We start from the raw sequence: 144179 nt of genomic DNA, 5'->3' as shown, positions 1-144179 counted from the left end.
TGTTCACAATGCAGGATTGTTCCCCGTAGCGCTTAGCAAAAGCGCAGCATCTCGTTCCGCTTTTTTCAGGGAACAAGGGTTACACATTTAACCTGAGACGTTTTGCGTTATGTGTAATGTACTATCCATGTTTAAAACTAACAAACTAAATATTAGGACTCTATAATATGCATTATAACTGAATTATAAATGTAAGATGCAGTTATAAAATTCAGAAACCCTTGTTATTAATTGCACCTCTGGCCATTAAGTGAACTGCAGCCAGCTACCTGTTGCTCATGCTCGCGTTCTTGCACAAACTCCATAGGGACGCCAGCAAGCAAGCATCGGCCATAACAATGATGTAATGTACAAAAAAAAAAGGATATTTTTTGTGTTTGTGTGTGCTGGTTCCGCTGGAGGCTGGAGTTTGTTTTGTGGAGGAACATGCCTTTACACACATAAAAAGAAGGAAGGTTATTTATTTTCTTAAACGTAAGAAATATGGAATTGTGTTTCTTCAAGAAACTCATCTTTCTCCACAGGAAGGTGAAAAAAATTTGGAAGAAACGGGGTGGACATGTTTTCTTTAGTGCTGGCTCAAGTAAGAGCAGGGGAGTCATTACACTGATAAGTAAACATCTACAATTCAAATGTCTCAAACAGATTAAAGATAAATTAGGATGATTCATGATTGTTTTAGCAGAAATTCAGGGGCAAAGATTGATTTTGGCAAATATTTATGCACCTAACGCTGATGATCAGGGCTTTTTTATAGATCTTGAAGGGATGTTGCAAGCCCTGATATAATGATATAATATTGGGAGGATACTTTAATCTATTGATGGACTCAGTCCTTGATCATAGTGAAGCAAAAGTGTGCAAGCCCCCTAGAGCAACACTAATGCTTCACAGGATGTTTAAAATCTTTTTAAACCCATCTGGGAGGGACTATACATTTTTTTTCATCAGTACATAAGATTAATTCTGAATAGATTTTTATATATATATATATATATATATATATATATATATATATATATATATATATATATATATATATATATATATTAGTCCCTAATTTCATCTGTTGTTGACTGATCAATTCGAAACATCTTAGTCTCAGATCACACCCTGGTGAATTTAGAGATGTTGCCAGATATGGAGAAAAAGAAATCATATATTTGGTTCTTTAATGTTTCCCTTTTCAAAATCCTGATTTTCAACAAATGCCAAGGATGAAATCAATGTTTATATGGAGACCAACTGGTCCTCAGTATCCTCTATTGGCATGGCTTGGGAGGCAATTAAGGTGGTTCTTATGGGCCGGATCATACAGTATGCCTCTTTCATCAAAAAATCCAGAGGCAGAGCTGAAGTGTCAGAATTTGCCCAATTGAAATACAGATATAATACTATTTTGTCATGGGAGCTGGAGTTTTGGCTATTCAGGGCAATACTTTGAGTCGGGGGACAAAGTAGGTAAGCTTTTGGCTAGATATATAAAGCAGAGTCTTTTTCTACCATTCCCTCAGTGAAATCTGCTGGTGTTGAAATATTTACCTCACCCATAGATATTAATAATGTTCTTTATCTTTACAGTTCCACATATTCTTCTACCGATGAAGATATTAGATATTGTGGAAAAATTAGAACTCCCAATGATCAGACTCCGGTTGCTGCCATCTCACTTGATGGTGAAAAGGTGTTTGATATGGTATTATATTTTTACGATTTTGGAAATAAATGGGTTTGTAAATAGTTTTATTAAATGGATTAAGTTACTTTATAGACAACTGGTAGTGGCGGTGCAAACAAATGGATTAATTTCAGATTATTTTACTCTGGATAAAGGTACCCGGGGTTGCCCTCTTTCCCCATTATTGTTTTGGCTTTCCATGGAACAATTAGCAGCCACGATAAGAAAGGAGGATGATTTTCCAGGGGTGGTGGCGGGAGGTGTGGCGCATAATCTTTTGCTTCACGCAGATGATATTTTATAATTTGTCTCCCACTCTGCTAGATCTATGCCATGCCTCCAAATAATTATTAATTCCTTTTCTAAGTTCTCGGGATACAGAGTCAATTGGTCTAAATCTGATGCTTTGGCTCAGACAGCATACTACCCACTAATGGCTTTCCAGCGGGGTGTCTTCCAGTACCCCAAACAGGGCATTAAGTATTTGTCCATTTTATTCCCAGTAAATTTGTCTGATTTATTTAGTTAATTTTGACACCTTAATAAAAAGGTTTTCGAGCGATGTGGGCAGGTGGGCTTCATTACATTTATCTATAATTTGGAATGTTAATGTTAATAAAATTAATTGAATTCCAAAAAGTAAGTACCTGTTACAATCTCTTCCTATAGATGTCCCCCTCTCTTACTTCAAGCAATTTGATAGCATAGCGACGTCCTTCATTTAGAATGGTAAGAATCCTAGATTACATTTTAATAAGTTACATAGACCGATTGACAAAGGTTGGCTAGGCCTACCCAAGATTTTGTTTTATTATTATGCATTCGGTCTCAGACATTTGGCTCACTGGTTGCTTCCACCTGAGAGAATCCCTCCCTTGTTTTGTATTGAACAGGAAGTTATTGCCCCTATTTTGCCATTGTCTATAAAACTAGTCAGAAAAGTTAAATTACACCGTTATCTTGCATTTGCACTTGGTATGAACAAAAGTGTCCGGAGCGTTTAATTCGGACATTTATTTAAATGTTGCCTCAAGCATATGGCTGAACCCTAAATTATGTATGAATAAGTGTCCCCTTTCTGCTGGTAAAACTGGATTGTGAGGGGGGTTAATACACTCTGTGACGTATGAGAGTGACATTTGTGATGCAATGAAAAAAATAAATAGCAAAACAGAAATTAATGGACACGTCTCTGTCTGCATACAGCTGTATTATCCCCTGAAGTCATAGACTAAGCCAGAGTTGTTTCACTGTGTTTAAGCAAACACATGCACACACACATATGCACGTGCACAGGCACACTCAGCAGTTAACCTCTACGCTTCAGTGTTACTACAGAGACTACTGAGTTGGCTTGCATGAGGAAAACATAAAGGCGGGTATGTATCCAATGTAATAGAATCTAAACAAGGCAGTTTCACATGACACAGGACCTGACAAATGTTAAAATTGCATGTAGCCTTTGTGCAGCCAAGACAGTGCTAGCATTGTGGTTTCATCGTTGCTAAAAACTTAAAATCAAGAACTTTTGAGTCAAGTCACATACAATTACCAAACTAGGTGGGATGGTCAGAAATCCCCCCCACTACTCAGGCACCCACACACTAGGTGGAGGTATAATAAGCACCTTTGTGTTTGTGGTCATAACTCTGGTACTGTAAGGGCTAGGATCAAAATTATTTGAGTCAACGTCTACAAAACGCATATCTCCACTTTCATATCCGTCTATAAAATGTTTCCACTATTTTGAATTTTTGGGAAAATAAAATTTTTCGAACTCCAAGGCCGTATGTCCGATTCGCATGAAATTTTGTATGCATCAACAAAAGAAAAGTTATAAAATCATTGTATTTTGTCGAAGCGTTATGAAGATATAAGCAAACGAACTGGTCAGGCATCGTCCATTTAATCAAAATTGACCTATATCTACCAAAAGTCCAAATGTAGCGAAACTTGATACACATTCTGAGGCTGCACGCTAATTTATGTCAAATTCAACCTATAGGGGGCACTACAACGAAAAAAAATTAATAACTACAGCAGCTGTATGATCAATGATGTTGAAAATTTGTTTCCATCTTCTGTTGCCCAAAAGCTAACATATGACACAAATATCACTCAGAATCAGTGATCAATCAACAAACATGGCGCCAGCAGCCAATCAAATTTCAGCAGCTACTAACATCAAATTTGAATGGTCGGTCAATACGAAACATTCATACACGATGTAAAAATGAGGCTGTGTACCAAGTTTTGTGAGAAATGGCCACAAGGTGGCACTATAACAAAAACATTTACATTTTTGCTAATTAATCTGCATTAATGTGGCCTATTATTAATAATATTCCTGTATCTTGTGTGCACAAATGCCAAACTTCACAAAACTATGTAAATATGATATCTTTAGAGTTGGCTTGTTTTACTTGGGTGAGCAATCAGACTTCAGTTATCATCATAGATACTGCATAGCCATGCCCTAGCAACCATTTAGAGCAACCTAGCAAGCAAACCCCATTGACTTCCATTCAAAAAGGATGAGAGTGAAATATTTGGAGTTGGCTTATTTTACTTGGGTGAGCAACCAGACTTCAGGTATGATCATAAAAATGACTTAGCCATACCTTAGCAACAATTTAAAGCAACCTAGCATGCAAACCCCATTGACTTCCATTCAAACTGGCTGAGAGTGATATCTTTGGAGTTGGCTTGTTTTACTTGGGTGAGCAATCAGACTTCAGTTATCATCATAGATACTGCATAGCCATGCCCTAGCAACCATTTAGAGCAACCTAGCAAGCAAACCCCATTGACTTCCATTCAAAAAGGATGAGAGTGAAATATTTGGAGTTGGCTTATTTTACTTGGGTGAGCAACCAGACTTCAGGTATGATCATAAAAATGACTTAGCCATACCTTAGCAACAATTTAAAGCAACCTAGCATGCAAACCCCATTGACTTCCATTCAAACTGGCTGAGAGTGATATCTTTGGAGTTGGCATGTTTTACTTGGATGAGCAATCAGACTTCAGTTATCATCATGGAAACTACTTAGCCACGCACTAGCAACCATTTAGAGCAACCTAGCGACAAGCCCACTTCCATTCAAACTGGCTGAGAGTGATATTCAGTCTGTTTTGAATGGCTAACAATATGTAGGTGTGGCCCAAAACCACTCATACATACGCATACTTATACACACACACAAACGGTACACAGAAAATGAAAACATAGGCTGAATTTGAGATTAAAAGGCTGGATTGCCCGCACATTTTAAGTCTAACTTTATCCTGTTTCAGGATCCTTAAACACAACACATCAGAGTCATATTTAACACCAGTTTGCAAATTCAGCACCTTACAAAGTACATAACATTTCTGCATACTTTGAAAGTCCTTAAAAGGCTTGAACCCCAAAAAAGGCCTAGAGACTTGAAACTTGGTCAGATGGTAGTTGTATTTTTCAATACTCTAAAACACAGACTCAGCAAAATCGGTCAATAGGGGGCGCTACAGAGATAAAAAAGCAGAACTGCTCATAACTCCTATACCATTTGTCATAGACTCAAGTGCTTTATACCATTGGAATCCTTTTTTGTTTGGAAACCAAACAAAACTTATACCTCCGATTTCATTTACACCTATAAAACTTTTACACCATCTTGGATTTTTCATAAAACCTACTTTTGCAAATTAGTCCTAGGTTTTTCATGTGATCAGGACCAAAAGCACCCTTCATTGGAAAGGCTTTGTGACTGACAGTACATCTGTCTTCTAGCTTGAACTAGTGTTAAGAGTGGAGTCCCCTACCCTTTTACCACTGCGGTGGATGAATTTGATACATTTTGAGACATTTTCATGCTCAGATTCAGTTGATTTTATGTACATATATAGTTGGTCAGGTGTCGTCATATGCTGTGGCTCTAGCACTTGAATGTGGAAGTATCTACCGTTTGTACTTTTTGTTAGCGTTGCCTGGCCTTTCAGTGTTTTCTTCACAGGCGTGGTTTATTTTAGTTGAGAGCTGTGGTGGTTCTGAAGGTGTCTTTGCTCATGTTAGCCGCGGTGTACGGCACTATTTTCTTACAGTGCTTACATATTGTTCGTGTCTTGTCTGTCATTCTGTCACCATTTATTGTTTCCACTGGGTACCCAAAATGCTGCAACTCAAACAATTTAAAAGTGGCGAGGACATCTTCTATGCTAATTTCACCCTCACTCTCATGCTGATATCGTGAGACAGCTTTTCACCTCGACAAGAAATATCATCACGTTTTAATATCGAGAGATCTCATAGCACAAGATCTCATCACACTATTAATTATAAAGATTCATACATCATAAATAACACAACACAAGGTCTTCCTATTATAGAAAATAGGAAATAATAAAATAAATACACCATGACTGATTTAGGTGCATGTCAGAGCTTAGAATAAGGGGGCCTCTGTTGCAGAAGAGAGAAGCTGGCAGCCACAGAACATGTCAATCTGTGAATTATTGATTAGCCTTGGGAGTTATGACAAGGCAGCAAACAGAACTTTTCAGCAGCTAAGGCATCGCATGACATCCCTGTTACCTGCCTTCACCTCCACCCCTTCACACACAACACAACAGGCCAAAAATTCCTCTTATGCAGTTGTGCTATTCAATTTAATTACCAGCATTTCAGCACTTACACCATGCACAACATTACCATTTGAATGAGTGCATCAGAAATGTCAACAGAACAGCATTCGCTGACACAAAGGAACTTATTCACAACAAACACATTTCCAGACAGAGGAATGTCAGCTGACTGACCTGTTCTGTACTGATCTTTCGGTCAGTGAGCAAGGAAACTCAATATTGCTTGGTCTGGAGCTTGAACAAACGCCTATATTATTCTTCTGGCTGAGAGTATATGTGCTCTGCAACTTTGATGATGCTTTAATCATACACACTAAAGCCTAAAGCTATTGATAGTTTTCACAAAGGATTGTTATAATTATTAAGAGAGCTGTCTCCATACCAGCAAACAGTTTTATAAGAATTCTATTGGAGTCAGCATTTTTTTTAACAATGTCTATATAAATGTCTGAATCAATACTGAAGAAGAAAAGAAATAAGAGGAAAAGTGTTAAAAGTATGCAAAGTGATCTATGGGGAATAATGGAGGCACTTTTTTTTTATCTGTTTCGTCTCTCGAATGCACCTCTATGCTTCGATTTCCCTCTGCTGGTTGCTTAAGATGTGGATAAGCAAGATGGATATATCTAGGGGTTTTAAATAATTACTTAATTTCATCATATCAAACAACAAATATTCCTGATCATCTCCTGAAATTAAAGAGGTTATGCAAACCTATTTCTCTGTTTCAAGTTACCCTACAGTAGTTTTCTGTTTTCTTAAAGAAGGCTGTGTGGAAGCACAGTTAACTGAGGTGCAGCACAGTTTGTTTGGCCTAAGTCTGCAGTATGCAGTATTTGGCATAATCTTTATGATAAAATCATAAATGAAACAGAAATCCCTTGAGTGCATAAATCAATTACACTATTATCATCAGAGAGAAAGAGAGAGAGCGAGATAGAGAGAGAGAGAGAGAGAGAGATATTTTTTTATTTTAATACACCTTTATTAAAACAAAAAAGTATTCACAAAAATATTACAACCTCACACACAAAAAATAGATAAAGATAATAATAATAACAATAAATACTATTAATAAGTTAAAAACAAGAAATTTTAACATTTAAAAAAACAAGCATTAAATCATCATCACCATCTACTATACAAAGTACCTCATTTATCCCCCAAATGTACATGCAAAGTTCAACACATTTAACCATTTTATAATAGGCATGCTCTATTCTAAGCTGAGCCGCCACCAAGCCTTTAAAGATCTTCAACACATCCAGAGAACCCTGTCCTGACAACTTATTTTTTCTAGATTTCCAAATGGCAAGTTTTGCTGTACAAGACAAAAAATGCAATAAAATCAACTGACGTTTTCTTTTTCCTGTAAACATTGGACCATATATAAACATTTCAAAAGAGAAAGCTTCACCAATTTCAGTAAACCACTGAGATAAAAGTGAAAACAAATAATTTAAACGAGCACACTGTACAAATAAATGAAAAACTGTTTCAACTTCTGAACAAATGGGACAACCCACCCCAACAGAAGGATCAATGTGCATCACGTATCTGTTTGTTGCTATTGTCCCATGTACAATCCTCCACTGAAGGTCACCCGTTCTTTTATCAATTTGGCGTTTGTATAAGGACCGCCAGCAGCCTCAATGGGAAGAAATAGTTCCAAACAAATCAGTCAATTTTGTTAGATGCCTTCACACAAGAAATATAGAGGGCTTTTTTTTCCCTACTTCCTCAAAAACTCCAAGCTGAGGGGTTTTAAAAGAAAACATAAGGAACCCCCTTTCTCCATTGATCAATTGCTATGGAGTCATTTGTCAAAGTCTTATGATCCACATGCAGAGAGTTTAATATTTCAGTAGTAGCTTGTTTCAGCAGTAGCAAAGATCTCAACCCAGTCCTTTTAATCAATTCTTCTGAGCTTATAGTCAAAATATGTCCCAAATTTGTGCATCCAGCAGCAGTTAGGGCAAGGGGCAGTGGTGGCTCAGTGGTTGAGGCTCAGGGTTAACTCCAGGTTGCTCCGGGGGGATTGTCCCTGTAATAAGTGCACTGTAAGTCGCTTTGGATAAAAGCATCTGCCAAATGCATAAATGTAAATGTAAGTTAGACATGCACGCAGACTGGGACCAGACATAAGTCTTGACAGTAGAAAGTCATTAAGAAAAAGTGGCTCTTCAAAAAGCCATAATCCAGCATATGTATCTGATGAACGTGAAATGGTAAACACCATCCATGCCTCCAGAACTGACTTATAGAAGAATGTAAGATTCACACGATCATCATTCTGGAGCTCCATTAAGAACAAGTGTTTGTCCAACCCCATACTTTTGACCCGCCTGAGAAGAGCAGAAGCTGTCTCTAGCCATGATACATCCGTGTGATACAAAAGTCTCTGAGCTGCTGTTAACCAGAAAGCCATAATTCTGGACCTAATCTCTATCAATCCTTGACCTCCCTCTTGAACAGGAAGGTATAAAGCAGCAGCACGAATCCAGTGTTGTCCAGACCAAAAAATTCACAAGTTCAGATAAACACTTAATATCCTCAGTGTGATTTACAAAATCTGATATCATAAGCATAAGCAGAAAGATCTTTAGTCTAAAGAAAAACCAGGCACATTAAAACCAGGCAATCTTTCTTGCAGTTTAAAAAGCTGTGGCTTAATTGCTAAACTGTTTAGTTGACCAGACAGTGGACAGTCTTGCCTAATGCTTAGAATAGGAATTGGCCAACTCAAAGCACCCCCTACCTTAACCATACATGATGCACCATTATATAATAACTGTATCAAATTAAAAAATGTTTCACCAAAACCAAAAACCTTCAATACATTAAAAAGATAATTGTCATCAACACGATCAAAAGCCTTCTCTTGATCCAGGGCAATTAATCCAACATTCACATTGAAACCATTACAAATATCTACAATGTCTCACACTAAAAACAAATTATCCATAATAGATCTCTTTGGAATGCAATATGATTGATCCTTGTGTACAACCAAACCCAAGTAATGTTTTAATCTATTTGCCAGACATTTAGAATTTTTTTAATATTCTGTTTTAAGAAGCGCAACAGGACGCCATTATTTTTTGGCAATAATGATAAAACAGCATATTGACAGGTAGTAGGTAAAACACTATATTTTATAGACTCACATAAAACATTCAAATAATCGAGTCCAAAGCAGTTCCAAAACCTTTTATAAAAGTCTGCTGGCAGTCCATCTATTCCAGGAGATTGTCCTGAACTGAGTTGTCCCACAGCAGCAGTAATTTCCTTAAATGTTATGTTAGCATCCAAGACAGTTTTAGAATCAGAGTCCAGCTGAGGAAGACCCTGAAGAAGCGGTGACATAAAGTCATCATTTTCACAGTTTTCTGCAGCATAAAGACTTGAATAAAAATCCACAGCATGGTTTCTCATTTCTATAGTCTTAGACATTATCCTCCCATCTGGGAGTTTAAGACAAGGCATTTATTTTTGTTGAGCCACCTTATATTCCAGATTAAAAAAAAGAAGTTGGGGCATCAACCAACTGCAATTCCATTGAATTAATTTTCTTTTCAAGTGATTAAATCACATTCTTTATTCTACTACTACAGTTAGCTCTATACTGCTGACACATTTTTTTTATTTGAATCTTTCCTACGCTGTTAGTGCATCAATATTTATCAGGAAAACAAGCATTCCTTGAATCTGCGCTTTATCAACCAACAAACAACCCTTCATTGGTTCCTATGTACTTATAATATCCATCCTTATGGTTGAAGAGAAAAAGATGCCCACCCCTCTACTTAAATTAGTACTTAAACTACTCTAGAACAAGCTGTCTGGAAGCACCCTTGACTGTTTCATACTGAAGACTTCAACCACATACAAGTACATCAATACATCTTAGCTTCAGATTTTGGCTGAGTTTTTTTCCGGCTGAGTGAACGCTGTGCGTGTGTGTCTGCCGCTGCTCACCGGGTATCTCTCCTTCTTTGCTATCGCTGGATTCCTTCTCTGTGTCATTCTCACCTGAAATCTAGTGGATTACCACATCTCCTCCTGGTGTCTGCCAAACTTTCCTGCCCTGTCGCTGGAGCATTGTTGCTTTGCTGCAAACCCCCTGTCACTGCCTGTCCTAAGAACCCTGAGCAGTGCCAGGCCTTCTTACACTTCTTTGATGACAAAATTAGCCAAATTTATCACTGCTTCAACCCCAATGGTATCTCTCTGTCTTCTTCTCCCCCCCCAGGGTTCTGTACTGGGGCCCCTCCTCTTTCTTTTTTACATCCTCCCTATTGGCCCGATTATACGCAGCCACGGTCTAAACTTCCACTGTTATGCAGATGATATCCAACTCTACTTTACCATTCCCTCTCCCTCTGATCCACCACCATGCTCCCTCACTGACTGCCTCTCTGACTTAAAATTATGGATGCAAAACAACTTTCTCAAATTCAATACAGATAAAACCGAAATTCTGCTGATTGGCCCTAAAAGCATCCTCTCCAAATCTCACAGTCTCACTCTCAACATTGATGGTTCACCTATCCACCCTACTCCTGTTGTTAAAAACCTTGGCATTTTGCTTGACTCCACCCTTAGCTTTGAACCTCATATCAAATCACTCACTAAGACTGCCTTCTTTCACCTCCGTAACATTGCTCGCCTCCAACCCTTTCTCTCTGCTAGTGATGCACAGATTTTGATGCACAGTGATTGCAGTAGTCCCGTCTTGACTACTGCAACACACTTTTCCTTAGTCTCCCTGTTAAATCACTTAAAAGGCTACAATATATTCAAAACTCTGCAGCCAGGCTGCTCACCCATACCAGACGATCAGCACACATCACACCCATTCTCCACCAACTCCACTGGTTAACAGTTCCGTCCCGGATCAAATACAAAGTACTACTACTCACCTTCAAAGCCCTCTACAACCTTGCTCCCCCCTACATCCACGACCTCCTGACCCCGTACACTCCTTCACGCTCACTGAGATCCTCTGATCAAAATCTCTTGGCTATCCCCCGCTCCAGACTTTCCACCCTGGGTGGCAGGTCCTTCAGTGCCTTGGCCCCCAAACTCTGGAACAGCATCCCACAACCTCTTCGTGACTGTGCTTCTCTTCCTTTCTTTAAAGCACATCTCAAAACCTTTTTGTTTAATGATCATTTCTCCACAACAAACTCATAGCTTCATACAGATAACATGTCTTTGTTGTATTGTTTTGGTTTGTTTGCAGTTGTGTTTCATTGCCTTTCCACTATGTAAAGCGACCTTGGTTTTGTGAAAGGTGCTATATAAAATAAACATATTATTATTATTATTATTATTAAATTGGTTCCATGACTAAGTATTTTGTGTCCTTTCCACCACAAATTACACCAGCTTAATTTATTAAATCACTATGAGTTTCTTGGAGAAAGATAATATCAAGCTTTTTTTGTTCAATTGTTTCATAGACTATAGTACGCTTTACACTATCCCTCCCACCATTAATATTTAAAGAGCCTATCCTCAAAACCACCTAAAAAAATTAAAATGGGAAATACAAAACAACGCATTACAGGAAAGCAAAGAAAAGACACAGTGTAATGCATGATTATTTGAGATCTTTTTATTTACTCATTGTTTTACTCTTTCTTATAATGGTAAGATGCTTTTTCACCCGAAAACGCTTCTTCTCACTAAGTTCCTCAACTCCAACAGTCCTCTGTTGGAAAAATAACAGATTGAACAAATTTGTCTACATCAGAGAAAAAGTAATTTATGTTAATTTGTTTACCATACGTTTCATCCAGAAAACTATTCATTTGTTTCAGACTATACAAAGAATCTTTATTGAAATCTCCAGAAGAAACTGCCTGAGATGTTAAATACAGCTGTAAGGGGGTTAAGATGGGCAAGGAGGAGGCGAGAACCGGCTTGTCAATATAAATAATAATGTAATTAAACTCAAAACAAAAGCACAAACATAAACACACACACATGACGGACATGCCCGTAATTCTCTCTCTCTCGAATCTTCGTCACCGGCCACCCTTATCCCTCGCGCGCCCCTCAGGCTGATTAGGGACCGGGCGTGCGACATTCTAGCCTGGCCCTGCCCCCCTCTGCTCCACACTCCTCCCGACGTTACCTCAGGCCGGGGTGCCACCGGCATGACATACACCCCCTTTCCCTGGGGAGGGGCGTGCTTTGTGCCCCATCAGGTCATCCCCGCCTTCCTCGACCTGGGAGGAGACAGGAGGGGAAAAACAACAACAACAACGAAAAATAGGCGAGGGAAAAGGCCTACACGGTGCGACAGAGAGAGAGAGAGAGAGGAGAGAGAGAAGAAGCTCACTCACCAGTTCTCTGATGTTTCGCCGCGTGGTCCTCGAACACTCTGCCACACTCTCCGGCGGACGTCAGCCTCTGCTCTACGGGCGAACCGGTGTCAAACCTCCAACCCTCAGTGGACAGAACACCCCTCCGCTTTTCTTGTGGCACCTGGAGACATTCCTCCGCCCCTGGCAGCGGCCCTACCGCTCCAGGCGATCGAGGAGTTTCTTCCCTCCTCCCCTCGCGGACAGCGGTCTTCTCTCGACCCTGGCAGCGGCTCCATCGCTCCAGGTGGTCGGGGAATCCTGTTCAGACTCGAGTCCCGAGATGGGAATCGCGTGGCCATCACGCCTATCTGCCAGCATATGGCATCCTCGCCGGTGGTAACACCGCTCGGGTTAATGCATGTGAGACAGTTTCAGCACTGGCCTCAAACTCGAGTCCCGAGACTACATCAACACACCGTCGAGTGAGTGACAGATAGGGAATGTCTTGGTTACTTTCATAACCTCTGTTCCCTGATGGCAGGAACAAGATGTTGTGTCCCTCCAGACAACCTATGCACCGTTTGGCTTTGAGTGTTCCTACAGGCCTCAGTCAGGCTTTATGACTGTGTGTAGGCCTGCCTTTTTCTCCTATCTGTGCACATGAGGCCCAGAATAAAGCAGTGCTTTCCCTCCACACTCTCACACATGAATGAACTCAGTGATGATTGGGCTGAACATTCTTTGACCAATGACATGTTTGTTTTAAAAAGTCATAATAATTAAGCACTTATTAAATGTAAAATATATTAATAATATTAAAAGATTTTGTGGGCCTGGGCCATTTTTAATGGTGATAATTTTGTATTTGTTAATGTTCATTCAAATAACATATTGGGGGCACAGGGCTGTCCATTTACATGCAATTTCCATGGCTACAATTGTAGCCTTGAGATATGATATCTCAATACTGAAAAATCTCAAAAAGCAGAAATGAATGTAGCCATCATATTGAAATTCAGTCCGAATGATTAAAGCAGTCAGAATGTGTTCTGATTAGTTTTATAATTAGTTATATAATTGACCATAACATTAAAATTGAACATCAGCAAAATAATTGGATTTCCACTCCAACAATTACCATTCCATGCTAAGAGCTGAGATCCCTTTTTATGGAATATCATTTAATTGAACTGAGTGAAAACAAGAACATTGGATGTATTTCCATCAATGCTTTTGTTACATATACAATACAGTTGTATCAGTGAAACTTTCCTTTCCAGTGATAAATCTCATCATTCAGTTGCTCCCAACTTAAAGGGATGTCATAATTATGTAATCATTTCCTCACCTATATGTTGTTCCAAACCTGTATGACTTTCTTTCTTCCATGGAATAAGAAAGGAGATGTTAGGCAGATGTTGGGGATTGGCAGCCTCAGTCACCATTCAGTTTCATTTAATCTTTTCTGTTTTCAATACAATGAAAGTGATAGTGACCGAGAATGTCTTTCTGCCAAACATCTGCTTTTGTGTTCCACAGAAGAAAGACAGTCAAACAGGTTTGAACAACATGAGGGTGTGTAAATTATGAAAAAATATACATTTTACGGTGAATTCATTTTAGATACGTCACCATAAACATTTGTGTTCACTGATGACCAGTCGACCTGCTTCCTACATTTTATTTGTTTTTAACTTCACATACTAGAAGATCTGAAACATCTAATTATCAGACCATGTTTGCAAAAGCCCCAATTTCTATTAAAAATTCCATTGTGCAGTCCAGTGATTTAGCACATTTCATTGCCATTATAATTAAGATTGTATCGTACACTTCCAGGGTAATTAATCTCATTGCATGTCTCTGCAGTGCTTCACATCTTCAGAGTTGATCCCCCTTATTAGCTTACAGTACTATAGGCTTTGTCAAGCCTTTTCATGAATCCAAGCCTCACCATGTGTCTGGTGAGGAGAGAAAAAGACTCTAAAGCATAATGCCTCCCAGTCCCCACCCTCCCATACACCAAATGGATGTATCAAGCTGGCAACCCCTGCTTTGAGGTGTTAATATTAAGCAACCTCTGGAAGTAAGGTGAGAAATGAACATGAAAACACCCAAGGTCATGCCAAAACTCCTTGATTTAAATAGCATGATAAGCAAATAGTGAACATTATGTTTTACTGGGTCTCTATCCACATGTTTCCCCTTCCAAGAAGGTATATGACATACAGTATGCCAAAATACTTCAAGGAATTGATTTCACATACACAGTACCCTTTGTGTAGCTGTCCTGAAACTTTAAGTTTTGTGCTCTTGTCCACAGTAGTCTGCTTCATTAAAGTGGCTGGATCCTAGTCTGGATTTGAAATATGAAAAATTAAAATTTCCTATTGAATGTACTAAAATAAAAATGCACTATGAGCTATGTTTCCATCCAAGTTGTAAATGTAATTTATGTGAATAATCAGAATATTGCAAAACATTTTTACAAATAAAGCACCGTTTCCATCCCATGTGTGCAGGTGAACCCCCCCATTAATATCATAAATATACATGTTATTGTTACTACAATAAATTTGTGGTTACGTGGTATAAGCCACCACTGTCATCAAAAATGAATATTTCTGATAGCACCTTACAGTTATTAAAGAAGATAACAGGCCCTATTTTAAGAGCACAAGCACATTTTTGTATTTTCATACAAACATCCACTAAGTCCAGGCACAAGTGGCTTTGGCGAAATCACCAGTGCAACATGCAAAAGGCATGACCAAGAGCCATTTAATTCTGAGGTTCTTCTCCGGTTAGTCAATGTCTGCATCCTATTATATAGTCCATTCCTTCATGCAACAACGATTTAAACAAAGACAGCACATTCATAGTGTAAATGGACTGTATGCAATGAATTAGTAGAATTGAAAATTACATTATTTTGTGCATTAACTGCATCCTTGATGAATGTCAGGCATATTTCTATGACAGTGAATGGGTCCTTTTATACGCATGGTAAATGTGATTCTCATCAAAATTTGGATGTATGTGCCATTAGATTAAGAAATTATTATGAATCATTTTCATCTACTGACACAAATCATGGCTAGTATGAACAGTATTTGTATCTGTGAGCACTTAACTGTTACCTGTCAATTATGATTTTAAAAAATTAATTAATTTATTGAAACACGAAACAATTAAAACAAAAATATTTCTTAATTCAAATTACACTTCAGATTAAATTAAAATATAATAAAATATAAAAAAATTGGTCTCATAAATCTATTTAAATCTTCTTCCACCGGCCCCTTTCCCAATGACTTAAAAATCTACGACATCTGGTGGAAAATTACTTGACAAACATAAATCATAAATACAATTGTTAATATACAAGAGTAATAGTACATATAAACATAACAATAAAAATAGTAATAATAATTGAAAAAATAAACCATGACATTTAACACAAATCTCATAATTCATTTTTCAACAAACAGCTTCTATAGCGATTGATGGGACATTATTTGATGTTCTCTACTTTTAAATTTTTGACAAGAACTTTATTACTACCTGGTGAAATCTCCAAACTGCAAGTGCTGGAACTGAATTGGACTTTGCGCTGAGTTAAGAGGTGGTATTGAAACGTTTAAATTCTCATGAAAATAGCAAATTGTGATTTGTGGCACTTCATTTACATACAATACACCAACAGTTTGCTCACTTAAATACCCAGTAGCACAAACACTCCCACCCATGCCCATTTGCGCTTTGCACTGTCACAAAAATTTAACTTAGAAATAAAGCTCTCGTACCCCCCATATTAATTTATTATAATTTTACAGGAGTCAAATCTGTGGAAAATGGTAATCATGGTAAATTATTTTAAGGTTATTGATAGTAAGCAGTTTTCTCAAATAAACAGAGCAGTTTACCACAGAGTGACAGTGTTTATACTTTTCAGAGAAATCAACTTATCGATGGATTGTGTAACGCACACACGAAGAGATGGTCACAATGTCGGGTAAACTGCTTTATTGGCAGAAAGTCAATGGTACAAAAGGGCAAATCCAGAGAAGCGTCGTATAGGGGAGCGTAAAGTCGAAGACAAAGGGGCAAATCCAGAGAAGAGTAGTAAGGGGAGCGTAAGGTCGAAGCCGGGAGATCAGAATACACAAAGACAAAACAAGCGAGTAGAATAGACAGGGGAAAGCTAGCGAAACACTAGAGCTGGCAAAGCGAAGGGGTAAACTAAACAATAACCAACAAGTGTGGGGAAAAAGGGCAGAGTATATATAGAGGAAGTGAACCGTGCAGGTGAAACTAATATTCTGGTGATTGGGAGCGAGCGTGAGAGCTAGAGGGGGCGGGGTGAACTTGAGGATCAGAGTTCGTTACAGATTGCTTATAGCTGTCTCTGAATATTAGGCTGGAATAGGAAAAACTATTTTAACACTGACAAAATTACAAATTTCTTTAAGTCCCCAGAGGCTGGAAGTCTTTAGTATATTGCTAATGAAAACTAAAAACACACAGTCAGACAGTGTATGTTTTTTCTGATAATATACACAGTTGCATTATTAAGAACAATGGATTTGATAAGATAAATTAGCATTATTTTACCCTTGAGGATAAATTGCTTATAAAAAACTTATATATAGGAACTTGTAAAATGCTAGTTAATAAGGCCCTATGTATGGATGTTTGACTGTCCAAATTGATCCACTTCCATTCTGTTCCATCTGAAAGCTCAGAACACAAAAACAAAAGGTAGACATTATGTAGAATTGCATATTTAGACAGAGTAATTAAATGTAATTAAACCGATATGCGTTTTTCAATGGCCGATACCGATATCTAGAGAGCAGGATGGCCGATGTCCGATATAAATACAGATAAACATAATATACATTAACAACTGCAAATCAGATGTACACAAAATGTATAAAGTAAAACAAAAAAAATGTTATGCAATATTTACAAAAATTTGAATAATCTTGAAAAGAAAAAACGTGAAAAATAAAAAAGACTCTCTATTGACAAATCTATAGATTTTGGAACAGACACAAGGGGAAGTTGACTCTTTTTGTTAATAGGCCAAACGAACATGGTTATCGGCCAGTGACGATAATTGCAAAATGGCCAAATAAAGGCTGATTAATTGGCCTGGCCGATATATCAGTCTAACACAAATTGAATGTATATTTAAGAGTTTTACAAAAGTCATGCCACTACAATACTCCCAGATATTATGACAGATATACGATATAAGTGCCAATGTGTACTAATTTTAGAGTTTCATTGCTACCTTTTTTGGTAACTCAAATTTTGATTAAAGGACTATATAGAACGAAGGTGTCTAAATTAGTTCTTAGCTCTTTAGAGAGAAAACAATTAATATTGATTTATTTATTTTAAATAAAATGTATTCTATTGCAATGTGTAATTGTTGGACACATTTTTCTAAAGCAAGTCCATGCAACCTTAATTAAATGTGTTGATAAAAGTTTTGATTTTAAAGATTTTTATTTATTTATTTTTTACATTTTTTTTAGAACTCACAACTTTTGACTCTAGACGTTTTTGTTTAAATGTCATTCTTTTTCAATAAAACTATAATTTTTGGAACTTAATTTAATTTAATCACATTGCCTTGAGAAGCAGGGTTGATTGTGTTGCTAAATTTGTTTCAACATTTTCTCCAAACCCATCAAATATATTAAAAAACATGAAGCCCTGCACCGCCGGCTATTTACTGCTATTTCCATAATGCTGAGAAGATAATGAAATCTCCTTTTGCAAAATTGCCTATTTCATTCATTGTATCAGACTCTCCTCTGCTTGGAGATGATTCAAGGTCATTTCAAAACTGAATGAAAAAGCTTACGAAAAAGACAAACGTTTAACCATTAAGTTAATCAGTTAGAGGAGATGTGGCGTGAGGCTCTGCCAGTTCAACATTCATTTTCTCTGGTGTCCACTCTAAACATATGCTCATGCTCAGCACATCGAACAAACACTGTGTGTCAATAAGGAGGTAAGAGGCTCACTTAATCAATGAATTAAGCTGTAAATTACTCGGGCCAATGAAGCGGCTGTTTCTGTTACACTTAAATGTGTACTGTCAGATGTGTTTAAATACTGCTTAGCGCCAATGACCTCACACATGCCACTTTGACTGATTTTTGTAAAAAAATTGACTTAGGGTTAGAACCCAGACTTTACACTGTTTGGTGTTGATTCAAGTGATGAGTCAACACTGTAGTAAAGTTCATAGGTAAATGTCCTTAATAAAACTTAAAAACAAAATGTATTCCTTTGGTTTATTATTGGTTTCAAAACATCTTTTGAATTCTGATGGTTTCTTATTTTTCGGTAGGCAATAATATACTGCACAAAACACATTATTTATGGCTATAGCCATATTTACCCTAATTGCAATTGAAAATGTATTTAATGTAGTAAGGGTATTTTACCTTCCATAGTTTTGTTCATGGTTTTCAAGGCTGAGGGCATAAGGTCACACAAACATAATGGCCTGTGTATTTTCCTGTCATAGTCACAATTGTATGCTAGTTGTATTTTATTCTTTGCACTTAGCATTGTTTTGTCTATGACCTATTTTTGGTTGCAACCTACCATTTTAGAAACACCGAACTACTAGAGAAGGCAACAGTTCAAAAAGGTATTGGGCTGGGTGAGTGGGGTCCAGAGTGATTTTTATCAGCCCTTTTCCTCACTCTAGAAGTGTACAGTTCTTGAAATGAGGGCAGGGGGCAACCAATAATCATCTCAGCAGAACTGTCCTTAGTAGTCTTCTGATGTCCGATTTTGGAGCTGCACCAAACCAGACAGTTACTGAAGTGCAGAGGACAGACTCAGTGACTGCTGAGTAGAACTGTATCAGCAGTGCTTGTGGCAGGTTGAACTTCCTCAGCTGGCGAAGGAAGTACAACCTCTGCTGGGCCTTTTTCACAATGTCAATGTGGGTCTCCCACTTCAGTTCCTGTGAGATGGTAGTGCCCAGGAACCTGAATGACTCAGAAGTGTTGGGGTGTTCCTCCTAAAGTCCACAATAATCTCTATGTTTTGATCATGTTCAACTCCAGGTTGTTTTGACTGCACCAGTGAGCCAACCGTTCAACCTCCCTTCTGTATACAGAATCGTCATCTTGGATGAGGCTGATTACAGTAGTGTTATCTGTCCTTGGTGGTGCAGTCATTGGTATACAGGGAGAATAGTACAGAGAACACAAATCCTTGGGGGTCACCAGTGCTGATTGTACATGTGCTAGAAGTGAATTTCCCCTGTCTCACTACCTGCTGCCTGTCTGTTAAAAAGATGGTGATCCACTGACGGATAGATGTGGGAACAGAGAGGTTGTGTAATTTAGTCCAGAGAATAGCTGGGATGATAGTGTTGAAAGCCAAACTGAAGTCCACAAAATGGATCCTTGCATATGTCCCTGGTCTGTCCAGATGTTGCAGGATATGATGCAATCCCATGTTTACTGCATCATCCACAGACCTGTTTGCTCGATAAGCAAATTGAAGGCTATCTAGAAAGGGTCCAGAGATGTTCTTCAGGTGGCCCACACCAGTCTCTCAAATGATTTAATGACCAAAGACATCAGAGCAATGGGTCTGAAGTCATTAATTCCTATGATCTGGGGTTGCTTTGGGACAGGAATGATGATGGAGCATTTGAAGCAGTGAACTTCACACTGCTCCAGTGATCTATTGAAGATCAGTGTTAAGATGGGTGCCAGCTGGTTAGCACAGGATTTAAGGCAAATGTGTGAAACACCATCTGGGCCCTGTGCTTTTCATGTCTTTTGTTTCCAGAAGACACAGCACACCTCCTCTTCAAAGATCTTAAGTGCAGTTTGAGTAGCAGGATGGCGGAGGAGGTGGGTTGCAAGAGGTGTTGATTTTTGTGTGAAGTGATGGTCAGAGCAGGTGTGTGCTGTGAGACTGGGCCTTTCAGATCTACAGTAAAACACATTCAAGTTTCAGCCAGTTGGTGGTTCCCTACAGTATTGGGGGATGGTGTCTTGAAGTTAGTAAATTCTTTCAGGCCACTTCACACTGATGCAGGGTCATTAGCTGAAAACTTGTTTTTTAGCTTATCAGAGTAGCTTCTTTTAGCCAACCTGATTTCCTTATTCAGTGTGTTCCTGGCCTGATTGGACATGATTTTATTCCACAGCCTTTCGTTTTCCCTGTTAAATCTGCAATGTGATATGCTCTGAACAGCTGAAATATGAACATGAAAATAACATTAACCAAGATCACTGAAATAAATTAGGTTGAAAATTAGCTCATGTTCATGACACCTAATGTATACTTACTAATGTTAACAATGAGAACATAATGTAAAGTGTTATCAATCCACTTACCAGTGTGGCAAATATCATTTACAGTTACAGTGATATGTATTTGATGAACATGTTGTCACTTTTCACACTTGAAGCTTGGCTCTAATTGGGTATAGAATTGGTGAGGATAGAGAAATAACTACAGACAGGTCACAGGGCAGACGGCACAGAGCTAAACCGTGGAGAGAGCACAGCTTGTTGAGGGCAGGTGGCTGTTCGCTGACAGATGGGACATATGATGATGCTGTGTTTCTACAGGATGCGCAAAACATGTAAACAAACACCAGATCCAAGAAAAATCCTATACACAAGTCAAGTTATCTTTTTTAAATACAAGAATCTGCATTGCATTTCTCCTTCAAAATCAATGTTATTAAATGTAAGTGGTGACATGCACTGTAAAAACAAATCCTGTTGAAAGTATAGTTAAAAAATGTTCCACTGTGGTTGCCAGTAATCTAAAGTAAAAATACAATGACATAATTTCAGGTATTATGGGTTGGCATTTTGGTTAATGTGATAATGTTATCTGAAAAATGTATATCTGTTTTATAGTTTAAAATATACTGATGACCAACATAATAAAACAGTTGGTAAAATAGACTACTTAAAGTTCATCAAAATTTGGAACCCACACACCAACACACCATCAGGGTATCACACATGACACTATAATATTGCTGTAAACATTTACTTAGCAACATGAAATGTAACATAGCAAATTAAAATAAAAAATAACTGATAACAAATTAAGAAGAAACAAACTTTAACTATTTGAATTATTTATAATCATATGTTTTTAGAGTGTTTTTTCACTCTAAATTATAAGGAAACACATATTTTACTTACAAAAACCCAATTTTTACTGTATTTTACTGTAAAGGTACATGCATTGTTGAGTGCAATCTTTCAATCTAAAATTGAGGGTAATTCATGCTTTTCACACACTTTTGCATTCACATTACAATATATTTTACAGTATATTTGTCCTCATTTGAGGTATATGGATCAATTACCGGATGTGTGGGCTTTTTATTTGGCAAGAGAAACTAACTGACAGAGCCCATAGAAATCAGGTTTCCTCTTTCTCTCTTTTACTCCTCACTGTCAGTTTCTCTTGCTTTAAGGCAGTCAATTGCAGAAGCTGAAGCCAGCCGTGCAATACAGTAAATATCAGAATCTCAATGTATACAGATTCAAGCATAAATTCCTATCTGAAATCCATTAGCCACTCTTTCTGGTTAAATTAATCTTTCCCTCAAGCATGAAAAAAAAAAGAAAAAGTACGTCTCATTTCTAACAGGCTGATAAAGAAAGTCTGCCTGATTTGGAGAATATAGACTGTTTTTGCCAGGGGATATTTTTGTGGAATTTTACACATGAGAATTCCATTAGAGATTCCTGTCTGAGGGGATGGATGAAATTGAAGGGCACATATCCTCACAGTAATAACTGGGCCCAGGAAACATTAGTCTTGAATCATTCGGCTCAGAATCATCGTGCACAGGAATGCAGGGTTGGTTGACGAAGTGTAATCTGATGGAGCAAAGAATGATAGACTGTCAATGTCGTGCTGAGCTCTTCTGGAGTAAAGCATTTGAGCAGTGTAGTTGAGTGAAGTGTAGATTGATTAGACCAGCTGGGAAGCGCAGAGCTGACGGAGGGAATTTAGTGTTTTACAGTCAGTTCGTAAGGATGTTAAATAAAACTGGTCATAGCCAACAGAAACACAGTATTGAACTTAAGTTATTAGGCTTTAAATGAATTATTCTCCCAAATAAAAAAAATATCATGTTGTTCCAGATCTGTAAGACCTTTCTTATGTGGAACTCAAAAAAGGGGAAAATCTGAGGAATGTACATGTTGCTCTTTTCCATACAAAAGAAGGCTGAAGACGTATGATAGCTTTATTTGACGAACAGACAGAAATTTAAGTAGTTATTTACTGATAATCTTGACATCTGCGATACATCTCCTTGGCAAGATCGTGAGAGAGGTTGTGATGTCCTGTTTGTAATAAAATTGAGTCTGAGGTTTTAAAAGAATCATTTGATTCTGTTCATAAAAGCAGTCTATATGATATGTTCACAAATCAGTGATTTGGCTCTTAAGTTCAACTAACTGACTAAAAAATCCACCTCACTGGAATAATGTGAATAATGACCATTTTTCTGTTTTGAATTTAGGTCTGTTCCTCACACAAAGCTATAGTATGACTTCAGAAGACTTAGAATATAGCGTACAAGTCATATGTATCACTTTATATATTTGTCATGCTTTTGCTGAATTTTAAAAGCTTGACATTTCATAGGATGGAGCACATTCTTCAGAATGTTTTCTTTTTTGTTCCACGGAAGACCAAATTTCATACGGGTTTGTAAGGAGATGAGGGTGAGTAAATTAAAACATAATTTTCATTTTTGGGTGAAGTACTCCTTTAATTCTTATTAGAAGAGATGTTCAGATTTTCTGTTTTATGATGTGTATTTTATCAAATCTGTCAAGGAATGTAAACTATATACTGTAACTAACTGCATTAAACAAACAGGATTTATGGATTAACTGTATTAACCTTCAAAAGGTCTAATACAATTACAAATGAAGCTAATAGAGTAAAATAATCCCTATATTAGGAGATAAGTGTCGCCGGTTGCATTGACACCCTTTACGCATGTAGTCATGAACATAAATAGTACAGTTAATTGAACATTATAACTTGAATGAGAAGCTAAAGACTAGACACATAATGATACAGCATTAGAGAGCAGAAAAGAGCATTTTAAGGTCACCATGACAATAGCAGTGATTAAATTAATCTGCGTCACCAGATGGCTTATTGAAATAGCCTCTATAATTGCCTAAATGGGGATATTTATTTATTTAAATGATAACTTTCATATTATATAACTGAATTCAAGAACTGATTCCTATTTATGTCTAACTGCAGCACCCAGTGTCATTGAAACTAGATATATTCAACCACATCTAACATGTATAAAGTCTTGTTCAGATGTTAAACCTCAGTAAGGTCCAATACATTTTTAGTTTCAATTTAGTGTGCTTTATTGACATGACAAATTACTTTGCATGTGTACTGCCAAAGCATTTGCATCTCAGCCGTGGACAAAGAAAATACTGAAAAAAGAAAGTAAATAAATGAAGTTAATGGGGCCAATCTGTTAACTTTAAAATACACACTGTTTCAAAAGTATAGCCACAAGATGTAAACATTATACAAATTAACATGATTTTAGTGTGGTAAAATCACCTACTAACCTTTTCTGTTTAAAGTTATATCCAGTTTTACAATGTAGTTGCCATGACAACGTTTCACAGTAAACCCGAAAACACTAAGATGACCGTAAAAACTATTTACACAATTTTACAGCTCAAACAATACACACGTTTAACAGAAGAATGAATGATTTTATAAAATTATAAGCTTCCCATTTCTGCCTTTAAACCCTCCAAAAAACTGGCCCCATTCACCTCCATTTTAAGTGTCTAGCTGTGACCCTGATTTTTGCCTTTTTTAATGAAAGGGGACATGTAAAAAAAAAAAAAGTGTGGTAATCATGCTATATATTATGCTATAAATGTAGATTAACTTCTACTGAACCTGGAATATTTATTAAATTATATATATATTAGATTTATTTATTTATTGAGGTACACTTGTAATGTTTGTAAAGTTAATTGTGCCAAAATAGTCATTTAAAAAAACATTTTTTAAATAGAGCTTTAGTCTTTGCTGCACTTTCTGCTGTCGAGTTCAATATAGTTTTAACTGCTTCATCCTTTAATAACAGCCTCTCTGCAAAGCTTGCATTACACATTGTGATGGGTCAACAAAGCAGTCTGCTGAAACATGCCGCTCAAACTGTTCAATTATCAGGGACCATTCTTGCAGCTTTTTTTCAGTAAATGCTATTTTTTCACTGGGTAGAATTTCAAACACAGTAAAATGATCTCTTTTACCTCAAAATATCAAGGAAAATTATATTCCTCATGATAAAACTTCTTACAGAAGCAGGCATACAAAAGTAAATTAAAGAAGTACTCTAAAATAATAATTAAATAAAAATCTGAAAAGAAAATAAAGAAAATGAGACTAAATATAACAAAAAGTGTCACCCTGAAATGAATCCCACACGGGAAATGGCAACTGTCATGAAAAAAGTCACATATAAGGAAAGGTGTACTATTTTTATCTAGTGCAAGTGTACCTTCCCTTAAATGTGACTCATTTTGTAAAGAGGACTAACACAAACACACATGCCACATGCATCTAAAATTATAGGTGGTGAGTGTTGCTGACATGTCATGTCCTCATAATTTATTCCACCTCTATGAATAATGATTCCAATTATGAGTAATCAACACTCATTGATCACACATCTCCTTGAACTAACACATTCCAACCGATTACAGCATTATATATGGTGTGTGGGCTGTTAATTCATTTTAAATGTAACCTACTCTCTTTGCAGGGACATGATATGGGAGGATTGAGGCAGTTTCCTTCTATTTTTTAATGTCAGTCTTAATGTGGTGACATGGGTATACCTTGCTATGTTAGCAATCAGACATGTGCTCTCCCCTGGATAGGACAGATTAATAAACATTGGCATTTACAGTGTGATCTCAGCTTGGTGTGACTTCAGCACCTCCCACTCTGCAGGACGCTACACAGCATACCTTCACCACCAGCCAAGGCCCCTGAAAGCATTGGAATCCAGCCAGCAATACAGAGACACAAATCCAATGCAAAAGAAGCCATGGTGAGGATCAATTGGTGTTGTGGATGCACTCACAAGAGCACAACTTGTGAAGAAAAGCCAATATACATTAATGTGGTTTGATACCAAGAGACTGCATGCATCTGAAGAAAGAGAATGCAATAAAAACTACCAGATGATAATATGACTCCGGTCGCTAGTATTACTTAGGTAAAAAAATATCATGACATCAGATGAGTTAAAGCTGAAATGTGTCATTTCTGCACTAGTGCCACCAAATGGAACTGCAAAAAAAAAAGATGTTATTAAACAGTTTTTGCCTAATATTACCCCCATCTTCTGTTGATCGGATAAAAAATACTACCAGATCTCATGAAATTAACGTGAATATGGCAACATTTTTGCAAACCATAATTATGTGCAGTATTACACGGTTGGCTGTAGTTTCCTGGTAAAATATCCAGCGGGGGAGCCAGGCAAGGTTTGTAAGGTGAAATTTAGATGTTTTAGAGGTTTTATTGAGTAAAACATACCTCCCTAACCTAAAACTTTAACCTAAACATAACCAATTGTGTTTTAAAGATAAATGAGAAGTTAACAAAACAGACATCCTTACCCTAAACCAAAACCTAAACCTATCCCTTTGGCACTTTGCAGAGGTCAAAAAGATTCTCAAAACAACGTTTGGGCTATTTCCTTCTTGTGAATATAGAAATGATGATTTGGGTGAAAAGAAAATTATTACACATGTGTCAAAACTAAGTAATTAAATTTATAAATCAGACAGAAAATGTCTCCTGGGTGGTAAGAGAAAAACACAGAAATTCAGACAGCAATAAAATCACAGACTAGCGCATGTGAATGCTTAAATTACATCTCATTAACAATTACCATAAAAATAGGGCTGCACACACACAGATATCACAACAGTTAAACACTTGAGTTGGATGGAAAATCACACTTGACCCAAAGAGAGGGCTGGGACAGCATCTTATTTATGTATAAACCATTATTAAGCATTCAGTTCGGTAAGTTACAAATATGGCTTAAGATTGTAGAGTTCTCGAAGCCTGTGGTCAATAAAGAGGCTCTAATAATGGTGGAATGCTCTCCACAGTATGCACATGAGCAGGCATATATATTTCAAAGGGGAGTGCACAACCCTATATTGGTCAAGAAATAAGAAGGAAGACTTTAATCAAGGTCTTGAACAGAGTGATTCAACATATTAGAGTGAAATCCCTACCATCCCATCACCCCGAAGCGTGTCAGACATCTCCTTCTCCAAAAGCATGGAAGACAAGTAATAAGATCTTAGATTGAGTCATTCATCCCTTTCAAATAGAAATATTCAAACAACTAAATAAGAAAAGAGCTCTGTTTCAACACAGTAGTAAAGAAATAAAATGCCTTAGGGCAATTTCAATTAATCTCTTGATTTAAAGAAGAGGCTGGAGGAAAAGAATAAAACTCTTTAAAGAATTTCAGCCTCTTATCAAAGTGCAATTTGAATATTCCTGCAAAAAAGAGAGACATTTTAAATATGGACAGCTACACTGTCTATTCTTGATAAGTATTTACATTATGATCTTTAGTTAAAAACTTCCGTTGTCCTAAATTGATTCTTCTGATTGATTCTTCTGGTTTCCTCAAGCAACATGACAGAACAATGAACCAAGTTGAAAGTTAACTCTCCTATTGTCTTAAGAAACTGTACATTCATTGTGTCCTTTGGGTCATTCAAATGCATACATTCTTTATTAGTGTACAATGGTACTAAACACCCCCTTAACAAAAATATGTGCCATGAGGTTGAGAAAATGATGACAGAATCTTAATTTTTAGGTGAACTATCCCTTTAAGGAGAACGTCCTGGTTACTTTCATAACCTCCGTTCCCTGATGGAGGGAACGAGACATTGTGTCGATGTAGTGACACTACGGGTCTCCCTTGGGAGCCCCCAAACACCTCTGTTCTTTGAGAAAAGGCCAATGGGAATTGGCTAGTGTAATTTGCATGCCACTGCCCCAGACATACGGGTATAAAAGGAACTGGATCGCAACCACTCATTCAGGATTTTTGCTGAGGAGCCGAGATAAGGTCCAGGCCATTTCAGCGGATATTTCAGTGATGCGGCAGGAGGGACACAAGGTCTCGTTCCCTCCATCAGGGAATGGAGGTTACAAAAGTAACCAGTATGTTCCCACCGACATTGTGTCGATGTAGTGACACTAGAGGTCCCAATACGAAATGGCACAACTAGCTGAACTGTATTACATGGACTGGCGTGCGAGTCGGGCAAACTATTGCGTGCCTCGTAGCCAGTGCACCCAGCCATCACTTAACCTCCCTCAATGCTCCTATGAGTGTCGTACGGAAGATACATCACACAGGGTTAAACACAGGCCACCAGCACATGTGGAGCACCAACCCCAGTACAGGGCTGTAAAGGGATCAATGGAAAGGAGGAGGCGAGAACCGGCTTTTCACTATAAATAATAGTTTAATGATAAACTTAAAAGACAACATAAACACAAACATGACGGACATGTCCGTTAATGATCTCTTTCTCCCGCACGATCCTCTGCAGTCGACCTTTATCCCTCACGGTGGCTTCATTAGCCTAATACCGGGTGTGTAGGATCACGACCCGGCCCCGCCTCCCGCCCTGCCACAAGGGCCTATTAGCACACATACTGGGCCGGCATCGAGTTTCTCTGCAAACTCGTCTGACACAGGGCTAAAGATGAAGGACATCCAGAGTCCACGATTTCGAGAACACAGCTGTGGGGTAAAAAATGCATGTCTCCCTCTCCAGGAGGGGAATGGCACTATAAGCAAGTGGTACACCCGGCCAAATATCCCGCAAACTTACCTGTTTGTACCTGACAACACACAGGATGAAACCGGCTCAACCGAGAGATTGTAGAACCTTGAACAGGTATTGCCCAGCCCTCTGCTTTACCGATGTCTGCTAAAAAGGCGCCATTGGTTGGGTCCCAGGAGGCTGCCACACTCCTGGTTAAGTATGCCCGAAGCCCCAAGGGGGGCGGCACATCCTGGGCAGCGATGGCGACAACGACCCAGTGAGCGATCCTCAGTTTGGAGATAGCACTGCCATTCTGCTGTCTTCTGAAGCAGACAAAGAGCTGCTCAGAGCATTTAAATGTAGAATCAGCCAGCCATCGAGATGAGGATCTCCGTTGAGGATGCAGATGCCCACTTCCAAGGGCTGCCTCTGCAACTTCTGTGAATATGCAAGGCAACAGGGATAGCCCGAAGGAGAGGACTTTGTACTGATACCCTATTGCCCTCGAAGGCAAACCGCAGAAAGGGCCTGTGTCGAGGTAAAATCGAGACATTGCATTTGCATTTGCATTTATTGCATTTCTGCATTTCTGCATTTGGCAGATGCTTTTATCCAAAGCGACTTACAGTGCAATTATTACAGGGACAATCCCCCGGAGCAACCTGGAGTTAAGTGCCTTGCTCAAGGACACAATGGTGGTGGCTGTGGGAATCGAACCACCAACCTTCTGATTACCAGTTTACCAGTTATATGCATTAGACCACTACACCACCACCACTCCGGACATGGAAGTATGTGTCCTTCAGGTCTACCAACGCGAACCAATCTTGATGCCGGATGCTTGCTAAAATGCGTTTCTGCATCAGCATCTTGAACAGGAGTCTGTGCAAGGCCTGGTTCAGTACTCGCAGGTCCAAGATTGATTGATTTTCTTGGGAAAAATAAAGCAGGGGCTGTAAAACCCCATCTTCATCTCGGCCAGAGGGACCGGCTCTATTACGTCCTTCTGCAGAAGTGTCGTTATCTCCGCACGCGGGGCAGCAGCATTCTCACCCTTAACTGAGGTAGAACAGACGCTGCTGAACTCGGGTGGATGGCTGGCGAACTGAATCGCATAGACGGGTTGGGGTGCAAGCCACACCTCCAAGCTCCAAGCGAAGGGGACAAAGGGACAATCGTGTCAGATGTACCAGCTGTTGGGACCTTGCGGTGGGGCAGAGCCGGAGGCGCCACGTTGATGGGGCTTGAACAAACCATGAACTCATGGCAATGCTGAGTCTAGGGACATCGAAACACTTACCTCCGGTTATCCAACATAGGAGTGGTCAGCAAAGGAGGAGAAGGGGAATCATCCTCTTAGTCAGTCACAACCACCTGGGCATGAGTGTGTTTGTGCCACAGCTTGCCGTGCAGGGGCGAGGGGCCCACCTCCACAGAGTCATGCCTGCCATAAATATACGGTGCCTGGCAACAAATAGTGATGGCCGTAAACACCGAGCGGGGGCATCCATTATCTGCGGGCGGCTCTATGCCGGGGCCGGGCCGTTGGTATTGTCATTGCAGGGGGGCGCCCCTGATGATGAACAGATGGGGTGTGGGATCTTGATCTGTGCCGGGGCAGGATGTGTTGGATAACCTCCGTCTGCTCTGCTGAGAACTGCTTCGCAAAGTCTGCAACATGTCGGCGAATAGGCCAACCTGAGACACGGGGGTAAAAAGGAATCGTACCTTGTCAGCCTCCCTCATCTCGACCAGGTTGAGCCATAGGTGGCACTCCTGAAACACCAGGGTGGACATCTTTGTCACGGCATGTGAGATCGATTGCCAAGCGCAGATCCTGCATCAATCCTGGGTCAGAACTACCCTCATGCAGATCTCTTAGTGCCTTGGCTTGGCGCACCTGTAGGAGAGCCATGAAAAGCAGGGCGGAGCGGCACTGTAGACCTTAGCTGCCAGTGATGATGTAAGCTTGCAGGCCCTGGATGTGTGTCTTGGACGATTCCGCCAGGCACCGCAACCACCTTATCCAACAGGGGAATCGGCAAGTACCCCCTGGCAGCCCCACCATCAAAGGTAGTGAGAGTGGAGGAGCTCAGAGATAAGGTCCAGGCAGTAAAAGGTGCCTGCCATGACCTTGTGAGCTCCACGTGCACCTCCCAGAAGAATGGAACCGGGCATGGCCGGGCACGGTCGTAAGCTACATTGCGAGCCAGGAACCAATCATCAAGCCGCAAGGATTCAGGGTGTGGTGGAGAGTTCCACTCAAGCCCGATATCCGCACCTGCCCAGGCAAGCATGTCAGCCAGCTGTGTGTCGGCCTGCGACTGGGCGACCACACCCGAAGGTGGGACCCCAATCTAGTCCTCGGCGTCAGACTGGATCAGCCTGCTTGCCGATGCTGCAATCGAGAGCTCATCTGCTTAGTGAGCCCCGAATGAGATTGCGATCTTGGCCTGAGGCGAGCCGGTGTTCTCATCACAGAAGTCAACCAAGGCAAACGAGTGTCCTGGGAATGGGAGGTCCGTGGGGGATTATCCAACAGAGAGGCTCCCATTGGAGTCCCCTAATCACCCCCAGTGCTAACAGACATGGCCTCAAACCCGTAGGTAGAAGGACAGAGGCGGAGAGCTGCTGGGGTGGATTTCCCTCTGACGAAGGAAAGCCGCAACCGCAATGTTGCCAAGGTCATGCTCTTTCAGTGAGACCATTACCCGTTAACCAACGCTGTCTCTGCATGGGCAGTGCCCAAGCACGTAAGACACCGATCATGGCCATCGGAAGCAAGAGAGTTAACTACCGCTACCAGGAAATACACACAGACAAGGCATCTTTAAAAAGATGCTCTCCATCGGTGCCAATCTTTTAGAGGAAAAATACTCTTTTATTTGCAAGAATATATACTCTTTTAGGCTGTTGAAGCGACCAGGGGCATTCTCTAAAAATTACTAGGAAAATGTAAGTTATTTGTGAGAAAAGGTGTAGTATTATTTGTTTTCAGATGACACTTGGTTTAATATACTGTTATGTAATGCAATAAATGTCATACATTTTAAGACAGTTAAGTGTCTAAATACTTTCTGGGGTCAAAACAAGTTGCAAATAACACAAAATAAATATGTATATGGACATTGCAAAACCTAAATATAGAAAGTACAAATTGATTTGAGGAACTGATTCAAGGATACACTATTAACACTTAAGGGGCCTTAGTGTAAGATCCCTGGTCTACAAAGACATTGTAGCTTCTCCTTTTCAGTTCTTTTCTCAATCAGTCCAGTCTGGCCCATCTTCCACTCTAGGGGATTTGTAGGGGCTTCAGGGCACTTGACCACAAGCCCTTCTTAAATGCCTTCTCACTAAGGACATTCTTTTCCTTCTACTGTGCAGCTCAGTTATAGGTTGCAGTCCATGTGATCATGATCCTTAAATGGATCTGCAGAAAATGAAAAAGTGTATGTCAAATGCTCACTGCCCATCCCAGTCATGGTCTTCTTTCATTCACTGCAAGAACATGGACATAAATCATATAAGGCTATTCCCATTGACAAATTGCATTTCCGATAGTGTTGAAAATAAATACATTTGAAATGGTGGTTGCATTGATCAGAGAGTTGCTATTTAAAGTGTAGAAAACAATGAATACAAAGAATAGAAGATCGATACTGAAAGAATTAAATGAAAAATAAAATAAAGAAACTTTTGTTCGTTTCTAATAATATGTCATTTCTGCTAATTATAATATATGTGAAAAAGTGCAGACAATCAAGTTTTGACAGACAGTGTTTACCTGAAGCAGGGGCGTAGCACCAAATTTTGGGCCCTGGGTACAAACCATCTTGCTGGGCCCCCGTACCAAATATGTATGTATAGAAAACTGACTTCTAAGGGGCCCCCCCTGCCTCGGGCCCTGGGTACTCGGTACCCTTTACCCCCCCAGTCCGACGTCCCTGACCTGAAGAGAGATAACAGCATATGGCAAGTCATTTTTATCTGCATATTGTGTTTCAGATCAGCCATTGGTTTTCAGAGCAAGTTCACAGTCGGTGATGAAATCATTTGTCCTTTGATCCTGCAAACCAGTTCACCTGGATCCTGCTGTACTTCGGTCTGGTGTGCCATCTACCGACCATCAAAGCTCGCTCTCAGTGATCAACATTTCATCAAAGCAAAACTCCTCTAATGACTGCTAAATCACAGTGAAACTCAATAAAGTTTATGTAGCACTTGTGAGGGACATTTACCGTAAAATTTCTGTACCGTAACAAAATGAAAATCTTTGTCATTCCACACAAATAATCAAACTAATGTAGATAAAGACCTGCATAAATACATCTTAAATCATCAAAATTAAATTTTTGCCCAACTGCAAAACCTAGCAATTTATAATTTTACACAAAGAGGGGTCTCTTAAGCATTTAGCATTTTTAAAAAGGAAAAATGGGGTCACATAGGAAACAAGGCAAGAATAGAACATTCTATTGCAACCCAAAGTATTTATGGGTTGCAATTGTTTGGAGCCTGTAGAATGCAATTTGAATGGGATAGTTCACCCAAAAATGAATCATAATTTTCTCACCCTCATACCATCCCCCGATGTGTATGACTGTATTCTGCAGAATACAGATGGTTGGAAAGATTTTTCAGTGAATATCTTAGCTCTTTTGTTCCTTACAATGTAAGAGAATGGTGACCAGTCCTTTGAAGTTTCAGTTGATGTAGATGTGCATGGTAATGATTAAAGTGCCGCAATTCTCCACCATTATATGTAGCAAATTTGGTAGTATAAATGTACACGGGATGGGTTAAACTGCCTGCGTACCCCCACCATTAAATGTAGGAAAATGTATGTGTGAGCTAGGAATTAAATTAAACTGTCCTTATTCTACATTATTATGTATGGAAATTTATAATGGAAATAGTTGCATCCGACAACAATTAAAAATTAGATAAATTACAAATAACTAGATTTGTCTGAATAAAATACTCCACCATTAAAATCGTAATACATTTCTCGTTGTATCCGCTCAAAATTTCTATTGTAAATTAGGAATTAGCTTTAACATGGCAATTATGATTAATTCACTTATTAGAGTAATATTATTCTCATAGCTTATCAAAAATAGTATTACACATACTTAGGTACAACTTTGAAGCTAATGTTTTTAAATCAGTGATAAGATTATTTATCAAAATATTCCAGTCAAATTATCTTTGAATACAGACAAACTGTATTACTATTCTAAACATAAATCTAATCTAATACATACAACATGAAACAGGTTGGTGAGTAGTGACCAAATGTGAAGTAAATGATCAATACAGAGAAAATGAACTTTATGGAGTCTGTTGACAATGCCTTAAGAACCATTTATCCTTCTTTGGGTAATCCAATTGCAAATCAATTTAGACTCAAAGCATTTAACTAATATACCAGCACTTTGAGCTGTCTGGAGATGTACTTGCGTGTCATTGCGTTTTCTTGCATTGCGTTTCTAGTGTTGCTTGGTTCTTTGGCTCTTTGTCGAAAGTTCATTCTGTCGATGTCTTGAACTCTGTTATGGTCGCGGATAGTTATTGTCTGGATGGCTGATAAAGTGTGCTTTGAAGCAAGGCCTTTTGCAAGGAAGAGTTTTCCTTGGGCTCTACGTGGCACAGAGGATTAGGAAGAAGCAAGAGAGCCGAAGAGAGGAGACCAAGCAATGGTTCTAAGAGAGTGTTGCAAGAGAGAAGTTCTAAGAGAGTTCTTTCTTGAACTGAAATTGGCCGCACCCCAAATGTGTCCTGAGCCAATCAGAAGTGGCTTTTTAGAGTCACATGGTTGACTGGTCTGTCCATTTTAAAGTTGATTTACAATCCTTTGTGTGGAGGATTCTTTCAACTAATGCTCAAAATAGTGCATGTTTAATCATTAACATTTATATCTTGAAAATGGTGCAAACAACATGACATTCGCTGTCATCAACATTCTCTACTAAACAAGAAAGCATGTACATACTAAATATGACATTCTTTCATGAATATTATATGTGTAAGTAACAAAACATGAAAATACCTGCTTACAAATCATACTGGTTAATTCATTGGTTTTACAACATGGATAAAACTTTAAACATTATGAGAAACCTGATTGTCAGGGTATAATATCAGGTCAAGTCTTGAATAGTTATCATTCTTACAAGAATGAGATGAATAATACAATATTAACGATTTTACTTATTGATTTGTTAGTTAGAAGTGATTACAAATCACTTCACATATTTTAAAAGGTACATTGGCTAAAAACTTAAATTTGTCAGTTATAAAAGTGATCACAGGTCATAGAGTCATTTTCAATATAATCTAACAAGGCTAGGTTTTGTATACATTGTGGGTCCATGCAGCTTATGCTGAGCTAAGAGAGAATGTCTTTGGAATGTGCAGATGGGGAGAGGAGGTGTCCCGGGGGAGGAACCAGATTTGGAAAAAGTGCTGAAAAATCATACTGTTAGTCATACTGAAAGTATAGTTACTTCCCAAATAATTTTGTGTGGGTAGAGTAAAAGTAGCTGTCCTAAAAACTACTCAAGTAAGAGTAAAAGAGTAGCTCATTTAAAATACTCATGAGTATAGAGTACTGATTTGCAAAACCTATGCCCCATTATAATGAACACTGTATGCAAACTTTTAAAATACATCACTTAAGTATGATAAACACTAGATTAATCTGGTCAGAGAGAAGAATTTCTAGCAAAAATAGACTTGAATATTGAACTGTTTCTCACCCACACCTGTCATATCAATTCTGAAGTCATGGATTAAACAACTGGAGTTGTATGTATTACTTTTATGCTGCTTATATGTGCTTTTTGGAGCGTCAAAATTTTGGCACCACTTCACTTACATTGAATGGAGCTACAGAGCTGAAATATTTTTCTAAAAATCTTAATTTGTGTTCTGAAGAAAGAAAGTAATAGACAGATGGCATGTGGGTGAGTTAATGATGAGAGAATATTCATTTTTGTGTGAATTTTTTCTTTAAGTAGCTAATACAATGTTCCACATTGATTTAGTTTCTTTTAAGCCTAGCAATAGTTGTGTTCTCATTCTAATGCATGATGCACGTTCTGCTGAAATATTGCTCTGCAAATGTTGATACTTTTCTATCTTTATAAAGGCTAAGCATAATTATAAATTATTTTTTCATCTCTTGTTTCCTTGTCATTTATTATACCAATTAAAACACTCTCTACATCAGGGGTCAGAATTATAAAAAAAACGAACAATATTTAAAAAAAATATTATTATTATAAATGTCACTGTTTTATTCTATTACATTAATACTTTTAAAGCTACTCAAGTTATTTGGACAAAATTAATATCATTAATTATCAGGAAATATCATTTCCTGATATTGTGTTTGATTAATAGCCTTTATATGACATTGCCTACTAGACAGTGCTCAATTCGGTTACATGTACACTTCAAGTCCAACATTTTGATGCAAATACACTTTTTGTCCCACTGTTTAAGTTAACTTTAGACAGGGAATTAGCGAACACAGACGGTTGGAAAATAGCGCTGTAAAAGTACAGTTAAAGCACTTAAAATGAACTCAAGTAAAATTATAAAAATTTTAAACTACTTAAAAAAAGTACAATTCTTGAAGAAAAGTAGTTAATTACAGTAACGTGAGTATTTGTAATTCATTACTTTACACCCCTGGGAGGAACAAATGTAACTGTGCTAGGTCTATTTTAATTTCAGGCCTTGGGACTGTCTTCATCCTGGGAGTCTCCATTTCCTGATATGGCCGCAGATTTATGCATTAAGGTCACAAGTTGTTACTTGGCCATTTGGTCTTACAGAGGGTTTACATTTTTGGAACAAAGAAGGGTTTTCTTTATTGGTCAGCTCTGTCATCACAAACCCTAGTTTGATATTAAGCAGGCATGTGAGAGACGATCCCCTTCAGCAATTTAGGCACCATAGATTTATTTTTATGACTCTCTAAGATCAGGCAGGATCTCTGGGGAATCTCTCTTATCTGTTGAATGTGGTGTTGTGTTCATTTGCTGGCTTCGTTCATGGATAATCCTACAAAGTGGAGATTTATGGTCAAAAAGGACTTTAATATTGATCTGTTTCTCACTCACCTATCATATAGCTTCTGAAGCTTCTGAATATGTATTAAACCACTTGAGTTGTATGGATTACTGTTATGGTTCCTTGATGTGATTTTTGAGCTTCAAAGGTCTGGTCAACATTCACTTGCGTTGTAAGGACCAATGAGTTGAGAAATTCTTCTAAACATTGTTGTTTGTGTTCTGCAGAAGAAAGAAAGTCATACACATCTGTGATGGCATAAGGATGACTAAATGGTGATAGAATTTTCATTTTTGGGTGAACTGTACCTTTAATGGGTTTATAAGTTTATAGACCCAAAATAATTACCTGTACTGTAGTCTATAGGTATACCTATTTATATAGTAGTCTACAACTACAATTATAGAAGAAGAAATAGTCAACAACTATTTTTCACCATTCCGAGATATTTTCAAGGTCCAAAACATATGAAATTATCAGAAACTGTGATTTCATATGGCATATAAATTGTAATTCAATATGAGATGGCCGAAAGTTTAAGGCCATGAATTACTAATCCACTGACCTCTGCATGCATAGGTTTGAATCCTATTCTTTTTGGTCCGTGGCCTTTTGCTTGCCATATATTGTAGAATAGAATGGTGTCAAAGGTACAGTTATCTCAAAATAGAATGGTGTCTAGTATATTTAGGTATATTTCAAAGCGCTAGAAAATGTCTTTGTATGAGAATGAAATTTTAACTAACAATGTTAGAATAGGAATAGTTCTCCCAATCATCCATCCATCCATCTTCTACAGCCGCTTGTCATATGTAGGGTCATGGGTAGTGCTGGAGCAAATCCCAACTGTCTGAATTTGAAACCTTTGTAAATGAAAGCAATATATGTAAGCCTGTGAGGAGTAACAGGCTGCTAATCCAACAAAAGGGCAAAGGGTAAGATTTATTGTGTAATTTAGAATACACTTTTTAATTTAAGGGTGTAATTTATTGTTCTATGTAATGTATCATTCTTGCACTGCTGAGAATTATGAGAAATGTAGTTTTATCACACAAACCTAAGGCCTCATAAAAATAATAAATGAGTACTATTCTCTGGCAAGTTGTATGGCTATTCTTCACAAAGAGTACACAAAATGTGCACACACTTATACAGTCAAAATCTATAATTTAAAACTTAAAACCTTTTGGTGGCATTCATGTTTGCTCGTCTTATAAATACGATAATTCTGACATGACTTGAAGGCAGCATACTATATTTATTGTAAAATGTATGCAACCTAGTCTCATAGCATGAACGTTAGTATAACTACATTTTTGGAAACTGAGTTCTCTTACGAGAGGTTCTCTCGTATTGCGTAAGCTAGCTTACGCTATGGGAAAGATTCATCTTTTCTGAGATATTGAAGCCAAAAAATTATCCTTAATTTTGTATCCATTTTCAACGCAGTGCGGCAGCTGCAGACCTAGAGCGGGCTAGCTAGCGAGCTCATAGGTTGCTCTGCGGCAACTGCTGCAGCCTATAGACGAGCTTGGGTGAACTCGCATCCAATGAGAGGCGTCCGCGCGCTCACTGCATCAAAGCCCGCCAAAATGGGCGTGACTAGAGTGCATATAAGCGTAGTTCGTAGGCTGGAACCCTGATTTTCATCTCTTCAGCGAAGCTCTTCGCATCTCTGAACCAGAAGCCGCGTCGCCATTCGAGGGGCATCAAGCAAGCGTGGACAGCGCTCGAAGAAGCCGGCCGTCTTCGCCACCTTCAGCCGTCCTGCGAGCTACGCCATCCGGCGATGTATCCTTTTTAAAGCAAGCTAGTTCTTAAGAACTTCACAAAAGAGTACGAGCGTCTTTTTAAAGATGCTGCGCTTCATGCCGTGTCCCTCTCAGCACCGGAGACCGCCACATCATCTGCGCTCTCTGCCTGGGACTGGGGCATGCAGAGCTCGCCCCCACTAAAGGCGGATGCGATCTCTGCGAGGAGCTGCCGATGTCGACCCTGCGGGCTCGACTCGAAGCGCTCAGGACCGAAGCCGCCGCGCCACCTTCTATTCAGCCGCGCAGAAAAAAGCGCCGCTCTCAAAGGCTGCCGGAACCAGTGGTAGAAACGATTGCCTCGCCGGAGCCCATCCCTCGAGCATCGCCTTCACCCTCCCCGCCCACCCGGGACTGCTCTGCTGCCATCTCGGACGAAGTAGCGTGTTCCATCATGGCTTCGGACAACGAGGAGTGGTCAGGCTCACACGCCTCCTCCTCAGGAATCCAGCAGGACCCGCGCCGGAGTCGAAGGGGAACTAACACGCCTCCTCACACAGGCCATCGATCGCCTCGGGCTTGAGTTGTCACCGCCCCTGAGCAGGCACCCAACAGACTCGACGGCTGCTTTCTTCAGAGCCGCCGCCACGCAGCACCCGCTACCCGGGCCGCTCCCTTCCTGCCGGAACTCCACGGCGAGCTTTCCAAATCTTGGAACGTGCCTTTCTCGGCCAGTGTCCGATCCCACGTCTCCACCTCTCTTGCTTCGGTGGAAGGCGCCACCGAGAAGTGCTACGCTTCCATCCCTCCGGTCAAGGATGCGGTAGCAGCACACCTTTGCCCGCCCTCCGTGAGATGGCGGTCTAAACCAGTGCTCCCGTCTAAGGCCTGCAGAACAACTTCTGCCTGTGTTGGCCGCGCCTATTCCGCCGCCGGCCAAGCTGCATCTGCTCTGCACTCTATGGCCGTTTTACAGATCCTCCAAGCGGACCTTCTACGGGAGTGGGATGAGGAAAGCAGGCATCCAGAGGCGGTTGCAGACATAAGAAGTGCGACGGACCGCACCCTCCGCGCTACCAAAGCTGCAGCCCAAGCTATAGGGAAGTGCATGGCCGCGCTGACTGTGACCGAGAGACATCTGTGGCTAACGCTAGCCGACATGGGAGAAGCAGAGCGCTCTACGTTCCTCAACGCACCGCTCTCTCCATCCGGTCTCTTCGGCTCCGCAGTGAGTGGTATCATTGACCGGTTTTCAGAGGTCCAAAAAGCCACACAAGCCATGAATCTCTTTCTGCCTCGTCGCGCTAACTCCTCTGCAGGCCGCCCACGTGAGCCTCCTGCACGAGCCTCTTCACAGCGCCCAGCTCAGCAAAGCCAGACTTCTCAGCGTCGACAGGGCGGCCGCCCTCGATCGCGCTCAGACAGCCACCGCAGACCGCCGCCCCACGGGCCTCGGTCTAGAATCGCGCTGAAACCTGAACAACCGAAGTCCTCCTAGCTTTGTTAACAAAACGACGGATCAGTCCCACCACGGCCGGACCACCGTCAAAGCTTCGCCCCCTGTCAGTCCCCTTCTCTCAGGCTACTACAGTGGTAGATTCAGCAGCCAACAAGCCGGTGTTAACACCCACTTGCCTGCGCTCAAACGCCGTTTTCACGGCGACCCAAAGAAATCTTGTAAAGAGCAAACATGCCCTATATGTAGAAAATGTGCCCACAACCCAGTGTTCACCCCTACACACAAGCATTACACATCCCGTGTCCCTATCAGAGCACACTCACATAAAGCGGTTACGAACCGCTCGAGTGTTAGAGTTAATAAATGCGCCCACGAGCCTGTGCGCGCGCTCCTCCTCTGCCCGCTCTGTCACACGGCCAGCAAACACCTCTCCGCATGTAAGTCCCGTGCCCGTGACTATGCTCGCACATCACTTATCAGATGTGACTCTTTCCCCATTTACCCCAATCGGGAAGTCACTCACAGAACAGCCTGTCTCTGCTGTCTGCGAGCAGTCATGCATAAACACACTAAGCGCTCACACATTCTGTTCAGCGGCTGTGTGCGGCAATCAGGGCGATTTGGCCATTCACCCTCTAACATTACGCTTCAAAGCGTGGGAAGATATTCCAGGGATATCCGAATGGGTGTTAAGCACAATAAAACAGGGCTATTTGCTACAGTTCAATCGCCGTCCTCCTCGCTTCAGAGCGCGGCTCGAAACTACTGTGAACACGGAAGCAGCATGCATGCTTCGTTCAGAAATAGCAAACCTTCTGTGCAAAAGGGCCATAGAGAGAGTGCCGCCGCCTCTGAGCGAGTCGGGGTTTTACAGCCATTATTTTCTTGTCCCCAAGAAAGACGGCGGCCTCAGACCAATATTAGATCTCAGGGTTTTGAACAAAGCGCTTGCAAAAAGACCGTTCCAAATGCTTACAACCAGCAAACTCCTCGCGCATGTGCGCCAGGGGGACTGGTTTATTTCTCTCGATTTGAAAGATGCATCCCCGTCACAGGCCATTCTTGAGATTCGCCTTCGACGGCCAGCTTTATCAATACACCGTCCTTCCGTTCGGCCTGTCCTTAGCATCCCGTACTTTCACGAAGTGAAAAGCTTGCACCCCTGCGGAGTCAGGGTTTGCGAATTCTGAACTATTTGGACGATTGTCTGATTTTGGCACAATCACATACGGAGCTCCGGTCTCACAGGACAGTTCTCCTCAGTCATCTGAACAGTTTGGGCCTTGCAGTCAATTGGACCAAGAGCTCACTACAGCCCAGTCAGGCAATTTCCTTCCTTGGAATAGAACTAGACTCAGTGGCAATGACGGCTCGCTTATCTACACAGCACGCGCGCCGTGTTCAGCGACTAGCCACGTCCTTTCAGATGAACAGCCTCACGCCTCTGAAAAAATTTCAGAGAGTGCTAGGTTACATGGCCTCAGCCGCAGCAGTACTTCAGCTGGGTTTACTGTGCATGCGCCCGCTTCAGCATTGGCTAAACACCCGCGCATCTCGCCGGGCTTGGGCCACAGGCCACCAGCCGATCAGAGTGACTCAGACCTGTATCTCAGCTCTGCAGCCCTGGACAGTGGCCGAATGGTACCAGCAGGGAGTGACGATGGGAGCTGTATCTCGCCGAAAAGTCATTTCGACAGACACGTCCAACACGGGTTGGGGCGCGGTCTGCGAGGGCGCTCCGGTTTTTGGCCTATGGTCAGTTCAGGAAAAGCGCCTTCACATAAATTGTCTGGAAATGATAGCGGTCGAGTACGCGCTTGTGCGCTTCCTCCCGGTCATTCAGGGTCACCACGTCCTGGTCCGTTCGGACAACAGATCTGTGGTATCCTATCTAAACCGTCAGGGCGGTGTCAGATCCAGGAACCTCTTCCATCTGACGAAACGCATACTGAGTTGGTCCCAGTGCCACCTGCGCTCGCTGAGGGCGACGCACGTGCCAGGCCACCTGAACGACGGCCCAGACAGACTGTCCAGAGACAATATTCCCCAAGGGGAATGGTCCCTGCACGCTCAAACAGTCCAGACATTATGGCGAATATTCGGCAGAGCAGAGATAGACCTCTTTGCGTCAGAAGAGAACTCTCACTGCCCAATATTTTTCTCGAAAAGCGAGGACGCACTGGCCCAGGACTGGCCCAACTGCCCGCTTTACGCCTTCCCTCCCGTCTCGCTATTGCCACAGGTAATGCAGAGGATCAGGCAAACGCGCCACTCTGTGCTCCTCATAGCCCCGTGCTGGGAGAATCAAACATGGTTCCCGGAGCTTACGCAGCTGTCACTGACAGCCCCGTGGCCCATCCCAGTGAGAGCAGATCTCCTCTCGCAAGCTCGCGGCACGATCTGGCATCCCCACCCAGAGCGCTGGGCGCTACACGCTTGGGTGATCAACGACTACCCGTCGTTTTGCCAGAAGGAGTAATAACCACCATCATACACGCTAGAACCCCCTCCACGAGAAGTCTCTATGCGTCAAAATGGTCTGTGTTTTCAAAATGGTGCACCGACAGAGACCTGGACTCACGGATATGTGGGGTATCGCCGCTGCTCATGTTTTTACAAGAGCTGCTGGATAAGGGTAGATCCCCATCCACGCTCAAAGTGTACGTGGCGGCCGTCACGGCGTTCGCTGAACCCCTGCACGGCCAGTCACAGGGTAAAAACGAGCTGGTCATCCGCTTCCTCAGGGGAGCTAGAAGGATGAACCCTCTGCGCCCCCCATCGGTTCCTATCTGGGATCTTTCTATAGTTCTCGAAGCTATGAAAGCCCCTCCCTTCGAACCGCTTCAATCTGTGGATGTGAAACACCTCTCACTTAAAACCGTTTTTCTAACTGCCCTATCATCAGTTAAACGGGTGGGAGATCTTCACGTGCTGTCTGTTAGCGCTGCGTGTCTTGAGTTTGGACCAAGTGACTCCAAGGTCATTTTAAAGCCTAGACACGGCTATGTCCCCAAGGTGATCGGTACTTCTTTCAGAGCACAGATCATTTCCTTGTCGGCGCTACCAGCATCGCCAATATCCTTTGCCCAGTCAGAGCACTGAGATTGTATACTGCGCGCTCCGCATCTTTCAGATGCTCTGAGCAGCTTTTCGTTTCGTTTGGAGGGCACACCAAAGGTCTCGCCGCCTCGAAACAGACACTGTCCAGATGGATAGTGGACGCTATTGCTGCCGCGTACGCGTCAAAAGACCTACCATGCCCGCTAGGCATTAGGGCTCACTCCACTAGAGGCATGGCCTCCTCGTGGGCATGGTCCAGCGGGATTTCCATTCACGACATATGTGTGGCAGCGGGCTGGGCTTCCCCCTCCACCTTTGTCAGATTTTACTATCTGGAAGTACCCGCTCTGCAGGCTAAACTGCTAGCGGTTTAATACGCTACAGCTCCCCTGGTGAGCTGCATTAATGGGACACATTCCACACAGACCGGCACCGCCGCTCTGTCTATGTGCTTATGTACTACACACACACTGGCCTGCACTCTTGCCGGCCAAATATTAATTCCCCACTCACAAGGGCTCCCCCAGGTCCCCCTTAATTCCCTGGGGCTCATGCAGTGGATGCTTGGCGCGCACGGCGTTGGCAAAGCTAGCTTACGCAATACGAGAGAACCTCTCGTAAGAGAACGAATCGGTTACTAACGTAACCTCGGTTCGCTCTAGATGAGGGAACGAGTATTGCGTAACCGGCCGTGCTCGCGCCACGAGCGATTTTTCGCTTCATTCAATGAAAACCAGGGTTCCAGCCTACGAACTATGCTTATATGCATTCTAGTCACGCCCATTTTGGCGGGCTTTGATGCAGTGAGCGCGCGGACGCCTCTCATTGGATGCAAGTTCACCCAAGCTCGTCTATAGGCTGCAGCAGTTGCCGCAGAGCAACCTATGAGCTCGCTAGCTAGCCCGCTCTAGGTCTGCAGCTGCCGCACTGCGTTGACAATGGATACAAAATTAAGGATAATTTTTTTTGCTTCAATATCTCAGAAAAGATTAATCTTTCCCGTAGCGTAAGCTAGCTTATGCAATACTTGTTCCCTCATCTAGAGAAAACCGAGGTTACGTTAGTAACCGATTCGTTTTACGTGCCGCTTTCTATGTTTTGCTGCAGTTTCCTGCTGACATGAACACCTGCATCTCAATGTGCACATAGTATTTGAGATAAAAATTAAAACGTCTCAAATGTAGTATGTTTAGAAAAAGGGTTATTATATGGGTTTGTACGCATTTGTACCGTGGTTCATCTGATTTTGAAGTCTAGCGACACATGTGAAGTATCTGGTTTAGCAGCATCAAATGCACAGGCGGAAGCACTACCTCGGCTTATGTACCTGTATGGCTCTGTAGATGAATACAGCTCAATGGACAGAGCAGCATGAGTGCATATCTCTTAAAGGTCGAGCTCTTAAACTCACAGTTGCCAGAATCAGTGAGAAGTGGATACCATTTGAATTCAGCATAGAATTCTACATCACCATCCTTGAATTTAGTAAGTAGCTTGATAATAAATATGATCATATCACTACTTCAGCTCTATTAAATTTGCCATAGGATTCATTATGGGAGTGAGGGAATATAGTAATTTTTTGTTACAACTTATAAATATTTATATTTTGTATTTACAGGTGAAACTCGAAAAATTAGAATATCGTGCAAAAGTTCATTAATTTCAGTAATTCAACTTAAAAGGTGAAACTAATATATTATATAGACTCATTACAAGGAAAGTAAGATATTTCAAGCCTTTATTTGATATAATTTTTTTGATTATGGATTACAGCTTATGAAAACCCCAAATTCAGAATCTCAGAAAATTAGAATATTACATGAAATCAATAAAAAGAAAGGATTTTAAATACAGAAATGTCGGCCCTCTGAAAAGTATAATCATGCATATGTACTCAGTACTTGGTTTGGGCACCTTTTGCATTAATTACTGCCTCAATGCGGCGTGGCATGGATGCTATCAGTCTGTGGCACTGCTGAGGTGTTATGGAAGACCAAGATGCTTCAATAGCGGCCTTCAGCTCTTCTGCATTGTTTGGTCTCATGTCTCTCATCTTTATCTTGGCAATGCCCCATAGATTCTCTATGGGGTTCAGGTCAGGCGAGTTTGCTGGCCAATCAAGCACAGTAATACCATGGTCATTGAACCAGGTTTTGGTACTTTTGGCAGTGTGGGCAGGTGCCAAGTCCTGCTGGAAAATGAAGTCAGCATCTCCATAAAGCTTGTCTGCTGAAGGAAGCATGAAGTGCTCTAAAATGTCCCGGTAGACGGCTGCGTTGACTCTGGACTTAATAAAGCACAGTGGACCAACACCAGCCGATGACATGGCTCCCCAAACCAACACAGACTGTGGAAACTTCACACTGGACTTCAAGCATCTTGGATTGTGTGCCTCTCCATTCTTCCTCCAGACTCTGGGACCTTGGTTTCCAAATGAGATACAAAATTTGCTCTCATCAGAAAAGAGGACTTTGGACCACTGAGCAACAGACCAGTTCTTTTTTTATTTAGCCCAGGTAAGACGTTTGATATTTGAAGCCCATGTCCATTACCCATCTGTGTGTGGTGGCTCTTGATGCAGTAACTCCAGCCTCAGTCCACTCCTTGTGAAGCTCCCCCACACATTTGAATGGCCTTTTCCTGACAATCCTCTCCAGGCTACGGTCATCCCTGCTGCTTGTGCACCTTTTTCTTCCACACTTTTCCCTTCCACTTAACTTTCTATTAATGTGCTTTGATACAGCACTTTGAGAACATCCAACTTTTTTTGAAATTACCTTTTGAGGCTTTCCCTCCTTGTGGAGGGTGTCAATGATGGTTTTCTGCACAACTGTCAGGTCAGCAGTCTTCCCCATGATTGTGAATTCAACTGAACCAGACTGAGAGACCATTTAAAGGCTCAGGAACCCTTTGCAGGTGTTTAGTTGATTAGAGTGTGACACTTTGAGCCTACAATACTGAACCTTTTCACAATATTCTAATTTTCTGAGATTCTGAATTTGGGGTTTTCATAAGCTGTAAGCCATAATCATCAAAATTATATCAAATAAAGGCTTGAAATATCTTACTTTGCTTGTAATTAGTCTATATAATATATTAGTTTCAACTTTTAAGTTGAATTACTGAAATTAATGAACTTTTGCACGATATTCTAATTTTTCGAGTTTCACCTGTATTGTTTTTACATGTATTTAGAGTAGGTGTTTATAATTACAAAAATGTCATAGTTTGTTTTATAGAAATCATGTTACATCTAACCATGGTAGTGAAGATCCATGCTTCCATGTGTTTACTATGGACTTAGTAACAATACCCACTGATAAAAAATAAATGAATAATGAATAAATTAACATTTTTAAAAAGGCAAATGTAAAATATATTAACAATCACTCATTTATCACTTTTATTATTAGTTTCTATCTTCACATTTTTATTTTATAGGCCCTGGATATAGCCCTTCATCTGCTTGAATTCTTTCACATTCCTGATAGTGTTGGATTTGAGTCTGAGTCAAGTCTGAGTCTTTAAACAATCGATACCGAGTTGAGTCTGAGTCCAAAAGGGGCCAAGTCAGACTCAAGACAGAGTCCATAACAGGCCTAGACCGAATCGAGTCCGAATTAATCTGTTCATGAATCTGAGTTAAAATTGTAACCGTAACTGTAAACTCAACATCAATATTTTAAGCTTATTTTAAACTTCACAACTAAGAAAAACAGTTTGTCAATATAAATGTAACAAAAACACCTCTGTTGCCTTTCATATTTATATATATATATATATATATATATATATATATATATATATATATATATATATATATATATATTATGATTAGAATCCTGCTGAACAAACTTCAAGGTTGTTTCAAAACGAAAGTATATGCTTTTGTTGTTACGATTCAATGGTGTTTTGCATCTGTCATCTGCCCCCCCACCCAGACTACACTTCCCATAATCCCCTGCTCTGATCACCACCAGCTGTTCCCCATTGTTTCTCACCTTGTTACCCATTGTGTATTTAATGCCCTGTGGTTTGCTTTGCCCTTGTCAGTTGTTATGTGTTTTAACATCCTGTTCTTGGCCCATTCCCATTGTTCATGTTTTCTCTGTTCCTGTGTTTTTCCTCATCATGGATGTTTCTTTGCTCTCCTGTTTACCCCGTTAATCTGTACTTTGTTTATTTTATTAAATACTTTTAAGCTCCGTTTAGATCCTGCTCCTGTGACTTTCCTCCATGTAACAGAACAAATGACCTACCGAAATGGATCTAGCAGCACCCTTCATTCGGGTGGCCCGAGCAAACTTACCTGTCCTGGAATATTCCTGTCTCTTTTGTGTCCTTGCCAAGTGCACATCATTTTTCGACGAATCATATGTTATGATTCACTGTTGTCTGCCCTGTGTTTTGCCTCTGTCATCTGTTCCCCCCGGACTACACTTCCCATAATCCCCTGCTTTGATCACCTCCAGCCGTTCCCCATTGTTTCTCACCCGTTTTTCATTTACCTTGTTTCCCATTGTGTATTTAATGCCCTGTTGTTTGCTTTGTCCTTTTTCAGTTGTTAAGTGTTTTGACTGTTTTCTCTGTTCCTGTGTTTTTCCCATCGTGGATGTTTCTTTTGATCCCATGGTTACCCAGTTAATCTGTACTTTGTTTATTTTATTAAATACTTTTAAGCTGCGTTTAGATCCTGCTCCTGTGACCTACCTCCATGTAACATTAGGTGTATGAAGACAAAACAGTCCTTCAACACACTTATTGTGTTCTGTTGAAATTTCATCTATATTTAGAGTTTTCCCCTCCACTCAAACATAGACTTAAGGAAGTTAAAGCTGCATTAGTCATTGCAACCAAGAATTTTTATTTCATTTTTATATCTACTTAATTTTCAATTTGTCAATTCAATTTAGATTCATTTAAAATGATCCCTATCTAAATGTGGCAGAGGGGAGTACAAGGAATTCACACTCCAAGGTTAAACCAATGACTACGCCACCCAGGGACTTCCGAACTGGGAATTCTCAATGTGAAGAACAATAATCAGGCCACGCACGTCCCAGTTCCATAAACAGGGCAGGAGATGCGGGTGTACAAAATAATGGTTTGTTTATTGCACAAGAGTCTGAAACATTTACTGCCCTATGCAAGGGGCACAACACACAGGCAGTAAATAGTAAAACATTGACGCAGCACTGAGACAATAAATTATTAAAAAGTCCAGGTGTCAAGTCAAGTCAAGTGGTTTTTATTGTCGTTTCAACCATATACAGTTAGTACAGTACACAGCAAAACGAGACAACGTTCCTCCAGGACCATGGTGCTACATAAAAACAACAAAGGACCAACATAGGACCACATGAGACTACACAACGAAATAAAATACCTGTATAAACTACCTATATATACCTATATAAAGTGCACGTACAAACATGTGCAAAAAGTACAGGACAGTACAACAAATTACTGACAATGAACAGGACAATAGATAGTGCAGCTCGACCAGTACTCAGTAGTGCAAAAAGATGACAGTTTCTAAAATGTAAACATAACATACTATGAGATAATGTTCTATGCACATAGCAGTTATTGAGGTAGCAGACAGTTATAAAGTGACAGTAATTAAAGTGCAACTCAGGACACGTGTGTGTCAAACCAGTCTCTGAGTATTGAGGAGTCTGATGGCTTGGGGAAGAAGCTGTTACACAGTCTGGCCGTGAGGGCCCGAATGCTTCGGTACCTCTTGCCAGACGGGAGGAGGGTAAAGAGTTTGTGTGAGGGTGTGTGGGGTCGACCACAATGCTGGTTGCTTTATGGATACAGTGTTTTTTGTAAATGTCTTTGATGGAGGGAAGAGAGACCCTAATGATCTTCTCAGCTGTCCTCACTATCCTCTGCAGGGCTTTGCGGTCCGAAACGGTGCAAGTCCCAAACCAGGCAGTGATGCAGCTGCTCAGGATGCTCTCAATAGTCCCTCTATAGAATGTAGTGAGGATGGGGGTTGGGAGATGTGCTTTCCTCAGCCTTCGAAGAAAGTAGAGACGCTGCTGGGCTTTCTTGGTGATAGAGCTGGTGTTGAGGGACCAGGTGAGGTTCTCCGCCAAGTGAACACCAAGGAATTTGGTGCTTTTGATGATCTCCACAGAGGAGCCGTCGATGTTCAGCGGAGTGTGTTCACCTTGTGCTCTCCTAAAGTCAACAACCATCTCTTTTGTTTTGTCGACATTCAGGGACAGGTTGTTGGCTCTACACCAGTTCGTCAGCCGCTGCACCTCCTCTCTGTATGCTGACTCGTTGTTCTTGCTGATGAGACCCACCACGGTCGTGTCATCGGCGAACTTGATGATGTGATTCGAGCTGTGCATTGCTGCACAGTCGTGAGTCAGCAGAGTGAACAGCAGTGGACTGAGCACACAGCCCTGGGGGGCCCCAGTGCTCAGTGTGGTGGTGGTGGAGATGCTGTTCCCGATCTGGACTGACTGAGGTCTCCCAGTCAGGAAGTCCAGGATCCAGTTGCAGAGGGAGGTGTCCAGGCCCAGCAGGTTCAGCTTTCCAATCAGGTGCTGGGGAATGATTGTGTTGAATGCTGAGCTGAAATCTATGAACATCTTCAGCATTGGATTAACAAACAAACAAAAGAAAAACACAATTAGAAGAATTTTAAAGCTGGCGTTTAGTTCACACACTGGCTGCATTAACTGGATGCCCAGAAATCATTAAACATACAGAGAAACACTGGCATTAGATGACTAGCGGCAGCTCCATTTGCGGTTCTAAAGTGTTCTAAATTTACACAAAATGACAAAACACACAATTAAACAGTAAAGCAAAACAGCAGCGTCCTGAATACAGCGAGTTCCCCACAACCCCGGCAATGGGACCCTCGAGAAAGAATGCACTCAGGTCGCCTAAAACAAACATTTACGATTATAATAAATATTAATTTCAGAACAATCGTATGAGAAGGGCTACATACCAGGAGCATGAGGAAACAGCAAACACAGAGCAACGCCGAACAAGTCATAAATACTACATACTGTGAATGGTAAACAAACATACCGTTCATCATATATAAACCTACCCCCCAGAAAGGGGAGAGTGAGCGCATTAGTGCGGAATCAAAATGATATTCCTACCTGTGGATGGGCAGCGATCAAACCCGTCAATGGCCAGAAAACTCTCCAAACACCACTCTCTGACAATGCCGTGAAACAGCCAAGAAAAAGGGCAGTTACTCAATGACAATTCCTGGTGGAAGAACGCAATATGTATATACTCTCTCCACAACACTAATAAGCCATTGGGGAAAACGAACAATGCTGGCTGACTGATTAATCATCATGTAGGGGAGGTGAAGTTACCAATTACCCTGCCACATAAAGAAATAATATTCTATACTGAGATTTCTTTCTTAATATTTTTTTCTATCTGCCGACTGATTTGGGAAAATACAGTATATACAAATGAGTCAACACGGTAGTAATTAGCACTCGCTGAGAAGTTACGTCTCATGACTTGACTGCAAATGCTACATCCAAAAGCACTGGACAAGCCCACTGCTAATATTAGGACCATGTCGTCACGTACACGATTTTCTAGTTAATTTGTGGGTAACCACACAATTCAGGGCTGTTCTGCGTGCTTCTTGTGTACCTAAACCCTTGATGCATCTGTGTATGTCTCGCAGCAGCTGCCGCAGAAGATAAAAAACATAATAATAATTGATATTTGCTTGAGCAGCAGCCGCATTGGTCTGCAATCAGTCTGAAATATTTAAATACCAACCAACATGGTGGATAAATGCTGTAAAATAATACATTTTAAGGAGCTCGTCAATGCAATGAAAATAGTCCATCATTAATACATATGTGCTGTTTATCTGTTTAGAGTTGCTGTCTGTTTCAGCAATAACGTTTTTCTCTGACTATTTAAAAATTTACACAGTTAATTCATCAAGCTATTATGGAACACTTCAAGCTGACAACACTGTGTGGACCACAAGAGACTACAGAAGACTACATGTGTAGATACGTTACACCTAAAAAGACTTAAAATCCAATATTAATACTATTTTTATTTCGATATGCTGTGTTTAGTATACTGTGTGAGACATGATGTGGGTGACTTGACTCAATGAGGTTCTTGATTTTAAGTTTTTAACCACGATGAAACTGCAATGTGAGTACAATCTTGGCTGCACAAATGGCACACGTGGTCAGGTCCTGTGTCGTGTGAAACTGCCTAGTTTAGTTACTATTACATTGGATACATACCCGTCTTTATGTTTTCGTTGTGCCAGCCACCTCCGTTGTCGATGTTATACAGTAGTCTCAGTAGTAACATTCAAGTGTATTGGTTGACTGACGAGTGTGCCTGTGCATGTGCGTATGTGTGTGCATGTGTTTGCTTAAAAACAGTGAAACAACTCTAGCTATGTTTACAACTTCAGGGGCTAGTACAGCTGCTGCAGACAAAGATGTGTTCATTCATTTCTGTTTGTTATTTATTTATTTGTCTTTTTTCATGGCATCACAAATGTCATAGACTCGGCTTTATTCATCAATAAAAGGTTGAGAACCACTGGTCTTCTATTTCCAGTAGATTTGCGAAGTGTGGATCCTTGCACACTTTTTCTGCTAATATTGCCCACGATCCCTTGCTCACTGGAAGAGGAATTTGATGGTTCGCTTCAGAGCTATAGCTGTGAAATTTGAAAAACTACAAACATGGAGGTGACAATGACGCTTCATCAGATCTTAAAGGTGCACTCAGTAACTTTTGTCTTTGTGTTATCATGGACATACACTGAAACATATCAGCTTGCATTATTTAAAATCAATAGTTTTCAGTTTCAGATGCCATTCAGATAGATAGATAGATAGATAGATAGATAGATAGACTTCACTGGCTTTGAAGTTACCAGAGGGACGTAGAGATGTTTCTATTTAACATCTCCCAAGGCACTTAATGTGACAAAGGTCTTTTAGTGACCATTATATTGTACACTTTTTGGAAAGGCAGAGGGGAAGATTTTATGACCAGATGAGCAGATCTAGTTTCTTGATACTGTCCACACGTTACATATTCCCCCTTTTCGGACGACAATGTTCATGGGGGAATGTCATCAGGTGATAGTCAAGTGGACCATGATGGTCGGGCAGCAGGTGGTTTTTAACTGTCCTCTGACTTTGGCTCCTCAGGCTGCTGGTTCCGTTTGAAAGTTCGAGGAAGGGCAGCCATGCACTTATTCATGGACTTGTTGCATCTCATTGAACCTGTTAAACAGGACCAAGGCCTGACCCCGTGTTAGGGCATATCCTATTGCCATGGAGAGGCAAAATGCCTTGCCGGCGACAGTCCAAGCTCGGACAATGGGTGAGTCGGTCAGGATGGGCCGTTGAGACAGTGCTTGGAGGACTGTGTCGATGGGAGTGACGTTGATTAGCTGGGATCCCCTCTTCCTCAATCCTTTGTTCCAGTTCTGGATCTAGGGTGAAGTTTGGATCCTTGAAGAAGGATGGAATTTCCAACTCTGGTTGGTACTATTCGCTCAGGAGATTGTACCATGCCAGCTCATCGAGGTGGAGGATGGCGCCTTCTGGTACTTGAATCCACATACTTTGTTTGGGAAGGCTCCCACGGGGGCAGTGTCACGCTGGTCAGAAGTCAGGATGGTTTTACGAGTAGGAGTGTTGGCGAGCCACCGATTTCCCATGATCTCAGCTTGCGTTTCGATGACTTAGGTACAAGGCTCTGCTTTGATGGGTGTCAATTCTCATGTGCTGCAACAATCAGATTCCTTCAGTACAATGAAATTTCTTCTACAGTTGAGGGGAGACCGTCTGAGGTGGCTGGGCAAAACTGTAATACCAGACCTTGTCGCCTACATCCAGTTCCTTGTGTGACACTTTCTGTTCGTAATATGCTTTCCGGCCTTCAGCACTCTTTTGAAACTGTTGTTGGGCAAAAGCAAATGTTATTCTCAGATGCCGGTGTAGTTCGTCGAGTTACTGGTGAGTGGTGTAGGCTGTGACAAGGCTGGGGACCACAGTTCGATTTGTTCGTTCCACTTGACCGGTTGAGATGGGTTGGTGTCTGATATGCAGTTGAGCTTGTACATCCAGGAGTTTCCAGATCTGCTCCAGCATCTCAGCTGTAAAGTGGGTGCCTCTGTCGGAGTTGACTCTTAGTGGCAGTCCGAACCTGGAGAAGATGTGGTTCATCAGGAGGTATGCCGTGGTCTGGGCAGTGTCGTTGGGTGCTGGGAGACACTCTACCCACTTGGTGAACTGGCACACGACCGTGAGGAAGTACTTGTTGCCCCTCGTCTACCTGGGCAGGGCTCCCACCAGTCAATTTGGAGGTCCGACCATGGGAATATAACTCCTCTGCGTTGTAGTGGGGCTCTGCGATTTGGGATTGCCGGTTGAAATTGGCTGCAAACCAAACACCCTCTGACATACACTGCCACATCTTGCTGCATGCCAGGCCAGTATGTAACTTGTTTCATGTCTCGTAAGTGGCTCTGGTACCGTGATGTCCGGCACATGATGCGTTGTGGGCATACATTAGCATGACCTCCTTTTAGCACTGTGGCACTACAAGCTTTGGCGCTGTGAGGTCATCAGGGACATACCACAGATTGTTGTGTTTAACACGCAGCATGTGTTTGATGTTATCTAGTCGTCTGAGGCATGGGGCAGCAGTGAGTTCAGATGTTGCAATAGGTTGGTTTGAGGGATCTGAGAGGTGGTTTAGCATAGCTTTTCTGGAGGTGTCAGAGGCTTGCAGGTCAGCTATTTCATTGTTGGAAGTTTGTGGAGCCAGTGTAAATGGCTGTGAGGTGGACATTGTTGCAGGAAGAGTTAGCTGACTGCAGGTTATGACTGCCAGGTTAAGGGTGGGTGGCTGGGTTGGTGGTGACCATAGGTTGCCATATAGTGCACCAGTTTTGGCAAGGGCATCAGTTTGGTCATTTAGGTCTTTAGCAAGGCCCGGTTGCTTTGAGTGTCCTTTTTACAGTAGACGAACATGTCATGTTTTCTTGTGATGTTATCACATGTTTGACTGGCTTGTTGTTTGCAGTCTTGAAGCCATTTTGTTTCCAGCCTAGAAGGTGGCATGTGAAACTGAGTCTGGCATAGTTGGATTCTGTGCAAATAAGGAGATATCTGATGTTATGGGCTGATGCGATTTGAAGGGTTATGAGAATAGCTGCAACCTCAGCATATTGAGATGACTGGGGACCCAACATGAAGTGTTGTGGTGGGTCAGCTTGGTCTTTTAACCACAACACACCTGCTTTTAGGATGCCCTCGTGGTTGTATGAATATCCATCGACGTAGGCTGTGGGCATACCTTGGCATGCATTCTCTTCAAAGTACCTGTGACAGGTCAGTTGTTGTAGTTGGTGTCCATCTATGTCCAACGTCACAGTTGGTGTGTCATCAGGGCAGTTGCCAAGCCATTGCCCAGAGCAGACTTGTAATTCTGGGCATATCGTGCCTCAACATTGCGCCCCTGGTGGGCCATCAACCACGTGGCTATGCGTGCATTGTTGACCATGCCATCTCAGATGCGTTGTTTGTTGAGGAACATTACAGGCTGATGACAGGTCTCTATAATAACCTTTTGTGTTCCAAAGTAGTTGGAGAATTGCTGGATAGCCCATACAGTGCAGAGCAGAGTTTTTTCAAAGTCTGAGTATTTACATTATGGTGGAAGAAGTGTCTTGCTGGCATATGTGACCACTCTTTTGTCCTGGTCATGCTGTTGGTATTGACCAGCGCTGAGGCAGTGGTTGGAGAATCCAGCTTCCAATTAGAACTCCTTTTGTGGATCGGGGTAAGCCAGACATGGAGCTGTACACAGATGCTCTTTTAGTTCATTTATGGCATTTTCTTGAGCTTCTGTCCAGATGAATGGGCAGTCCTTTTTCAGAAGAGCAGTTAGAGGTCGTGCAATGTCCGAGTAGTTCTCGATGAACTGCCGTGAGAAGTTGCACACACCTAGAAAACTTCGCTGCTCTGAGACATTGGTTTGTGGCTTGATGTTCTGAATGGCATGGATACGGCTGGACTGTGGTTCAATGCCCTGTGATCTGATGAGTAGGCCCACGTAATTGACCTTGGTTTGGAACCACTGTCCTTTGTGGAGGGCAATCTTGGCACCGGCAGTGGTTAATTGCTGCAGAATGTGGTCTATCTCCTTCAGGTGGTCAGCCACTTTTGTGCTCTTCATGAGGACATCAACTACGTAAATGAGGTTACCTCTCACTCTGGCTTTTGGGCATGCTTTGTTCAGGAAGAACTCAGCTGGTGAGTTGGCATAGCCGAACGGGCACCTTGTGAAGGTATACTGTTGGTTGCCGAAGGTGAAGGCAAGCTTGTGTTGATCTTCTGAATGCACTGGCATGGTCCAGAATCCTGAGGCCACATCAAGTGTAGAGAAGATTGTGGCTCCTCTGATTCTGGGTATTTCCTGCTCCAGTTGGGTCATGGGCCATTGTGACAGTGGCACCTGCAGGTTCTGTTTTCTGCAGTCGATGGTGGGTCACCACATGCCGTTTGGTTTGAGGACAGGCCAGATGGGGGCAGAAAAGGTGCTGTTGCGTGGACGGATGACACCTTTCTGAAGCATGGAATTGATGATCTCCTGCACTGGTTCATGTGAGGCGATGTGAATCTTGTACTGCTTGATGAAATTGGGAGGAGTATTTGGGTGCATTGGGATGTGCGGCGTGTGGAGGTGGGTGAGGCCACAGTCTAAATAGTATTTGGCAAATTACGCTTTGTATTTGTACAGGACTTGTCTTTGTTGATGGCCTGCATCATCCTTTATGGCATCTGCATCTTTCAGAATTTGTTGGACTTGAGTCTCAAATCCTGGGTATGGCTCATCTGTTGTATCTGCTGTCCCATTGGCAGTCAGAGGCACAGTACTTTCATCAGTCTCACAGGCGGGCTGGTAAGAGACTATGTATACTGCAAGGTGTTGGTTTTGAAGGGTGCCTCAGTCAGCTGATTTTGAAGGGTGCCGTGAACACTGTGTTCTCTGAGCTTCCTTCTGAGATCATCGAAGATGGGATAGGACCAATTATTGTTAAGGTGAGGTCAAAGTCATGGAAGTTGTGACTCATTAGCCATCCTAGACGGTAGGCCTTGAGAATTCTAACATCTGTTGCTGTGCAGTTGTTTAACAGGATGAATACTGCACGGGATGACACTTCAGTGAGGGGTGTGGCTTCCAGAGTGAGGCCAAGTTCCAAGCATTAAGGTGAAGGTTGGAAGAAGCCCAGTATGTGGTTTAGGGTTTGACCACATTGCATGTTGAGCCCAACAGCAACCCCTTTGGTGTAAGCTGGTACCACGGTTTCCTGTTCATTGATTAGGGTACAGACTCTGGGATGGTCTGGCCTGACAGGAGGTTCTCGGGGTTGTGGGGGCTGTGATGTCAGTAGGGCCCACACTACCTCATTAATAGTGTCTACATGAGCCTTGAGGTAAATCAAGATGTCTGCCCCAATGTAGACATCAGAAGGACCAGGAAGTAATGGGTTAGACACCGATCGTTCCACTTCAAGTTCAAAATGCAGATGCCCTTGGCAGTCACCATGGTTGATAGACAGGTGTCTAAAGGGTAGTGGGTGTGCTTGCTGGCAAAAGGAAGGTCTGGTGTGTCATTGCTGAGATCATTGAACAGTGCCAGGCTGATGGCTGAGTTGTCTGCCCACAGTGCAAGCATAATGTCTGTTGTTGTTACTTCATACAGTTGTAGGTCTGCCATGACCTGGGGAAGGTATCAGGCTCATAGGACCAATGGTCAGGTGAATGGGAGCTATCTTTTTAGGTTGGACCTCATTTTGGCTGTATGAATGTAGATTCAGCTCAAATTTTGGGGATTTAAGAGTTCGTTTTTGTCTTTTAGCTTCAACTTGGAGTCTGTCAAAGAGTTGGGATGACATTAAGGTGAGGTCTGCTCCAGTGTATACCAGTGCTTCCAGTCTCATCTTATTTTCCAATGTGATGACTAGGAAGAGTTTCTAGGTTCCCCAGGAGTCTTGGTACCAGGGCTTGTGTGGTAGGCAGTTAGGGCTGGTCTCATGTGGCTTGTTATGGAGGCAGACAAACAAAACAGCACATTCTGGTATCTTTGGGTCCTGGTTGATGGAGTGATGAAGTATGTTGGCTTGCTCTGGATGTGCAGCCGTCAGCTGAGGTGGTTGGGTTACGCCATTGGCTGGTTCTGTGGTCAGTGGCTGGGTGCTAGGTTCAGTGGGAGGACAGTCAGGGTGGATGTTGGTTTCAGGCCCTACACTTAGTCATAAGGAGCCTGGACTGTCCCTTTTGTCTCCCTTGCAGGGTTTCTTCTGGATGAGTTATTTTAGAATCCTCAGTATCTCTGCTGACTCAGACATAGCTGCACTGTTCTGCTCTGGTGAGAGCTCGGACTTGGTCTTGTCTGGGGTGTGTCGAGAGGGGTTCCACCAATGGCTGTCTGGGCTCGATGGGGGTGGCTATTCCTGGCCCATCGGCCGGCTTCCTGCATAGCTTCACCCTTTGGGTTGTTGGATGGACGTGACCTGTCCTAGGGTCTTTCAGAGCACCCTGTCTGGTGCTTGGGATGGGCACCATCACAGTTGTGCTGCTCTCTACTGGCTGGGAACGGTCTCGACTCTCTACTGAAAAGTCTGTCACTGTGGGGTTGTGGTGCGCCCTCTAGAGCCAGCTCCGAACATTGATCAGAGACAGGGAAATTTGTTGGATTTTTTACAGTCTTTTCAGAAGCATTCTTTTGCTTGGCATAGCTTATGGCTAAGTCCGCAACTACATAGTGCGTGGGCAGGCCAGGACCCCTAAGTGGTGGCTCACTGCAGTATGCAGATTCTGGAGGAACAGAGTTCTGAAGTTGAAATCCTCCTGCATTCCTGGCTCGTTCCATGCCTGTTGGAGTCTGTTGTGGTAGGCCTGTGGGTTTTCATGTTGGCCTTGTTTGAGGTCCATGGCGGTGATGAGTCCTTGGTCTGATTCAGGATCAGAAAACTCTCTAATCAAGGCCTGTTGTAGCTGCTGGTAGTCCGATTTGACCGCTTCTGGTTGCCGATCTAGGAAACTTCACACATCACGGCTGGAGGTAATTCGAAGCAGATACAATCTGTCTCATGTGGTTAAAGTAGGGATGTTTCTGGCCAGCTTGTCAAGTTCTTTCAGAGCCATGCCATGACTTGTGGCAAGGATACTCTGGAAGCCTCCCACCCACTTGCTGCTGATGGGGCTTCTTGGATGCTGGTTGGTGACATCTTGAACAGTGGCCTTTCACCCACTTAAGAACTAGGGACTCTTGACTGGGAGGCTGGTCCCACTGGTCAGGGGAAATTCTGTGGTGTGAGTTCCCCTTTCTTGTCACATTGCAGTATGTAAGAGTGTTTCAGTTATCTGAGAATATGTCAAGTTAATCTTTTAAATTGTCTCTTTGCTGAACTTGGATTTCAGCTTGGGCCATTTGCAGCTGGCCTTCACAGGCCTTGGTCCTAGCATCCCTTTCTTTTAGTTCAGTCTCTGCTCTTACCAGGAGAGCTTCAGCTTGTTGGAGTTTTCCATCTTGTTCCTCTCTGGCTTCCTTCTCTAATTGCTCTCTGCTTCTACACTGAGATCTGACAGGGCACTTTAGAGTCTCTCCACTTCCTCCTGTAGCTCTGGGTCCATTTCATCCTCTCTTCCATGCCTGTCCTGGGCCTCGAGGGTTAGCTGATCTAGGTGAATTTGAGTGTGTGCCTGATTCCTCCGGGCAAACTGTGACGAAGATGAAGGAAGCGGGAGCCAGGTGAACAATCCAATGTGAGATTTATTTCTATACTTTTCAGCATCAGTCAACAAACTGCTTTTCAGCACAATATAAAATGCATGAGCACACAGTCAGTGTTGTGCATCTCTCTCCCCTCCAGCAGTCTGGACACCCTTTTTATCTCCCTCCAGCTCTCACTGAAACACAGAACAGCTGTTAGAGATCATATCCCACAGGTGTCAATCCTTACCATTCTCCTTCTCCTGGGCTCACTCTCCACATATGTCGCTCGGCCATGCCAACATCACCACAGTATTGCATATGGATGTTCTTGTGTTTATAAGAGCAAATAATAATAATTGTTAAGTAACAGTGTCAGCACTATGTGGATTAAAAACGAATAGATCTCAAACAAAAACATTAATCAAATTAACAATTTGAATGTTCTCATTTTATTTTTGCTATTAGTTGCATCACATTGAAATATAGCGGAGGTCAGATTCTCTTTCAATGGACTCTTGAATGATGTAAATGTGACACTTCAAAAGACAAAACAATAAATAATGTGATACAGTACAGTGTCATGCAATTGTTCTGTCTTTCTGAATTGTTATATCATTCAAGATATGATAGATTAAAAAAAATATTTGAGTTGATTATGAATCATAAGATCACATTGTTAACTATTGAAATGTTAAAAAAAAAATTATTTCATGTTTTAAGTATTAAATTTAATCTGCAACGCTGTGAACTTCACACATTCAATAGAGATATGATAGCGAAATATGTCATTTTGGCTTGCATTAAACATTACTATTGTAAAACATCAGCAGATCTTTACACGAAAGACCCACGATCTTCAATGCCATGCTGCTTCTTCTCTTTCAAAAATTATTTGGGGGATCAAAATTGACCCTGAATTGGCATTCTTCTTATTGGACAGGTAAGCTTACATAACTGCAAAGCACGTGAAATATAGTGCCATAGGATTGATCTGTGTCATTTTAGCTTACTTGATCTTGACTGCTAATGCTGATGAATTGCAAGCTACCTTGCTTCGTAACTTTCAAATAATTTAAACGATCTTCTCTTTATACTAAAAGTCAGGTTAATGTCAATGTTAATCTGTAATTATTCAGAAAGGTAAACTACAATAATACATGAAATGAATGCTAGACAATGTTCAAGATAATGCAAAAAGCTCCATTCATTACTGTAATGTAACTTGGTTATATAGAAGATATATACAATCTATTATTATAAAACAATAGCGCATCGATATATCAAAATGACAGTTTTGATGGAATTACATCAATACTGCATTGCAGAGGTGGGACCAAGTCATTGTTTTCCAAGTCACAAGTAAGTCCCAAGTCAAGGTAGGCAAGTCCAAGTCAATTTACAAGTCCTCAACTTTTAGCTTCAAGTCTTAAACAAGTCATTAGTGCGCTTTGCGCAAATTAGTGTCAGAGTATCAATTAATATAGTACATTTTATTTAGAAGTTTCTAATTTATAATCTAATTTTATATTTTTTTATCGATATCTACCTGTAAAGACCAAAGAGGGTAATAAAGATGATACATGGAACTTATCTTGGAACACATATTAAGGCAAACCAAACTTTTACTCTAAACACGCAGTGAAAGGACGCTGAACGTGCTGAACTGGTGAATGAAATCTGAAATATTACCAGGCAGTGGCTAATTGCAGACATTTAAGTTGCATATACGAGTTATATATGGGCTGCGAACAGAGTAAATGATCGGTTTTGTGATTTTTAGAACCATAACCAATATAATTAAATAAATATAGCTAAACGCATGACAGAGGACCAGCGCGTCCGCAAAAGAATGAGCATGTTTACATGCACGTTCTAACCAGTTATGCTCAAAAAGCACCAATGTGTGTGGTCATAATAAATGCTGTTCCTTTATCGAGGTCATACAACAGCGTAATAAAACACCGGGTAGATTTAGTCCATTACACCAATTGCTATAACGCGTTAAACGCTACTGATCGCAGTAAAAAATAGTTTGCGGTTGGATATATAGACTTTGTTAGCCTGTAAATCTGCTATGTGCTGCCATAGACATGTATGTTACTGAACCATAGCTGACATAAATTAGTTAACAACTTACCTGTCTGTGGATTTTCAGATGCCTCAAAAAATTGGACGTTGTCGACGAGGTGTCTGTAATTTTAGAACCACAGGTTCTACATGTTGTAATCCCTTTGTTGCCTTTAACGCTGTATTCAATATATCCCAATTATATCACCTTTGGTATCATTTTTACTGCGTCCATGTCCTTAAATGCGCGCCGCGGTCTTCAAACTTGGTCCAGCTTTCGTGGAAGCTGATTGGTTGGTTGTCTGATTGGTTGAATAAGGAGTGTTGACATGCAGATTTGTAAATCAAATTAATCGTTTATTTGGGAGATTTATTGTTGATTTACTGCACATTTTTAATTATACAACTCTTATCTTTGGTTTTAAAAACTATAAGTATTTCCAAGTCAGATGGCTGAAGTCCAAGTCAAGTTGCAAGTCAATGCTGTCAAAGTCTAAGTCGAGTCGCAAGTCTTTTTTGATTCTTTCCAGTCAAGTCACGAGTCATCAAATTAATGACTCGAGTCCGAGTCAAGTCCAAGTCACGCAACTCGAGTCCACACCTCTGCTGCATTGTGTCAACATATTTATAATGTACAGTTTATTTTATAAACAACTATTGTGATCATGCACCAAATGTAGATAACAGCTACTGATAAAGCTGGCTAGCTAGCTAACGCCAACATAGGCTATCGTATAAATGCAGTCAATGTATCATGCAAAGAAAAGTGATTACTTCAAACAGTCTCGTATAGTCAGACCTATTTCCACACTTTGTTTTAGCCCTGTTCCACTACTGGAGAGTCAAATAAATTTGCATGCCCAACCCCAGACATACGGTACACGTAACTCAGTTATATGGAACAGCCAACCAGGTGTTCCACTTGCACCTTGCACCCTTCACCAAGTTGAATGAGACATTGTGTTCCCCTTGCCACATCACTATCCCTACCACTGTAATGCACTGTAATGCACCGTAACCTTATTCTCGGCTCCTCAGTGAAAACCTGTCTGACAGTCGCTGGCCCGCTCCCCTTTATACCCATAAGTCTGGGGGGGGGCATGCAAATTCTGTCAGAAAACTTGACATTGGCCTTTTCTCAAGTTCAGAGCTATGCGAGGCTCTCAGAAGAGACCCCTTGTGTCACTACAATCGACACAATGTCTTGTTGCTTCCATCGGGGAACGGAGGTTACAACAGTAACCATGACGTTTTGGTCGATGCTTGCGTCCCTATGGAGTGTGTGCGCACGATCACGAGCAACATGTAGATGGCATTAGTTCACTTAACGGCCACAGGTGTCATTAATAACAAGGGTTTCTAAATCTTACATAATGCACCTTTAAATAAAAGAATCTCTGACAGTGCTTCACTGTCAGCAATGTTGTAACACTCGAGATTCTCTGGACTTTATTTCAAGACCGGTCAAGACCACAACTGCCAGGATATCACTAAATTGCTTGAGCATTGTCTGATTTATTTGTTAACATAATTACTGTGATTGGATTTAAAATGTCCTGCTTCAAATGCAAGCAATAACTTGATTCATTTCTAATTTGATATTTTTGTTACTGTTAACGGCTGTCACCCCTCCCCATCACCCTTCACATGCTTTACAATAACGTGAATGCGGGAGATAGGAGAAGAAACTGTGGCTGTCTGAGAGATGTCAGCCAAATCTTCTGTCAACTCCTCACCATACCTGTCAACACTCCTATTTTTCCCGGGAGTCTTCCGTATTTCACACGATCTCCCTCCCCATCCCGTTTTGTTATTTCTCCTGCGAAACTCCCGTAATTTGTATAGCCCAAACCTCATTATATGAATAATCACATCAATATATTATTCCAAGGTTGTCCAGTTGCCAGATCTTGTATTAAACGCATCCTACTGACACATCATACAAATTTCAACCCATTTGTGACCTCAACCTGGCAACCTACAACCCAGTTGAGCTGTTGATATCTGCGCAGGTAGTAGACGCGGGAAGTTGAATCAAGCATCACTATTGGATGGCAAAAAAATAAAATATATATATACACATGTAAATTTAACAACAGCTGGACGGAAGAATTTAATTTCATATCTCGAAGCCATATGGACAATGCCCACGCCTTTTACAAAGTGTGTCGCACTGATTTTAATATCGGAAACAATTTGGATGTATTTAGCCTGCCTCTGCTAGGGATGGGCGGATCGATACCATGGTTATACTACAGCATTACTGCAGTATCCATATGGTAACATGGTTTTAGTAATAGTAACTATATAATAATATTTATGGTTTATTTTGTGGATTTATATGTTGCTTAATACTTATACATTTGTTAAAAGGTAAACAAAGCAGCCTAATAAATTTCTGCTCAGACCTATATAAAACATTTAAGTAATAATTTAAGTTAATAATTTTATCCAAATAATTCGTAAAAATGAAATGAATTAAAGGTATCAATATTGGTATCGATATCGCCGATTCTGGCCTAAAAGTACTTGGTATCGGATCGCCCATCCCTAGCCCCTGCCACTTTAGGTGCGACTTATATATAAATAAAAAAGTATTTGCTGTGCTGTTGCAAGAATTCATTTGCAAGAACAAATCTTCAAATTGGAAAAGACACAAATTTGTTGGTTTTTCATTACCCAATTAGCTTTCTTTGAGATCTGTGACCTCATTATACAGCATACCTGTGTTACTTGCATTTTTTGCATAGCCTAATTTCAAACATTACGAGTTCACGTTACTAAAACAGACAGAAAAAATTTACAAGTTCTTGAAAAGGAAAACTATTGACGATGGTTATGTGGGATAGTGGTGTGTCAAGGGATTTTTTAATCATAAAAAGTGTGCCGTGGCAGAAAAAAGGTTGGGAAAATCTGACCTAAACCACAAAGAGTTAATCTGCAAAAAAGCATCCAAAAGAAAACACCGAACAGTAGGCCTATGTCAATTCTGCAATGCATTGCTTACACAAACGGCTGGGACCACGTCAAATTTTTATCAGCAATTAGAATGGAAGCATAAAGAAATGTAAGCTAAATATAAGTGATACTAGCAAAGCTATCTAGCTAACATTAGCAATCTGCCTCTTGCTGCACTCCATTCAACTCAGAAAGTCGGATTATCCAACTTCCTTCTGAGAAAAGTGAAATGGAAGGCCACTTAAAGTCGTAATTACAACTTGGAAAATCATGTGGAAATGTTAAACTCGCCGAGATGCAGGTGCGGGACGTCACACAATATTGTCGACACCCAAGAAGATGTACATAAAAAGTGATAAACATTAACTTTTTTTTTAATAATATTGATAAATTAGTTCACGATATTAAAGCTTGTTTAACAAAAGTTAGCAGAGTAGCAGGTGATCAAAACATGGTAAATGAAACTCTCTTTTGATAATCGTACACTTTTAGCACAAATGCTAGCTTTGCAGATTATTTATAAATTGGGTTGATAGGAGACATCTCTGGTGACAGTCAAAACATCTGCTAAGCTAACGGAAATGTTGCAGTTTTATGTCATCTTCCGAGCATCTGGTGTTGGAATGCCGATTGGAGATATCAAGTGGAATATCCAACATTTGATTTTAATGGAATGCAGCATCTGTACTATAGGGTTGCGACTTTTTAAGTTTTTAAATAAGGGACACTTAAATGAGGGTGGTGAAGGGGAATCATGGCCCCTAACCACATCCTCCAGAGATAATATGCGTTATTAATTCAAATTATATACTCTTTCTTATATGCTGAAATTAGAACTTTCCTGACACCTGACTGATAAAAAATACACATTTTACATATTAAAAATATATTTTGATCTTTTTGATTATTTGTCTCCTTTATCTTATTTATGTATACATTTTTATTGGTTTATACATATTTTTTTCTTCCTTCATTTTTACTTGTCTTTTTATGACTCAGTGATTGTATTCATACATTGTTTGATCTTATTGAACATTTATATAGAACAAAAGCCACAGTTTTAGCACCATTTTCGGAAGGTCCTTTACCCAACATAGGCACATTTTCCAATTTATATCAATGTTAAATTAGCGATCTGCAACGATTTCACCTTGACGCTAAATGACCATCTTAAATACGGGACAATGCATCCCATATTGATTCGATAAGGATTCATAATTTTATCTTTAAATGCGGGACGATTCCATATTTTACGGGACGGGTGGCATCCCTAAACTCACCTTCACCCCTCACCCAAAGAGATTAAGCGAGTATTAGCTATACATATTAGCAACCTATGTATATACTCTTTTTAGGGTGCTAGTTTCAGTTGCTTGATAGCTGTTTGCCACTTAGCTAGGTGTGCAAGTTTCCTAATTTAGTTAACATAATTTGAGGGATGTAGCCAATGCAGTGTTAACTTTATGAGAGATTGAGGGGACAGGGTTTGTAGTAACAAATTGTTGTTCCCAAGTTACGTTTTTGCTTGTGATAAACAATGACGAGACAGGCCACATAAAGCTATGTAGCCAATGAATATAATGTTATGTTACATCAACGTTAGCCAATGTCAGCTCCGACACAACACTACATGCCGCAGTACAACTCCCTCACTTGGGTGAGAGAGCTAGAGATGTGACAGCAGAGAGTGGAGACAGAGTAATGCGCCTCCACTTATATGAAAAATGTACATTTTAAAAAGGCTGCTTTGCTTATGTTTGGCATTCTTTGTTCTATTTTCTAGATTTATCTATGTGGTTAGCGAATTGCACACATTTATACAAGGCTTGTTGTTGGTTCAAAAACAACAAAACAAACTTTAAACTTAAAAACACACTATATTGTTTAAGAAAAGACAGAATAGTGAAGACTTAATTATTAAATAATTGTTTAAAATATTCTGTACTTAATGATGGTTTCTAGGGGAAGAGTCATCCAAGAGAAAACGTGCAAAAACTTTTTATTGTTTTAGGTGGATGGTAAAACTTGGAAAATGAGTGTTGAATAAAGATGGTTAAGTTGATTTCAGCTCCTTAGTGTTTGTTTGTATTTGTTTCCTCATAGAAAACAAAGAAAATTCACACACATAAAATTCACCTCTGCAATGACTTTTGATTATTTTATCATGACATACATTATGTCATGGTACACAGATACACACACATACATATGGCAATAAAAGATGTGTATGAAGAGGAATCTTAATTTGTTTTCTGTGGGTGTTTTTATGGGAATGTGGATATTTCAGATCAGTGTGAGGAGTGCCTATGGTTTGAATGTTCCACATTTTATCATGTGTCATGCAGTGTGGGACTCGCACTTGTCTGGTCTTGGTCTTGACTCGGTCTCGCCCTGTCTTGGTCTTGACTTGGTCTCAACCCCTCAAAGTCTTGGTCTTGTCTCAGTCTCGATACTCTCTGGTCTTGGTCTTGACTTGGTCTCGGTTTAGGTGGTCTTGGCTACAACACTTCCTGTCAGTGGTAAAATTATGGAGAAAGGAGCTCTTGGTGCTATTTGATGTAGATGGGACTTGTGACAGAAATCAAATATTTTTCAGCCTATGTAAGGTGCATTGTGAGTTCAAAGCGGCTCTCAATGCTGGTGTTGCCGCCCTTGACGAGAATCATGAATGCAACTTCACAATTGCTGTTGGAAAGCGGATAGCCACAGTCTACCAGCAGATTAATATTCTGGAGGATTTGAGTTTTAGAGATTTAATGCCCATTGCAATGAATATGCAACCTATGTGGGGACTAGTTCTTTCAATTAGTCAAACTCCCACTTAGACTTTGGAAAACTTTTAATGTTACTTGAATTGGTGCTATTTTAGTGCATTTCTATGCTTATATTGTGGAAGGCTTTGCTTGTAAAATGTTAATAAAGCATTACATTGCTAAATATTGTTTTGTTTTCTTTCTCAGATGGAAAGAATTATAATTTTTACAAGAAAATATGTATATACAGTGTCAAATTTCAGCACTTTCAAAATGTATCTAAAAAAATATTGATTAATCACGATTGAAAAAATTATCCACTGACAGCACTAAAAATAACATCTGATTAAAATTTTGATCTACAATATGACAACATTTTAAGATAAAACATTCCTATTTAAAATATTAAAATCAACATTATGTTCTAAGAGCACCGCATTGTGGTGGAATTATGCAAGGACACCACATATTGTGTCAGTGCATTTGTGTTTGAATAACAGTGCGAGAAGAATAATGTTTAAAAAAAAATAATAACAAAAGCAAGATCTACCTCTCCTTTATCTGTGGTCATGAGCAGCTACTGACTATTGTTTAGGTTTAGGTAAACGTTTTAGGTTAGGGAGGTATGTTTTACTCATTAAAAGCTCATTCTAATATTCATCTTAAAAACCTTTTTCATTCGCTTTTGGTGACACCCACTGGACATTTCACTGGGAAACTGCAGCCAAACATGTAATGAAGTAATTTTGGTTGCAAAAAATTTGCCATTGTAATGTACATTTCACAAGATCAGGCTTGATTTATTGTAAGATTAAACATTTCAGTTGTATGACAAATTTCCATGAAACAGAATTGAGTAATCTTTGGTTAGTGTAGAAATTATTCAGAAATCAGAATAACTGTGAAGTATTACCTTAAAATGAATGCAGAGAATGCACAAAAACTTAAACAAAATACAGAATTTTTAAAATCTGTGTGGCAAATGACAAAGCAACTGCATTAACTGAACACATTTTATACTTTGCAAAGTGAAGTATATTTAAATATGTTTAACTTAAACAATTTGTTTAAATATGACTTTTGTCAGGAATATTTTTAGTGTATTTAGTGTTTGAGAGCTAGCTATACAGAACTTCATATAACTCATTAGATGTATAATGAAAAAAGTCTTGTTAACAATTATTAACTTGTAGAAAACTTGAATGTTATCTAAGAGAAAAATAAACTAAATAGAGAAAGAGAAAATGAGAGAGAGGGAAATGATAAATCTCTTCAAAGAGGTAAACAAGGCTTATTTTTGCAGTAAATTACTGCACTGTCCCAACCTCTCACTGAGTTAGAGGGATGGACGTTAATTGACTCAGAGAAGAGGCACTGAGAGCTTGTGTATAGGTAGGTTGACTCTGATTCAGGCACCATCTGTCCTCTGCCAGCTTTAGTAGCAATGCCTGTTACCAAGCTTCATTTGCATTTTAGACCCTAGATGATACTTATATATAAAAGTGGCCATGTTGGAGTATTAAATGGGCTTTTAAAAATAAAAAATATTACCCAAATAGTGCCCAGCATCAAAAGAAATAAAGCACAGGTTTTATTTATATTACCATTTTCCCACCTCTTCTTTGTGCTCCTGAGACAAAGAACATTTAGATCTTATCACATCTAAAACGTGAAAGACAGAATGTAAATCAAAGGTTCCTGACTGCGTGCCTTCTTTGGTTACATGTTCAAGTGAGTATCAAGGGTATTTAATTCAATCCAGTCCTCTCCATATTGAAGGACGTTCAGTCCCTCATGGAGAACTCGATGACAACTTCATCTGAATATAATCATATCTTGTCACCCATTACATACTGTACTGTCACAGAAACATAAAAATGTGAAAGGACCATATGAACAATGCAAGATGCCCTTCTGATGTGTGAAAGACATATCTTAATATATGCTATAATGCTAACACTACACAGCCAAAAGGCCCATGAGTAAACTGTGAAAAATCACAATCTAAATTAGAATTTCTTGTTTTCAAGTAAATTCGTTTTTGTAAAAATCTGTAAAAGACTGCATAAAATATTAAGGAGTGTTTTCAGAGAATGTATCTTTAATGTAAGTATGGCCATTGTAGCTCTTCAAGTCTGTGTACCTGCCGACAGGTCCAAAAGTGTGTGTGCCATGTTGAGAAAAGTTTACACTAAAATGTTCAAGTCCCGCATACATAAATCAGGCATTTGTTGTATCATTTGAAAGCTTAGAATCTGAATTCTTCATTGATAATCATTAGGCCTGTAACGATACACACATTTCTTGATCCGATACGATGCAGAAGCCTCAAATTACGATACGTTTATAAATAAAAAATATATAAAGTACAATAACAATAAAGTAACTTAAACAACAACAATGCATTTATCAGCATATTGTTATGAGAAAAATGTGTTTGTCTCATCCAAGTCATTTTAATTTGAATAGCACTTTTTACAATGCACATCGTTTCAAAGCAACTTTGTACAAAATCTAGAAAATCATGCCTTAAAGTCTCCAGAGAGCAAGCTAAAAATGACCGTGGCAAAGAAAAAAAATCCTTACAATAGTTAGTGGAGAAAAAAAACCTTGAGTGGAACCTGTCATCTGGCTTTATGTTATACATACATAATACAATATTATTTAGCGATTTGAGCAAAAACCATTAGGCACAAGTGTTAACAAGGCTCGTAGAGGCTATATCTTATGCAGATTTGCTTCTTGTGTGAATTTATCTTGTTTAAGTATGTTTGAGTTTTTTTTTACTGAAAAACAAGACACGTTTAGCTGTGTATCAGCTCTTTATAAAAATCATTCCAAGGGATTTCATGATGTCATGTGCAGTTGATAGCGAGCAGGAAAATCAGACTGAATGTGTTTCCCCCCTGGAATCTATGGGGTTTGGGGCACTTTAGCTGGTCAGGTTGGGAAATCAGCTAAGACCAGCTAAAACCATCTTAGGCTGGTTTTTGCCAACCTTTGATAGCTGAAACAATAACATTTATGGAGATGCCATTTTGGTCAGGTGTCTTTGCACTTTAATGCTAATAGGAAACACTATTCCAGATGCATTTTTCCATTTGCACACAAGATGACAGAACCATACTGATGACTCCAATGAACATATGGTACTTTAACATCATGTATTACTGTGAGAATGAGAATTGTGCCATTGTTAAGACCAGCAGGTGTGTACTTATGATGTGAATTTTGAGAAAGATGATTAATTACAGGGCAATTCCTAGTCAAAATTTTTATTTGATTGTAAAAGCACTTAATAATACTAGATTTCTAGACAAATTCTTTGATGAAATAAAAATAACATATTAAAACATATTTTATATCTCCAAGTGAATTAAAGCTACATCTTATCATGAATGCATGTTTTTAATTTCCTTGCATTTCTGCTATAGGTACTGTATATAGGGACCTTGACTCTTCTTCAACTTAAAATAGAAACTTTAAAGGCTACTAACAATTATTTTTGAAAGTCCAACACTGTGATCAGCTCACAAATCAGCACATAAACAGACAAATCACATTTGGTCTCAGATTCTCAGACTGTCTACTAATGGCACAGTTTATCTTTTGATAACTTTTTCATTTTTTTTTTTACTTCTTGCTTTTGGCTCTTACCATTAAATCCTCTCAAGAGCTTTGTCTGTCACTGAGTTGTATTGTCCCTGAATGACTTAGGATAAAGCTTTATTTATATAAAGAGTTATTTTCTATTGAATCTAACTGTCTCAGCACATTTATTTTATTGAAGTAAATTCGATTAGCCTATCATTTACCCATTGATTTGACACCTACTTGTGTTAAATACTTCAGTGGCTATATTTTGAGGCTTCTCAATTACTCTCAAGTAATGGAATTAAGATGGTAACTTTGCTTTAGCAACAGTTGAATTAATACATTTACATATTACTGAAGCTCAGTAATAATAATAATTTTCATAAATACAGGAAAGAGCCCTGCAGTCAGATATGACAAAAGTGAGTTCTGGACTTCCACAAAACTTTTTGCTGAATCTAAGCAATAAATCCTCTCAGAAAGAATTTCTTCAGATTATACTGACTGTCTTCTTTATCTTTGGAGATTGCTAGAGAATGAACCAGTAATAAACTGAAGTTGAGAGTTATGAACGTTTCCTGCAATATTCTGAAGTGCCTTGCTCTTTCTGTCTTGATATGCTGCAAGTTTTCAAAGTCGTTCTCAACATAAGGACTATCTTACCACACACAGTAGATTTGATCCTCTACTCTTGTTTGTTTGATGAAGGCACTGTGCTCATTAAATCTGAATGATGCTTTGCTTTAACAGTTTGAAGAGCCAAGACAATATATGTGTACCTCCAAATACATACTCAATTAAAAGAAGTGGTGACCAGACTGGTGCTTTAATTAGCTTCATTGCATCTTCTGTTTCTCTGTCAAAAACACATGTGACAATAAAATACAGGCAAAAGATAATCATATTAAAACAAGTGTTGAATAGACAGATTATTTCAACTGTAAATTCACAAGCATACCAGAACGATGCCTTGAGCATGGACTAGATATGCCAGAAAAGGATAACATTTTTTAGCCCTTTTATCTGTTAGCAGCAGTTAAGAGTTGGGGAAAAAAAACTCTCAAATTATCTAAAGACCACTTTGTGAGAAGATATACATAACTGTCTGCCATTCACTCATTCTTGCAAAATAATATGCCATGAAATCGCTTGACAAGTTGTTTTCTTTACGATTGAAATAGGAAGTTTGGATGGGTCACCGAAGGTCTCCCATTTATTTATTTTTTTAAATAGCCAATAGACTTTAGTTATGTCACAGCCATTTACCATGATTTGCTACTTGCTGTGTCGTATGCAGGTGGACAACTGATTAACTGATTGACAAATATCAGTGTAGTACAACATGAATCGTAAAATGTCTTTTCATTATCCCTCAAGAGAAAGACTCAATTTTAGATGCATATATCTTCTAAAAGTGGATTCTGTGAGACCTGTGATCTTGATGTTCATGCAATGATGGTGGAGATTTCAGGAAAAGCAATCATTACTACAAAAGGTACTCAAGCATGCTTGTCAAGTGAGGAGCTCCTATATCATTACTATTGAAAGGTTTTCATTGACATTTCAGGAGTCAGGGTTGCAGGAGTTGCTGTCTTGTCAGCCATTCACAGAATGCAAATTGATTCTGACAGACATACACACATTCACACTCACATTACACCACAATGTCTCACCCATAAGCAGCCCAGCATGGTCAATTGCAAAGCACAGACATACAGATTTAAGAAAATGAAAGCCTGAAAATACAGTTGCAGGAAAAAGAGAGCTCGTAATGGAGGTCATCAAAGAAAGGAAGGGACTGATGTAGCGTTCCGTTCCTTTTTTTTTTTTCTTTTTTTTTTGGCCACCAGACAGAAATATGTCTTCTAGTTTGGAGCGTTAGGGGGTCTCTTGTTCGAGTGGCCAGTCTAACTGTAGTCTGGCCACAGCCCGAGTAACCACCTCGAGTTATTCATCAGCCGCTTTATTATTGTGCGTGGAATGTTCAGAGGTTCAGCGTCCCCCTCGTGAACCGTAGAGGCTGTGAAATGCGCTTCAGGCTTACGAGAAGGATCAACTGGATCTGGGGAGAGAGCGAGCGATAGGGACGGACCCGTCTCTCGCTCCTCAGCCAGATCTATGCGAGAGCCCCACGAGACGAGTGTGAAGTATTTTGACTGTAAACAGATCGCAATGCTCCCACCCGCCCTGCCCCAACGAAAGAGCAGCATGCTCTTCACCCAAACACACAATACAAAACTGGTGTGTGTTCGTTTCAACTATAGAGCATAACATGGCAACACACTGCTTGCCTTGTTTATCAGTCATTATTTTTCTTCTTTTTTTTTTTAAGAAAAGAGAAAGATAAAGGTTTCGGCACACTGCCTAAAAATTCTATCTCCTAACAGAGGAAAGTATAAAGTTCTGACAGTCAAGAAGCACAACACACACAGAATGATCTGAAGACAAAAGATCTGACGTTGCACCTGTGACGCATCTATTTATAGCCCTGCCACAGGTGCATCCAATGATGTCATCAGCAGAGGCTATAAATTCTAGACAATTTCATTGACGTGTTGCATACATATTCACAGCTGGTCACACCTAACGTTGGTCAGCGCAGCATCAAAGTGTAGCTTTTTGATAGGGAACATTATATATTCAATAAATGAACGAAAGAATACGTTTTCATGTATACACTTTTATTGCATTCTGTCTCAACATATTAGAATATTTGTGGGTGTTATATTTATGAAGGTGGAGTCCATGAGCTCATTCACATCCAAAGGTTTTTATGATGAAGTGCGATTTATAACTTGGGATGCATTTAGGAACATTTCTTCTTTCTTCTTGAGATGTTTTATAAAGCGTTCGTAGGAACATTCAGGAAATTGTTGTACATTCACATTCAAGATCGATTTATGAACGTCTTTATAAATGAGGCCCCAGTTTCTTCTGAGGTTCCATTTTCCCTCTAAGATAAAATTTTTAACACAGTTCGGTTTAGGGTTGCCGATTAGGTTTGGGAGTAGGCATGGGTAACATATGCTCTTGCGTTCAGTAAACACTTCCCACTTCTGCCACAAATTTTGGTAAGCTCAGACTGAGTTTAGCTCAAGAAATGTCAACCTACTGTTTCCGAATTCACATTGAGACCAGTCTGGATCTTCAGCTAATCCTGGCCTCAACAGAACTGAGATGTTGGGCAGTTGGTGCATTTGGAATACACTGATTTTAACGGAGAAAATATTTGATGTGTAACAAGGGGGTTAAACTGGCAAAGGAGGAGCCCTGCCCCGCCCTCCTCCTCATCACACTCCTCCTTTGCCTCTGGCCGGGCATAACTTAACCCTGCGACTGCCGGCATTCTTTTCCCTGCCTTTCTTGAGACGTGGGAGGGAGACAAGGGGAGGGAAAAGGGAGAGGAAAAGAGTGAGGCAGGGTGACAGTGATAGAAAGAGAGGAGAGAGAGAAAAAAAATTGCACCTCCACCTTCTGGCGGACAACAGCCACTTCTCCCTGGGCGAACGGCAGCGAGTCCTCTGACCCCTGGCTGCTGGAATAACCCTCCTCATTCTGCCGGCCATACTCCACCGCTCCAGGTGGCCGGCAGCGAGCCCCTCCGTCCCCCGGCGAACAGCTGTGGCTGCTCTTTTGGGCAGACGGTAGTGGTGAGGACTCCACGACAGCACATCCCTCCTCCTTCCTGGGTTGCGGCACCAATGTAACAGGGTGGATAAAATGGCAAAGGAAGCAGGAACTGGCTGAACAGACAAAGTAATATTTAATGTAAATTGAAAGCATACAGATAAAAACATAATCACACACATGGCTGTTTGGGGGCCTGGCGTGCATAGTCACGGCCCAGCCACGCCCTCCTTATCATCACAACCTCCTGTCACCAATTTTCCATGACATCAGTATTAACATAGAGAACTGGTGGATGTTATTGCTGTCAAAGAAGGGTCAACCAGTTATCCGAGATGACGATGAGTCTGCATACAGAAGGGATGCTGACCGGCTGGCTGTCTTGTGCCATAACAACCTTGAGCTGAACACGCTCAAAACGGTGGAGATGATTGTGGAATTGAGAAACACCCCAACACTGACCCCCTCACTATTCTAAACAGCACTGTGGCAGCAGTGGAGTAAATGGTAAATGGTCTGCACTTAAATAGCAGCACTTATATTTTTAACCTTAACAGTATTCACAGCACTTTACACTGTGACTCATTCACCCATTCACACACACATTCATACACCAATGGAAGGCCATGCAAGGTGCTAGCCTGCCATTGGAGCAACTTGGGGTTCAATGTCTTGCCCAAGGACACTTTCGCATGTGGAGTCGCGTGGGCTGGGATTCGAACCACCAACCCAGCGATTAGTGACCCGCTCTACACAGCCGCCCAATGGAGTCATTTAGGTTCCTGGGAGATAACCCCCCTCAGTGTGTGTTTATATCCACCCCCCCACGAAACCCTCCCCCCCCCCCTTTTTCAAGAACTATACACTTCCAGAGTGAGGAAAAAGGCTGGAAAAATCACTCGTGACCCCACTCACCCTGCCCAATGCCTTTTTGAACTGTTGCCTTCTGGCCGACGCTACAGAGCTCTGAGCACTGGAACCGTCAGGCACAGGAACAGTTTTATCCCTCAGGCTATCCATCTCCTTGTATGTGTAAGCATACTTGGCAAAAAAGTTGATTCTGATTCTGAACCAGTTATTGCAAGTCCACATTTTTTCAACCTGCAATGATGAATGTTTAGAGGGTTCAATAAAAATATGAAAACGTATTGTTTGAATACATATTATCGTTCTTCGTTAAATTAGACTGTTTGTGTCAGTCATTGTTGTGACTTCAGGAGATCAGATTAAATTTTATAAACAATTTATGCCAAAATAAAGGTAATCCATGGGATTTACATACTCCTTATCAATTGTGCAGCTTGGCCTCTCTTTCTGAAACAGATGGTTTCTCTTTTAATTGTCACAATTACATTGGACCGCTCGTGGACCGCATCATCTGTCATTTTGCATGTTAACAACAAAATTATAACAACTGCACATAAAAGGACACATAATATGAAAATTGCCTTCTCACTATGGCAGGAAAAAGGCTTTACCTAGGGGAAAGCTGAATGTCTCTTTAAAATATTACTCTGCTTATTTGCACAGTATATGTGACTTGGATGCTCTGTCCTCTCATTTATATGGAAACACATCAATTTTCATTAAAGTATGTCACAGGGAGCAGATGCTACTTAAGGAAGATAAACAAAATACAAGCTGGTGATTACACCAAGATGAAAGATTATGCTGTTTTTAAATCATTTATAATATATTGCTCTTCCAGTCCCCCTTCCTTCATCATATTGCAGCTCCTGTAATGAATCAGACATGGGAATATTTGTGCTGTACACAAGATCCATGCATCTGCTTTGGTTGTGATCATGAGTTTTCAGAGATGTTTGAGCCCAGGCTCCAGGAAAAGATAAGTCAGAATCAATGCATGCTCCTTCTTTGAAGGGAAAAATACATCAGTCTATTGTGGAGAATAAAATGCTTCAAGACTAGTCTTAGACAGTGAGAATGAACGTGATCACAACAAAACTATCATAGAGAGCTCTGATCTAATGTTTGATTCTGTAGGGCATTGCTTTACATATGGCAGTGATTATATAGCAGAGACTTTTTTAAGCTACGTAAAGTATATGCATGACAGAATAGTATAAAAAGAAGCATTCATATCTTCTTAACAGACAAGGTTAGCGTGGCAAGATCTTCAAGGGATGCTACAGTCACTCTCAATCCAAATCTTAGCAGATATATACAACATCTTTTAGAAGTACACATACAGTAATCGTAACATATTATACAGTATATTTTCTATTAAGCTATCAATGCATGCACTGAAACAAATGGAGTTCATGTTCTAATACTTTCTACTGCTAGCTCTGTTGAAAGCCATAGGACACTTTCCTACCAATCATACTGTAGTAAAGACATTATTTTAAAATGTTATATTTTTAACAACATACATAGTTAATTACTTCTGGCAGCTTGGATTAGCCAACAATTTTCCTTAGCCATCCAATAAACTTTTGTTATCCTCAGCAATCAACAAAACCATATCATCTCATTACCAATTCAGCAAGCCAAGGCTTTCTGAATGGCATGCTGAAGAATCTATCCAGTGGATTTTTAGGACTGCAGTGCCTAGTAAGAGCAGCCGTGGCTTGCCAGCATGACTGGCTCTGATATAAAGGAGGCTGTGTGGAAACAGTCCATCAGTGGTCTCCCTTTACTGAGGGTTGACCATCCTTCTGAGGAGATAGCACAGCATGAGACCTCACAGGTCTGGGACGGATCGATGAAGCAATGTGAGAAAAGCTTTCAACAAAAGTTTCTTCAGGCTGCTGCAACATCAAGCCAGCTGCTTGATCTTCGACCCAGAGGAAACTGCAGTTCTGGAAACATTCTGCTACGTCTTCATGTGGCTATGGAGATATACAGTATGTTGTATCAGGGAGAACACAAATATAGCGTTTGTTTGTAATTGTTCTAAAAGCTGACTCTTGGCACAGCAGAGTTTAAAGCTAAATAGTATTTATCATCAGCAGGCTTCTGCATCATATTATATTTCTGCAATTCCAATGCACATTTTGTCTTTTCAAGAATTGCCTTTTCGTTACTTACAAAACAACTGAAAACAATATGAGAATTACAGTACAATTAGAAATGTAATTAATAAAACTATAATAATAATAAGTAATTTTTATTTTTTTCAAACAGGGAAGATGTTCAAAATTTTATTTCAACTTTCTTTTTTTTTTCTTTTTAAAATTACCTACAAATTAAATTTAAATGGACTACATTACGAGGTTTGGGCTAAATTAATTGCAAATGTGTGAAGAGGAAGAAGAATTAAAAAGAAGTAACAGCAATTTCAATATAGTGTTCCCCTTGCAAGTACTAAAATGGCCAAAGATTATTACATTATAAATTTCCAGAGAATGCATGTACATTAAAATGCTTTTAGAAATGTCATTCTACTTTGATTCATACAATTTTGTCAGACTGCTCTCATTAACACTTTGTGATTGTGACAACTTTTTTGCTAAATTAATTTACAGTTTAACTTGTTCATTACACGTATCGCAGCAGTTCCAAGGTAAAATGTCTATTAAGGGGCCACACACCATAAATAGAGATCAGTGTTCCTGAGGCGCGCTATCATGGAGAATGAGTCTAACTTCATCTCGAGAAAAGAGATGCTCTGAAAAGCTTGCTCTTTTCTCAACTGACCCGAAGCCCCAACCAGCTGAGGTGCTTGAGCACTTGGTCCCTGTGCGCACACAACAAAGTGAGCTAGATTCAGCCACTCGTCGAGGTAGCTGCGGATGCAAACGCCCACTTCCCTTAACGGGGCGAGGGCTGCCTCTGCGACTTTCTTGAAGACACGAGGCGACAGGGACTGACCGAAGGGGAGGACCTTGTACTGATATGCCGGCCCTCAAAGGCAAACCATAGGAAGGGTCTGTGTTGAGGTAGAACCGAGACGTGGAAGTACGTGTCTTCAAGTCTACCGCCGGAACCAATCTTAATGCCGGACGCATGCAAAAATGTGTTTCCACATCAGCATCTTGAACGGGAGTCTGTGCAAGGCCCCGTTCAGAGCACGCAGGTCCAAGATTGGCCCCAACCCACTGCCTTTCTTTGGCACGATGAAGTAAGATGCAGAACCCTTTCTTCATCTCGGCTGGACGGACAGGCTTTATCGCGTCCTTCTGCAGAAGGACCACGATATTCGCATGCAGGACGGCGGCGTTCTCACTGCTGTTCCCACGGCTGCTCTTACTAGGCACTGCAGTCCTAAAAATCCACTGGATAGATTCTTCAGCATGCCATTCAGAGCTCATGGCTGTGCTGAGGGGAACCTCAATGCACTTAACTTGCTCTATGTACCCAGCGTAGGGTGGGTCAGCGACGGGGGAGGAGGGGCCCTCTGACCGTCCTCGTAGCTCATCACAACCACTGGCCGTGGGTGTGTGTGTTCTGGCCGCAAGTGCTCGGTGTGAAAACGGCAGCCGTAAGCACCGGCTATGTGGCCCAAGGAGTGTAAAAACTGCTCTTTCTTTTAAAAATGTGGGTACCGAAGCCTGTCCGGGGTGCGGCAAACACAAAATAAAAGGGAACACAAGATTCTCCTCCCGGCCCGGGAGTCGGAGTGGTCTGGTCACCAGCTCCAGGATTCCGGTGGACGTCTTCCTCCATAGGTCGTCCGTCTCAATGTGCTTAGGAGCCTTCCTTGAGGTCTTAGCGCTGGACCGTGAGGAGGGGGGGGCATCAGCTTCCTGTGGGGGGCTCTACGCCGAGGCCGAGGACTTAGCTCGGATACAGTCGTGCGCGGTGCTCCGAATCCAGAACAAATCATTAAACCTTGAGGTTCAGGGGCGGGTGGAGGGTTCCACTCCGGCACAACACTCGTTTCAAAACTACATGCATGTCAGTCAGCTCCGTGTCGTCCTCAGACTGGGCAGGCACACCCGAAGGTGGCAGCCCAGTCGAGTCCTCAGTGTCTTAGATCACCAACTTGCTCTCCGATGCTGCTATCTAAACCTCATCCTGCTCACGAGCTCCGAAAGAGACATTAAGCTGGCACTGAGGCGAGCTGCCTGTCTCATCCCAGAACTCGACCAGTGCAAACGAGCATGCTGGGGACTGGGAGGTCCGCGGGGGATTACCTGGCAGGGCCGCACCCATTGGAGTCCCCAAATCGCCTCCAGTACCCATAGGTAGAAGGCCCGGCGCGTGGGCGGCTGGAATGGCTTTCCCCCGTAAGAAGGAAAGCAACGACCGTAATGTTTCCATGGTCATGTACGCGCAATGAGAACATGAACCATCCATGATTGTGGCCGTCTGAAGTGGAGAGATAGTGACTGCAACAAGGAATTACACACAGACGGAAAGGCGCGCTCTTTTAGAGGAAATATACTCTTTTATTTGAAAGAATATATACTCTTTTATCTGTCGAAGAAGAGCTTTACTCTGCATCAATCGGCTCCAAAGAAAAAATCTCAATGAGTGGTTGCGAGCCAGCTCCTTTTATACCCGTATCTCTGGGGGAGTGGCATGCAAATTCCACTCGCCAATTCCCATTGGCCTTTTGTCAAAGATCAGAGGTGTTTGGGGCTCCCAAGAGCGAACCCTAGTGTCACTACATCGACACAACTTCGAGTGAGTGAGAGATAGGGAACCTCCATTTTTGAAAATGTTAAAATGTATTGCCTTACAAGTTATAGTAAAAGTGTTTTAAAGTTATAAGATGGCATTTTGTGAGAGATAGGGCAAAAAGTATGTGTTTATGATCTAATAACCTGCCATTTTACTCTTGATTTCTATGAAAGTGAATAAAACTAATTATTGTTGTTGCCCCTCTTGTGTTTATTTCACCAGGAAATAAACCACATAAAAATTTGAGACACAAAAATATTTTTTCAAAAGTGTAGGTATATTAACATATTTCTAAGAGACCAGGTTACATTTTCCAGTATTTGAATGCACATCATCTGATCTGTTAAGTATTATGTAATGGTTATTATTATTTTAATAACATGATTATTTTCATTAATACAATTATTTTGTACTGTTAACAATTGGGAAATTAAAATGGTTAAAGCCAGAATAAATATCCAACCTTTCAGTATTTAGGGGTGCAGAGACAAATCAAAACCACATAAAAACCACATCACATAAATCCTTAAAAATCCTCTAAAATTGCTTCTCCTCTTTGCTGCAGTATTTCTGTTCCCTTGACATCATCAGTGCCTCCACACTCTCTCTGTTCTGGGGATGGATGGCGATAAATCGCACGGCCGCAGGATGGTAAACTAGAACCCTACCTGTGCAGATCGCCAGCCCTATGTCCTGGCACTACACTGCTCACAAATGTCACTGGTAGACTGAGCCTGCCAACTCTTTCATTAGCAAACATGCCCTGATTCCCATGACATGGGAAACAACCCTGTGGGTTACCGATTCCTCGCTTAAGATCTCCCACCTGTTCTCTTGTAAACAGACCTGCTGTGTCCACAAGTAATGATTATATAAATCACGCTGATGTTTACTTGTAATGCATCTTTGTTACTGTCATTTATGTTCTCTGTGAGCAACTGTTGTGAACATACTTGCTCTGAAACTTCAGACTTGCTGGGTTGAGAAGTGTATATCAACTTCAGTGTCATCATTTACTCACCTTCATGTTATTTCAAACTCATATGACTTTCTATTTGCTGTGGATCACAAAATTTGTAATTCTTCAGAATGTCTTGTCTGCTGTTCCATTAAATGAAAGAAAATGATTACTGACAAAAAAGCACCATAAAAGTAGTCAGTGTTTTCCACTGGGGTGCTGTGTTTTTTAGGTGCCATGTCAGATTACAAAAGGAAAAGAAAAAAGAACAACAACTCATAAAAACAAGTTTCAAGACACCCGCATTTTTTGCAGTTCTTCGTGCTGCATCTAGTTTTTTATTGCGAGGTCGTCTTACCCAGGTGCGGATTTACAATTTCTGAGGCCCCTAGCATCCGACCAACCCCTCTGAGGCCCCTTTTAGAAAATGTTTCCTTAAAAAATAACAAATTGAGAATGGCCAGACTGGTTCAAGCTGACAGAAAGGCTACGGAAACTCAGATAATCCCTCTGTACAATTGAGGTGAGAAGAATAGCATCTCAGAATGTAAACCTCAGACTGTAAATGTGTTTCAAAATGATGCCGTTATCAGGAGCACAAAATGCGAGTCATAAATCATCAACAAGCAGCTGATGACCACCTCAGTGCATTAAATAGTCTGTAAGCACATTTTTATTGTAAACCATATGATGTTTCAGATACTCAGTTTCTCCGCGTCAAGAAAAAAAATTCTATGTTTTTTATTATACTAAGTTATGATAAAACAGCTACCTCCCACGTGGAACCAATGTTGGACAAATGGGAAACAAAAAGTAGAAAAGCTAATTCTTAATACTTTTTTAAATGAAACTAGGCCTGTTTGTTGAAGGAAGACAAATTCATCTCACATCCGACTTCATATTTACAGTTACAGTGAGTCTTTGCAGAGAGTACAGTGACTTTTGTTTCACATGGGGAAAATATCTCTTTTACAAGGGAAAGCAGTTGGTAAAAACTGTTGTACAAATGCTTTTGGTTGTTTTGTCCAAGAGCTTGTTTTGTCATTGTCAAGTTCACAGTGCTCCTCTTACAAGCACTGCTGATGATTCAAGTGACGCGCTATAATGTGCATACTCGAGAAAAGTGGAGGTGGAGTTTAAGAGGGCAATTCTAAATAAACAAATGTTGCTCCTTGCTGTTTAATTCTTTTTTACTATTAAATATTTAATGTCTGGTAATATATATAAATTATTCTGAATATATTTAGAATATTATATACATAGAATATTATTCTGATTTAAATATATACTATTATAATGATAAGGGTGGATGTTTTTTCCAGTGTTTTTTTTTTTTTTTTTTTAAATCAGAGGCTTCACTGCAATTACAGATATCTGTTGGAAACTTTATGAATTTATGGTTGTTTTGTGTATTCACTCCAATATTTAACTGCAAACGTGTGAACGTATCATTCATTTTAATTAGTGAAAGTTTACATGCAGTATGACTAATGTGTCTGAGTTTAACATCACCATCAGCTGCTCTCTTGGATGTTTGCTGTTTCAAATTACCAGAGTTGGCAGGCAGTTCACAGCAGCTGTGTACGTCTATGACTAATATCACAGATACAAACAACGGTATGGCGGAAGCATTTTTTTTCTGTGCTCCCCACATTACGAGACCTCTTCACCAATTCAAGAGCCTAATCTAATTTCCCTCAGACTCGTAGAGCGTGAACAAGCTGCTGAAGCCTGTCATCTGAAGACAGACTGCAACAAAGACTCTGAAAATAAACATGTACGAGCATGGCTGCATCTCTTGTCATCAGTGGCCACAGATCTATGTGTTCCTGGTATGAAAGCTCTTGAAAAGTTTCTTAGAAAAGTTTATTGTAATATTTCCATCATCAGTCAAGATCAATATACCAGAGGAGAGAGAATGCCCTCTAGTGGTCATGCAGGTCATTTAAGCATTGTGTAGAAATTTACCCCTTCTTCAGTGTTTTAACCTTTTTGTCTTATGTACATGCACAGTTCCATCAGTAAGGCTCAAGTACCCCTTCATGACACTAAAACAGAAACAAACCTTGTTTAGTGTTGTACCATATTTATTTTTTTGTGAAATGCAAACAAGGCTGTGAGGAATGTTCTTACAATCTCTTCAATGTCACACACTGTATAAAGCTTTATAAAAGTCTCAAATCACATCTAATTTTAACAAATCATGTTTTTTGTCTACTGATATTTGTTCTTATGTGTTTCTTTTTTTCAGTGTTTCATAAGCTGAACAATCAACCCCACTTTAAACTATACTAAAAACCATTTGAAGAGACTACTTTTATCCCTCACAGCCTTGTTTTCGTTCCTTAAAAATGAAATATGGCACTACTCTAAATATTAACTTTAACTCATATTATACTGGATATCATTTACTACAGTATAGTTCACCTATGGTTTTTGTAGTAAAACCATAAAATGTTTAATAAAATATAAAATATATAAAAGTTTGGTGGTTCCATAAAGAACCGTTCAAACTTTCCACAAAAGAATGGTTACATGATTACTGCAGGTAACAGTAATATTATTATAGTGGCAATTATTTCATTAATTACTTTTTTACATAAAAGCTATTAATACAACAGACATCAAGTAGTTTCCTCTAAAACTAAAGCAGTTTGAGAAATATATTTTATTTTTTAAATATTTTATTTGATATAAGGATATTTAGTTTGATATTGAGACATTTTGATGGGACAAAAATAGAACAAAACATTTATTGTTGTGGTGAAGTGTAATTGAGCCAAATAATAATAATAAAAGAAACTATAAATGTGCCTCCTTCTGGAGTCTATATACAGTATGTGTATGCACATATGTTCTGCTACCAGGGTCATCCACGTGAATTGACAAAACGTACAAATATAATTTATTTTTCTTTCTTTGAAAAGTAGATTAAATGTTTACCCGTTGACTACAAAAACTCATATGACATTCCTTAAATCTTTAATATTTTTAATGTATTTTAAAGAATTAAAATCTTTTAAAAGCCCTGATATTTAAATTTTAAATCCATAATTTTTGTTTTCTAGGTTTATAACAAAGCAAAATTAAAATCTTTCCATCTACCCATGGTTGGGAATCACTGGCCTGGATTATCAAACTAGAAATATCTGTACAATACAAACACAAAGAAACCGAGTCACAGAAACCAAGTGTTTTGGTTTGGTCAAAAACAAAACATGCACATTTCGATTCCAGACCTCTATCTGTTTACCTCCTCAATCATTTTTATACATGGGTTCTATAGTGATGTAATATGTTGGGACCACATGATGGAAAAAAAATATTTAGCTCAATTTCTCCAGACAGCCACAAGCTATTTTCCTTGTGTTTTACCATGATAGATCTGTGTACATGCACACCTGAGGCCATGGCAGTTGATATTCCATGCCACCACCACCAATATCTTCTGTTTCTGTCCAAAAAGGAATAGGCTTGCACACATATATTTACTCACCCGTACATTCCAACTTGCCCCAAAACTTGTTCCCAGCTGCCACAAGCTCAGATTTAAAACAGATCCCTTCAGCACCCATCACCATAGTAACAAAATCTACCCCAATTACATCTCAAACACTTCCCCACTTAGATAGAGTTAACATTTAGATATCCTCTAATAAGGATGGATGTAGAGAATATAAATATTTGCTCTCATATTTCTCAAGCTGAGCTCTGTATGGCAAAGCTCCCATCTCATAAGAGCATCAGGCCTAGGAATGGAATAAACCATGTGTGTGAAATTCTGCAGTTAATCCAGGATGGACTTCAAAGACATTAGGCTATTAATCTTAAAGTTTATAAAAAAATATTCTAATTTTTTTAAACACTGGACCTTAATGCTTACTTAATTTACACATTTTAAACCATGACTTGCACTGCACACAAATAACTAATATTGGCATTGTATTCATGTTGTTTAGCCAGAGATGAACTGGCCCCCACAGTGAGTCTGGTTTCTCCCAAAGTTATTTTGCTCCATTAACCAACATCTTATAGAATTTGTGTTCCTTGCCACAGTTGCCTTCAGCTTGCTCACAGGGGTACATTTGTATACACAATTTACAATCATTTAATCAAACTACACAATGATAACTCTAAGACATTAGAGATATTAGTTTTATATAATTTTTATTTATTTATTGTTAATGTATGATTACTTGTAAAGCTGCTTTGAAACGATGTGTGTCGTAAAAAGCACTAATCAAATAAAAATGACTTGACTTGATTAAAGGAATTGTTCACCCACAAAAAGAAAAAATTCTGGTAATTTACACTTTGCCATCCAAAATGGATCCAAGTTTCTTTCTTCATCAAAACAGAATTTAATATTTTTAGGATTTAATTTAATTAAAACAATGCAAGTGAATGTACTCCATATTTTGATGGTTAAAATAATCCACACAACTCCAGTCGACAAATAAAGTTCTTCTGGACCCAAACCAGTGATCATTTTTAGAAACAAAACAATACTTATAAACTTTTAACTACAAATGTTCGCTTCCGTACATCTTTGTGACGAGCGCTAATGAGAGGGATGGTAAGGTCACCTGTCATTGTTTACAAGAGAAACTTGCACAGACCACAGAGCACTGTTCACAAACCAAAACAGTCTAAAACAATTTCAAAACAAAATAAAATAAGCAAAAAATTATTTTCAAATAATAATACAAAAATTACTGCAGTAAATAACCATCCTTTATTTCGGAGCAATGCTGTTGCGTTATCTGCTTGTGCTTTTTTATTTAGCAGAAATATATTGGCTATATGATTGTCAGGAATTCAAGCTGAGTTATTGTAAACAAATGCAAGAGCGTTTACTGAGATTCACAGGGTTTACACTGTGAGATCAATGGTACAGATGATATCAGACAAAAGATATGCTAGTATGTTCCAAAAGAGCAGTAGACTGGAACATCTTCATATGTTGATTACTGTTATCAAGTCATAAACATATTTCCAGTATGTTTTATTGGTTACACTCTCTGTTGTTCAGAAAAATACACCAGAAACATGTCAGCAGCTAATCGGTTCTCAATATTTCGGACACCTCTGAAAGAGATGATTCTCAGTTCAGTCTACTGTTTACTCGAGAAATTTTATGAATGACTCATTATACTGTTGACTCACAAGCTGTTGCGACCCGAATGTTCAGTCTGATTTGTGAACTAGTTGGAGCAGTCGTGCTGACGAGGTTTATAGTAGATTAGTGTCACTGAATGGCTGGATGTCTGAGTGGTGTCTGAAGAATAAAATAGGATTTATAGACAGTTGGAAGAGTTTTTGGGGTAGAACTGACCTGCTCAAGAGAGACGGACTCCATCCCTCCAGGGAAGGTGCTGCTCTCCTCTCTAGTAATTTGGCTCATAGTCTTAATAATGATAGTATTTGACTAACTGGGGCCCAGGTCAGGAAGCAGACAAACTGGTTAATCCGAACGTCTGCTAGCTGCCTCGAGACATCACACAGGTCACATAAACTACAACACATTGAGACTGTATCACCTAGACATCTCATAGAAACTGTGTCTGTTCCCCAAACTACCAAACACAAAACCCTCACTAAATAATAAAAAAAAACTAAAAAATAAAACTGTAAGATAAAAATCATTTAAAGATAGGGCTACTAAACATTAGATCTCTTTCTACCAAAGCACTAACTGTTAATGAAATTATTATAGATCATAGATTGAATGCACTCTGTTTGACTGAAACCTGGCTTAAACCGGATTAATATATTAGTTTAAATGAATCTACTCACCCAGGTTATTGTTATAAACATGAGCCTCATCTGAAGGGTTGAGGAGGAGGTGTTGCTACAGTTTACAGTGAAGGTTTTGGTGTTTCTCAGAGGAGAGGATATAACTGTAAGTCTTTTGAACTAATAATGCTTAATGTGACACCGTCAGAAATAAATAAAACATTTCTGTCATCTTTTGTCCTTGCTACAATGTATTGGGTACCTGGGCATTATTCTGATTTCCTTGGTGAAATTGCTAATTTTTTATCAGATCTTGTAGTTACTGTAGATAGATCTTTAATTGTTGGTGACTTCAACATTCACAAAGATAATGAAAATGACTATTGGGATTGGCATTTATCGATATTCTCAACTCTCTTGGAGTCAGACAAAATGTAACAGGACCAACTCATTGCCATAATCATATGCTAGATTTAATTCTGTCATATGGAGTTGATGTTGATAATATAGAAATTCTGCAGCAGAGCGATGACATCTCGGATCATTACCTCGTCTCTTGTATGCTGCAATCAGCTAATATTATTCAATCTACACCACGCTATCTTTCAGGTTGAACTATTTTTTTGACCACTAAAGATAGCTTCACTAATAATCTTCCAGATCTATCTCATACACTCAATAAACCCCAAAGCCCATAAGAACTTGATGAAATAACAAAAAACCTGATGAGATTTCACAATTCTTTAAATTAGTGAGTGTATCAGTTAAATAAAAGATTGGATGGCCAGAAATTTCCTTCTACTCAATTCTGACAAAAAAGAGGTACTAATTATTGGACCAAAAAACTCTAAAAATAAGCCACTTGTCACACCATGGTCTGTCCAGCAGAAGGGAACCTAGAGCACAAGTCCTTCCACAACTTCCTCCTGATTTCCTGTTCATTATTAGCTTAATGATATCAACTGTGCCTGGCTTGTTAGAGTGTGCGTGTATGTGTATATATAAGCCCTGCTTTTGATTTGTATCTTTTATATGATGTTAGCCAGAGGGGACCTGGCCCCCACAGTGAGTATGGTTTCTCCCAAGATTATATTTCTCCATTAATCAACATCTTATGGAGTTTTGTGTCCCTTGCCACAGTCGCCTTCAGCTTGCTCACTGGGGTTATTAATATAATTATTATTTAATTACTTATTTTTAAATACGATTAACAATAGTATTTTTTCTAATTACACAATGATGATTCATCGAAATTATAGACATTACAGTTTTATCGTCTGTTAATGCTTGGTCTTCTGTAAAGCTGCTTTGAAGTGTGTTGTGAAAGGCTTTATACAAATAAAATTGACTTGACTTAATTGCAAAGAAGAGTTGGCAATGCCGATATCACCAGTTCTAGGATCATATTACTCTCGGTTATCAGCTCATTTTGATTCGGAGTGTCATGCACATCCGAGAGACAGGTTAAGAGAGTAACTTGTGGATCTGTGCTGACTAGAGACGCAAACCTTTTCAAAATATTCAGTCCGATATGGTGAACTAGTTCAACTCGTTCACTTAAAAGAACAGGTTCAAAAGAACAATTAGTTCACAAACTTGACATCACTACTCCTTTAACTGGTTGATCATTTTTTTTAGGACAGAACTGACAAGGACATACTCATAATAAAATTGTCTCTTTTAAAAGAGTCTTAGGAGATGCTGTAAAAACAATCTGAATGAATTAAAGATGTAAAGAAATTTAGAGAATCTTAAATTGATTGTAAAATATTTCTAATGCAAATATTACAAGGTAATAAATGACACCGTCCTTGCCACAACCTAAAAACTCAATGAAAGCCACAAGTCAGGTCTCTCCATGTTCTTGTTCTAATCTGTGGGTGATAATGCTCTAATACTTTGTCTATAAGAAAATTATCTATAAAACAATGTCAAGTGAATTTTTTAAAAAGGTACCTCAAAAGCTTGACAGATCAATTAATTTACAATATACACACGTTCGCTCTTTGTCTTCAGCCTGATATGCTGAAAACTGTTCCGTTAATGTTTTTACATTCACAATTATGAATGAAATACAACGCGCGGCGCTGGGATAATCCATGAGGTTCCCGCTTAGCGTCTTAAGCTTGAGTCCCGCCTTCATCGATTTGATGTCAAGTGACATTGATGACTGGTGTTAGACCGCTGAGCAGTATTTTATCTTTCTGGAGCACTCAGGTCTCCCTGATCATGCTAGGTGATCGCACGTCCAGTGGCATGGTGGCCGCATATGCATATAAACAAGCTCAGGTTCAAAGTCGATCTGCACAATCAACGTTTGCATGCCTAAAGTGTTCCCCTTATCGGGGAATCAAGATACAATATTCATGCATGATTTATGCATCATGCATAGTTCTCAGCATACACAGTCTGATTATATACATTAAGATCATACTCTCACATTTTGTTGATTGCTCTTATCACACGTTGAGTGTTCTTTTGACTTCATATGTTTACTTCCACATTCTTCTTAAAAGGGACATATCACTGCTGCTACTCAACCTTAGGCATTGCTCTAAATATCTGTATTTCATTATCAGTACAATGCTGACTACACTCAAGAAATTATCAAGGCAATCAATGTAGTAATTCCATATCCAGCACGATATATGTTTTAATAATGAGTCATCTGGTATCATTACTGTGTTGAGATGGGTTACTGAAACTATTGATTATTTTATTAGTGATAGACCATAAAGCTTCTAAATATGTGGCCTTACTACAAATTGGGGCTTTATCACAAATGTATGAAATTCCAAACAAACATTGTTTATCCTTTTGCAAGGATACAAACACAAAGAGCGTTCTCCCTAATCGCTAGGGTTCAAATAAAAAATAAAAAAAAATCGTTGCCCATATATTTCTGCAATACCTGGTGAAATTTCCCAATTCTCCAAATTAGCAGAGCGTATCAATATCATTGTAAAGTGGTCAATGGAAAGGAGGAGGCAAGAACCGGCTTTACGATAAATAATATTTTAATGAGAAACTTAAAGACAAACACACACATGACGGACATGTCCGTAATCTCTCTCTCCCGCACAATCCTCCGCAGTCTGCCTTTATCCCTCTCGGAGGCTTGATTAGCCTGATAAGGGACCGGGTGTGTATGATCACGACCCGGCCCCGCCCTCCGCCCTGCCACAATCATCAAAGACTGGATGGCTAGAAATGTCCTACTCAATTCTGACAAAACAAAGGTATTAATTATTGGACCAAGAACCTTTAAAAAGAAGATGCCAGAATATATTTTGTCTCTCAATGGATGTGCTGTTGTAGTACATTGTCTTCTACAGTTTGGGTGTTATGTTTGATAGAAATCTATCCTTTGAAAAACACATTTTCAATGTTTGTAGAACATCTCTGGTTACTTAACTGTAACCCCTGTTCCCTGATAAAAGCGGAATGAGATGCTGCGCTGATTTAGCGCTATGGGAATGTCTTTAGGAGTGACCAGCTGTGAATATGTGTGCAACACGTCAATGAAATTGACTAGAATTTATAGCCTCTGCTGGTGACATCATCAGGTATTTTGTCTGAAGAGCAGTCCTGGGGCATCCTCAGTGCGGCAATGAAGCGCAGCTTCTCGTTTCGCTTTTATCAGGGAACAGGGGTTCCCTATCAAAAAGCTACACTTTCAAGCTGTGCTGATTTAGCGCTTTGGGAACGAGAATACCCACGGCACCACAATGTGGATGTCCGGACCCCTTACGGTTGTGTAGAGCACGAGAGGTATCGGACATGAGCTTGTGATGTAGACTCAAGGACATAAGCTACTTGTGACGGCAAGATGCACCTAGAGTGGGACACAAAGTGAGGAACCGGGGTCTGAACCACATAGAAAGGGTACGAAGTGCACGGCACGTAACCCTTATCAGCCAGTCCCCTGGCCCTTGGATGAAATCCCCTGGCTTTGAGCTACAACTGAAACTGTCTCATGTGCAGAAGGCCCAAAGGGATCACCGAGGACGCAGATGCAATGAGACCTAGTATTCGTTGATACTGACAAACAGTGCAACCTTGGCCTAGCCTGACTTTGCTCAGGGTGTTCTGAATGGACACGATTCGAGCGGGAGACAATTGTGCCCGCATTGTGATCGAAATCCATACGATCCCCAGATAGGTAGTTCTCTGAGTGGGAGAGAGGACGCTTTTCTTGGCGTTGAGCCTCAACCCCAGAGAAACCAGATGAGCTAAGACGATATCCCTGTGATGTAATGCCAGTTCTTGTGACTGTGCTAGTAACAGCCAGTCATCTATGTAATTCAGAATGCGGATGCCCCGGAGTCACAAAGGAGCAAGTGCTGTATCTATGCATTCCGTGAATGTGCGGGCTGATAAGGCTAGACTGAATGGAAGAACCCGATATGAAAGCTTCGCCCCCGAAAGCGAACCTCAGGAACTTCCTGTGTTGTGGTAGACTTTCTATATGAAAACGTGCATCCATGAAATGAATCGTGACCAACCAATCGCAATGTTGTATTTGAGACACGACTGTCGTGATGGTTAGCATCTTGAACTTGATCTCCCTCTGAGCGATTCAAGCCTCGAAGGTCTAAAATCGGAAACAACCCTCTATCCTTCTTGGGGAACAGGAAGTATCACTGTAGTAACCTGACTGTCTCTCTGGAAGGGGAACATGACCAAGAGATTTGCAGTTCTTCTCACAGTAGACATGCTTGTTCCGGTTTCACGGTAGTGGGAACCACGCCGTTGAAATGCGGAGGACGGCAAACCAATTGAATACTGTAGCCTTTTTCTACTGTTCTTCGGGCCCTCATAGAAACACCTGGCAGTAGTTTCCACACCTGACAGTAGTTTCCACTGTTCAGCCGGCGGAAACCGGCTGAACAGTCAAAGTAATAGTCAAACACAAAAACACACGGCAGCTGCGTGTGGCTCTCTCTCTTTCCTGAACTGCAGCATCCGGCTGCATTTATCCCTCTCCTCGGCTGATTAGCCAACTATTCCCATAGTTCCTTTTATGTTGTTCCATAGTTTTGATGACTTTACTATTTAAAATGTGAAAAATAATTTATAATAAAGAGTAAGTGTTTAAAAACTTTTGACCAGTAGTGTATTAAAAAAAAAAAAAAAAAAAAAATATATATATATATTAGGGCTGTCAATCGATTACAATTTTCAATCGAATTAATTACATGGTGTCCCGATTAATTAATCGCGATTAATCACATATACAAATATTTGCTGAGAAAGCCCCTCATATAACAATAACTCAATATATAATGTTTATAGATATTTATATCAATATATAATTATACATAGTTATCTTTAAATATTTTAAAATTATATATATATATATATATATATATATATATATATATATATATATCAACAAGCTCAGTCCGATGATGCTGTGATACACCGCCCCAGACCATGACAGACCCTCCTCCTCCAAATCGATCCTGCTCCAGAGTACAGGCCTCAGAGTAACGCTCATTCCTTTTACGATAAACACAAGTCTGACCATCACCCCAGGATAGACAAAACCATGACTCATCAGTGAAGAGCACTTTTTGCCAGTCCTGACTTGTCCAGCTAAGGTGGATTTGTGCCAATAGACGACGTTGTTGCTGGCGATGTCTGGTAAGGACCTGCCTTACAACAGGCCTGCAAGCCCTCAGTCCAGCCTCTCTCAGCCCATTGCGGACAGTCTGAGCACTGATGGAGGGATTGTGCGTTCCTGGTGTAACTTGGGCAGTTGTTGTTGCCATCCTCTACCTGTCCTGCAGGTGTGATATTCGGATGTAACGATCCTGTGCAGGTGTTGTTACACATGATCTGCGACTGTTAGGACAATCGGCTGTTCTTACTGTCTCCCTGTAGCGCTGTCTTAGGTGTCTCAAAGCATAGACATTGCAATTTATTGCCCTGGCCACATCTGCAGTCCTGATGCCTCCATGCAGCATGCCAAAGGCACATTCACGCATATGAGCAGGGACCCTGGGTATCTTTCTTTTGATGTGTTTCAGGGTCAGTATAAATGTCTCTTTAGTGTCCTAAGTTTTTATAACTGTGACCTTAATTGCCTACCTTCTGTAAGCTGTTAGTGTCTTAATGAGCGTTCCACATGTGCATGTTCATTAATTGTTTATGGTTCACTGAACAAGCATGGAAAACATTGTTTAAACCCTTTACAATAAAGATATGAAAAGTTATTTGGATTTTTACAAAATTATCTTTAAAAAAAGTGTCCTGAAAAAGGGATGTTTCTTATATATTTATATACTGTACAAATGCAGTGCAAGTGTTTAAAAAATAAGTGCAACATATCAAGGAACTTGTAAAATGTTGCATAATAGCCTCTTGCAGGAGGAGTTCAAAACAGAGTTAGAAATCTTTCTACATCTCTAGTGAACGACAACTCCAGGCAGGTTTTCCCAGGTAGTCTTATAAAGGTTTTTGAATTATAAACAGGAAGTACATGCCCAGATAGCACACATCTCTTAGATGTCTGTTTTAGATCTTTTCATCTGGAAAGCATCACAATCTATTTAACATCTGCTAATCATCTTAAAAAGACCAGATTTACGTACATTCTAAATCATAAATGTCTCAAAGACAGCTTTTGAATGTCTTATTGACATCCGATCCAACTTATAGATAAATATAGTAAATCTTATAGACATAATGCAGATGAACAAACAACCTAAAAAATGCATCTTCCAGATGAAAACACAACAAAAAAAAAAAAACGTCTGAGTGATGTATGTGCGCTATCAGGGTGGTTAAGGGTAAGCATAGGGAAGCATTTGAATACTTGGATAAAAATGCAGAGGTTTTGAACTAATGATCACTGCCACAGATCCTAAATAGGACCTAAACCATGCTAATGCAACTCTACAAATGGCAACATAATCCTCTAGCCTATTTAAAAGAATATTGTGATCAATCATGTCGAATGCAGCACTAAGATCTAAAAGCACTAGTATTGAAATGCAGCCGTGATCAGATGATAAGAGCAATCATTTGTAACTATGATAAGTGCAGTCTCTGTACTGTGTTGAGGCCTAAATCCTGACATTGTTCCTGAAATTGTTCATACATACTTTTTCTCTGTAGAAATGAACATATTTTGGAGGATACTACATTTTCTAGTATTTTTGACATTAACGGGAGATTTGAAATCGGTCTATAATTAGCCAGTTCTCCAAGATCAGGTTGTGGCTTCTTAATAAGCGGTTTGATAACTGCCATTTTAAAGTTTCTTGGGACATGTCCTAAGGATAGTGAGGAGTTAATAATATTAAGAAGAGGTTCTGAGATTACAGGGAATACCTCTTTTTAAGAGCTTGGTTGGTATTGGATCTAACAAACATGTTTTCGGCTTTTGATGTTTTGAAAAGTTTTATTAGTTCTTGAGAGCGAAGGATTGAAGTTGCACGTGCGGAAAATTATGAGACACTTTTTTTCTGAGGCGCTATGACAGATGATTGCATAATTTAAATTTTATTTCTGATCATTTCAATTTTACATTTACATTTATTTCAGTTTTATCAGTAAAGAAATTCATGAAGTCATTACTCTTGTGCTGTGACTTAATATCTGGTTCTGTTGAGGCTTTATTATAACTCATTTAGCCACAGTACTGAATAAACACCTAGGATTGTTGTGGTTATTTTCTATGAGTTTACTAAAATATGCTGACCTGGCAGCTTTTAGTGGCTGTCTGTAGCTTCAGACACTATTCTTCCATGCAACGCGAAATACCTCTAATTTTGTATTCTTCCACTTGCGCTCCATTTTCCAAGCTGCTCTCTTGAGAGCCTGAGAGTGATCATTGTTCCACGGTGCAGGGCTTTTTTCTTAAATTTTCTTTAATGGAAGTGGGGCTACACTATCAAGAGTGCTAGAGATGACTGTATTTTCTGTTATTTCATCAAGTTCTTCTAGGCTTTGGAGTTTACTGAGTGTATGAGATAGATCTGGAAGATTATTAGTGAAGCTTTCTTTAGTGGTCGAAAGAATAGTTCTACCTGAATGATAGCGTGCTGTAGATTGAGTAACATTAGCTGATCGCAGCATACAAGAGATGGGGTAATGATCCGAGATGTCATCGCTCTGCGGCAGAATTTCTATATTATCAACATCACCTCCATATGACAGAATTAAATCTAGCTTCTGATTATGGTGATGAGTTGGTCCTATTACTTTTTTTCTGACTCCAAAAGAGTTGAGAATATCGATAAATGCTAATACCAGTGTGTCATTTTCATTATCTTTGTGACTGTTGATGTCATCAACAATTAAAGCTCTATCTACAGTAACTACAAGATCTGATAAAAAATTAGCAAATTCACCAAGGAAATCAGAATAAGGCCCGGGTGATCTATATATTGTAGCAAGGGTAGTTTTTATTTTATTTATATCTGACGGTGTCACATTAAGCATTATTAGTTCAAAAGACTTACATTTATATACTCTCCTCTGAGTAGCACCAAAAACTTTGACAAAACATTTTTAGCAACACCTCCTCCTTGACCCTTCAGATGAGGCTCATGTTTATAACATGTTTAATTCACAAAAGACCCTCAGATAGCCAAAATATGTGATGACAGTAAGTTCCTAACTTTCTGTGTGACCACACTAGTGTGTTTGCTAAATCAATATTTTGTGATTAGAATGCACTTTGTTTTAAAACCAATTCATTTCTGTTCCAAATATCCCTATTCTCATTTACTAGCGAGTCTGGTTCTCTGTCACAGACAAAGCATCTAAAATACTTTTTATGTTTATCAAAACCATGGTATAGCATAGTACAATATAGTGCAATACAGGTGCAATATAATATGTATGCGTATGTAAAAAATTTAATTCATATACATACTACCTATACAAAGCCATGTGTTCAAAATGAAAAATCACTATTATTACATTTTATTTTTCATAATTATACTACTACAGCCATGGCCAAAAGTATTGCTGCTTCAGTATTTGTAGATTATTTTTTCACATGTTTCTATGGTATACTGGAAAACAATGATAAGTATTTCATGAGTTTTAAAGGCTTTTATTGCCAAAAACATTCAATATATGCAAAGAGTCCATTTTTACAGTGTTGACCCTTGTTTTTCATAACCTCTGCAATTTGCTCTAGCATGTTGGATATCATCTTCTGGGACAAATCCTGACTGATGGCCATCCATTCTTGCCTTATTAGTGCTCAGAGTTGATCACAACTTGTGGGCTTATGTTTGTCCACTTGCCTTTTGAGGATTGACCACAGGTTCTCTATGGGATTAAGGTCCGGGGAGTTGCCTGGCCACGGATCCAAAATTTCAATGTAATGATCTTCGAGCCATTATCATGTCTTCATTATCAATCTTGCCTTGTGACATGGTGCTCCATCATGCTGGAAAATGCACGGATCATCAACAAATTCCTCCTGGATCGTTGGGAGAAGTTGCTCTTGCAGGATGTTTTGATACTATTCTTTATTCATGGCAGTGTTTTTGAGCAGAATTGTGAGAGACCCCACTCTCTTGGATGAAAAGCAACCCCACACATGGATGGTCTCAGGATGCTTCACTGTTGGCACGACACAGGACTCATGGTAGCGTTCACCTTTTCTTCTCCGGACTATCGATTTTCCAGATGTGCCAAACAGTCGGAAGGGGGCTTCATCAGAGAAAATAACTTTGCACCAGTCTTCTGCTGTCCAATCCTTGTACTTCCTACAGAATTTCAGTCTGTTCTTCGTGTTTTTCTTGGAGAGAAGTGACTTCTTTGCTACCCTTCTTGACACCAGGCCATTGTCCAAGAGTCTTTGCCTCACTGTGCATTCAGATGCACTCACTCCAACCTGCTGCCAATATTGAGCAAGCTCTGCACTGGTGGTGACACAATTCCGTAGCTGACTCCTCAGGAGGAGATGGACCTGGTGCATGCTGGACACTCTGGGACGTCCTGAAGCCTTCTTCACTGCAGTTCAACCTCTCTCCTTGAAGTTCGTGATGATCCGGTAAATGGTTCTTTCAGGTGCAATATTCTTTGCAGCAATATCCTTGCATGTGGGGCAATTTTGATGCAAAGTGATGATGGCTGCACATCTTTCTTTAGAGTTAACCATTGCTAACAAGAACACAATGATTGGAAGCACTTCTTCCCTCCTTTTATAGCAATCTGTCTGCTCTTATAATCCAATAAGAATGATAGTGATTTCACCTGACTAGTACTTGTTCACTCTTTCCCAGGTGCTGCTGATGTGATTAGTGAAATGATGTTAGCTGGTCATTTTGTGCCAGGGCCAAAAAACGGTGACATTTTGTTTTTTGTTAAAGTTTTTTTGGCCAATAAACCTTTTTTAAATTTTTTAAAATGCATCTGATCACTCTGCACAATATTCTAGAAACAATGTGAATCAACACCACGACAACTGAAGCAGAAAACTTTGCTAAACACAACATTTATGTTACTGCCAATACTTTTGGCCACGGCTGTACCACTACAAACCCATACACATTTGAACATAATTTCCTTTGTACATTACTGTATAAAAACTCAGTACATATACTATTCCTTTTATCTTGTAATTATGTGTCCTGCTTTTATGTATTTATGCATGTACTGGAAGCTTCTGATCAGAGGATACATTTATTGTGTGTGTGAGCACATCTGGGCAATAACAATGTAATATCTGATGGTATCAGATTGTTATACCATGGTACTTTGAGATACAATTACCATATTTATGTGCTATTCTGTATTAACATGGTGCTTTAAAGTTATTTAAAGAATGCTATGGTACTACTATTGTATTAACATGGGGCTCCCAGGTAATTGTATATGTCCAAAAAAAATGGTTATGCCATTGTACTTTTTTGATGGTATTTTTGTGTAGGTTATTAAGTCTTTTGATACTCTTTTGGTGATAATAATCTCTGACTTGCAGTGTCATTCAAGCTGTAGACATGTTGAACTTGATAAAGACCTTCCCCATCAATGGCAAATGATATGACATATTTTCAGGTTTGGTTTCCACTGACTGTAGATCCGGTGCAACCAGAGTTTTCTTTATTTTCAGAATTACATTTACATTTATTCATGTGGCAGACACTTTTATCCAAAGCGACTTACAAAAGAGGAAAACATGAGTGAATCACCTTAAGGAGACATTTGTACAAAAAGTGCCATACTAAGTTTTACTAGCATCAGAATAGCATTCAAAACAGATTTAAGTGCAACAAGAATGTATTTATTTTTTTAGATGTTTTTTGAAGACAGAGAGTGAGTCAGCTTCACGGATGGAGTTGGGAAGGTCATTCCACCAACGTGGTATGATGAAACTGAGAGTCCGAGAAAGTGTTTTGGTGCCTCTTTGTGTTGGTACAACAAGGCGACGTTCCTTAGCCGACCGCAGGCTTCTGGCAGTAGTGTAGATCTGCATAAATTATTTTAGGTATGCTGAAGCAGACCCAGTGACTGTTTTGTATGCTAGCATCAGAGCCTTGAATTTAATATGTGCATGAACCAGCAGCCAGTGGAGAGAGAGACAAAGAGTGGTGTAACATGTGCTCTCTTTGGTTCATTAAAGACCAGACGTGCTGCTGCATTCTGAATCATTTGCAGAGGTCTAATTGCACATGCAGGAAGGCCTGCAATGAGAGAATTACAGTAGTCCAGTAACTGAACAAGCATTTGTGTGGCATGTTCAGAGAGGAAAAGTCTTATTTTCTTGATATTGTAGAGTGTAAATCTACATGATCTTGCAGTCTTTGAGATGTGATCTGTGAAATTTAGCTTGTTATCGGTGGTTACCCCTAGATTTCTGACCATTTTGGAAGGCGATACTGTAGTTGAACCCAGCTGCACGGTGATGTTTTGTTCAACAGCAGGGTTGGCTGGAAAGACAAGGAGTTCGGTCTTGGCTGGGTTGAGTTGCAGGTGGTATTCCTTCACCCAGGCCAAGATGTCTGCCAGACAGGCAGGGATTCGAGCAGTCACTGTGGTGTCGTTGGGCTGAAAAGACAAGTAGAGTTGTGTGTTGTCAGCATAGCAGTGGTAAGAGAAACCAAGTGACTGAATGATGGGTCCCAGTGATGTTATGTACATGGAGAAGAGAAGTGGCCCAAGCACTGATCCCTGAGGTACCCCAGTAAGTAACTGATGTGGCTTGGATACCTCACCTCTCCAGGCTATCTTGAAGGACCTATCTGAGAGATAGGAGGTCAACCAGTCCAGCACAGTTCCTCTGTTGCCCAGAGTAGAGAGGGTGGAGAGAAGGATCTGATGGTTGACTGTGTCAAAGGCTGAAGAAAGGTTCAGCAGAATCAGATCGGATGATTTGGATTCCGCTTTCGCCTGTCTCAGCAACTCTGTGACAGACAGCAGGGCAGTCTCGGTGGAGTGTCCACTTTTGAAGCCTGACTGATTGTCATCCAGCAGCTTGTTCTGTGAGAGATAGGCAGAGATCTGATTGAAAACTGCCCTTTCAAGTGTTTTTGCCATGAATCGGATGAGAGAGACTGGTCTGTAGTGTTCTATCTGTGTGGGGTTAAGTGCAGGTTTTTTCAGCAGTGGGGTTACTCAAGCCTGCTACAACAAATAACAGGGATGTGCTTGAAGGCATGTGTTATTAGTGAACTAGACATGTTAGTATGTAGAAGTAAAATAATAAGCAATAAAACCAAAAATACTTAAGTGCTAATGTGAGTGGCGCCTTGTTGGTGTCCTTTCTCAGTGGACTCGCACAGGTAGACTCGCTGGTCTTTACCCAAGTAGGTCTTCACACAAGGAGGGCTTGACACGAGGGCTACCACTTCCGTTGCCGCTTCCGCGTCAGCATTCAGTCCAATAAATACACACTTATAATGAGCTGTTCAGTGGAAAAAGCAGCCACGCCTTAATGCTATTTAGCACAACAAAGCTAGTCACGTGGTCAACCGAAACCAAGGGTCACGAGAGGTGCCAAGCGCCGGAACCAAAGTGACTTCCATACACCGCAAATAAATTATGCTGCATTTTAGCAATAGATAACAACTGCAACTGCAGCAACTACAACTGCAGACTCCTGTAGATAGATCGCTTTTCCTTAAATTAAAATATTTACGTGTTTTGGCAAGAATTGAATTAAAATATTACGTGTATTGGCAAGTGAGTATGTACATCAAATGATTCAGTCATTCAGATTGCATCGCAAACCGATTCAGACTGCTTTTCTATATCCTGTGACCGATTAGTGATACATTTGTGAGTCGAACATCTTTAGATCTGATTCAAAACTGCCGATAATAAACAAGTGAGATGTATGATGTAGCAGTATGCCTAATCAAAAATATAGCTTCGCTACTGAAAAGCTACACGATTTATAAACTAGCGAAGCTAACACCTCACTACTAAGAAAAGTAGTTAAGCTAATAGCATAGCAGTGCTCTGCTAATGCTCACAGTGGCACAGCTTTTACAGTTTATTAATGAGAGAAACATCTAGTTTTTTTTAGGGCATCCGTGCTATTTGTGATTTAAAATTAATATTTATTTTTACTTTTTATCTGACTGTAAAATACAGAAAGGATATTAAAAGACACATTCCATGAAAGTGGAGCGCAGGATCTCATCTTTGATGGACACACATATGAAAAACTTTTTTTCACACTTTTCAAAAAACAAGGCGATTTCAGGTATTCCAGTACTTACATTTCTAAAATCTTAATTCAAGCACTTCAAGGACCTTGTGTAATCGCTGCAGTGGTGTATAAAAAATGCAGAAGGGGTAAAAATCAAGCAATAGAGAGATTATGATGTTTGACAGGTAATTTAATTTATGAACACATGGACAAAAACAATGTAGACAGCAAGCAGACAGACAGGCAAACAAACAGTGGATAAATGTATAATATGCAACACCAAATATAAGGTATAATTTGTGAGGTTATAAGGGTTAAAGGCAGGGACACAAATGGCGTCTGTTTTTTTTATGATTTGTCCTCACAATCACGCTCATATTAAGCAATGAGCAGAGGAATATTCATGACAGTGATTGTTGCCGGAAAGCAATGAAGAGCCCTTCTGTCTTTTATTACACGCACAACAATGAATTCATTTGAATTATCATGGAAGCATGACCTTCACTTTCACTGCTGTGTTCATTACTGGCAGAGCCATGGCCCATGGTTAGCGATTACTTCACACTGTATAAGAGAGCATGCCAGAGTGGAGTGCACAGACCCCATCAAGAGGTGGCGGGCTATGGAAAAAGAATATGAAATGGAAATGCAATTTACTTTCAGCCAGATGGCTAACTTGGTATTCCTGATAGATCAAGAAGTCCTATTAGACAGAGGGAGGCGTTGACATTCTGCTTGAGTTCATTTTAGAAATAAAAGCTTTGCAACAACGTATATGTACATATTCAGCATATATATATATATATATATATATATATATATATATATATGCTGAATATTACTATATAGTGTGTGTGTGTGTGTGTGTGTGTGTGTGTGTGTGTGTGTGTGTGTGTGTGTGTGTGTGTCCTTTTTATGGCCAGTTGTCCTTTGTCTTTGAAGAATGGAGTGTAAACCTTTGTATGAATTTTTAAAAACAGCACCATCGCTATTTGAATGTAGTAATTTTTGAGAGACAGTCCCCATTTGCAGCAGCCACTCCAACACCTTATCCTTTAGTAATCATGCTAAATTGCTAATTTGGTACTAGAATTTCACTTGCCATTATATCAAACTCAGTTGAAAGCTATTTGGTTCGATAAATGAAGCTTAACATTGTCTTTGTTTTTGAGTTGCCACAATATTTACATTTACATTTATGCATTTGGCAGACGCTTTTATCCAAAGCGACTTACAGTGCACTTATTACAGGGACATTCCCCCTGGAGCAACCTGGAGTTAAGTGCCTTGCTCAAGGACACAATGGTGGTGGCTGTGGGGATCGAACCAGCAACCTTCTGATTACCAGTTATGTGCTCTAGACCACTACACCACCACCACTCCATGAATGTTAGTAGATCAATATGCTGGCATGTCTTAAGGTCAATATTAAGTAAAAAAAAAAAAAAAGCTTTCTCTAGAAACTCGTCAGTCAATCAAGTTTTGAGGAATGAAGGCTATTTTTTTATTTTCAATTTTTTATTAAAAAAAAAATGTATACGAAGGTGTACACTCCAGTCTTCAAAGACAAAGGACAACTGGCTCTAACAAGGACAGAGTGAGATATGGAAGGCCCAGATACAACTAAAGATAAGGATAAGTAAGAAAAATCAAGAGGATAAGTACATCAGAGTCTCTAGTTTGATAAGTACATGCCTCACATGTCCTCAACTGACAGCCTCATTTAATTCTACCCGCTCTACACCAGTTACTGCTGTACAATCAAAATTGAAGACTCAGGGGTGCAGGCCTTATGGGAAGAATTGCAAAGAAAAAGCAACTTTTGAAACAGAAAATTGGAAAAGAGTGTTATGGATCTTATCCCAATTAAACATTTGTGGGATCAGCTAGACTGTAATATGCGTGATAAGTGCCCTACAAGACAGCTTCATATATTGCAAGTGCTACAGGAAGTGTGGGATGAAATGTCACCTTAGTATCTGGACAAACTGACAACTGGAATGTCAAGGATCTGCAAAGCTGTCATTGCTGCACGTGGAGGATTTTTTGATGAGAACTCTTTGAGGTAGTTTAAGAAATTCTGAAAAAAAAAATTGTAATAGTAATTTTTTTTAAGTTATTAATGTCCTGACTACACATTGTGATCAGTTGAATGCCACTTTGTTGAATTAAAGTACCAATTTCTTTCCATAAAGCGCAAAATCTGTACATTATTCCAAACTTTTGGCCGTCAGTGTGTATGTATGTATGTGTATGTATATATATATACAAACACACTGTAATACCTAATTAGTTGACCTTACTTACATTTTTCAAGGCAACTGGTTTGCATGCTTTTTCTAAGTAAACCTACTTAGTTAAGAGTACCGTTGTTTTTGATTTAAATATGTCAAATGTGGCCGGTTTGTGATCCTACACACCCGGTCCCGTATTAGGCTAATTATGCCTCCGTGAAGGATAAAGGCTGATTGCAGAGGATCGTGCGGGAGAGAGAGATCGTTTACGGACATGTCCGTCATGTGTGTGTTTATGTTGTCTTTTAAGTTTACTATTAAAATAGGATTTACATCATCAAGCCGGTTCTTGCCTCTCCTTTCCATTGATCCCATTACACTGGTGGGATACGCCGTAGTAGAGTTCTCGCCACTACCGTCCACCCCAATGGAGCAACGCCTGAAAGAGGACGATGGCCGCCGACCGCAAGGGGAGAAGGGGCTCCTAACCTACCGCCTGGAGCAGTCAGGGCCGCTGCCAGGGGCGGAGGAGTTCCCTACCGGCCGCTGAAACATGGCAGGGTTTAAGACCGCCGACCGCGAGCGTGGAGGGGCTCACTGCCGACCGCCTGGAGTGAGAGAACCGCTGCGAGGGGTGGGGGAGACTCCTTCTGTTCCCCGAGAATGCGGCGGGGCATTCCGTCTGCCAGGGGCTGGAGGACTGCCTCTGATCCGCCCGGAGAGGCGCGGCTGTCGTCCGATAGAGGGTGGAGGAGTGGCCAAGGAACAAGCTGCGGCGTATCGGAGAACTGGCGAGTAAGAGGTTTTTTTTTTCATCTCTCTCTCCTCTCTCTCTCTCACTGTCGTTCTGCGTTGGCCTTTTCCCTCTTTTAAATTTTACAGTTTTTTGGGGGGTATTACACTGTTACAGGAAGTACACGTCCCCCCACCATTTTAATTATTTCTGTTTCCCTCCCCTTGTACCCTCCCTCGATGACCTGCCGGCAGACTTGACTTAATGCACGAAAGGGGGGGGGGGTGTACGGGACAGAATGAGGGAGGAATGTGGCAGGGCGGGGCCGGGTCGTGATCCTACACACCCGGTCCCATATTAGGCTAATTATGCCTCCGTGAGGGATAAAGGCTGACTGCAGAGGATCGTGCGGGAGAGAGATCGTTTACGGACATGTCCGTCATGTGTGTGTTTATGTTGTCTTTTAAGTTTACTATTAAAATAAGATTTACATCGTCAAGCCGGTTCTCGCCTCCTCCTTTCCATTGATCCCGTTACAAACATGTCTTATACCATATAAGAGAAATTATAACTAGACACTAGGTTTGCCATATGGCACACTGGACTCTACTCTGTACATAAATTTGCACATTTGTAAAGTATAAATGTGTAAGAACGGATTAAACTTAGGCTAGTTCACCAGAGGTAACACTAAACACACTCATGGTGATTTCACAAATATCTCAATTATCAACCAGCTACAACAAAACAAAAACAATAGTCATAAGAATTAAAGAAAAATATTATTTTAATAAAAAAATATTATTTTACTATATAAGTGTCCTTGTTTTGACCAAACAAACATAATATATTAGAGTGCAAGTGTTTATGGGTATTGCAATTTTGTACTTGGTAATTTTGAGTTAGTAGTACCCAAAGCCAAAGTTTAAAGAACTTATGTATTTACAGTGCGTGTGTGTGTGTATATATATGTGTGTGTGTGTGTGTGTGTGTGTGTGTGTGTTAAGATACCTTTAATACTGCATTCATCGGTTGCATGAGTTGGACTTCTTAGAGCCAAGGTGATATCTATCAATTGCGAAGAAGCATGAGGGACATAGGCAACAGAGGACCATTTATGGACAGAGTCGCAGACGGAAGCAATTTTCCATCTCTTTAGAAAGTGTAATGAAGGAAGACATAAGCAAAAGAGGTACATTATTATGCCGATGTACGGGTATACGGGCGAGTGACTGTCAGACAGACCGAGCGGTTGTGTAATCAACGAGCTGTGTGTCAACTGCTTTACCCACCTCTGCAAGAGAGCTTTCTGTTGGATCTGACAGCGTGTTCCAGCGGCTTTCTCCTCTCTGCACGCTGTGCAGACTCTGCCCCTGGGCGCTTCGACAGCGCTTCTCTCCTAAAAGAGTTTGATTTCTCTAAAATAGTTTATTCTCCTCTAAAATAGTTTTTTCTGGTAAAAGCGCAATATACATAAGCGCGCGTTGAACATCCTTTCCAGGATGTGTCTTTTTAAAGATGCCCTTCTGGCTTATTGTAGTTCCTGGATGTGGCCAGTATCTCTCCAGATCCGACGTCATAGATGCTGCCTCATGTGCCTGAGTAGCGATCACACTGAGGCAGCGTTTGTGGATGGTTCATGTACTTACTGCGAGGTTCTAAGGCGTCTGACGCTGAAGACCTGACCAGACTCCCGTCCTCGGCTTTACACCCTCAAGAAGCATCTGTTCGCAAATTGGTGTTCTTCCAGATCTGAAAACCCGCAGAGATGCGCAGTTCGGTCAGTACATTCATTCCTGCAGAAGCGGTTGGAGGGGAGGCTGTCCCCCTCCACCTTGAAGGTGTATGTCGCTGCTATCGCAGCTCACCACAACGCAGTAGATGGCTAGTCCCTTGGTAAGCACAACTTGATTATCAGATTCCTTAGAGGCACCCAGAGGTTGAACCCCTCCCGGCCAAGCCTGTTCCCCTCCTGGGATCTCTCAGTGGTCCTCTCAAGCCTTCAGAGACACCCCTTTCAAGCCACTTGATTCAGTAGAGCTCAAAGCACTCTCCTTGAAGATGGCCCTCCTTATCACGCTCACTTCCATCAATAGGGACGGGGACATGCAAGCGTTCTCTGTCATCGACACTTGCCTGGAGTTTGGTCCAGCAGATGCTCACATCATCCTAAGACTGCGACAGGGCTATGTGCCCAAGGTTCCTACGACCCCCTTCAGGGACCAGGTCATGAACCTGCAAGTACTGCCCCAGGAGGAGGCAGACCCAGCCTCTTTGTTGCTGTGTCCGGTATGTGCTTTGCGTATCTACATGGACAGCATGCAGGGCTTTAGATGCTCTAAGCAGCTCTTTGTCATCTCGGCGGATGGCGGAAAGGGAACGCTGTCTCCAAACAGAGGTTAGCTCATTGGGTTGTTGACGCTATTTCCCTTGCCTATCACACCCAGGCCATGCCAACCCCCCCCCCCCTTGCAGTTCGAGCACACTCTATGAGAAGTGTGGCATCCTTGTGGGCACTGGCCCATGGCACCTCCTTAGCAGACATCTGCAGAGCGGCGGGTTGGGCAACACCCAACACCTTTGCTAGGTTCTACAACCTCAGGGTTGAGTCGGTCCCATCCCGTGTTTTGTCAGGTCCGAGCCGGTAGAACTCTGTAATTCGGAACAGCCGACTGGGTGTTCCGCTTGCACCTTGCGCCCTTCACCAAGCTGATCCAGTCTGCCTTCTTTCCCAGGTTAGCCAGTAAGCTCTTGCTTCCTTTGATGTTCTTCATCCCTAGCCCTCGGGCCGCAGATTCACCAGAGGAATTCGCCGCCAGACCCACCACGAGTCGAGTGCTCCATGTTGGGCTTGGACCCCACAGGCATAGTTCCCGCTTCAAGCAACTCCCTGTGACGTATTTTCGGCGATACGGTCCCCCTGCTGGCAGGACCCGCGTCTCCCTTGGGCAGTCCTCGCTGCCCCCCGGTTGCTGTGTCTGTAGCAACTCCTCCCTTGTCAGGCAGGATCTACAACCGCTCCATTTCCACGGCTGGCTTGACAACCGAGTGAGTGACAGAAGGGGAACGTCATGGTTACTGTTGTAACCTCCGTTCCCTGATGGAAGGAATGAGATGTTGTGTTCCCCTTGCCACGTCACTATCCGTACTACTGTAATGTGCTGTAACCTTACTCTCGGCTCCTCAGTGAAAACCTGTCTGACAGTCGCTGGCCCGCTCCCCTTTATACCCGTATGTCTGGGGGAGGGACATGCTAATTCTGTCTGCCAATTTGACGTCGGCCTTTTCTCAAGTTCAGAGGTATGCGAGGCTCTCAGAAGAGACCCCTTGTGTCACTACAATCGACACAACGTCTCGTTGCTTCCATCGGGGAATGGAGGTTACAACAGTAACCATGATGTTATACTGAATTGAAATTACATTCAATCATGAACCTCATTTCATACAAGAAACCGAATCTTGAGATAAACATATCATCCCACCCATAGTACTTATTGCTCCTGATATATCAGGAAGTGCAATATCTACATATACTACTACACTTTTGACAATATGTATTTAATGGCAGGCCTACACATTATGGTGCAAATTCACTAAAGAGTTTTTTACTTTTCACTTTTTATGTAAATTTGGCTTATCAAAGGTTGCGTTTCATTCACAAAACATTCCTGGCCCAGTTTACACTGTGCTATTACCGCTGAATAAAAGCAGGCGGTAAAAGGAATTTCATTTAAAAGAGATGTCTGTGTACATCTCATAATTTGGCAACAGACAGCTAAGGGCTGTAAATGCAATGAAAATGATTTCTTATTTTCAAATATTTCTTCCCGTCCCTATTTTTGTTTCCGCTGGGAATATTAGTTTAACTTTTTTTAAATAACTGATAATTAACTAAGAAAAAGTGTAAATAAGGTAGTAGAAAAAAACAGAAACACCAAACTATCGGTACAAACAGAATCAGAAAATGTTTAAATTATTGGAAATTGGTATTCGCGCACTAATTTTTTTATTAATTTAACCTTGTTCTTTGCTTACCGCTGAGATTATAAATTTTCAATGGGACATATTACACCCTGGGGGACTTCAGAATAATAATAAAAAAGGAGTATGTGCTTTACAGAGGGCCTGGCCACATTCAGTGAAACAAGCTCTGTAATTAAGGTGTCTGCTAATTTGTGGATCTAGCATCCAAAAGGACATTAATTGGTAGCATATTTTACTCTATACCTTGATAGCAGCAATATTTACTTCTCTTATGTCGACAGATATTGATTCTCACAGGTGGGAGGCCGTGTCACCGCAAGGCTTCTCACTGAGAAGAGGCTGATGAAGTTGTCCTGGATTAGCCTGGCTCACCCCTGTCATCTGGTGAAGACAAAGTACACTGAAATACAAGCGAGTGATAAACAGTATAGCTGCAAGAGCCTGAAGAATGTGATCTTCTCCATTAAGGCAGCAAGCTGTGAATGCCTTCCGAGCGAACAGTCCTAGACTGAGAGGCAATTGAGATTTATAGTTTTGCACAATGCTCTATTGCAATTGAATGATACTAACGTTTTAAGTCATGTGATCTATAGCAAAATTGTCCTCATGATTTTTCTTAATTTCTCTAAATTATTACTGCAATTGGATGTTTAAAGGGATAGTTCACCAAAATGTAGAGATTTAGAGAAAAAAGGACTTAAATATTGATCTGTTTCTCACCTACAGCACATTCATATTGACATACATCATATTGCTTCTGAATATATGGATTAAACCACTGGAGTCATATGGATTACTTTTATGTGGCCGTCATGTGATTTCTGGAGCTTCAAAAGTCTGGCTACCATTCACATGCCTTTTATGGACCTACAGAGCTGAGATATTCTTCTGAAAATCTGTGTTTGTGTTCTGCAGAATAAAGAAAGTCATACTCATCTTGGATGCATTGAGGGTGAGTAAATGATGAGATAATTAAAATTTTGGGGTGAACTATCCCTTTAAGACTGCGTTTGCAGTTAATTTCATCTCTAACAGTCTGTGTGAGAAACATACTTCCGTTGTTGAAAGTGGTAATGAAGGTGCTAACTACAATTTTTATAACAAGATATGTCAGTGGAAGCACAGAGGAGGGCACATCGTCAGTCTTGGTAGGAGTTTTTATCTCTTAGTGCTAACTGCAATTTTTTAACAACTCGGTGTGCAGTAAAATATGCGTTATTCTCAACCCCCGAGACCCACAGAGCAACCACTTTAACAATACAGTAAATGGCATCTGATTACAAATCCAGCACAATAAGGAAGTCATTACACAACTGTTTCAAAAGGGAGTCATTAAATTAAATCTGGTAAATGACACTTTCTGTATGCCAAAGCACAAATCTCTGAATTAGTCATAACCAAATAGCATTGTGGCAAAGTGCTGCAAGGCTAAAAGCAATTTTAAAGATGTGTAAATCAGTATTATGAGATAAGAACCATGTCTTTCTCATTTCCTATGGAATTTAATGAGAGTTGCAGTCAAAAGTGTCATATCACATAGTGATTTAGTTGATAAGGCTGCTGTACTACCATGAAGTGTCGAAATCACATTATCTCCTTCATATCACATTCTTGACATACAATAGCTGTGAGCCCAGGGGCGGTCATTAACCATTATAAAGCCATTTATCTTCCGGATTTGCATTGAACATACGGATTGCAAATGTTCTCTCTGTTAACCTTCTCCTTGAATCTTTCCTCATCCTCAAAGTCTTCACTAAAATGGCAACTTTACAAGCCATAATGATGGCACTGAAGTATCACTTGTCATTTGTAGGTGATGGCAGGCAGAGTCCCCACACAGTTCAGAGGAGATGGATGTAGAAGATTTTAGCACTACTGCAGTAATACTAAAGGTCACACAAAACTGTCTGTGCCATGAGACTGTCCCTGCACTAGCGATGTGCTTTCATTACTGGCATTTGTTTGAACACAGCTCTGCCAACAGACAAAGTGCTACGATGAGTGTGCATTCTAAATCTATTTTGAAATCTAAGATGCACAAATTAGGAGTTTCAAAAAGCTAGACTAATACAGAGTGATTTTCTAATAAGGGATGTCAAACACTTACATGAGATAAAGGATATTCCCTATCTTATATGTTAAACAATTTAATGGGAATTAGCTAAAAATAAATTTTAGCACCTCATTCATTTAAGGGTTATGAAAAACAGGATATTTTAGCACCCACCCACTAGAACTGCCCACTTAGACAGTAAGAGCTATCTGACTGACAAGTGATCAGTTTGCATTGTTTTTACACACTAGATAGGGTCACTGTAATCTGAAAGATTATACCAAAATAAAAGGCTGGTGTGGAAAACAATACTTTAAATAATGAAAAACGACTGTCTAGAAAACACACAGACAGCAGAATATTAGTAGAAACTTCTAGGTTATGGATGTAACCTCCGTTCCCTGATGGAGGGAACGAGACGTTGTGTCAAAGAAGCGACACTAGGGGTCTCTCTTGAGAGCCTTTTGCATCTCTGATCTATGAGAAAAGGCCAATGAGAAATTGGCAGACAGAATTTGCATGTCCCGCCCCCGGACATAAAGGGAGGGAAATGCGTCTGTTTCATTCAGGATTTTTCTGAGGAGCCGACAATGAGGTTCGGCCGCAACAGCGGCTTGGTTCAGCGGCGTGGCCGGGAGGACACAACGTCTCGTTCCCTCCATCAGGGAATGGAGGTTACGTCCATAACCTAGACGTTCCCCGTCTGTCGCTCACTTCAACGTTGTGTCAAAGTAGCGAAACTAGGGGTCCAATTTAAATCACGCCATGCGCTGAGCCGTGTACGTGTACTGCTGACACAGGATCGGGTAGGTATTTTACGTGCCAAAGCGACCAGCTGTGCCAGGCTGCACGTACCCTTCCCCAATGCCTCATAAAATCGTCAAAGCCTTCTGGTTCTTTACCCCCAACAGGGGGGAACAAAGCGACGTGCCAAGCATGGGAGCAGGTCGCGCCAGCCTCGCCTTTTCTCTCTCTATGTTTCTCGCATAGAGTTAAAGCGACTGGGGCCATCTTAACGCTATCATACGCACTCGGGGAAGGCGATCTTTCCCAGTTTTCCTATTCTTTCAGGGGGAAAAAACCCTGCGGAGACCACACCTGCCCAGACTGTGGGAGGTAAAGAGTGGTGAAATACATCACATGAGCTTTTAGGTCACATGTGGAGAATGGTGTGGTGGTAGATCCTACCTTATTGGGAGGGAGGAGTTGCTACAAACACTGCGACCGGTGGTCCGTGAGGACTGCCCAAGGAAGACACGGGTCCGCTCGCAAGGGGACCATACAGCGGAAAATACGCACAGGGGGAAAAGTCCACGTGGGAGCCTGTCCTGTGGAGCACCTATTCTAGTACAGGGTAAATTGAGTACACGCATTAGTCTTGGTCGGCAAATTCCTCTGCTGAATTCGTGGATCAGAGGGCTAGGAAGGAGTCATCCAGGGAGCCGAGTTCGTGGGATCTCCTGGGGTAAAGGTGCACTGTTTTACCTCAATGAGGGAAACCTGATAACTAAGTCATACTGTGTCGTGGTGGGCTGCAATGGCAGGTACGTACACCTTCAAGGTGGAGGGGGACAGCCTTCCCTCCAACCTCTGCTGCAGGAATGAAAGCACTGACCTAACTGCACACCTCTGTGGGTCTTCAGCCCGGGAAGAACACCAATTTGCGAACAAGCATAAAGTTGCTTGGTAGAAGGGGCTCTGGCTTGGTTGATCAAGTCTACGACAGCAGGTGGTAGGTGGTGTTTGCCCTGAATTAGTGGGAGAAACCTCCACAGGGCCAAAAGTACAGCCAACAACTCTGCTGCAAGGGGACTCTTGTCTGTAGAAAGCAGAGGTCTGTCCAGGGTTTGAAAGTTTGGCAGCAGGCGGGGGTGATGAACACATGGTGCATGCCGCGGCACCATGCTCGTCTCGGGACTCGAGTCTGGAGACAGTGCTGAAGCGGTCTAATATGCATCAACCCTAGTGGCGCGACCGCCACGGAGGATGCCATATGCCCCAGGAGCCTCTGGAAATGTTTTAAGGGGACCGCCGTGCCCGGCCTGAACGCGGTGAGGCATTTCAGCACTGAATGCGCACGCTCGTTGGGGAGGCGCTAATATTGAGATTGAGTCTAACTCCATGCCGAGAAAAGAGATGCTCTGAACCGGGGTGAGCTTGTTCTTTGCCCAGTTGACCTGAAGCCCTAAACGGCTGAGGTGCCTGAGCACCTGGTCCCTGTGGGCAAATAGTAACTCTCGGGAGTGGGCCAGAATGAGCCAGTCGTCGAGGTAGTTGAGAATGCGGATGCTTGCTTCCCGAAGTGGGGCAAGGGCTGCCTCTGCGACCTTTGTGAAGACTTGAGGGTACAGGGACATGCCGAAGGGGAGGACCTTGTACTGATACGCCTGGCCGTCGAACGCGAACCATAGAAAGGGTCGATGTCGAGGCAATATTGAGACGTGGAAGCAATGTGAACCAATCTAGATGCCGGACGCAAGTTAGAATGTGTCTTTGCGTGAGCAGTTTTAACAGGAGTTTGTGCAAAGCCCGGTTGAAAACTCGCAAGTCCAAGATCAGTCATAAGCCGCCAGCTTTCTTGGGTACGATGAATTAAGGGCTGTAGAAACCCTTCTTCATCTCTGTTGGAGGGACAGGCTCTATCACGTTCTTGAGTAAGAGAGTAGCGATTTCCGCACTCAGGGCATTCTGGCAAACTGAATTGCATAAGCATGTTGAATGGTCCTGGCCAGCCAGCGTGACAGATTGGGAAGCGAGAGCCATGCGTCCAAGCTCCGTGCTAGGGGCACTAACGGGACGATTATTTTTGATGTACCTGGCAGGGCTTTGAGCGGGGCGGAGTAGGTAATGCGGTGTCGGGAGGCAAAAACCTCCCAGTCCAATGTGCCGGGACTGTTGAGGTGTGGCGGCAGAGTGGCCAGGTGACCCAGAGACAAAGGGAATTGCTCTTTTATTGAGAATGTGGGTACCGCAGCCCGAAGAGTGTGCGGCAAAGTTAACTTACCTGAAAACTCTCCTGTAAGCAGAGTGGTCTGCTTACAGCTCCGGAGCAAACATCTTGGTCCCTGGGTCGTCCGTCTCAGGAATGCTTGGGAGCCTTCTGGGTCCTCGAAGGGGTTTGTGAAACGGGGGGCGTGCGACTCCTCTGGGGTGCTCAACGCTGGGGCTGAGAGCTGGGCCCGGGTTGAGGCAGAGCTGTGTTCTTAGTCCTCTACAGTGTCGCCGAAAAGGCCAAACTGGCAGACAGGTGCATCGAGGAAGCGTGTCTTGTCTTGATGGGTGGAGAAGGGTGTTCCCCACAAACTCATCAGCTCATCATACACTTCCGGCAAGAATGGAACCGGGGGGGTGGCTGTGAGTGGCGCACAGATCCGAGGTACCAATCATCCAGCCGCGAAGGCTGTGGGGAGGACGGAGGGTTCCAGTCCAGCCCCACTCTAACGGCGACCCAAAAAAGTTGTTGAACATCTGGGCATCAGCCTCAGACTGGCCGTGCTGGCCCGAAGGCGGCAGCCTAGTCGAGTCATCCGTGTCAGACGCCGGACCATTCTCCAATGCAGCGGCGAGCTCATCTAGCTCAGGGGGCTCAAGAGGATAGGCAGGCTGGCCGTGAGGCATGCCGCTGTTGCCTTGAGCCCGGACAGAAGTCAACAAGCATGCCGGGTGGCAGGTGGTTTGCGGCGATGTACCCGGCGAAACCACATCCGCTGCCATCCCCAAATCGCCTCCATCGCCAGCTGGGTCATCCTCAATCCCGTGGGAAGGAGGTGTGACGCAGGGGGCGGCTGGAGTGGCGTTCCTTCTGAGGAAGGAAAGCCGTGACCGCAACGTTGCCATGGACATGTTCTTGCAGTGAGAACATGAGCCATCCACAAATGCTGCCTCGGTGTGATCGCTGCCCAGACACACAAGACAGCGCCTGTGGCCGTCAGGAGCGGAGAGCACTCTACCGCATCCAGGAACTACACAGGGTCGGAAGAGCATCTTTATAAAGACGCGTCCTGAAAAGGTGTATTTGTGTATTTGCCCTTTTAGAGAAAATAACTCTTTTAGAGAAATAACTCTTTTAACTGCACTGTCGAAGCTCCCAGGGGCAAAGAAGGAGAAAGCTGCTGATATGTGGCGTAGATCCAACAGCAATCGCACTCAGAGATGGGAGGACACATTTTCCTCCCTTTATACCTGTATGTCTGGGGGCGGGACATGCAAATTCTGTCTGCCAATTTCTCATTGGCCTTTTCTCATAGATCAAAAATGCAAAAGGCTCTCAAGAGAGACCACTAGTGTCGCTTCTTCGACACAACGTCGAAGTGAGCTACAGACAAGGAACTAAGTACCAGGGGTGTGGGAAATACCTGAAAACTAGTGGGACACATTCAAAATCTTGTCTGCCTCTCTTCACAATATTACATTTTCAAATATTTTTTTATTTTTTAGAAGCATTGTTCCAGATAGCCAGAACCAAAGAATCAAAGCACAAAAACCTTCCTTAAATGTGCACTCAGTAACATTTGTCTTTGTGTCATATTGAAATTACACTGACACCTAGGAATTTGGATGCAGCATCATTTAAAAAAATCTATGTTTTTCAGTTTCAGATACCATTGTAGAAATTAAGTATTCACAGTCAGCCATGATTAGTTTAATCAATGAGTAAAAGTGTCAAAAACAGGATGGTTATGAGTAGTATTCGGCTGGTTATGTGATTCTAAAATGTCAGCCCCCTGTTAGGACCCTCTCCATATAGAATAAAACAGCTTTCATAAGGTTACTGATATGACTGGATTCTTCATTTTAATGAAGTCATAACTCGAGAGAGAGAGGCATGCATGACGATTAAGGAACATTTACTGAGTGATTCAAGCAGCAAGCACAATTACAATCGGTCATGAAACAGGTGGACTCTATACTACTAACATGCTCTTCTTCCCTGCTTTTAAGGCGAAGTTAAACAGCACTACACTTCCCCCTACTGGTAATAAATATTCACATACAACACTTCAACACACTCTTCACTCTTCAAAATCACTCTAAAACAAAAAAGCTTAAATTACTCTTTACAGGTTAATCACATAAACTTTCCTAGTCATGTTACTTGTAACTTCCCTTAACAGCCATTTACAACAATTGAAAAATTAACATCAACCATAATATACAATCCAATCTAACTTTCTTTTTTTTTTTTACTTCAGTTCATAGTCCTATAAATGACCAAGCAATATTCTGGTTCTTTGTGATCTTTTCACAAGCATAACAGGGATTAAAATATTTGTTTGACTGTTCATCAGTCGTTTGAGGTTGTACCTCAGATGTCTGAGATGAATCCATAGTTCATTCAGACACAATTTTGGGTTCACTAGAAATGTACCCAGCCCCTGTTTCCTCAATGTTTTTAGCAACTACCAGAGAAGTATTCTCAGGAATGTCAACATCTGGGTAAATACAGTCCATTACCTTTAGGAATCTTTGCTCACTATTGCTTAAAATCGGAATAACAATCTAATCTCTAGGGAATCTAACAGAATTCATATTTAACACCCAATCAATGTATTCATCCACCAATATGTGCGTTGAACTTGTGTCTTTATCAATTCTGTGAGGAATATCACATCGTGGCCAACAAAATAATATCCTAAATTTTGTGTAAACACTGTTCATAAGCAAGTAACAGGATCAGATAGTTTAAGACATTAACTTTGAACATGAAGTACTAGACACTTCTCTCTGAATGCAAACGAGAATTTATTAAACTATTCTAAACCTAATACATAAATTAATCTAGTGCGGTTATGCACACGCACACACGCACGCACGCATGCACGCACACACACAAAGTGAGCGGTAAAAAATTCTGGAAATGCAGAATATTGAGTTACAGTACTATAAACTGGAGATCGGGTTAAAATCCATTATGCAGAAGATTTTATCTAACAAATCCAAATCAGAAAGCTCAAACATGGGCAGAATATCAGGCAGAGTTAGGCAACAGGCAAACAATTCAGTGAAGTCAACAAGACAGAAAGGGTAATCCAGAAACTTAAATCCAATGAACAGGCAGAAGATCATAACATGAGGAAGAACGAGAGTACTCTTGATAAACTATTGGTAAGGCAGGTTAACTGGTAATACTTCGCAATATGGGAGTGTGAATGCATGGCTTAAATACATAAGGCAAACAGGAAGTGACAATGCAGGAACTGATGTGGCAGGAACAGGAATTGAGGGCTCCCTCTGGTGGACTGCAGACTACTCAGACATTACAGAATCCCCCCTCTACGAACACAATTTGTTTTATTCTACTAGGGCGTTCCCTTGGTGTAGGTGCTGGGTGATTGCGGTGTGTTAGATGGAACTCATGGGTCAATGAGGGGTCTAAGATGTCTCTGGTGCTCCTCTGGTCCATATCCCTCCCAGTCTACCAAATATTGCAAATGGCCCCCTCTCCTTCTTGAGTCTAGGATTTCTCTGACCAGGTATGCGGGAACTCCATCAATCTCCAAAGGTGGTGGAGGTTCCATTTCCGTGGTTTCATGGCCAGATGCTGTATGGACCAGTTTTAACAATGACACATGAAAGGAAGGAGAGATGCTGTAGTTAGCAGGAAGCTCAAAGTCACAGGGTTAATTTGTCTCAGGATACGAAATGGACTTCCGTACCTGGGGCTGAGCTTCCTGCAGGGTAGCAGCAGTCGAAGATTCCTTGAAGACAATCAAACCCTCTGGCTTGGTTGGTAGTTGGGGTGGGGACGTCTCCTAGGGTTGGCTTGAATTTGTTAAGCCTGGATGGCACATTGTAGCCTGACATGAGTGTTGTCCCACACCCTCTCACTTCTCCTGACACAATCGTCCTCTGCTGGTACTGCTGAGGGTTCACCTGACCAATGGAACATGGGTGGTTGGTAGCACAGGACACATTGGAATGGAGTGAGTCCTGTGGAGGAATGAGTGAGAGAATTCTGGGCATACTTGGCCCATGGAAGAAAATCACTACACTTTTCATGTTGACGGCTGCAGTACAATCTGAGATAGTGACCAATTTCCTGATTGAGTCTCTCCACCTGTCCATTAGCCTCTAGGTGGTAGCCTGAGGTGAGACTGACATTAATGTCTAGCTGTTTGCAGAATGCCTGCAACACTCGGGAAGTAAACTGGGGAGCCCAGTGACACAATGTCCTCTGACATTACGTAAACTCTGAAAACATGATGGAACAAGGCATTAGCGGTTTCCATGGCTGTAGGGAGACCTTTAAAGGGAACCAGATGACATGACTTAAATGATACATTTGTCTATGATAACAAAAACAGTTGTGAAACTGTTAGAACTAGGGAGATCTGTGACAAAATCCACAGATAGATGGGACCAGGGTCTCTGAGGAATGGGAAGTGGTTCAAGTAGTCCAGCGGGGAGTTCTCTGGGAGTTTTTGACTGAGTACAGATGGAGCAAGACTTGACAAATTTAGTAACATCTTGCGTTAAACTTTGCCATCAGAATGAATTACGTATTAGCAGTATAGTGCGTTGGATACCTGGGTGCCTGGTGCTGAGAGACATATGGATCCACTGGGTAATGCATTGTCTTAGAGTATGTGGTACATAATGTTTGGTAGGAGGACATGCTGGTGGGGTTGGATCTGTCTGTTGCTCTCACTGGATCTCTTCCATGATGTCCCATCAGATAGGGGCGATAATGAATAATGGTGGTAGAATTGAGTCTTGGTGACTAGGGGTGTGTGAAGGGTCAAATCTCCTGGAGAGGGCATCTGCTTTGCTGTTTTTGCTGCTGGACCTTTATGTGACTGTGAACTGGAATCTTGTAAAGAATAATGACCATTGTGCTTGTCTCCACACTTCTAATGTCGCTTTAATGGAGAGAAGCTCCTTGTTGATCATAGTTGCATTCTGCAATAGTCAGCTTCCTGGAAAAGAAAGGACATGTATACAGTCTGCCTGGTCTGCAATGTCTTTGAGAGAGAACAGCTCCTATTCCACAGTCAAAAGCATCAACTTCTATAATGAATGGAAGGTTAGGGTCAGAGTGTTTGAGAATAGGGCCAAAACTTGGTTTTGAGTGTTTCAAACACTGTTTGTGCTGAGTTAGTCCATTGCAACTTCTTGGGTTTACCTTGCGGTGATACTATAGTTTCTAATGAACCATCTATAGATATTTGCAAAGCCTAGGAACCATTGTAGTTCTTTGACAGTCGTGGGACGTGGCTATTCTGTAACTGCCTTGATTTTTGACATGTCCATCTCCACTCCTTGGTGACTGATATTGAAGCCTAGGAAAGTAGAACTAGTGGTATTGAATTCACATTTCTCAGCTTATAGTTGGTTCTCTTGTAGTCAAGTTAGTAATGTCTTCACGTGTTGAATGTGTTGTGCTATGGTTTGTGAGTAAATAAGGTTGTCGTCTATGGAAGCGATGACACATTTGTTTAGGAGGTCACAGAAAATCTTGTTTATGAAGGACTGGAATACAGCTGGTCAGTTGGCAAGGCCATATGGCATGATTTGGTATTCATAGTGCCCCCTTGTGGTGAGAAAAGCCATTTTACACTCATCTCCTTTTCTGATTCGGATGAGATTATATGCGCTTCGGAGGTCTAGTTTGGTGAAATTTTGAGCCTCATGCAAATGTTCAAGGGTAGAAGGAACTAAGGGCAGTGGGTATCAATACTTGACTGTCACTGAATTTAGGCCGTGGTAGTCAATGCAGGGTCTGAGGCGGCCATCCTTTTTCTCAACAAAGAAGAATCCTGCTGCAGCAGGGGATGTAGAAGGGCATATTAAGCCTGAAGATAATGCTTCTTCAACATCATTTTCCATAGCCTGGGTCTCAGGAAGTGAATCAGGAAGAATCCATTATGCAGAAGAGTTTATTGAACAAATCCAAATCAGAAAGCTCAAATGTGGTCAGAATATCAGGCAGAGTTAGACAACAGGAAAACAATCCAGTAAAGTCAACAAGACAGAAAGCGTTATCCAGAAACGTGAATTCAATAAACAGGTTGAAGATCATAACATCAGGCAGAATGAGAATACATTTGATAAACGCTTGGTAAGGCAGGTTAACTGGCAATAATTTGCAATATGGTAGTGCGAATGCATGGCTTATACACAAGGCAAACAGGAAGTGAAATTTAATAATTCGGGTGAGGGCTCCCTCTGGTGGACAGGAGACCGCTCAGATGCTACATTATGGCATTGTATGAAATTTAGCAAACCATGACAGAACAAACCATCAATCTATCCATTACTTGGTCAGTTGAGGAGTTGTTTATTTCGATGTGTCTGAGGACTGGGAGTTGAGCCAAAGATGACGTGAGGGGTCAGAGCAGCAAATGGGGAATGACGAGTCAAGAGAATAATGAGCTGGGATTCATTCATAGGCAGGTTGCTGCAGTGCGTTCAAGGGCTGAAGGCAGTTGTGGCGAAGTACTATGGCGAATGACTTTGAGGAAAACAAAGAGTGGATGATAATGCTAACAGCTCAAAAGAAAACGTAGACTCAGTGTAGACTTTGTGTTCAGAATAGATTCAGTGCTCAGCATAGTCTGTGATCAGCGTAGATTCTTAGTAGGCGTGGACTCTGTTTTCAGCATTGACTTGACTAAATGTCTCGTTCAGTGTCGTGGGGTTTTAACCTTTCTGACTGGGCACAACCCAGAAGACTTCTGACCAGTCAGAAATTTATCTTGACCAAGGGGCGTAAACAGCTTTTCCCACCTCAAGTTAATTATCATTTCATTAGTTTCCTGCTCTGACTAAAGTTATTTCAGTCTTAAACTTTGATAGCAACAACAAAATGCAAGTTATAGGATTTTACCATAACAACTTCAGAAACTTTGTCACCTCTCTGCCTACAATGTTGACATGGTCACTGATGTTTCTGTTTTGTTTTTTCCTAAAATAGATATGCCACAAACATCACCATTATAAACACCATACATCTAAATTCAATGAACAATATAATTGTTTAGATGCATACCATGACATTAGATTACTGTTGTCACAGACATGACTCTATGACAGAACTCCCAGATATCTGTGCTCTTCAGGTTTTTTGGATGGTGGCTGTACATTAGACATTATTGGTCATTCAGTGGTTCAGTGAAAAAGACTAGCAATTAAGAGATCAGAGATTTAAAACTTGCTAAACGGTACCAAAATGTAAAATGTTTTCATCTGTTAAACAATACTAACTCAAACACTAAAAGATGAGTTCTATGCTTACATCTTGTCTTAGGTAGATTTTTTTGCAGACTGTTGGGCTTATTAATATTAATCACATTGTTTACGTTCACTCAAAACTGATTTGCTGAAGCAAAACATGAACTGTGACATGTGAGCTCTAGCCAATGGGATTAGCAATTTTGAGTTACTTCTGCCAACTGTTGAAGAAACCAGCTGGCATAGGCTTCTGCTGGGTCTTAAAGGCTTAGTTTTAGGTGAATGGCTGCACTTTTTTTCCTTGCACTACAATTAAGCAAAATAAACATTTTAAAATAATTATCTCTCAAAAAAGTGGGGGGACGAATTAATTTATTTCTAAAAGCGAATGGGACATGCCCCTATGCCCATGCTAAGTATAGTACAGTACAGAAAATACTGTAATACAGATATTTCACAGACATAACTAAGAAAAAACAGAATATACAGTTCTGCTCATGGATATTTATTTAACTTGCTACAAAGTGCCATAAACAAAAAGATTGTATATCACCAACTAAGCAATCTTTGGCAAATACAGTGATTACTCAGTCTGGTATCTTGTAAATATTACTTTGTTTCCAGGAGGACTGATAAAAAACACTAGTGTTTTTTTGTGCTCTTACTCCTTGAAGTAGTTTAAAACCAGTCAATCAGATTAGTGCTTACTAAATTGAGAAAGTGATATCCAGTTTTGTGTACAATATGTATAACATGATTTGTAAATGGACTGTAGGTTATACTGTATGTGGGTTAAAATGCTCTGCTCTTTATTCGATGAATTGCTACGAATTCGCTGCTTACTGATCAAGTCAAATTTGCATGTAGTTAAACCAAATCACCTAATTCAGATAAAACTGAGTCTGAAAAATAAAAAAGCAAAAAGAAAAGACAGTACAAAGAGGAGTGATCTATCTCTGCACCTGCAAATCAGTAGTTGTTTTATGGGCCGTCTGTGACTCTGCTCACTTTTTATAATGGTTAAAGCAGATATCTTCCTCTTACTGCTCTTGCTTCAGTACTGCTGTCTAAGCCACGTTCCATCTCAAATGTCTCTATTTTGAAACTACACAGCATCTTAAATATAGCTAGGGTTTGGAGAGGTACACAGGAGGGAAATATTTAAATCAGAAATTAGACACTAAACTCAAAGCCAGATGGTTATTTGTCAGGTTGACCATCTGGCTTGTCTTTAAAATTCATAATATTTTTTTCTGTTTTTAGGTGTGTTGCATGTAATCTAATTTAGATTTACATTAACATGCTACCTTTAATTGTATTGCTCAATTATTGTTAGTATTGTCCAACAAAATTAAAATATGTGTCCAAAAGTCTAAAACCTCTATTGAAATTGCTATTTTGCTTTTTCAATAAAAAAATATAAAATATTTTTTTTATATATATTAAATAATGTTTGATTGAAAAGCTGATTAAAAATTACATTAATTTCAGAATCTCTTACTATTTGTTATGTCCTCTTGTGCTTTAATGACAGTGTGCACTTGAGCTGGTATAAACTTAACAAGTTTGTGCCAATCCCGAGTATACGTGTTATCCGAGCATGCTTTAAGTAATTTCAATTTCTGAAATTCATCAGAAATATTTCCAGTTATGTAGTAACCTACAAATACTGTAGGTATTCTCGGTTCCGACCATGAGCATGTCTGAACTGTAATTGTGTGTAGTGGGAACCATTTCTATCAGCCTCAAATAAATTTTATCAGCCACAAATAAATGAGACGGCACAGTCAATCAATGGAAAATCTAATCAGATATAAAAAGCAATTAAAATGCCTGGGACCTATTGAGTGAATGTTCCTGAATCTTAATGTCCCTTCTTTATCATCCCAGATATCAACAAGTATAGCTCTACAATACAACAAATCTGAATGTAAATCAACTTCATTTTTGTTCCCAAAACAATTTAGCTTTGTTTTACTATCCCTTTACACACATTAATTGTGTCATTGATGCTAACTTGATGGCCTTCATTTTAAAACTTAAAGAAAATGTTAATGATTTCTTTCTTATGAGAAACACAAAATGAGTGAGGAACACAAAATTAGTTTATTAGCAGAATATCCATGCTGTTCTTTTCCATACAATGAAAATGAATGGTGACTACATGTGCCACTGGTCACCATCCGCTGTTAGAGAAGGGAAAAAAGCACCTCAGATATTCTACTTTATATCTCATTTTGTGTTCCACAGAAGAACAAAAGTCATGGTTGGAAAGGTATGAGAGTGTGTAAAGGATAACAGAAATTGTATTAATTTAGGTAATTGATCTTCTTAAGTTGCTATTCTTTTATGTTCAAAATTAATAACATGGACTCAGAAGAGTTATATTTAGTTAAAACTGTATAATCCTTCCTCCTAAAGACATTTTTAACACCATTTTCCTTGTTAACTGTGCATTATAATAATATTGTATCCGCAAAGCATAGAGCATTCAGTACATTTCAGTGTATAAAACAGAAAGAGGCCGCAAACCAGTGTCGAGTGATTGGAATAGTGTGGAATTAAATAAATTAAAGCGATCTGCTGAGCAAAATTTTATGTTAAACAACAACAAAAAAGCATAACATAGAACAATGTTTATGTGTGAACAGTCACATGAATCCCATTGAGGAGTATTTAAAAGTTCAGAGCCTATGATTTTCAGAAAATCTTCAGTGCTACAGAGCCCCCCCTTACATGCCCATTTTCAAGGGGGTGCTACAGCGCTAACCCTTCTCCCGCAACTATGCCCAACTGTACGCATGTTAAGTACCCCTAAAGTACCGAAAACCTTGAAAAAAAATAACAATAATAATCCTTAGAAGAACAATAGGGCCTCTGCACTTTCAGTGCTTGGGTTGGGTTGGGTTATAAACTAGAACTATATAAACTCAGCAAATAAGAAACGTCCTCTCACTTTCAACTGCTTTTAATTTCAGCAAACTTAACATGTGTTAATTTTAAGGAACAGTAATTGTGCTAGGAATTAAATTAAACTGTCTTTATTCTACATCATTATTATGTAAGGAAATGTATAATGGAATTAGTCACGTTCGACAACCATTATAAGAATGATAAATGACAACTAGATTATTTGTCTGAATAAAATTCTCCACCATTAAAATCATAATACAACGTCTCGTTGTATGCACTCACAATTTCTATTGTAAGGAATTATGATTAATTCACTTATTGGAGTAATATTATTCCCATGGCTTATTGATAATATCACACATATTTAGGTATAGCTTTGAAACTAAATCTTTTAAAAACAGGGATGAGATTATTTATTGAAAATATACCACAGTCAAATTATCTTTGGATACAGACAAACTTTATTGCTATTCTAAACATAAACCTATCTTACACATACAACATGAAACAGGTTGCTGATTAAAGTGACAGAATGATCAATACAGAGAAACCGAACTGTATGGAGTCTGTTGACAATGCCATAAGAACCATTTATCCTTCTTTGAGTCTAAATCGATTTGTAATCAGATTACCCACAGGATTTAACTAATACACCAGCACTTTATAGAGTTAGAGTTCTTCCACGGTAGGAAACTTTTGAACTGAAATTGGCTGCACCCCAAAGGTGTCCAGATCCAATCAGAAGTGGCTTTTCAGAGTCACATGATCAACTGCTCTGTCCTTTTCAAAGTTTATTTACAATCCTTTGTGTGGAGGATTCCTATATACTTCCCGCTCATACTAGTGAATGTTTAATCATTAACTTTTATATCTTGAAAATGGTGCAAGAGACATGTAATTCGTTGTCATCAACATTCTCTATGTAAACAAGCAAGCATTTACATACTACATATGACATACTTTCATGATTACTATCCGTGTAAGTAACAAAATATGAAAATCCCGGATTCTAAATCATTCTAGTTAATTCATTGGTTTTACAACATGGATAATACATTACATGAGAAACCTGATTTTCAGGGTATATTATCAGGTTAAGAATTGAATATTTACCATTCTAAGTAAAATTAGATGAATAATTCAAGATCAAAGATTATACTTTTTGTCATTATCAATATTTTCATATTATCGATTTGTCAGTTATAAGTGATTAAAAATCACTACACATATTCTGCATTCTGTACATTTTAGAGGGTTAAATCACAAGTACTGACTTTTTGTGAAATGTTCTTTCATTCCCTTTTAGCTGCTGTTTGCAGAATAATTATCACAAGGATCTCATGATCAGATGAGTCAAAGTGTAGCAAATAGGTTTATATTGAAGGTCAAAAAGAGTGTTTTAAGCCTTTCCCATCAATTCCAGGGAGTCTTTTATTGCCCAGAACCTTTGTACTTAGGGTCTCTTTGGAGAGACAAGACCCTTTTGTTAGTTTTAATGGCCAGAGACCTCTTGGTGCCTGGTCGAACAGAATCTTTTAATTTATGGCATTGAGGAATTCCAGGGTTAAAAGCTCGGGTTTTCTAGATTCAAGTCATATTGTCAGCAATTGTTTGCTCTTCTGCACCTAATATCCTACAAAACATTTGTATGAACATAAAAAGATTCAACTAAGACATAAAATGAACAAGTTTCACAGACATGTGACTAACAGAAATGGAATAACGTGTCCCTGAACAAGGGGGGAGTTTAAAATCAAAAGTAACAGTCAGTATCTGGTGTAGCCACCAGCTGCATTAAATATCGCAGTGTATCTTCTCCTCATGGACTGCACCAGATTTGCCAGTTCTTGCTGTGAGATACTACCCCACACTTCCATCAAGGCACTTGCACTTACATTTCTGGGCGGAATGGACCTAGCCCTCACCATCCGATCCAACAGTTCCCAGACATGCTTAATGGGATTGAGATCTGGGCTCTTCGCTGGCCGTGGCAGAACACTGAAATACCTGTCTTTCAGGAAATCATGCACAGAACGAGCAGTATGGCTGGTGGCATTGTCATGTTGGAGGGTCTTGTCAGGATGAGCCTGCAGGAAGGGTACCACATGAGGGAAGAGGATGTCTTCCATGTATTGAGATGACCTGCAATGACAACAAGCTCAGTCCGATGATGCTGTGACACACCACCCCAGACCATGACGGACCATCCACCTCCAAATTGATCCTGCTCCAGAGAACAGGCCTCAGTGTAATGCTCATTCCTTCTACAATAAACGCGAGTCAGACCATCACCCCTGGTGAGACAAAACTGCATCAGTGGAGAGCACTTTTTTTGTCCAGCGAAGGTGGGCTTGTGCTCACAGGCTACATTGTTGCTGGTGATTTCTGGTAAGGACCTGCCTTACAACAGGCCTACAAGCCCTCAGTCCAGCCTCTCTCAGCCTATTGCGGACAGTCTGAGCACTGATGGAGGGAGTGTATTCCTGGTGTAAATTGGGCTGTTGTTGTTGCCATCCTGTACCGGTCATGCAGGTATTCAGATATACCGATCCTGTGGAGGTGTTACACATGGTCTGCCACTGCGAGGACAATCAGCTGTCCTTCCTGTCTCCCTGTAGCACTGTCTTAGGCATCTCACGGTATGGGCATTGCAATTTATTGCCCTTGATACATCTTCAGTCTTCATGCCACAATGGAGCATGCCTAAGGCACGTTCACACAGCTGAGCTCTGCATTTTCTTTTGGTGTTTTTCAGAGTCAGTAGAAAGGTCTCTTTAGTGTCCTAACTTTTTATAACTGTGACCTTAATTGCCTACCATCTGTAAGTTGTTAGAGTCTTAACGACCGTTCCACATGTGCATGTTCATTAATTGTTTATGGTTCATTGAATAAGCATGGAAAATATTGTTTAAACCACTGTTTCCCAACCTTTTTTCTGCCACGGCACACTTTTTATGACAAAAAAATTATTAGGCATACTACCCGGAGGTCGCTGTCCTTTTTCTACATATCGCTTCCCCCTTCAGGCATATTCACCAATCCAGTCCTGCACACCATTATCCCACATAGGCTAACCATCGGCAACATTTTTCCTTTTCAAGAACTTGTCCATGTTTTCTGTCCGTCTTAGTAGTGTGTTTACTTGTAATGTTTGAAATTCAGCTATGCAAAAAACAAAACAAAAAAACAAGTCACATAGGTAGGCTACACAGTGTGAGGTCACAGGTGGCATGAGTGCTAAATGGGTACTGAAAAACAATATATAATTAAAAGAATTTATGAGATACTCAATGTCTCTTCACAAATTTGGAAAGTTTTTTAATATTTCTTGTTGCTTAATACTGTCAAAGGTGAAGCAAAAACGTTCGTGTGAAAAACGCTTTGGGATCTGTAAAGTTATTTGGATTTTTACAAAATTATCTTTAAAATACAGTGTCCTGAGTTTATGTACTAGAGTTGGGGTACTCGAATTCGGACTTGGACAGTCCAATTTTAATGGACTTGGACTTGTCACGTACTCAGATGCATATTTACTCTAGCCTTTTTTTCATTTGATTTGTGATGCAATGGAAAAAAAAACGAAACCGAAATAAATGGACACTCTGTCTGTTTGCAATTTTCTACCTGATGTCATAGATGTAGCCAGAGTTTGTTTCACCGTGTTGAGCAAACACATCTGCAGAGCGGCAGACTGCTGTATAACATAGATTACCGAGGAAGCTGGTATGACAAATATATAAAGACAGGTATGGATCCAATGTACTGGAAACTACAAGGCAGTTTTGCACGGCACGGGACCTGACAACTGGTAAAATTGCACAGTTGTGGTCAAGAAATGTATTAAGTGAAGTCACCCATATCATGTCTCTCACAGTTTAATAAAACAACATTTAACAATAAAAATTCAGAAAAATATTATTTGTATTAAATTATTATTAAATATTGGGCTGTTAAGTCTTTAGGCGTAACTTATCCACACATGTAGGCATCTGTAGTCTTTAGTGGTCCACGCAGTGTTGTCAACTTGAACTGGTCCTTGATGATTAAATGTAACTTTTTAAATAGCTTTGAGAAAAAGTTTTTATTGCTATAGCAGACTGCAACTCTGAAAGACATAAGCAGCACCTATTTATTGTTTTTATAATTTAAAAGCATTGAGGATCTGCATTAATATGTTCTTTTACAGTTTTTTCCACAATCAAATGCACAATGAAATATAAAGTTATTTTGAGCAGCGAAAAGTTTTGTTTATAATTTAATTATAGATTGGGTGACCAGACATCCCGGTTTATTACACAGGACAGTCCCGGTATATGGTAGGGTCACTGATTTAAATTAAATCTCCTCATTGTCCTTCTCGCTATTGTCTGTTGTCTTTGCAGATGCGTCACACGTTGATTTGATGATACATTAATTCTAGTCTTCAGCAAATCAGCTGAAATGTATCTGGTTACCATGGCAATTACGTCTTAGTTCTCTTGCTCTATGTCGTCCTGTCAGTCAGCACAAATCGCCAAAATAATGCAAAAATGTGTTTTCATCAAATAGCTAAAAGAAGCCAATCCATGTATTCGCGCAACACGTGAAAATGTAAGCAGGGTGTTTTCTGAATGTTCATTTTCCATGTGAGCATGGAGGTAAATCAGATACGTGTCTAATTCAGACAGGTAAACTGCACTTTTACATAGTTCAAGCACTTAAAGGAATATTCAATACATGTTAATGTCAATCTATTTCGGCATAATGTTGATTACCACAAAAAATCAATTTTGACTGATTTTTGCGACATAAATCGAGGTTACAGTGAGGCACTAAAAATGGAAATGAATAGAACCAGTGTTAAAATACTTACTTTTTCAAAAGTATAGTCCCAATTTTACAACTTCTTTGCCATGACGATGTTATGTAAGATCTAAAACACTAAAACGACTGTACAAATTTCTATTTAAACAACTTTACAGCTCAAATAATACAGAGTATTAAAAGAAGAATTAATGTAAGCACTTTTATAAAATTATAAGCTTCACATTTCAATGTTTAAATCCTCCAAAAATTGGTCACTCTCACTTTCATTTATATAATATATTTATATATATTGCAGAAGTTTGCATAACTCTTTTGTTTTAGGCCTAGACGTTTTCACACCCCTTTCAAAATGTATGCAAATATAAGAGATAAAAGATTATATATATTATGTAGTACTGCCCGTCAAAAGCTACATTACACAAAATGTAGTGTAATTTACACAAATCATCTTGTTCTAAAGTTTGCATCCCCTTAGTCCTTGTGTTGCCTTCTTGAGCATCAATGTATGTTTGCACCTTGCGTAATAGTTGTGTATGTGTCCATCAATTGTCCTAATTGTCAAAAGCTTGAGGCTCTATATAATTTAGCCACTGTTGTGAAGAACTAAATTTGCAGAAGATCCTGGAAAACCAAAGACTGTACAGTATTTTCCTTAAGAAAAGGAGCCAGCTTCACAGCTCAAGACATAGCATGGACTTATGAACAATTATTACCTAAACAGTCATTAATCATAGAGAAAGAGACTAATAAGAAGAGTTTCACTTAATAATATGTCAGATTTTAGCTTGCTTCTCACCAAACCTTATTGTTTTCTTTCAGAATAAGGAATGAGTTGCATACAATAATTTGCTAGACTTCTGAATTATACTTTTGTGTCCTTTTGAAGCTTAAAGAAGTGGTCACAATAAACTACCATTGTGTGACATCACTTAGCAAATACATTTTTTTTATATAATTTCTCCCTTTGTGTTAAGAAAAAGAAAGAAAATCATATGGCGTTCAAACCACACGGGTGAGTAAACAATGACTGAATAAACATTTTTGGGTGATCTAATCCTTTTAGAACCAAGGGAACGTAAACTTTTGAACCATATAATTTGTTTAATTTCAGTTACCATTTTGTATTGTGGTATATACAGTATGTTATTCTTCAAGGTAGTACTAAATAAATTTTTATGATACCCCCACGTTTTCCGTGAATTAACAGTCATGTCTGTGTAATATTAGCAGTGGGCTTTACCAGTGTTTTCGGATGTAGCATTTGCAGTCGTGAGATGTAACTTCTCAGCGAGTACTAATTATTACTGTGTTGACTTATTATTTTCCCAAACCATACGGCAGATATAGAGAAAAAGAAATCTCAGTATATATTAATTCTTTAGATAGGGATCATTTTAGATAAATCTAAAATAAATTGAAAGGACAAATTGAAAATAAAGTAGAAATAAAAAACTAAATTTAAGTTTGAAACAATAACAACTCTGGTTTTAATGATTAACGCAGCTTTCACTTTAGTCTTTGTTTGAGTGGAGGGGAAAAAGCAACAAATAACTGAAATGTCTACAGAATGCAATAAGAAGTGTGTTGAAGGACAGTTTTGTCTTCATGCACCTAAAGCATATGCTTTCATTCTAAAAATTCTGAAATTCAGATTCATGAACAGATTAATTCAGACTCAGACTAAGCCTGTTATAGACTCAGTATTGAGTTCAACTCAGCCCATTTTGTACTCAGATTTGACTCTGACTCGATTGCTTATAGACTCACACTTGTGGGGCCTGGTTAGCTCAGCAAGTAAAGATGCTGACTACTACCCCTGGAGTCGCGAGTTCGAATCCAGGGCTTTCTGAGTGACTGCAGCCAGGTCTCCTAAGCAACCAGATTGGCCCGGTTGCTAGGGAAGGTAGAGTTGTATGTTCCATATAACTTTGCCAAATTATTTCAGTTATTTCAAAGGGACAGGGAAACAAATAAAAATATAGCTGCAAGCAGTCAAGCCAGTTATCGACACCATGAGCAGCAAAAGAAGCTTTGTAACATGTTATTGGTTATTGACTCCGATTGAACAGTGTATAAGGAGTTAGAAAAAGTAAACTTAATAATAAAAAATCATATTTTAAAAATAACTAAAAATAGCTACTTCTTAGACGTTTTGTACAGTATGTGGTGCTGTTCTTTAACTGCTCAGGAAGTGTCTGCATGATGGTTATCATGCAGGAAAGCGTTCAAGTGTTATAAGCCAAACTAGCCATTTTTCTATATCCTGACCAGTAGGGGTAAGTGTGCCAAAATGCTGCAGTTAAACTCAGAGCCTAATATTGATGACACATACCAAGTTTCGTCCCAATCCCTCAAAGCGTTGTGGAGATACAGCTTCAAGCTCAACTTTGCACATTCTTCATCCAATTCGTTGAAGCGCCATTCTAAAACGGTGTAATTTATAAAAATTCAGTGAATATCTTTTTATCATCTTTTTGCCTCTAGATGATGCAAGCCAATTTTCATGCAAATTGGACAAACAGTCTAGGAGGAGTTTGAAAAAGTGGCTTTTCAAAACATTTAAAAATGGCAGACAGGAAGTTGCTCAATCATGACATAATTAGGATCCTTGTTATCGGCATGAAACACGGAATCTATCAAGACCAGTCTCATGACAGTAGGCAAAAGGAGTCAATAGCTATTAGCATTTTTTTAAATAGCATTATAATTTTTTTCCACAAGATGGCGCTGTCCAGAAACTTTTTGAGTCCCTACAGAGCATGGTACCAAAGACACATACTGAGGTTCTAAATTCAAAATAACCGATGTCCAAAATGGCCGACAATTTGATGATTATATGACAAACTGTTCAGAAGTTATAAACAAAATTAGCTTTTCATATTTCGTGACCACTAGGTGGCACTGTTCCGAAACTCAGCAGACACACTCGAGTCATGGTTCCTATGACAAATAATACGTTTTGTATGAATACGCTAAAGTGTTATGGAGATATACCCTCACATCCATTTCCACATCCAAAAAAAATTTGTGAGTGTGTCTGCATCCCGAACAGTGTTAGAGAGACTATTCTATAGTTTTGGAGCCAAATAGGAAAAAAATCTACCCCCTCTTATGGATTTTGATATTCTAGGAACTATTAACAGGCTAGAACTTTGTGATAAATATGAACGTGATGGAATATAGCGTGGTAGAAGGGCACTTAAGTACTGTGGAGCTAGACCATTCAAAGCTTTGTAGGAAGGTAAGAGAATTTAAAAAATTAATAAGAAATTTAGTTAGCCAATGTGACGATGATAAAATTGGGCTAATTTGATCATATTTCTTAGTTCTAGTTAGCACTCTGGCAGCTGCATTTTGAACCAATTGAAGATTATTTATTTTACTTGCAGTACATCCTCTCAGTAATGCATTACAATAATCTAGTCTTGAGGTCATGAATACATTTTTGTATTCATGACCTCAATTTGTTTTAAGCATCAGCAACAGAGAGCATATGTCTTAACTAAGCAATATTTCTTAGGTGGAAGAATGCTGTTCTACAAACATTGGAAATGTGATTTTCAAAGGACAGATTAGTATAAAATATAACACCTAAGTTCTTTGCCATAGAAGATGCCATATGTTTAGACACTGTGTACCGCATTTTGCTTTTGTATTTTTTCAAGAATGCGTTTATTCTGAACGATTACTGTCTTTTAAGCTTTAGCCAGTGCTATACATACTTGAGAAAATTAATAAACGCTTCCCTCAAGGACACCAGAATTGAATGCTTGGGTTTTGTTTTTGAAAAATAAAATTATAATCTCCTGGGTGACCATGTCCCTGGACCCCCTACAAATAAGGGTAACTTTACTTTAGTCCGATTTCTGTGCGTACCCTCAGATGAAATCCTGCAGATGCTCATATTCTATTTCTCAGGCACATAAATCTATTGTATTTCTTCTCAAAATGTGGAATATATTGCACAGTTTGTATAGACATTTTTATTTATTTTGTTTGTGCTTTATCATTTTGGAGCCATTGTATGCAAAAGACCTGTGTGAAAACTCTTCAAAATATATTATATCTACAAAGAAAGTAATACAGGTTTGGAATAACATGAGGGTTAGTAAATATTGGCAGAATCTTCATTTGTGGGTGAACCATTCCTTCAAATGTCCATGAAACTATACACAATCATCACAAGCTATACATTTCCCTCCTTTATAAACATGCAGTTCCATACAGGATTTATATTCAAGGATGGATTAGATCAAGATGTGGACTCATTAGCACCATTTGCACATACCTCACTGATGGAAATTGAGTATGGATTAGCCTTGTCAGTCTATTATTGAAACCTTAATATTAGTGAATCTGGTAGCCGTGTATGTAATCCATTATGCGGATGATAATAAAAGTACCGTGGCATATTTCTCAGGCCTATTTGAGAAACTGGACTGAGTCTAAAGTCCATTTCAATAACAGGACCTCTATTTAAATTCAAAGGGTTGGAACGAAATGCAACCAGCAGTATTATTAATGATGTCAGTTTACCACTGGTGCAGCAGTGCCCCATAAATGATATCCCTCCTTTCTAATTTATTCTGCCTGGGCTCCACAGCAGCCCGCTGTTTAACACAACATGGATGGATCTCCCCTGGCTTACTTACAGCCCTCTAATAAAGGTCATTTTTACCTGCTGGATGCGGATTGAATTTGACTTGCCATTTTAAACTCACAACTCTCTATGGCAGTGCGCTTCTGGGGCACTAAGTGAAAATCGATAGTGCAGGCTAAATAAGGTTTAAATCAAGGCATAATATCTATAATAATTCACCACACCAGTTCAAATTATCCAGAGGAGATCAGAGCGGGGTGAAATATGCACAGAATCGGTTTGTAAATGGTCTCCCAGCCAGCAAGTGATTGGAACAAAATGGCATCGGAGGGCGTTCTTAAATGAAGCAGTACTGTTCAAACACTATGTCAGATTAGTGCAGTAAGTTAGTTCTCTGAATAAATGCAATCAAAAGCTATGCAGGAGACAGTTCAGTTAAAAGTGGTTTAGCTACTGAAGGAATAGCTTCCTTTCTTCTGAACAGTACAGAACAAAAGCAGAACTTTGGCACACAGAATTTGAATTTAATGGAATTATGAATTTGAAAATGGTAATGTGAGGGGAATAATCATTACTGCAAACAGTTATGGCTGGAAAATGTAAGAAATGCTGGAAATCTTAGAGGCACATCACATAGTAATTCAAATCTTTACAAATATTCTGTGATGGGACACTAAATTAAGTGTAAGGCCTGATGGTATGGTCTGACCATTCATAACAGTGAAATAAAACTCCACACTGACACCGCTTTTTTTCTCCACCGAAATTGGAGTCGAAAATGCCCTCTAGTACTGCATATTTTGGAAAACAATGTTTTCAAGCACAAATGTAAGTGTGGATGTGGCCTAACAAAAGTAGATCACAGGTGAGCATTTTACAAGCCATAATCTTCTTGAAAATTATTTGCTTGTAAAGATTTCATGACCAATTTTAGTTTCTTCTTGTCAACTAATTATTTCTTATTGGCATATCTACATACTGTACGTCGCTGTTATGAATCTTCAGATCATAACATATGATTTATTCTACATATGTATTCTTGCCCCCATGTGCAGTTCTGATAACCATTATGTAAAATTCATATATCTTTTAGTGAAAGCAATTCTTTTGGGAATGAAAACATTCCCATACTTGGTAGAGAGGGCAATCACTCAACGAAATGGGTTTAGGAAAATATGATTGAACAACTCTTTTAGACTGAAATGCACAACGTCAATTTGTAGGCCAACCCAGAAGGCATAAATGTCATGGCTTCACTTTGGAATTTCTAATGAGTTTTGAATCTTTGAAGTGTCTTGAGCCATCGGTATTAATGAACTGTATGACAGAATTTGTAATTTAAAGGTAAACAAATTGGCCCCTTTGTCCCTATTGTCTTATTCTGTGTCGTTCTGGGAGAATGCACATGAATAAGGCATTGGAGGAGTGGCCTCGGCCTTTCTCTCCCCTCCCCATTTAAAGCTAACTGCTCACACTGTAAAATGTAATTAGATGACCTTACTTAAAAAAAGTATGCAAACTCGTTGCCTAAAAAAAATTAAGCAAAGTAATCTTAAGATTAGTGAGATAGAAAAGCTTGTTTATTTTAAGTGTGCAGTACTAAATCAAGTAGTACCACTAACACGTTTTTTTATGTTCATGTAACTTAATATCCAGGCTTAGTGTTAACTTAATGTTTTCATTTTGTATGGATTGCTTGATATAAATTTAACCCCACTTAGAATTACTAAATACCTACAACTTAACACTTTTAGTTCTGCTCACTCATTTTTCATGTTCACTTAAATTAAAGAAACCAATTTCCTTGAATCGGTCCTTGTTGCAGCTGCCCAGGTTTGGGTCCAACCTGTGGCCTTTTCTCTCCCCAATTTCTTATCTATTTTGCTGTTACTATCTAATAAAGGCAAACACACCACAAACATATACTTTAAAAGAACACTCACTGGGTGGATTCAGCTCCATTACAACATTTATTCAATGCACATTCAAGTACAAAACAGCAGCTAAACAACAAAGTTGTGGTTTGATTTAACTGTAGAACATGACATGGAAAAATATAAAAAATAAATAAAAAAATAAAACCACATTTCTGTGAGCTAATTCTATGCACCTGATAACTACAGGACTTCAGTGCATGCAAAATCAGTGCATTTCTGATCAAAACTGAAAGTACAACAAATGCTTTTGTGTCCCAAAGTGAGCAGTCCAAGGATTAAACCAACACAAAGAAAAACATCATTCCTTGGGGTTTGTATTTGTACTACTTTACAACTATTAAAAGTTTTCCCAAAACACAAATGTAAACAGTCTTTAAATGTCTTAAATGTCTTTTCTGACATTATCATCTAATAACAACTAACAACTCTTTGCAACGCAAGGTGGCGCTATTTCCACCATTAGCATACCTGCATAACATGATACAAACTTTAATGGAATTTTTCTTTTTTTTAATTGAGATCATAAATAAGCGAGAACAGTTGCATGAAAGCATCAAACTTTCTCTGATTACAGGAGAACATTAATGGCTGCAAAGCTTACAAACTGCTATCTGACAGCTGACAGATCTTTACTGTTCTAACCCAGAAGACTGTTCTTCAGAGTTAACAGTTTTGGTGGGAGGTTTTTCTTTCCCAGTCCAAGCATCACAGTCTGAATGAAGTTGAGTGTATTTGCCATGCATTTTGGGTAATCCAAATGCAATGCATATGTAAGTCCAAACAACAGACAAACTGCCTGAGGCAAGTTTTTAATATGATCCATGACAATACCTCCCTCCAGAATGATGGCAGTGGAGATGGGCTGGAGGTCCACTGAGCTTTGACCCTCGTGAGGACTATCTTCACTGACAACTGTCAGCACACCAACAGTGATGCATTCTAGGGCCTCGTCTCTCGCTGTTTCCTACAAAGACACACATTCTTCAGCATTGCAATTTATGCTATTCTAAAACATTCATTTTTAGTGTTATCAGAGAATATGGCTTTAAATATGTTTTCACGCTGGATTGTTACAATAAAGCAAACAAAATATATTTGTTATGGTTAAACTAAAGCTATGGAGATACAACAAGGTCTATACATTCTTGAACAGTGACACTGACTTTTCAACCTAGACTCCTACTCCTAAGCGCCCCGTTTACACCGCCAGCGACACTAGCATTAGCCGACATTACTACACACATCATTACTAGCAAGCACAAACACTGGTGCTGACTTACAGAAACAAAATGGTCTGCACAAGGGTAAAATATTTACTCACCTAATGAGTATGCCAAGCACAAGAATCGCTGTTATGCTGAAGATAATCACAAGTGCCGTTGAAGTGATGTTTAGGTCCAGCCCCACCTGGTCAGTTGCGGGCATGATGTGACATGTAATCTGCAAAATTACGAATCCCGCCACGCCAAGACCCGCCCTATGAAGCAGCTTGATTGGTTGGGGTTAGGCATTTCACCTCGAGTGGTTAAGGTTAGGATAGCCGATTGGTCAGGGGATAGGACCTGTACAAATCAGGTTACGTTGCCTTGTGTAAGCATGGACTGATCTGCGCATGCCCACAGTTCATAAACTTACTTTTTCTAAATGAATCCAGCTCAAGTAGACTGAGCTGGTAAGATTTTTCAACCTCAAAGTACAAGTAACTTATTAAAAGCGAGTGTTAATAGCAGGTTGATAAAAACTGATTAAGGTCAGTTTACTATTTTTAATGAAATACCATGTTTGCAGTTACGGTGCATGGTGGAGAGGATCGTGCATGAGCCCAGCCGCAGAACGAGGGGGCTGGATTAAGAAAATATTCTCCAATGGAGTGATGGCGAACCAACGTGCACGTGCTTCTTTGGTGCCAATATTCTTTCAGGAAAAGGGTATTTTAAGTTTTAATTTTTTTTGTCTTTCACCCGTTCGTGGACCACACGGTTGTTCTTACGAGATAAGAGACATCTATCTCTATGCTATCTTTACTTGATTTTTTCGGTGGTGGCATGGATGTCGCTCTTTTCAGTCAGCTTTTAGATCTACACACAATGGTTTTGCAGTCCAACCAAGTGCACCACGTGTAGGAATGATATTGAGCTAATATCGTTCCCGTTTGTAATTTTCCTTGTTTTTCATTCCCAATGCGATTACACAGCTCGAGTTCCTATGAAAGTGAACGTCTCAGTTACATGAAGCATAACCCCAGTTCCCTGAGTGGAAACGAGATGCTGTGTAAGCTGGTCATGCTTTCTAGAAGCTGCATAGCCCCTGACTTCATGCTGAAAATCGGACTCAATGGCATGAAGCAAGCACCTTTATGGAGCCCATGACGTAGCTCCCTAGGTCCGTCGCTTAAGTGCCATCAGCCAATAAATTGGCATGATTGTATAAGGCTTCAGACCACGTGACACTCAGGGTGTGTCCCAATACCATAACGCAGCATCTCGTTTCCACTCAGGGAACCAGGGTTAAGCTTCACATAACCGAGACGTTTTCCTTTGCCAACGAAAATACTACAAGACTAATTTTTACAAACATACCACACATATTTTGCTTCAACAAACACTAACTGGACCTCTAAAAGAACAGCCATGATGGATCTGATATTGAGATGGGAGGGCGAGAAAAAATCCATTTGAAAACAAGTTTGTAAACAATGGCAAAAGCATTCGCGCTTAACCAATCCCCAACCCCATCATGGAGTAAAGGCCCATTGAGATCACTAAACACTTCTCTCCATCGGATCCCTCAACATTCAAAGATAAAAACAGATGCTGTCTTTGATATTCAGCCTCTGAAGGCTTTTATTCCCCCTTAATCACACCCTAATCTCTCTTGGGTTGGACTGAGGGGAGCTCTGAAATAAATGCCTAATGAGTTAGTAGCTGACTTTGTACAGTGTTTTATGCTTTTAAAGGATTTCTCTAGGTCACTCCCTAACAGATGCCAGTGTGAATTGTAGTCACTCTGCAATGGACTACTGAATAAATAAGAGCTTAAACACATAATTGTGACTCAAACAACAGAATAAACCTTTGTGAACTTAAAATATAATGATAATTTATTAGTGCCTCAATAAATGGAGATGGAGAAGAGGGATATTTTTTATAAGATTTTTTTTAGATTGGTGTTGTCATTGAAAGGTTTACTGGGGAAGGTAGATTAAACTTATCAGTACATATCTAAATATTGAAACAGTTGTCATGAAATGTGTTTGAACAACTTAGCATGCTTAAATGGTTGTTGCGACGGACTCATGAGTGAAAGAATGACATTTAATAGAGAGGTTTATTTGGCTACAACATTTTTGCACAATTAAATCTATTGAATTTTGGAAAGGCTCAATATCTAAAACTGAGTTATTCTACACTGAAACATAAGATGTTTTAAACCTGCTAAAAAATTTGTTGCAAGGGCTGTTACATTCTATAGATTTTTTTATTACCGGTACTCGTCAGAAATTGTCAAACCTCTAATTAAAGCTTTCTTTAACCCACATCTAATTTAAAATTAATAAATTCATTTCCAGCATCCAATTACTGCTGTTATGTCAGGGAATTATTTACAGTGTTTGGTATATATTTTTAATGTAAGCAGAATTAGAAATCCCTAATTTGTCCATGTAGCCAGATAATTATCTCAGTCATGAGAATATAGAAGACCTTTGGACCTCATTACTCTCTCTGTCCTCACCATTTGCCCTTTCACACCCTGTGCTATATTCCTCTGTCTTTCTCACACCCTCAACAAAAAAATTGCCTTTTATTCTCTCCGAGTGACAGAATGTAAGAAAACAACATCTTTGCAGCTTAGCTCAAAACTTGAAATTACATTCTGCACTACCGGTTTGTGTTCAGCTTTCACCTCTATCAAGGCCAGTAAGGTCCTAATTTTATTGTAAAACTTACAATTCTTTCAATATTCACTTGTGTGCGTGTGTGCATATCTAAATAATTATAACAAAAAAGTACAGAAAAATAATTATGCAATTTTAAGCCTAAATTATATTGCACCCATTGTCTTGGACTAAAACTTTCTAGAAATTCATTGTATATGCAAATGCTGTAGAATTGTTGTATGATTTTCTTGGCATTATTCTTTTGTTTTTTAACACTAAACTTAGTATACGACTTGTATTCTTATCTACATGTCCTGGATTAGCTTTGGCAAGAAAGTATATATTAAGCACTTAAAAATTAACATAAAAATCACTGGAATAAATAAACTGCATTCCAATATAACCAGTGGATGTTGTTTAATACATGGAACCAGTGATTTCTGGCTGTCATTGACCATAAACAGATTGTGCTGTTTTAGATGGTGTAGGGAGGGCTTTGTTGGAAGTCACTGAAAGCTCTCCAGATACCGTCAGTGGACTACGTGGCCTTGAAATGTGTCTGACAGTACCTAAGCTCTCTATTAGCATTCCAAGCACCATTCATTGCAAATAACTAAAGCTTTACTCTATATTATTATCCACAGCACAGTTCAGCTTGTTCAGTTCAAACCATGTGGAAATGTTATGATTCGTCTCATATGCAACAGAACTAGGGAGTGAAATGAGATGAAGCGCACACGGTTTCATTACAGTTTAGGAGCATTAAGTTCAATTAACAATTTATTTACAATGAACACACCCATGCTAATATCAAAGCAAGTGAGATATACGACAACTCCTGACAATTCATTACACATATGTAATGACCTCAAAAGAATTGTTGGGTGTAATGACCTCAAAAGAATTGTTATTTAATTTGTTTTGTTTCATGTCTTTAAGTTTTTTGTAAATCATTTGCACTAATATGTTAAGAGGATAATATACAGTAAACCTAAGAAAATATATACTGTTGGGTGTGCTGTAAGAAGTAGAGACTAGAGACTAAAAATATAGAGAATAAGTGAAATTAACGCCTGTTGTGAGTGTTGAAGTTTTCCGCCCCGAATCGGTTGCAAAAAACAAAAGAGAAAACAACTGGAGCAAATAAATCTAAAGAAAATCAAAAGCTTGTCATGGTCATTGTCCAAGGGGGCAACACATAGACTTACAAATAACACCAACAGACTGCTTAATGACAAATGCTGTCTCACTGTCTCAACTACTGTGCAATGTGTCAGTGATTGATCAGCTCATTTAACACATTTGATGTTGTCACTAGGAGTTGTGGTTGTTCTGCTTTATGAAGCAAGTCTATGCATCATACCAACTCCATTAAGTAGAAGCTTCTCCCTTAAGATCTCAAGCTCATGTTTCATAAATAGTTGTTCATGTTTTGTTCAGCCAACAAAACATTTCAAAACAATATTCCCAAAATATTTGTAGTGCAGGAAAAAAAATGTATCCAGCCTTCACAGCCTTGTTTAAATTCACGGCAAATTACATATTTAATTTGACATCTACTTGAGGGTCCATTACCCTGAGGGTCCATTACCATTTGATACCATCACTGTACCACGGTACAATCACAGTACTTCTTTTGCCTGCCAATAGCATCTTTATAATCAATTGAACTTATTTGGAAGGCTCATCAGTAGAAGGACTCGTTTCATTGCTGATGAATGTGCATATGTGGCTGGGGGCGGGAAGAGAAAATGTATAAAGAGGAAAAGCCGATGTTAGAATTACTGAATTGTAGATAAAGAAATGTAGCCAACTATGCCAGCCTGCAAATTTCACCCAGTGAATATACACAAACATGGAATTAAATCCACACACGAAAAGGTAACACAAATCTGTTTCCACCAATGAGAGGCAAGAGACATGGATACCAGTACAAAATATATATTTATTATATTTGTCACATTAACCAATTAAAACAGTAAAAACCCTAGTACATTTTAAATCACCTAACCCAAAAATGGCACACTCATACAACTACACTAAACAAAGTTCAGGATTACCATCAGGGAGCAGCTAATTGCAGACACAATCTGTGTCTTCTCTGTGCTTCACACACACACACTTGACTGCCTAAGAAAGATATGGTGATGAACACAGCACAGCATGCAGTAAAGAGAAAACCACCACCAGGCCCAGAACAAAAGCCAGTCCTGCTGCTTCAAGCATTCAGCTCCTGCAAAGAATAAAAAAGACAAAGACGGTGTAGTAGGACTGGTCAGTATGGGAAGGAGCAAGCGAGGTTCAAGTAAGTTCAACTCTTTATTCACACACAATAATGACTTATAGGTAGCTTTCTTCAAACACACTAATGTGCTGTACTGCTGTGCATCACTCTCTCTCTCACCCTGGGCTCTGGCATGGGCTCCTCTTATCGTTCTTCCCAGATTACTGCAACAACAAATAGCTGTTAGACCTAACTGTCACCCAGGGATGAATCCTTACCACTTCCCCTCTCCCTAGACAGACACTCAACCACACCCTCATCACAGATGGTGTTAACATTCAAATACAAACAGTTGGTATGACAATTTGACATGATGGGCTGAGAAACCCTCAAAACATGGCTAGGCACAAATCAGATCCCAGAACACCAGTGCAGATTAGTACCCACAAAAAAAAAAAACACAAATTTATGCATATATCCATGCGATCATGTTTCTCACAATTAGAGAAAGGTCTTCACAGTTCAGACCAAATACATTTTACGCCTTTAAAAGGAAAACCTGAGTATACCAGGTTTTAAGAAGAAATCAGAAAGAGGATGAGGTTGCCAGCGACGGATACTCAGGTGGCAGAAAAGAGCCCTTAAGTAGACTGGCTGTGACACAGATAAGCAGTCAATCAATTAAATAATATCTCTAAAAACTGAGAGGTGACATCTTATCCTGGTACACATAGTAAAATTGGCATTGCTTATTACTGAGCCCCTCAAAATCCCTTTTCAATGGGCCTCCCAGTTGTCACCAGGTCAATACTGCCCTCTGTAGATAATGCATCACTCCTTCGATACTTCCATCTTCAATTTATTGGGTAAATATGAACATTTGAACACTGTGATTCACAGGTCAAGGTTCACTGTCTGACAAAATGCAGTTAAAAGGGAGTGTTTATCAGGCTGGGCTTTGGACTATTAATAAGGAATGTAAATGAGGGGGGGAGGGGTCTCTTTATCTGTGATAGAGGTTGACCCTGCCAGGGAAAATAACAGGAGGATTAGAAATGGGGATTAGGGCGTCTAGTAATTCCAACTCATGAAAAAAGGAAAAAAAAAACATGTATGCAAAAACATTGTTAAGCAATGAGGTGCAAATAAGCTGTGACTGGGGGTGATATATTGGGGGAAATAGTTTTTAGCCAAATGAGTCTCCGCCATGTGAGAATTTCTAAAGAAGAAGATTAATTTTGATCAGTAGTTCTTCATTGGTGGGTTTTATGAATCAATAATAATGTACAAGTCTGCCTGGATATGGTTCCAGCAAGCAGAATAAAACAATGCTAAATACAAATAATAAGATGCTACTAGCATATATCCATGCATAGTTAGGATAGCAAAATAAAGAAACTTTTCAAAATAAGAAAATAATGGCCAAATAATTGCCTTTACAATGAATCGTAGTCTACAACGAAGTTCTGGCAGTGTCAGAAGTTTTGCTCTGCGGTTGTGCAGGGTGACTCCTCCTCAGACAGTCAGATAAGATAAAACACCCAGTCAGCACTGTCAGTCGGGATGATTGGGACCAAAGTCTTGGCTACGATGTGTATCATACAGTAACATCATAGTGTGCAATGGATATAACTTATAGGGTCAAGAAACCCACCTAGTTGAGCCTCAATTTTCACACCTCAGACTGAGAAATAACTTTCGAATTGGCCGGAAAATATGTAAATATGTGGGCAGGTATTGTGGGCGGGAAGAGGGAAAACGGAAGAGGGTCAAGACCTAATTCCAAAAGAGTTTTGGGGCACATATCTCTTTGCACTTTTGTCCCATGATTAATATACAGCTAAGGCGATAAAACATTTTGCAAATCTGTAAAAAGATTTGGATATTTTGATCCAAATTTTAAGAATTAAGGGAGAACAGCACTCAGAGCAGACATTACTATTAAAAACAACATTGCTTTAAGACTTTACAATAATTAATAGATATTTATTCTTACAAGGAGCGTTACAAGTTAAACAAGTTAAACTTTATTGGCAGTAATTGTGGCATTATGTTGATTTGCCACAACAGAGGGGTCAAAAAAAAGTTGACCCCTCTTTTTCTAAAAAAAAATCTTAAAGGATCAGATTCAAAATCGTACAGTCTGCACTCAGTTTTAGTAAGATAACATTTTCCAATTGACTATTCAGCCTATATGTCATTTTTATAATTTTGCATATTGTTAGGTCTATGCTGTTCATGTTAATAGTAAAAAAAAACTGTGATATTTGACATTGTGTACACTAAACAATTTTGGTGTTTGGTGATTTTGTCACCAACATAGTCATATGTAAAATCTGTCAAAAAGCAAAACAATTGAAAACCACTTATTTACATATAAAGAAAGGACTAATTTATTCTGTTAGTTTTACGTAGATGATGACAATATGCACATGCAACCATTTCTTACACATAATGTACAGTTAAAGGGGTGCTAAAGAAGCAGGCAGAATGTGACAAACACACGTTCAGAATTAGCTTGTTGTTAAGCAGTTTTTAACCAGAATGGTGAGGAAGATGACACAAACTCAAGGTTAACCCAGATAAGGTGTGACGGTATCAGCAGAGTTTTAATATTGTCTGCCACACCGTTCCTACTGTCAGATTTATGGTGTGAATAGAAATCTGCTATGTCCCCAGGGCTATCACTCTTACTGTTTTTATTTTTTTTTTATAATGTCATCCCATTGTAAATATCAATGAATTAATGCACCCTCAAATCATTCCACCGACAAATCAAACCAATATGAAAAATGCCCACTTATTACAGAGAAATAGAAGAGGATGACTTTGGCAGATGGAATCTCATTGAACTCTGTATAATGGATGTCTGGGGGTGTTTTCAAAGTCTCTGGATAAATCTGCCATCCATCATCAAGACAGAGAGAGTTGCATGTGGTGGTCAGGGCAAAAGTAATAATTCTAGTTAATCACTGTCAGTGAATGGCAGAAATATTAACTATTCATTACCATTTTTCACACCTCTGAAATGAAGTATCGATGTATCTTAAAACAAAAGCATTGCTGCAGGACATGATCTCTGATGGCAGAGCATTCAGTGCCATTCATGTGGCATACCAATGATTCCAGATGCACATCATCAGTCAGCAAGTTCTTTTAGCCTCGCCACGGCGGGTGCCACGCGTACAGAACTACAGCGGCTGATGAAAATGCATTGGATGTATTATTTATGTAACATCTCAGAGTAGCACAAGAGACACCGACATTGAAAATGCATGTTGTCAGCTGCTGGGATCCCTATTTTGAAATCAATAGAGAGCTGCACTAACCTGCCACCATTCCTGATAACTGATTGTATTCAGAGAGGCTGTGAGGCTTAACACACTTAAGAAAGGAAACTGCAGTCTATTGGAGGCATGCAGCGGAATAATATTGCAATTCTGGTGTGGATGGATTTCCTACCCAGAGTGCACCGCTCTTACCCTTCGCTGCTCAGGGACTGCTATCAATGAATAGTCATCGGGGTTGTGAAGCAGAGGCCACTTGAGTGCAGGCACCCTGTGCAATCTCAATCTCTTCCCTGGAGCGTTTTTCCCACTCACTCAGTTCATGAGTGAGCAACCACGCAAAAGGCTAATTAAATTACCTCGAACAGCTTTACCATTAGTTCTATAACGTCGGAACATAAGAAGCAGCTTGCCCATTAATACATCTTTTCTTAATTTATTTGTGAGTGTTATGTATGCAAAACATGGAACAGTCAAGGACAAACTTTATATAAAATTTTTTCATAACATCAATGCCTGTGATCTGGCTGCCTTTTGTAGTATGATATTTCATGCACTACAAATGGAAATTCGACTAAACATCAAATTAACATGGACCATTAGAAATGATTTAATTTAATACATTCCAAGGATTGCACATAAAGAACACTTTTCAAATGAAAAGTCAGAACAAAAGATTACATTAGAACATACCAAGGCATACAGTATATTAATGATACCATCCACATGCATGACTTTAAAAGTGTTGGAAACCACTATAAGCCTTTCATAAATAACAAGCTTATATAACACAAGTTTCACACAAATTTTTAGCAACATCAGCCAATGAATATGAATCTGATGCTACATGGCATTTAGGACAAAGTCATCCTTTGTGGATTTGTCACGTGGTCAAACACGTGCCTCACAGGAATTAAAGCAGATGTGCACTAGGTGTAATTGTGCATGCAAAACCATACCAGCCGTAGCTTGAGCCCTAATCAAATGTCTATGATAATTCTGTGTTACCTTGGTGTGTAAACACACTCACATATGTTATACTGGATATCTCAACTCTCCTGAATTTTCAGCATATAATGTATGACCATTTTACCATTAGGCATGCATGTTGATGTGGCAAAGAGTTCGACTGACAGTGCCTGATTCTCTCATGGGTTGCAAAGTATAAAAAGCTGGTAGATGACTGAAAATGCATTTAAGATGTCAGTTATTTGGATCTAAACAAAAGTCTGTCAATAATTTTTGACGTTATTAATTTCATAAATATAAAGGGGTAAGAATAAATCAAATTGATTCTGAAATGAATAATATTTTATAGGATGCAGCCTAGTGCTTTTGGGAAATTATGCCTTGAACAGCTTAAAGGTATATGAAGTGTTGTCTGGGGAAAATGACTTGCTCATTAAACATTTTCATAGATAACAGTATCTAATCAAAGACATCGCATGTTAACCACAGAGATTATTTATTTATTGTTGATTTTCAGTTAAATTCTGACCTAATCTTCAACAACAATCAAAAAGCATGCAACAATTCTAAAGCACCTTCCAAACTTGGGCTTCTAGAAAACAACAGTTCCCTACCCAAGAGAAAACATCTGCAGTTCCATTTCAGATCACCAAGTTTGACTTTGCTTTAAAATAAATGTGTTCAAAGGCTTGCTTTGTCTGAAACAAAGAGAGAAATGCTGCTTTCTAAAATTAAACATTGCATAACGAGACCACCAACTGTGAATGGGGTAAATATATTTCCTCTTCTTTAGTTCTGAAGTCAGTC

This window comes from Xyrauchen texanus, chromosome 9 (genome assembly GCF_025860055.1).
Source record: "Xyrauchen texanus isolate HMW12.3.18 chromosome 9, RBS_HiC_50CHRs, whole genome shotgun sequence".
NCBI classification, from domain to species: domain Eukaryota; kingdom Metazoa; phylum Chordata; class Actinopteri; order Cypriniformes; family Catostomidae; genus Xyrauchen; species Xyrauchen texanus.
This window is presented reverse-complemented; position numbering follows the sequence as displayed.